At 34.8% G+C, this 138169-nt stretch overlaps 3 protein-coding genes across 7 annotated transcripts; 2 read left to right on the top strand and 1 right to left on the bottom strand.

Moving 5' to 3' along the window:
* Positions 1–23514: 23514 nt before the first annotated feature.
* LOC112693884 lies at positions 23515–78969 on the top strand. The gene is made up of 7 exons (XM_025569139.1): positions 23515–23887; positions 46400–46603; positions 60135–60245; positions 60330–60470; positions 76263–76413; positions 77324–77530; positions 78566–78969. The coding sequence occupies exons 2-7, from the start codon at positions 46472–46474 to the stop codon at positions 78655–78657; spliced, it is 834 nt and encodes a 277-aa protein (XP_025424924.1). The 5' UTR covers positions 23515–23887; positions 46400–46471; the 3' UTR covers positions 78658–78969.
* A 295-nt stretch (positions 78970–79264) lies between these two features.
* LOC112693883 (A-kinase anchor protein 17A) lies at positions 79265–83136 on the bottom strand. Its single transcript, XM_025569138.1, has 7 exons — positions 83122–83136; positions 81834–82057; positions 81135–81770; positions 80809–81016; positions 80679–80741; positions 80532–80616; positions 79265–79842 (listed from the first exon to the last, which is right to left on the bottom strand). The coding sequence occupies exons 1-7, from the start codon at positions 83134–83136 to the stop codon at positions 79283–79285; spliced, it is 1791 nt and encodes a 596-aa protein (XP_025424923.1). The 3' UTR covers positions 79265–79282.
* An 8914-nt stretch (positions 83137–92050) lies between these two features.
* On the top strand, positions 92051–135291 carry LOC112693908. 5 transcript variants are annotated; one of them, XM_025569167.1, is made up of 5 exons: positions 92051–92241; positions 102579–102694; positions 103803–103956; positions 109061–109316; positions 135170–135291. In XM_025569167.1, the coding sequence occupies exons 3-5, from the start codon at positions 103895–103897 to the stop codon at positions 135209–135211; spliced, it is 360 nt and encodes a 119-aa protein (XP_025424952.1). In that variant the 5' UTR covers positions 92051–92241; positions 102579–102694; positions 103803–103894; the 3' UTR covers positions 135212–135291. The 5 variants fall into 5 exon arrangements, with proteins under 5 accessions (XP_025424952.1, XP_025424955.1, XP_025424953.1 ...); XM_025569168.1 differs by lacking the exon at positions 92051–92241 and adding an exon at positions 102262–102464; XM_025569170.1 differs by lacking the exon at positions 102579–102694.
* Positions 135292–138169: the final 2878 nt, after the last annotated feature.

Here is a 138169-nt window from a genome sequence, read left to right as displayed (position 1 = left end):
AATTTGCATTCGCGTTCAAAGTATTTTTTTTTAATAAATGTCCTTTTCACTTTGTTCATAAATCATAATGTAATGTATAAAATAACATTAAACAACATTCAATTAAAAATCAATCACGCAAATGTTTACGATCAAGTACGCATTTAGATTTTCCAAATGCGCAAAATAATCCCTGTCTTAGATAAAACGTGGGATCCCGGATTGGACAGTATGTACCGTGTTTTCGTACAGCTCCGAACCGACTTCGGCACCATCGCATTTACGTACGTTTCGTACCCGTCCGCTCGTGGTACGCTCGAACAGAGTGTCCCATGCTAACGATTCCTGACCGCATATTAGCATTATGGGGTCGGTCTCGGCACCGGTTATCATTTTAGATTTCTGATTGGTCGTTTGGTTTTGCCGTGCTTTTTAAAAAGTATTATCTATAGCCTTGTTATCTAGTATTATGTGTTATTTAATATTATCGAATTGCAATGCTTATTTATTTATGATACTATCATAAAGTATGAATATAAATAATCTTTAATAGGGTTTTTACTTTTGAATTTTTGTAGGTAGTTTTTTAAATAAAATATTATAAGTCAAAAAGTATCTTAAAATGCTTAAATTAATGGAATTTGATAGTAATTAATTTCGTTCTAATATGTTTTTCGAACAAGATATTTGTACCTGGATTAGTATTCATTGTAAAAATACTAATACAAGCTGGTGTGTGAAAACATATTAGAACGAAATGAATTATCATCAAATTCCACTAATTTAAACATTTTAAGAAACTTTTGGATTTATGATATTTTACTTAAAAAGCTATCTACAAAAAGTAAAAAGTAAAAACCTTTTTAAAGATTATTTATATTCACACTTTATAAAAAAAAAAAAAAATAGTAAATATGCACTGCAATATGATAATATTAAATAACACATAATACCAGATAACAGTTTTTAAAAAACATGGCAAAATCAAACGACCAATCAGAAAGCTAAAATGATAACCGGTGCCGAGACCGACCTCAGAATGCTAATATGCTTTCCGACCCGACAAACGGACTCTGTCGAAAATATCATAGACGTTCCGAAAAATCATTAACACGTACATGTCACCACTTCCATCCATTTTAATTTTTCAACTTCTTCCGACGCCAACATTTAGTGCTCCATTCCTGTGGATTCCTACCACCGTTTCCGGAATTTCTGCACAACTTCGATAAAAAAAAAAAAAAATAAAAAACTATGAGTATGGACGGTGGGGACATGTACGTGTCATTACTGTTGTTTTTTCAACATCGGTCGAGTTACACTCGTGCGCACTACGAACCGAGAGCTACAGTGTTCGGCGTCAACGCTCTTGGTAGCGTCCGAACCGCTCTCGTCGGACGGGAACGTCGCGGTCGACGCCGGTAGAAAGTGCGCGCGTAACCCGCGTAGGGACGTGAGCGGACAGTAACGGCAAACGTTTCAGCGCGCGCAAAGGCGAATCTATGGGGTTCAGGACCCACGGTTAATATTTGCTGACAAAATCGGCCCGTTAAACGCTTCATATATTTTTTAAGCGTGCACGCCGACTATGGGTCGAGATTCACACTTAGGTTTAATGACGTCATTCATCGGTTTAATCGTGTAGTACAGTAAAACATCTCCGAGCCACGTAAGACTCCATGAAATAAAATAAACGTGTACGTTTTCACCGATAATTATGAACTAACTTAAATGCACGTATTATACGATCTTGCAGTACACATTAATAATACGGTTTCAGCCCTAATAAACGGCCTCTTGAAAATCGCTCGACCCACAGTTCTCCAACTGTGGTTCCGTCCCTGGGCGTGCGCGGAAGCGATGTAAACGATCGATAACGGCGGCCACGAGGAACGTACACGACGCGTTTGCGGAACTCGTGCGCCTGTTCGCGTGTCGACCGGAACGTCGACGAATCGAGTCTCTCTGAGTAGAGCTCTGCCCCCGCTAACAAACACGATCAATTTTATCGTATCGAAATATCGATGAACATATCGACGTCCACCGACCTATCAATATTGTTGAACAATACAACACATGATCCGCTTGATTATCAGATAACCCGGTCCGTAATCAAATGATGAATCGGTAACTTTTCTACGGTTTCAATTCGTTCCTTTATGATTCGTACATTTTAAGTGCAGTTTTTCGAATAATTTCCGATAACAATTTGGACAATGCTTTAATATAAAGCTCTTGCCTTAGCTGTTTCTCTTACCGATAAAAGAAAGTAGAAACACGAGCAAAGATTTTGGAAGCAAAAAGAGTCGTTAAAAAATGAGAAACTAATACAAATGTAAAAATATTTTACGGTTAAAACGACCAGAAAACTGTAAAATTATCGGTAGTTCGTAGGTACGCGAAGGGTGTTGAAAATATAACAGCGGCATTTGAGCATAATGAATTTTATAACTAAACGAACGTTCATAAACAAATAAACGGCGTTCCCGAACATACACTCGTCGCCACTCATTGCGAGTAGTAAACGTGACTTAAACGCTACGCGTTTGCAGAACGTGAAAATATTTAACAGCGTATCCTATCGGCCGTTGCACGAGTACACGTTTTGGTGACACGTCCTCTTAAAGAAGCAAGTAATTTACATACATTATTTTTAAATTACTTTTATCGGTTTTCTTTTCATATAAATTTTTTATTATTCTAAAAGAAAAAAAATTAAAGATTTTATTTTGGACACTTGATAATTTATTCATATCATAAGTTATAAGTATATACTTTGATACGTAAAATATATGCTGATAACTGTAAATCAATGCGGAAAAAACATAAATTAATATTTGATTTCGCTTATCGTTTTTTTTTTTCTTAGCAGATATCAAATATCTAAGCATATGAATGCTATAAAATTTTTATATTTACTACTTTTTATTCATTGTAAAATATTTAAATTATTCTTAAAAATTAAAATTTGATTAAATATTCGTTTATATTCGAAAAACGATTTAGACGAATTTACGATACAATTATCGAATATGATCTACGTATTTCTATTCACGTATAAAGTTAAACAATTTTATAATGAGTGGGTGTTAATTGCATATGAGTGTGCATAATAGTTAAAAAATGCAGACATTTTTCAACCTACTTTTCCGGCTTGATTTTGAATATTTTGAACTGTGTTTTTTTTTTTACATATGATCAGTCGACTGTAAACCAAAATGTGCATTTTTTTTTTTTTTTTTTTAATATATCAGTAAATTGTTAAAGTAAACATATAATACGTTTTAAATACCAGCCGAATCGTTAAGCGGTATGTGATTCAGATAATTCGTTTTGATTTAAAATTTCGTTGTGTTCCTCGATTAGTTACTTGCAGTCAGTCTAAAAGTATTGGAATGCCGTGAATTTTGTTACATAGAATATGGTGGCTTTTTATTCGTATTTCATTGATTTCGGAATGCGATTAGGACGTTGTCGATTTTTCGAATATTTCGGCGGAATAACTAGTAAAAAAGCAAAGTCAATCTTGAATGAGTTTTCGCATCTAATTTCAAACCTTCTTTCGAGATCATTTAAATCGATAGGTGATGGAAGACAAGTTTAAATCGATGTTTTTCACGTGTAATCCTGTTAGACCGTTACTCTCACGCGGTGGTATACGATTGCGTACGATTGTCCCTTTCTGTATCACGATTGCGTACGAAAATGAATGCAACATTGCCAAACATGTATTATAGTAAAAATATTGTTACTTTACTGTATTTGTTGACAGATTTATTTGTCGCTTATTACATAAAGAGTAATACGTTAAACATAAAGTTCAAAAAAATAAAAAGAATATTATAGTCAAAAAAAAAAAAAATTGTCTTATTAAACGATATTTATGTAAAACAACTAATTCATTCTCACGATCTGGTTTAAATTTTAATGAATTGATCACGGTCGATTAAGATATTGATAAATACCGCTCTAACACAGGTGGACATTTGGTTGAATTTGGGGGGGGGGCTATAGTAATTCAATGTAAAATAACCCGCAGGGGCTTCACCACCACACCCCCTTCCCATACACAAGTAAAACTTATTACCATTAGAAATATAGATATGTTTAAATTGTATTAAAAAAACACAAAATAACGTATATTTAAAAATAATTAATATTTTAATGACAAATAACTATTTGTATTAGCAAAGATACTCAAAATATCATCGCTTTTTATATTTTTCGATATATCTTTTTCGATATATATTATTGAAAGATTGCTGAACCTATCTTGAACCAACAATGTCCTTAACCAAGTTTTTATTTTTTTCATTGCACTGAAACTTGTTTCGCAAGTAGCCAAACTATGTAATTGGTATTATTAATGCTATTGTAAATAGTTTTTTATTATTTCTTATTTTGCGATTTTCAAAAAAAAAATGAACAGATAATTATAAATAAATTATAAAAATAACGAATAAAATTTCTAACAAAGTTTCGATTTAGGGGGGAAGCCATTAAAATATTTGGGGGGTTAATCCCCCCCAAGCCCCCCTGATATCTGTGTATGCGCTCTAATATCGCATTATTACTCACTAACACTAATACCAATAACTTATCGAATGGCAGTTGGTCGTACACTAATATAACGACGCTAAAGAGCCATACGCCAAGAAATTCTAATTAGAATTTAATAATATTTTACAGTGTTTTATAAACTATCGAAAAGTATAATTAAAATAAAGGTAAAGGAAAATAAAATCCAGGCGTTATTGAATGAAACATATCTATAAAATAGAAACCAATATGACCATTGATCATGAACACAGCGCACAACGAAAATGTTTGATTATAAATTATAAATGAATAATTGTTTCTCAAAATATTTTCGACGTAATAAGATTTTCCTAGGCATATTTTACCCCCGGTACAATTATCATAGGATAATCTTACCTCCCGGTAATAATTTACTAGGAATGTTGTACCTCGAGGAAGGTATAATTTTTCTAGAATATTTTTACCCCTCCCCTCTGTACAATATTTTTAGGCAGTGGCGTGCCGAGATAAAAATGTTTTTGATGCCAATTGCAAAGTCTAGTTTACCACCCACCCACCCATATTTAAATTCATATTATTATTATACATATATTATATACATATTATTATCCAACAACCACCCACCTCTTTTTAACTTGATGCCTGGACATCATTTAGACCTATATTCGGCACGCCACTGTTCTTAGGACTAAACTACGTTCTAAAAACACTGCACAAATAAAATTATTTTTTTAAGCGATCTGTTTATTAATGTAAAGACAATGGTGTAGGTATAAACGTTATGTTATTAATAATCTAACCTAGGATAATCTTACCGGGGGTAAAATATGCCTTAGATAATCTTACCCTCCACCCCCTCCGGTAATATTTTCCGGGGGTATGATATAACTGGAACACCGGGCATGGAAATGTTTTACCGTACCACACAGTTCAACCGGTGGCATCATCTGGATACTGAGGTATTTGCCCCGGTCCGGTGTTAAATTTAACCCGAAGACTTAAAAATACGAGTTGTGTTCGGTAGGCCGATTTCGTTGATTGATATTAACCATAGTTGGTCAGCTGACATATTCTGAACCCCGTAGGTCCCTGTGTCCTGCGTACCATGTACCCATGGGCGCAACTAGGGCCCGTTACATTCGAACACAGGGGTGCTAAGAAACCTATCGTGCCCTCCTAGTTTCGCCTACGCAGGTACCACCGGTACCGCGGTCGCGGTTGAACGGCGCGCGGCGATGACACGCGCGCGCCCATCGCCCGGTAATCCGGTCAACTGGGCGCATCGCGGCGGTCGGCACCGAAAATGATATTTTACAACAGAGGAAAAAAAACTTAATATTTTAATACATTACGTTTCACGATTCCAACAGCCGGAACGGATACGCGTCATAATTTCGGAAGAATTCGCGTGCGGGCGGTGATGGGTCGTCGCGTCGGGCACGGGAGGTGGTCCTGGAATGGCCCGGAAAATCGATCGGACTGGACGTGAAAGAAAACCGAAAAAAAAAAAAAAATAAAACCGAAAAAACTCCTAACGAGATTTGCGATCGATTTCCGTTTCGGTGTGCATTAAACGTGCGAAATTATTATTACTATTATCATAACTATTATTATTGCTACTACTGTTATTGTTGCTGCCGCCGGAGAGAAAGTACGAGCAAGACCAACGTGGACCGTGTGCCGTGTAACGAGTACATTATAACGCGCAGACGTGGGCGGCGTGGTCTCGAAGAACGTGCCGACGCGTTCTTCGTGCGTCTTTTTTTTCCCCTTTATTTTTTTCCCTTCGCCCTCCACCACCCTTTCGCCCGTAATTTATTCCTGTTTTTCTCCTCGGACTTCTCGGTCCACGTCCTCTAGCCGGCGACCGGAGACGACTTTTTTTTTTCTTTTTTCGCTCTCCGCGCATCGTCACTGCAATACAATACACGACGTGTTCGCAGTTGCCCAGAACAGCACGCGGCAACTGTTTAACGCGATATGTCGACCATTATTAATATTAACGTTGTTGTGTCGGGTGTACGGGAGGCTCCGCGTAACGGGACTCGGTAAACGACCATCCCGATAACGTTTACGAACTACAGATCGACGACCGATCCCAATATTACGATTTTATTTTGATTGCAAATCTGTTTACGACGGTTGTACGTATTGTACATTCATTCGGAGCTATGGATCAGCTCCCGAAATCAGATGATCGATATCTTTACGTATTCAAAGATGGACGCGCTGAGTTGGCTCTCTCGACGTTCGTTCGGAAAAAGGATTATCGAATTCGTGAATAACGGACATAGCTAATAAAGTATTCTTCTTATTTAAAGTTAAATAAAAAAATTAATCCCTAATGATGTGTAACAATTTACCTGCTGCTGTTAAATACTTCGATAGTAAAAAATAAATTGTTCGTTTTTTAGTGAAAGCCAGTCTTATAATTTTTAAAATTAAACGTACTGTACTTGTAGTTATTATAATAATGTTTAGAAAAGCAATTTTTTTTTTCTTTTAAGAGAGGGAAGTGTTCCATTTTTTTTCTGAAAATGGTTACCCCACCGTAATACCATTATACCGCCATTATCATTATTGTAAATTTTTTCTCCTACGGCCATCTCGACCGACATAAAAATACCGCGTGCATTACAGGCCAATCGCGATTTGCGTTTATTGATGTTCCGCGGTTTTCCAAGAGACAAAACACGTGCACTGCTCCCGTGTTGGCGATTGAAATGTCGTTGGCTTTCGAACAGTTCTCCAGCGGCTAAAGAGCGCGATGAAGTCGTTTTCACGAAAACGCGTTTCGTTAAAACGTAAAATGCGAGTGCACGGTTTATGTATTACCAAGCACACTGCTTTACCGTCAAAGATAAGCACCGCAGTACGGTATCCCGCCGTAATAACGAAAAAATTACTGCGAATATCAATATCACGAATTAATAATGGCAAAAATATACGATTTAGTGATAATAGTTTTGAAAAAATAATTAGGCATTTAATGACTAATTATATGCTATACCATTCACAAAGTTTTTATTATCATCAGTATTATTATTTTTAATTAACGAATGAAGTCTTTTAGCACAGTCTTTGTACTTTTTTTTTTATCTCAGGTTGTTCTCCAGCATTATACTGCTTTCGTTTTAATTCTTCTACGTATCGAATTTTCTTTATTACATCAATAAATGTCCATATATTATAGGACATGTAGGATATAGGGTGGCTTCCTCCAGAGAATATTTATTATATTATTAAAAATACTAATTAATAATAAAATAAGTTATAGTTTTACAGTTATATAAGTTTTGAAACCTATCCAAGTACTATATTAAGATGTATAACATTCTATATAGAAATTATAAAAAACTGCAGTTCAGCTATTTTTATTTTCGCTATTTTGGTCTAGAACCCCGGTAATGCACACGGAGGTACGAATGGCTGCGGACGCGCCATAAGTCGTGCGTCCACACCCTAGTTATTATGAGTGGAGCGAAACTCACGTTCACGAATTATCACATCATTTTAATACCGGCATGTACACGTAAACGGAGTTTAGCACGCGGGCATGTTGCTGCTGCGGAGCAGGATGAGATCGAACGTGCCGATACGAAGGATCACGTACGAACACCATTCCAATTACGGTCGATAACTCTGTCGAACGGTTAAAAAAAAAGGACAAACTTTAACACACATGACTAAACCGTTGGCCAGCCCGGCCGAGAGATTTTTGACGCCGATTACGGGCGAGGACAAAATCATCGGACGTACGCGGCGTGATAATAAGGTTGACGTTTCGCAGTTAACGCCTGCGATAAATCGACGACAAGAATCGACAATAATGACACAAATTGACGGAAAACCCGATCGCTAATCGCAATGTCAACGTTGTTGTGTTTCGATACCCAGAACGCACTGATTCGTGCGGATCAAAAGTCTTAAGTTAAAGACAAGGAAACGGAGTACTGTTAGACATGCGTTTTGAGCAAGACATAGAAGTTAAGCGAGCAACGAGAGCGGAGGTCTTTAAGTTTAATAAACGTTCGTATCGGTATAATTTTTTTTATACTGTGTGCAAAATATGCACTTAATTATATAAATTCGAATTGCTCAGAAAAAAATGCAAACATGTTTTCTCGAAAACATGTTTTTATGGAAATACATACAATATGCAGGCGGAAATTTTTTAGAAAATTAGTACGTAACAATTGCTTGCAATTTTTTTATTTCATCTAAATAAGTATACAAAAGATCCATAAAAAATATTTTTAAACTAAATGACTTTCATAGCAAATAATGTTCACACTTCAAAGGTTTATCGTTTGTCAACTTTGTGTTGTACAATACACATTTTGTTTAAATTAAAAACGCAAACACTTGAGGTTCGTTCAAATGTCAGCCATTTCATTAAATCTACATGATTATTTGGACACCGAGGTCAAATAATTATACGGTGTTTTTTTCAAAACAAAAATATATAGCTGTAAATATTCATAGTGTTATACGAGATACAAATAATACCAACTCAACTTCTTTTCTCATTGGTAGTAACTGAAGTTTTTTAACGGTAATATCGTACGTGTTGAATGTATTTTTTAAATAAGATATTAAAAATACTAAATAGGCAGTAAATGAGGTACCCAAAATATATTCATTTTTTTTTAAAAGATGTTAATTACTTAATGTTATTACCGAACAGAATTTAATCACAACTTTTTTTGTAAAAATTTGATGTTTGTTCCCTAGGTGTACCACAAATCAACGTCAACTTCAATACATCTTTTAAACATAAAACTATTTCATTAAAATAAGCAGTTTTTATGAATTCATTTTGATTTTATAAAAAAAATCGTTTTTACTAATGTTACCTTTTCTGTTAACATTTTCGAGCAATCTGTTTTTTTTTTTTTTATTTATTTTACTCTACTCTTTTTATTTCCAAAAAATGTATTTAATTTAACTGTTTATTATTATATAGTCACATAAATATTATTAATTAAGTCGAACGTAATCTACTAAACGTTAATTGTTATCATCTTGTTATTACAAAAACATTCGAAAAATTACCATATTCAATCTAAACAATATCCCTTTAATTTACTGATGGCATTAGTCATACATGCTTATGCGGTTGCTGCAACAGTTCAATAAGTATTACACGCATAGACGTACGCGTGGTGGGTGCCGAGTGAGCTTAACATGTGCCTTATAATTTAAGTCAAAGAACAAAAGTATTTTTTTTTTTAACTGATGTTGCTCAGATTAAATGTTATTTATTCTAAAATATTTGGTAAAAATTGATTTCGAAATTTTCACGCAATAACTTATTACGAACATCTAACTGTAAAATTACAAATCATAAATAATTAAAGAAAATATACGAGATCCGATGAAAACGAATTCATTGGGACTAATGTACCCAATTTTATACATAAAAAATTTAAGTTATATTTATTTATTTATACATTATAATCCATCAAATATGCCTGTATGTTTTTTTTTTTTTTTTTTTAATATAGGGCCCAAAAGTATTTTTGGCGCTCCCTGAAACACAAGTCGGCGCATGCCTATGACCACACGTCGTTATTGCATTACAATTCACGTGGTAATGAAATAAAACGTTAACGGAAAAAAAAAAAAACGTTTGCAAGCGTTGTTTTGGTGTAATCGAAAGATTCGAAACCAGAAGTAACATGTATAATTATAACGTAGAAACAACGTAGATAATATCAGTATGTTAAAACTGCGCGAGTTGTGCGCCGGTACAAGGTGATAACTTTACCATTTTAATTGTTCCCGGACGGGTTAACTTTTTTTTTTTCAGGTCCGAGTACGTTATTCAATATACGACGGTTACTTCGACTATAACAGTGCATACGGCATAATATTGGTTTTTGAGATAACGCACGAGAAACGCTGTACCTGCCAGACGCATGGACAGGTATTGTAATGAGTATAGTGACGTTGACATCGACAGGGAACGAATCGATAACGTAAACGTATGCACACGGGCACGATTGTACGCGCAGGAATGATTCTTACGATGACATAATTTAAGCATGTTCGCAACCCAAATCGCCCCCTCTTCGAGAGTCATCGTTCCATTATAACGCGCAAAACGGTCTCTTGTTTGATCGATGACATCATTGAATCGAGAACTTAATGACCATGTTATTCAAACGTCGATCGGTCGGCCAGGACTGTTGTCCACTGCCACCGTGTCAGATTTGTTTTTTCGTCGATTTTACTATCATCGTATACTTTTTTTTTTTTTTTTATCCAAAGAGGACGATTTTTAATTATGTTGAGTGGGACAATCGAACACGGTCTTCTGAAACAAACGTCGTCCTAGTTTTATATTTCCAACGCGCCGCGGCCATGTCCATTCACAACGGTTATAAAAATTATTGTCCTTTTTTACTTACCGAATATGAAGTCATTATTATTTTTATATGGACACGTTATACTTAACGCCTCAGTAATTTTATTGTTATTATTATTATTATTACATATATATAATGTTTTTTCCGATATTATTATTTTTTTTTTTATCTCTTCAAATCCGATATGTTATTATTATATTATTTTTTTAAATACAGTATTATGATAGTTCAAAATATCCGATCCGTTAATTGCAACGAGAATAATAACATTTCGGAAAAAGAACGTTTGGAAACATTTTTTTTTTTATTACGGCGGCCTAGGCGCGTAGGCGGGCGACCACATGTACGTGTCCATAAAAATAGCGTTGAACAATAATAATAGTAATAATAATTTTACGCTAATGAAGTTCCGTTTTCCATCCCTTTGTTTAGTTTTTTCGGCCACGTGCAAACAGCGTATTAGTGTGTTTCATACGTCCGTGAAGTTGGCCCCCCCCACTTTATCTTATCGAATTCAAACCTTCACCAATATTTTGGAACTAATTTGGAACTATTTGGAACCAATTTTTTATAATTTGGAACTTCACCCTTTTCTCGAAATAAGAAATTTTCGGTTGGGGGGGCCAACTTCACGCAGCCCCCCCACTTTGTTCTATCGACTTCAAACCTTTACCAATATTTTGGAACTAATTTGAAACTATTTGGAACCAAGTTTTCATAATTTGGAACTTCACCCTTTTCCCGTAAAAAAAGTTTTTAGGTTGGAGGGGAATAACTTCTCGCAGCTCCCCCTACTTTGTCCTATCGACTTCAAACCTTCACCAATATTTTGGTACTAATTTGGAACTATTTGGAACCAAGTTTTCATAATTTAGAACTTCACCATTTTCTCGAAATAAGAGATTTTCGGTTGGGGGTCAACTTCACGCAGCCCCCCCCAATTTGTCCTATCGACTTCAAACCTTTACCAATATTTTGGAACTAATTTGGAACTATTTGGAACCAAGTTTTCATAATTTGGAACTTCACCCTTTTCCCGTAAAAAAAGATTTTAGGTTGAAGGGGAATAACTTCACGCAGCCCCCTCCCCACTTTATCCTATCGACTTCAAACCTTTACCAATATTTTGGAACTAATTTGGAACTATTTGGAACCAAATTTTCAGAATTTGGAACTTCACCCTTTTCCCGTAAAAAAGATTTTAGGTTTAAATTTTTAGTCTAATACGGTCTAAAAAAAAAAAATTAGCAATCAGTTCGGTTCGAGTTCGCCCTTTGTTAACATTTTCAAAACGGGACCGGACATAGATGTATAGACTGTACAAATTACAATTTAACACAAAAATTCTATTTTGTAAAAGGAAACAAAATATAAATAGATTATCTTCTATGTATCCCGCTTTGATATTATACCGCTGAGTTTAGGGACACTCTATATAATGACACAAGTAAATAACAATTTTCCAAAAAAAAAAATAGACTAAAAAAATTGAAAAACATTAAAATTGATATAATTAAAAAAAAAAAAAAAGTTTTCTTAGCAAAAACCGCCTCTTAATTATTTTAATATTTAGAACAACTTAGTGTTTACAATTTCATTACTTTGACTACAATAAATACTAACCTTTATTTTACTCATTTTAAAAAATTAGGTGTTATACCCAGGTCTTAAGTGTAGTTAAAATAAAATAAATAACGTCTATCTTACTACACCAGCGTTCTGCAAATGAATGGACTATCTTGCAAATTGTAATAGTTATAAAAATAACTTGGTATTGAAAATATATTATCCGTAAAAGACTATATGTATATTGAACCATTTAAATATAAATTCATAAAAGTAACACTTCACGGACTTGTCCAATAATAATAGCCTGAATGTATTGTGTTCAAAATAGCATCAAATTATATGACAAGATAAGGAAAACCAATAATAATATGATTTATATTAATTTTAAATTAAACAATGTAGTTTGTGTTCGAAAATATTAAAGTATATTTACTGTTATATTTTTATACGTTCGTAGATATTTAGTTAATTTTAATACACTTTTCGTAAATTTCTAATTATATTGGCAATTTAAAATAGTAATGTTAAAGTTTAATGCCATATAAAGCTACGAAGAACCATAAAATTGTTCTCATTGAATTGATAATGCCTGGGTGAAGGATATAACTTTTTTAAGTTGCTAATAGTTATTTATATGTTGTAAATATTTACATGGATAGCAAAATTTGACAACTACAAAAATTATGCTTCCTAGTTTCAAAATGTTAATTTTAGATACTCCGAAATCTCCCTCCTATGAGCATAGCAATATACTTAGAGCACATATGGTCCGGAGTTTAAATATTATATTTCAATGGTAAAATAAAATTGTCTGCTAATCATAAAGATATATTTTAAAATGTTCTATGGTATTATATAACATTTATAGATACTAGTAATGCAAATTAATTTTTTTACCAAATTGAAAAACAGATTTCTAAAAAACAATATTTTAGGTATGTACTAAGAAATATAATTTTGAAATTTCAACTTTGCAATTTTTAGATTTGTTTTCTTTTAGATAACTAATTTTCCTTTTTTAAGCATTAACTAATTTCAAATCTCACAATTTTAATTTATTATTACTATTTTTTTTTTAAATCTGTAGCCTATATTAACTATAGATGTTTCGGAAAACTAGATTCTAATTAATTTCAAATAAGATTCAAAATATTGGTGAAGGTTTGAAGTCGATAGGACAAAGTGAGGGGAGCAGCGAGAAGTTGACCCCCCCAACCGAAAATCTCTTATTTCGAGAAAATGGTGAAGTTCTAAATTATGAAAACTTGGTTCCAAATAGTTCCAAATTAGTACCAAAATATTGGTGAAGGTTTGAAGTCGATAGGACAAAGTGAGGGGAGCTGCGAGAAGTTATTCCCCTCCAACCTAAAAACTTTTTTTACGGGAAAAGGGTGAAGTTCCAAATTCTAAAAACTTGGTTCCAAATAGTTCCAAATTAGTTCCAAAATATTGGTAAAGGTTTGAAGTCGATAGGACAAAGTGGGGGGGCTGCGTGAAGTTGGCCCCCCCAACCGAAAATCTCTTATTTCGAGAAAAGGGTGAAGTTCCAAATTATAAAAAGTTGGTTCCAAATAGTTCCAAATTAGTTCCAAAATATTGGTGAAGGTTTGAATTTGATAGGACAAAGTGGGGGGGCCAACTTCACGGACGTGTGTTTCATACATGTTTTGTATTTAAACGAAACGTTTTATACGCGTACAAGTATAACATTACACACACACGTGTAATGTGGCGTAGCAAATAGGGGAGGGGGTAAAGAGGCTAAAGTCCCCCCCGTCATGGGTAGTGTTTACGCGCTTGCACTGCACTGGTATACAACGGTTTGGTATCTAAGTATTTTAAAATTTGTCACTAACTGATCATTGACGAGTTACATTTAGATTAATCTTTTGGTACTCAAGCGTATTACTTACACCGTGATTATCAGTATCTTTTCGGTGGTTATCGCGAAGGTTGTGGTGAATCTCGTCTAACACTATCATTGCATAATCACTGTAGTGATTGTACCATATCACGTCGCAGTGGTGCTACCGCAGCTGACCATCGTTAAATGTTGCATTAAACTGTATAAATAAATAATAATTATAAATCAAACTAATGCAGGAGATACATTTATTAACTTGGTATTGCTGCAGGATTGGGATGAAGGATGAAGTCTCGAATCCTCTCTAGCTTAACCTGATAAAAAAAAATTGTTTAGTCGCTCTCGTTTAAAAATCCTGGTACGCCGCGAACGTGCCCGGAGTCCCCAACCGAACTGAGTCGAAGGGCATTTCTCTATTCTAAAGTTCTCTACATTATTATAAAAATCATTGCACGGTATCATTGATGTTTTTTATGGTTTTAATTACTGACAGCCTTTGGTTAACTAAAAAAAAAAAATGATTTTTCATTACAATTCGTAAATCGTTAAAAAAATATCAAGTTATATACATAGACGAGGTATATTATTTGTATAACATAATAATATTGTACAATAAATAATCACGATAGCTATATAAATTATCTTCGTCGCTTGTGCATCTTAAATAAGGCACCATTCAAGATTATAATGTTTCGCACCAGTGGTGTAAGAAGACTCGCTAGCGCCCCATGGCAAACTTAGAAAAAAACGGTTTTAAGTATACAATTTATATTTATAAGTTATTATTACCGTGTCAATTATAAACTCTAAAAATTTGCTTTTCTCGCTATATGACTGGCAAATTCATGGATTATTTCTTTGTAGGAAATATTTTATTTAATTAAATGCCCTCGTGTTATTTTCATGGTTTCATCATTAAATCCACACGTAGTGTGTGCAAATACACAACGTCTACGCATTTCAAAAAGTATAATGGAAAAATTTCGATTTAACCGTAGGATAAAAATACGAATTTTGCACGATTTCGCGGCTCTTTATAATTCGCGCCCCCGGCGTAGGCACAGTTCGCTTGCTACGCCACTGTTTCACACTGTTCGTAAATACTAATCATTTTTTTTCCATTGGGGAGAGGGTGCATTTTCGAAGATATTCGTTTAGGGCCCTTTAACTGTTAACTAATTAATACGTGTTAACGGGACCGTTAAATAAAAACTGCGACGGGCACACGACACGGGATTCTGGTACGGCTGTGTGTGGCTCGAGGATTTTTGTGAACGGACGAATGTGGTAAAAAAAAACGCCCCCAGTCTTTTCGCGCGCACGGAAAGTTAATGGGGTTGAATGATGGCAGTAAAAAAAAGAAAAGACACCGAACAAGTTCGTTAAACTCATCGTCCGTTTACGGTGCCACGCGTGTGCTGAAATGACGGATGAAGAGAACGCAAACGTAAACGATTATCCGTCATCGCGCACGCGTGTAACGAACGGCGTTGGTGGTAGAGCTCTTGGGCTTAATGGCCCTTGTAGAATTTGCAAATGTACGGATAACTTGTTTCGAATTGCCCAAAGGTGGGCGTTAAATAATTAAAAAGTTAATTTTTTTTTAACTTTTTAACTTAACTAATTTATTTGACAGGTGAAATAACTTAGCTTTTCACAGTTGACTTAAAAATGATCTATCAAGTTAAAAAATGTTGAAATCTCTCTTTATTTGTAAATATAAATATAAAAATGAAAAACGTAAAGTAAAATGGTCGCATACACTGTACATCAGAGGTCATATGAAATTTTGTAGATTGGTTATTGGATTATTGGGTTCTAGCCGTGAATACAGAATGTATAAAGAATTTGAACTTTAAACTAGTATACCCATTGCGTAAATTCGCAATAGATAATTTACTTATATAATAAAAAGTATAGATGCAATCGAATCAATACATAAACACATTTTAACAAAGCAATAAATGAGTATAATATTGAAAATTGAAAGACATATAGAAATGACAGAGAGTGTTTATTAAAATATATGTTCCGCAGCATTAGGATGGACTATGTATGAGAGGGTGTAATTATTACATAAAATCATTTTACAGTGTTTCCTTACAGACAGTATTAGCTAATATAAGTAATAATATTAGTATTTTTCGTTCGTTGTTTGTTGTTATATCACTGGGTAAGAACCAATGAGAATGCAGTATTTGGAAAAAATTGAAAGTAAAGTTGATTGCGCACACATAACTTTCCTCAAACTCAACGAATTTAAACAATTAATAGTTCAAAATAAAGAACATGATTAACTAAGTTTTCTTAAACTTATTTCAATAGCCTACGTTAATTAAAACTCTAGTTATAGAGTTATTGGGGGAAAATCTTGAAAAAATTGAATGTAATGTTGATTGTTCACGCATAACTTTCCTCAAACTCAACGAATTTAAGCAATTAATAGCTCAAAAAAAAAATCTTGATCCACTGAGTGTTTTGAGAGTGAAATGATCAAAATCCATTCATTAGAAGAGGAGCTATGAGAATTCGAATGTTGCTTGAGTGAATGTGTCCCATAAGAAATGTACAGGGAAGAATCGGGTTGGTGGGAGTTGAGTAAATTTCAATAATTGATGACATATCTGTGTTTAAATACCTTTCATTAAAAAAAAAAAAATGAAGGAAATAGGCCGAATAAAACGGCCAAACTGACTTTAGTTTTCATACATTTTTTTAATATATAAGATATAAATAAATACGGTAGTGAGTAGCCCTTGATGTACTATGTCGTTGTATACACTGCTGTATATTATGATAAAAAATTCAAAAAAAAATTGTTTATTATAATTAAGGAAATCAGATCTTTTTAAAGAATGCAGTCACTTTTATCGTGATATACATACTAATCAATAAAAGTAGATTAATTTTTTTTAAACTGAGTTAAGTTAATATTTTTTTCTTGTTAAATTTTAACTTATCGAGTTAAATTTATAAATTGTTAACTGCTGCTAATTTTTAACTTATCAATCTTGTGTTTTTGGAATTGGAAACGATATTTTTACACGTACCCCTTTGTTTCGAAAACGTGACAACGGTATTGTAGTCACCGGTCGCTGCGCGTCGATAAATTGTTTTTATCAAATATATCACTAACCAAGTGTAATCGTCGTATTCATAGCATTTCGAGTTGAATATCATTTAATATTGTTTTCAAGTTTTAACCTATTGTTTACGGTTATCGGTCAAATTTTTAGTCGAGACCGTTTGCGCTAGTACATTACAGACGTAAAAATTATATTTTTTGGCGTCTCTGTCGGTCGGAGACCCTGGGTTCATGCCCCACGTACCCTTAGGGTAAAGATGGCACCGAACGTGTAGACCTTTCTCCGAGTAATAACATTGGAAACTGGAGATTCGATTTTGGTCCGCTGCGAACACCCTAATGATTTCAACGGATGTTTATCCTCCACAACAGGATCCCAGAGCTGCGCCATCCTGTGCCGTGCCCAGAGAAGTATTAAATTTCGACCCGAAATGAAATACCGCTTTGAACGCAAAAGCGAGACCCAGGAAAACAGCACGAACCAGTTTCGAAAACTATTAAAAAACCGCAATAGCTACGCGAGTATAGTAAATAACTATCGTAATAATATCATCCGTATTGGTGACAAAATCCCCAGAGCTAGTGCTTTGCCGTGCGGAGAGGCCAAAGCGCACGCAAAATTATCAGTTGGACTGGGGGTAATAATTTGTATTTTTATTTATACAAGAAAATAGTTGTCTTAGATTTGAATTAATATATTATATTACTTAGTATTATCTTCATTCATTATCGATCACCGACTGCAATTTTATAAAAAATATCCCAGGAAAAAACTTTTTTCAAATCCCCCCCCCCCCCAAAAAAAAAAAGAAAATCCTGAATCCACCACTGATTGCTGGAAAACGATTATTGTTTAGCATTGAAATGCTGGTCTATTAGCAGTTGCATTCGAGACGCAACGCCGCCCGTATCACACGTACCTATTATAATATAATAACATTATTTCATATGCATAATGTAACGGTACGGATGACGAACACGCATACACATTAACTTGTGAACCGTACAAAAACCGAATGATCGGAAACAGTGTTCGTCGTACACTCGTGAATAGATTTTTTTTTTTTTTTTTTTTAATACGAAATTATAACACACGTGCAGCAGTACGAGAAACGCATTTAAACAATCGTCTCAGGCACTTAAATATTGTATCTATTACCTGGCAGCAATGCCGAAATATTGACAGCCATGACCTATAGGAATGATCCCGTGTCCGTACAATAATGAGCAACGATCGTAACAACGGTTTTCGTGACACGTTCTGCTCGAAAACACCTATAATCTCGTATACATATATGGCTTAACGTCCCGACGAAAGAGAACGAGAAAACGTAAATACGATTATCGGCGTATTGTACTACAATGATCGATCGAAACTTTTCCACGGTGAAATGTTTATCGTCGTGACGGGTATCGTAACGCGAGAAATAACACAGTGGCTAAAAAGCACTAGGACAAACTTCGCGTGACGATTATGTGCGTCGAATTAACTATTGTTCCGAACACGGTTTACAGTTTCACGTCGAACTTTGTTTCATTATTCAAACGTCTGATGATCTTCAACCCGTTATGGGGTTGTATGAACTGAATAGGAAGCTGCATTCATCGTGTTCAATGAACGGTTGCATCCGAATTGCATGCCAAAAAAAAAAAAAAAAAATTCCGAAAAGTGATGTTCCTTGTATACCAGAGATGGGCGACCCACGTCGCCTTTGATAATTTTACGACTCGCATGATTTATAACGATTTTATAAAATATGTTTATTTTTGTGCAGAAAATATCCCATATTTTAAATTTTTGATCAAATTATTTTACCAATAATGTTGTCTAATGATAATAATGTTTATGATTTTCCATTTTTAAAAGAATCGAAACATTCCAAGTATGACAATAACAATTAGGTATGCAAAATAAATCAGCTATTTTTGACAAACACAACAAAATATTTGAAGTATATTCATCTACTTTTCATGTTGATGTAGGTCGGCATCCGATTATCTCCGAACGAAACTGATTTACAATAGAATAATGAATCAAAATATATTTTTGAAACAAAAAATGAATACTTATAAAATGTATATCACAAAAGTAAATTTTCTAATTTTTCTTATTTTTCTGATGCAGAAAATGATAAGACCTTTTGGATAAATTTACACCAGCTAATATTTTTTTTCAAAACAAAATTGATCAAATGCAAATCATACTCGAATTTAACTGGCGAAAACTTTTAAAATCAATTATGATGTGAAAATATACGAATTGATGTACAACTGAAAAATTTAAGCGAATGAGTAGAGAAACTGATATCACTTAGTTATTAAAAAAAATTAAATATTCACGAATAATCATTTTATTATGATAATTGTTATATTATCTAGGAATCTATTTGTTTATACATAATTAATAGTTTTAAGAAAATAAATATTATTTATAAGGTTTTAAATTCAATTTTCCAAAATGGTCCGTGAAATAATTTTAGTTGTCCACCCATGTTGTGTGCATTTAATAACAAATTTAATGTTGAATCGAACTACATATATAATAATGTCCCAAACTTATAAAATACAACCACACAAAACCTATACATCATCTATATTCTATACGAACGTGTCGTTTATGGAACACAAGCCAGCGGAAGGACAGGAAAAATGTTATGTGTTATTGAAAAATACAACTAAGCCGTTACTTTGGAACGAGAAGAATAATAGATTTGATGTCGAATCATCCGAGTCCGAAACCTGCATCCGTATCAAAAAATTTGCGCACAGTGATGATTACGAGTTTATAGTTCGAACCTCCATACCTATGATACAATATGGTAGAATGTAAGTTCCAACACGAGATCCAGCGGGTAAAAAAATATATACGAGTATGTAAGTTCCTACACGACGGAAAAAAAAAATAATAAAAAATATCACGTAGTACTTTCCATAAATACATAAATATATGATGATTGTAAAATATAATGAGTATCGCGTAATGCGATATTTTATACGTATCATAAAGTTTATGTCTATAACTTAAAAATTTAACATAATCGTATTAATTGATTTTGTTTGTTGTATAATCGAAAGGTCGGATTACACGCAACGAATTATTGCACGTTTTATCGAACACGAATATTAAGTAAAACGTAGCGTGTTTATAGTAAATCGTAAGTCTTATTGAACAGAAATTAAATCTACAATAGGATTGAAAGACTGATAGGTAAGGATTAATTTTACGCGAAGTTGAACGATAAGTCGTTACATGTAAATACGGGCTTGATGCATTGTATACAACTTTTCGTCCTATTTAGGTATATTTTCTCTCCTAGTTTCAACGACTTGATTTCATTTTTTTTTTTTTTTTTAATAATTGTTATATACTATAGTATATTTACCTAAATTATTCAATAAATAATATAAAATTTGATTCGAATTGTATTTTTTTGTTTTTTTTTGAAAACATATCTGATCTACAGAAATTCCGTTGCACACGTACTGGGGACATAATGGTAAAAAACCACAACAATGATTCTTTAAATAATGTAAAACATCATTAAAATAACTGAATACCATTGAAGAGTGAAGAGAAATACAGTTTAAACTGGTATGGAAAACTGAGTAAAAATTGGAAAGTGAAGGCACTCTATAAAATGTACGTCTTACTGTCCGTTTTATATGTTCAGTAAAACATAAAATAAGTCGTGGCGTGTAAACCGGCCTTAAAATGTTTTCATTTATAAAATCTTTTTTTTCGACATATTTTTTGCCGATTTTTGCTTTTGTGTTAATATTTGTAGTTCTTATTTTTGTATACGTATTTACTTGAGAAAGTTTGAGAATTTCAATAATTTTAAAAATATGTGGATGTTGATGACAATAATCTGAATTAGAATGTGAATGAAAACTTTCACCTGCATTCGTCGTATGTACCATATCAGAAGATTGCTGCACCTACATTTTTGGAGAAAAAATACTATCATTTCAATCGTCTATTAAATAATAACAAAATCCAAAAATTAATTTATGAGAAGAAATTAAAATAACCAATATGAAACAAGATCTATATTATCGCAAATCGGAAGAATTGGATAATCGCGGAGTAATCACATTTGTAGAGACTAACGTGCGTTATAATTGTTCACCTACTACCCTCGTGTAGTGACTGACCGGGCGCATGTAAACGACGCCACAAGTACCTTTTTTTACTGTAAACTAAGCCAGAAAAAAAAACAAATAAAATTGGGTTCATGTAAACTCCGCCACTGAAAAATATCAGGTAAAATTGAGTTCACGTAAAATCCGCCAGTGAAGAAAATCAAGTAATAGTATAAAATTAATATGATAGATTATTTAAAAAAAAAATATAGTATAATATCATATCATATCGTTCAAATTAAACATTTTAATCACAGTAAAAAAAAAAATCATGATAAATAATCGTTATACCTAATAATCTGTCCGTGTATATATTTGATACCCGAATAGTTAATGCGCGGGTCAGGGGCATTTGTCACGTCAGTGATGCTATGCTAGCGGCACTTATCGCTACGCTCCTCGGCGCCGTCGCTTCGCTCCGCTGATCGAAAACATCCCTCGACTTGCTATGCAACACCATCCCAAGTAGGTCACAGGGTAATCACTATGTTACTAACTGTTGTATCAGTTATCAATCATCATGAAAATAATTAAAAAAGTGCAAAATAAAATTTCAGCAGTTGAACTCGATACCTGTATGCTGTGTATGACTTTCAATACCTTTGGACTACGAGTTCACATACAATAAAACCATAATATTGTTCATACATTAATTTAGCTAGAAATAAGGAAAAGGTATTCAAATGGTGCTAATAGTAGCTACGGTTTTTCTTTTGGAGCGACTACGATAATTGCATGATTCAGTTGGCCATCGAGGACACAAAGAATTTTTTAAAGTTTTTTAGCTTTGTGTATCAAATGAAAAGATGGTGATTGAACATTGTCATAAAGAAACTTATGCTGTAATGTATGATATTCGTGGAATTTTTGGGCCTCTATCTAGGATCGCCCGGGCCGATTTCCTACCCCAGTCCGCCCCTGCTTACAACGCACTGCTCTACATTCGGTTTCGAGCAACTGGGTGCCCGCACAGGCGCGCCCGCAAGATAGAATCCCACCCGGGGCGAAATCGAAATCCTAAAGGCCGAAACAAAGTGTATTCAAAAAAAACAGACGAGAACAAAACCAAATACCATAGAAATCGGAAGAATTTATACTCGTAGTGTTTTAAGCGATACGCAGTCACGCGTAAACGTTGTAAACTAATGAATACGTTCAAGACTCATACGTTTTAGATTATCTAAAAATAGGATAAATTTTACTGAACTTCGTACATGGATCTCGATAAAATTATGTTATGATCAACGTGCGTGGTACTGAATCGACAATGGTTTTGAAACAAAAATTCCCAGTAGGTACAACGGCAATGAGTGCCCGTACCGACTTCCAGAGCCGTGACGCAAAATCTATAAACAAAACGCAAAGTATAATATGTGCACTCGTAAGAATTTCAACGCACGCGTGCACACAAATATCGATAATGACGACGACGACGATGTGTGAGAAACATTCCGCAATACGACGGTTTGAAATCGTGTGACACGATTATTTTTTTTTTCACCGCGCACACGGATTCGATATTCGATTAATTCCCCCCCCCTCCCCCGCGATACAATGCGTATACATACGTGTGTGGTGCGCGTGTACGTAAAAATTATAATATTTGACCTGAATAACGTTTACGCATTATAATAATAATAATAATGATGATGATGATGATGATCGTAATGGTATATCGGCACAATAACATATTGTCATCGGAGACATCGCGTCGGCGGACGCGCCGTACCGGCGCACGAGTGTGGGTGGGGGGAAGACATTAAAAAGTGCGTACGCTCGCAGGTCGGTAGATTAATATTTATTTTTTTTTTATCGAGGGGGGGGGGGGGGGGAAAAAAAAAAGGGGGGTAAGAAAAAAAAACGGTAAGAACGGAAATCTCGCGGCGGCGCACGGAAAACCGCCGGCGGCGCGTCGCGCGGGTGGAGGGGTCCGAGCGACGGTAGTCGTAGTGGTCGCCCGCGCGACTCTCGGTCGGCACAGTCGGCAACGATACCGCGCGGAGAACAATAATCGCGCGGGAGTTCACTCGTACCGAGACGATACATCGCGATCGCGATCCACGCCCGACCGCCGTTCACACCGATTTCCGTCAAGTCGGACGTGCGCTTCGCCGACCGGCAGTCATTCCAACGGCTTTACAATCTCTACCCGTTTTACGTTTACGTTACGGTACCTTTCTCGGGTTTTTCTCCGGTCGCTATTTTCTCTATCTCTCTCTCCCCCGACACCGATCCTTACGATCCGTACGACCCGTCGTCCTCCGCCGATCGCGTCGAAAACGTTTGGACCACCGCTGCGCACAACATCACATCGAACCATACAGCACTCCGCGCACGGTATGTATACAAAAAACCATTTTGTTTGTTTTGCGTTCCGGTCGTACCGTCGACCGGCGTTCAAGTCTAACTCGCACGTGCCTCGACACGTCGTCTCGTGCAGGGTCGGAAACTCAACGCCCGACTAGGCGATACGCATGTCTCAATCGATTATATACGTTGGTCCGACAATCTTCTTCGGTACTTTGACACGACGTGAAATTCGTGTGCATATCCGTTTGTTTGATTCGTGTTCGCGCGAAGGTACGCCTTCGTTTCGCGTACTCCGCGTCTAATATTTCAATTATAATCACTTGCTGTCGAATCTAGCGGAGAATCAAAAAACTTTTAACGCAAGACAAACAATCGGTACGTTTTACATGCATTCGCAGACATGGATTATAATATTTTACACATAATATTACGTTGGTTTATTAAAAAAAAAAAAAACACTGTCTCGAAAAACATTCTTCTTCGCGTATTGAACACCCACGATATTGTTTATTATACACTCGTGCCGAGGAGTGTAGAACGTCCGTCGTTACAGAGTCTAACACTCGCACGGATCCGTAAACTTTTAACTACAGTGTTTTATTTGAATCATAATGCGACTAGTGAAAGGTCCGTACGATTTTAATGAGCCGTTAAGATTAAAACAGTGTTTGAACCTATGTGAGAATTAAATACACGTACATAAATCATTTTCTTTCGTATCACATACGCGTATAATATAATACGGTTGAAGAATAGACGAAAAATTGTATAGTGCATAATTTTTTATTATGTCCTTTAGAAAGTGCGTATTATTTAATATTTTTCCCATTCAAAACCAAAAAAAAAAAAATATATATATATATATATATAATACACTTCAGTAGAATCTAATCTGTTTTTCGAGTATTTAATCTTATCGAGTTCGTGTTTGAAAAAAATGCTTGATTACATTTTTAGCTCATAAACGTGTAACGTAACAGTTTATATACATACACATGTATAAAGATGTGTATATACACACATGTATGTGATGTTTGCGTGTAGCGTACGAGTATGATAGTTTTACTTTTATGTTCTATACACGATCATATGTACACGGATTGTTGAAACTCCCTTCTCGCAAATTCAGTGTGTACAGCATTAAACTACTTACCATAAGAGTTCAAGAAAACATGAAAAAAAAAATAAACGTAATTCAAAAATTATTGGGTTAGTAAAATACGTTCTTATTTCTTTATTTTTTATACGCGGATATTTTTTTAACAACATTTCCTTTTTTTTAACAATCGAGAATAATAATAAATTTAAACTTAACCTAACTAACTGACAAGGTATATTATTTCGAGTAATTTTATTCGATATGACGATATCGTACGGTATGTATACGTATGTTATACGGTTACACTTCATATCTTTATATAGTACGAATATTTCTGTTAATAAGAATTTTTATGATTTTTCTAAACGACAATATGTTTAAACGGTTATTATGCGTTTTATGCTTAATGTTAGTTTAAGACTTTCTGTTGTTAAATTGAGCATAAAATCTGTGAAAGTCTTTGCTGGAATATTTCCCCCGTGAGGATATACTAATAAAATATAAATACATATGTATATATATATATATATATATATATATATATTTCGATCTTTATGCGGCATTACAAATACGTATCATATAATAGAAATTAAATTAAATTAAATTAAAATAACTTATACAATCAAGTGGTTATTGGATTCTAAGAGGCTACGATGTAGCAGTAAACACGATTGTAGGTAAATTGTTTAATCATGTAAACCAACGGTCACCAAAAAATGGCCTACGAACAAATTTTATTCGCAGACGAGGGTAAAAAAACGCTAGTAAAATTCATTGGTTTTTACCGGCGGAAGCAGATGTTACACTCTTTGCCAAACGTATCTCATTACTCATATATTAAAGTTTGAAGAGATGACCGTTTGCGGAATGTAGCGATTACTCGTCGACCGGTGCTGGCTTAATTTCCGTTGTATCACGTTATTACTTACTCCGCGTTGATTCATATTCGTGTTTGTTTCGCTTTTATTTGATTATGGATTAGAAAAGAAAAATAATTGAATTCGAAAACGAAAAGTTTTTTCCTGAACGTGTACGGTATTGTTTATTGTTTTGTTTAGCCGGAATTCTCCTCGAGGGCCTTGGCCCGTCTGTTTCATTTGCCCACCAGACAGTTGCTATTTTTAACGTTTTCAATATTGAACGTCACTATGTTACTTCACATGAATCATTTTTTCAAACAATTTTCTGAACGTATTATAATACGTTTAAAACAATTGCTTTGAATTTTCGATGGCTCAGGACATTTTAAGAACTCCCGATGTGGCCCTCTGAAAATATTAATTGGTGACCCTTAGTGTAAAATGGTACAACGTTTTAACCGTCACGCATCGGTCGTAAAATCAGAAATAAGACAAAAAAACACTGAAGAGGATGGTCCCTGAGCTCACTAACGATTTTTAAATGGGTATTTGAATTGTACACCGTATTAATCAAACGTTCGGTTGAGTCCAGTATAGTTTATAATACCGTTGAAAGCAATGAAATCGGTTGTAAAATACGTTCGTAAATGTTCTGTATTATAAATATATAGACGATTTGCATTCGTGTTAAGAGTGTTGAGTTTGTTTTCACAACGAGTCGGGCATCCAAATATTCCACAGACTGTGATGGATAGCTACAAATTATACGTATTTTATATTATATAGCGTATAAAAATATATGCACACGCGCGTACGGTAAATATAAATTGTTACAACAACTGCTTTGTAATAAATCGGTAGAACTGCAGAAAAACGAACGCATTATTAGCGTGAAAAAAATAAATATAAATAAAACGTTATTTCATTATGCCCATCATCCGCACGTAATAGGTACAAAAATCATACAAATTAAATTGGACGTATTTAAAACGTACATGCCACTGACGTCGAATTCCTGTTGCAAGCACAACGAGCCTACTCGGGGAATAAGTAGGTTGAACGAAAAACACAATGTTTTTACCCGGCAATTCTTTACGAAGTAGGTTGTCGGTCGCAGAAACAAAAATGCACACAATAATAGTAATTTAATTAAATCACTTGATCGATTTATTATTATTCTTTTTTCACATTTTTTTTTTTTATTTTTAGAATGATTTTTTCATTCCGAACAACGATCCTTTATTTCGTCAGTCGAATAGTACAGCCGGTACTCGGGTGGGTGACCTATTCGGCATTTTAGCGATATGTCGAGTGCTGTATTTATGCGAGTTAAAAACTTTAATAGCTTGAAAAAGTATTGATTCGAACGAAAACGAAATAAAAAAAAAAAACTCAATTTTAATCGAATGTGCTATAAAACATTTTATTTTTTGAAATGAACAGTCAATATTTGAAATCATTTATCAATAATACTATTTCAACGCTTTAAAATGGTAATCATTATGTCTTCTTGGTTTTTCTTTTCGACGTTTTAAATATCGAACGGGGTGTAAAATACAAAGTTCAAATAAAATAATTAAATAAATAAATAAAATTAAAAAAAATTACATTTGATATATTCAATTTAAATAGATAAAGCAAAACGTAATATCTGACCATCAATTACGAATTACAAAATATGTAGGTTTCGATTACAATATTGAAAGTCATCGCGCAAATTATTATTATATTACTTTTTTTTATATACTGAAAAAAATGACTACACTCATATCTAGATTGAAATAACTCATCGTGTTGTTTCACTTTGTTATTTTTTTCCAATTGAAATACTTCACAGCGAAATTAGCTGTCGAATAACATTTTCGAGACCCTTCAGCGGCGCGTTATCATTTGTACACATCTTATGAATCGCAACGTAACCGAGTTTTTCCGGAGTACGTAATGTAAAACACGTACACAATTGAAAATCAAAATAAAAAAAGAAGCAAAACGTGAAACCAAGTACAACCCAAGTCACCAAAGGTTAATGTTTTGTTAGATATGGATTTTTAACAATTTTTCCGTAAAAATATTATGTTTAATATTAAACCGTCGTGTAACGTTTTTGAAGAAATGTTTATATTTCGTTTGGCTCATGGGGTACGAGAAACGGGTAAGCAGGTTAGAAAGAAACCCTACGTAATTCACGTGTAACCTTTCGATCCCAACGAGCGTGGACAATTTTTATTTTTTTAATCGTCTAAGTTTAGCGTGGAAGCGAATTTACTTTTTTTGATTTTTACCCGAAGAGAAGTTTTTTCTTTTTTGCGGGGGAGGTTGAGCGTTAAACCCGGATCCACGGGGCCAATTATAGACATCTAACTGACTTCGGTTCAAGTTTCGACCGGTGGACTGATTTCCGCGAACCGGTCTAACGAACCGCCGGCGACCCCAAAACCAGTGGCGTAGTTATGGGGGGAGGTAAGGGGCTTACACCCCAATGGATTTTTTTTTAATGATATTTTTAATTATTATTAATATTTACATATTATAATAAAATTATATTTTCATTTTACTATAGTTAGGTATATATTACAAATTGAGAAACAAAATAATTTTCATTAAATACGAGACATAATAATAATATCATTTTAAATGTAATATTATTATTAAGGATCTCGTATTTACTAAAGAATCACAGCCGGATTAAACATTTATGGGCACCTAGGCAATTACAATTTTGGACCCTACAAAATTATTTTTTACATACATCTTTAACATTACTATCCGATAATTGAAATAAATAGCTTTAATAATAACCAATTATTATTAATAAATAAAATCATGTTTATTATATTTTTTATTCGCAAGAAAAATTAATTAATTATTATATTATTTCTATTTTTTTCTAAATAATTTTATTATTATTACTGCATATAACAACTACAACTTAATATATATTATATTTCATAATGACTATTGTCCCGTAAATTCGTAAATAAAATACAGGTATTATTAAATAAAAAAAAATAAATATAGTTTTCCGTTTTCACAGGGCGCCTCTTAAATGATTGAGGCCCTAAGGCGGACGCCCACTCCGCCAAACGGGTAATCCAGCACTGCTAAGAATATTATGAATTGACTCTTAAACACTCCCCCCCCCCCAGAAAACAATTGTATCTACGCCACTGCCAAAACGGTCGATGATGTCACCACGTCTTGTACACATGTACGATTATGTGTACACACACGGCGGAAGAGACGGTCACGGCGAATCGCGCGCTCGGTGATCGTAATCGTGAACGCAAAACGACGACTGCAACGTTACAACGACGATAGTAATGATTGCGTTTTCCGACGGAGGTAAAATAAAAACGCGAGCTCATATCAATCGGGTTTTATTTCATTTTTTCATTTCTTCATCTCTCCCTCTCAATATTATTTAACCGTCTCCCAACCCCGCCGGCAAGGGTCGTAAACAAATAAAAATACGAAAACCCGAACCGCTACCGTTCCGTACTTTCCGTCTGCCGTTTTCCACGCGTGATACGTCGAGTGCACCGCAGTGCCGGATTTATCGAGGGTGTAGGGAGTGCGATGCATCGGGGCCTCAAGCCCTATAGGGTCTCTAAAATCAAAATCGAAAATTGAAAATTGTGTCATTATCTTTTTAATTTACATATTAATTATGTATTTAAATTTGGTTGTTTTTAGTTTTTTAGTCATTTAATACATCAACACGATTAGAGCCATGGGTTGAGCAAATTTTTTTTTTTTTCAAGAGGACTCCGACGCGAACGTGTTCACGCAACGTATTGTATCGTTGGCCGCGGCGGAAAACGTATAGAAATAATTGCCACCGGGTCAACCGGGTCGCCGTTCACACACGATTGTCGTACTCGTTTTACTATTATATTTCAACAACAACCGTATTGTTACGGTCGTCCGTCTGTAATTTTCACGTGCGCGTTTTTCTCTCTCTCTCTGTCTTCCTAACCCGGTACACGCACGTCGATAAACAGGAGAAACGGTCTTTTTCGCGTTTCGATTATTTCCCACAGAACAAAATAATACCAGAAGACATCGATAACACGGTCGGGCGCATCATACACATACGTATCGGCCGGCACACGTAATACATTACGACGTTATCCCGTACGGCTGTAATTATTGTTGCCGGTGCGTGTACACGTGTACCGTACAGGTGCGTGTAGTGTTTTGTACGCGTTCCGCTTTAAATCCTCTTGCGGACGACCGACGGATGTGATAATGGCGAAGACCGACGGATGCGATAATGGCGAAGTACCGTTCAACGGGTTTTGCATGTGACGTGATACTTGATTCCTATTATTTTCCAACTCTTCTCTCGCCGTGTGTTCACGGGGCCACGGCGGTCGGGTACTTTCCGTTGCATTAGTACGCGCGACATTTTCACGAGTAAATTCGTTTTGCCAACCGTCGGGTTCGATCGCATCGTCGTCCGGTCATTCGGATGGTACGCGATTGTAATGGTATACATTATTTCACCACGCGATGGCATACTATTCAAGTGGAGGAGGTGGAGAAAACGGTCACGTTTTATATGGAAACGATATCGTAGCGTAAGGTTTAATTGATCGACACTCGTACGCAGGTTTCAGGGCGATAAAAATATAGAAAATCCATTGACTGACGTCATACATTTTACACTGGCGAATACCACTCTAATCGCCTCGTGACACTTTCCGTTTTCCATCAATGCGTCGTATAGATTTTTTTTCGGATCGTGTGATCATAGTTATTGATTATGATGTTAATATATCAATCGGTGACGATGTGCAACGCTATCTAATCGAAAACGTGAAAAAAGTTTATTCGTCGCAGTGTTTGTTTTACGTTCTTCTTTTCTTGACAAATGAGTTTAATTAAAAAATATGTGTATACATTGATTTTCCTGTAGTCGTTCGATGTAGAAAAAATCCAATCTAATCATCGATTTGGGCAGCGGACGAGATTGTGAACACAACGGAGTATTAAACAATTAACCGTCGATTAACTCGCCGCCCCAGAAAAAGTAGCCGGGCGGTATTTACTCTTTTCGGACGCCTCGGTTTACACGTTTCTCTCGGTGTTAGACACGAAATTGAAATCGAAAGCAAACCATGAGAAAATAGAGAAGAACGCTCGCAAATACGTACGCGATGCGTCGATGAAATCGGAAACGTGAGATCAATACGAACTTATCGCGGTCAAATCCTGTTCGAACCCTACGAGCGCATCTTAACCGTAGTAGAAAAAAATTAATTCAAAAACACGACGAGAGGACGGGCGAGAAGGGTCGTCCGCAAAAAGAATAACACGTCAACTTCGACGGTTCGTTCATCCGCGGCTTCAGCTGACGTTCTAGTGCCGTGTAATGGGCAATCGCACGCGCATAAACACTAATTAACGGTGTGCGGTGCGCGATCGGTGAGGACAAACGGAACCGAAGGAAAAAATGAAAAAACAAAACCGTCAAACCGATCAAACGCGATCGGTTGGAAAGAGATCGGCCACGATGGGAGATCGAATCCGCAGCCGATCGTGTCGTCTGGTGAATAATTACCTAGCGATAATGACGGTGTTGATGGTACACTGCGTGTCACGCGAGACGACGTCGCATCGCACAAGAACCACATGCGCAACAAATAATGAATTGAAACGAAGGGCGAAAAAAAAATCTGCTAACGGATTGATCGACGTGTGCTGACGGTATCACTCGGGCGACGCGATGTTATCGTTACGGCCCATCGATTCCTGCCGGTGGTTTTTACTGCGCGCATATTGCACGTGTACGGTTTGTTTGTTTTTTTAATTTCGGTCCCCTCCCCTCTCCCCCCCCCCCCCCCAATCATCACGGCGTATTATTCCGTGTACGTTTATCTATGTGTATACAGTTTTTTCGGTTTTTTTTTTTATGTTTACATAACGTATACACGTTCTTTCCGACGCGTAACTGGTTCGAACGAGTTAGAGAAGTTCGAGCAGGTCATCGGAGGAAAAACAGTACGGTAAACAAAACAAAAGAGGAGAGAAAAAAAATAAATAAGGAAAACACCGGAATATACTGTCGTTACGGGCACGCGTTTCCTTAATTAGAACATTGCTAGTATTACGTTCGGTATGGTCTGTATCGGTGCGCTCGCGGTAACCATGTAAAATTATTATTATTTTTTATTATTATTGTTATTATTCAGACGTATATAAATGACGGCCACATCGATTGCGCCCGCGGACCGTTACAGTCGCACGCGAGATTGCGTACCCAAGAACGTCATGTGAAACGTTTAGCTGGTGTGCACCTCGTACCGGGTTGTTACCCGTGTTTGGTATTTAAGTGTTCACTATCGCCGATCAGTTACGTTACGTCCGGAGACAAGATTTCGAAACACGTCTCCGGACGTGGGTGCTGTTTTATCTCGCCGATGATGATATCATTATTACTACCGCAAACAAAAATCGTGTGCAGGCGGAAAACAAAAATCTTAGGGACGACCGCTCACGGAAAGAGCAAGACCGCGTTAGTCATCCTTAGTCGTTTTCGCAAGAAACGAATCGAAAACAATTGGTTTTCGTGAGGCGCCATACTGCCTGAACAAAACAAAAATCAGTTTTGAGACGTTATTCGACGTAGAAGAAAATTAAAATAAAATATTTTAAAATGTAATAAGAATAAATTATTAATTCATCCGTTGAATAAAAATACAATTCTATTAATGTAATTTTATCTTAATCGTGCGAACTGCTTTCCGACGAAAGTAAATTTCAAAACCATACGCTAGCGGTTTTAGTATTTAAATTCCATCGTAATGCATTTCTTTGCTGATTCCTTCCCACAACTTGTCTTGAACAATTTTATTCCTCGACATTAAAACCATAAAACCATATGTGTGGTCTCATTTCTACTGAACTATGATTTCTCCGTCACAAGACATTATGTTTTAGAATAAAGAAATATTGTTAAAAATTAAATACTTAATAAGGAAAATAGACTCAAACCTTGTTTCCAATTCAGTTGTGACAGACGAAAAACGTGGACACTAGTGACAGTCATGACTGATTGTGTTTAAAGCAAAAATACGTTTTATTTTTCCTTTGCCTTATCAGTGTACGTATGCAATGTAATTTCCTACGTTCTTTTATCAATAAGACAGTGTTAGACTAACATTGCCTAACACAGATTTGCTTCTTTGATATGCGGCCGACCTAAGGCTGTGCTGGTTAACCGCCACGAATGCGTCGACGTCGTGTTCTTCGTTTACATACAATGAAGTTACGACAACGCCCATTAAACCGTTCGGATATGCGACTGAAAACGGGATCATACATTAACGTATAAAGTAAATAATTTGATGCAAATTAAAAATTATTAAACGGTTAACACTCGTAAATTAGTATAATGTAGTAAAATCGGAGTGTACTTGTAAAGTTGAATTGAAATTTCATCGTCAGTTATGTACGGAAATTCGATAAAATCGCGACTGGACATGGAAGAATAAAGGGAGGAACGAATATTTTTTTCGTGTACAGTCGGGATTTTAACGATTACGCGCGTGCCGACGATGAATTCTGAATTCGAAACCAGTCGTACATAACAAATAAAATCAAACCCCGGGATAAGCATTTGTTTATTTACGTAGACTATTGGTTTATTAAATTATTTATGTAAAATGGATCGGAACGAAAGGATCGCTTCGAATCAACCAGCGCGCGTCGTCCGCGATATAAACCGCGTTAATACTCGTTGTACGATAATAATAATTCAACGCGTTTTACACACGTTTGGGCGCGATCGAGTGTGTCCGCGAACGTAAACCGTCACACGGCAATGCTTTCCGCGTGCGCGTAAAGAGTTGTGTACCGTTCAGAACGGATCGTAACGCACAAATACGTGTTCACACTCTGTATACGTTTGTCTTAATATTGATCATCAACATCGTGATTGTTCCCCCGTCTTGCTCCACTTGCGACTCAGCAGTACCGCTGTCGGAAGAGTTCTAGCCAGCTAACCTAGCTTTGTCGGCGAACCGGTAAACGCGGCCGAGCTTCTCGCAGAGGTAAGCTTCCGAACGCATCGTCTAGGCCAGGGATGGCCACGACGAGGCTCTTAGATCGATTTTATGCAGTTCAGGAAACCAAGTTTAAATTAAAACGAATAAACGTAATTCCATTACAAGAACCGTTAGACGTCGTTTTCACCGGAAACCTAACAGAAAAAAAACGAACACTCGAAAAAGCACTTCTTACAAATAATTCTTCTAACAACGTTAATAATAATGTCAATAACAGTTATAAACATATATATATATATATATATATATATCCGTAGTAAAACATCTTCATTTTATAAACACCTCTTAACATTATGACTTGTTTCGAATTAGCGTTATAGATTTGCGGCTCCCGGATTCACGGTTAGTGTCCGCCCCTGGTCCAGGCCATCGGCACACCGCAAATCACGGCCGAAACCACCCTTATCCGCAGTTGCGGATGCGTAAAACGATAACCCGACCGGTCTTGCACACGTGCAACGGTACTCGGTTTCAACGTCGTCCGATATTCACCGTTTCCATTTTCCACCCCGGGTTTAGCCTGTGCAACGTAGAATTAAATCGAACGTAATACAGACGTGCTGCCCGCGTACCTCCAGTCGGCGCGCGCGGCATCCGGATCCTCCGATTTTCGCACAGTCGTCGGACATACGAATTGTTTTCGCCGCGTACAGGAACGTGTTCCCCGTAACGGGTCGAGTGCGTGCGTTTGATTATGCATTCGTTTTCCGTGCGCACGCGAACGCGTACACGGCACGACAACCGTTGTAACTCATGGCGACGCACGTCATACTGCTGCATACATGTACATACGTACAGGGGCGGACTGGTCGGGGAGGCTAACCTAACCTAGTTAGGGGCGATCGGTTACCGAGCCCTAAATAGCGTCATGACAAGGGAAAACATGCAAGTGTTGGACGGAGGGTTCTTTTCTTTTTCTTTTTTTTTTTTTTTTTTTTGTTGAAATCTGGCGATAACCGTCCTCGGTTTAGATTAAGATTAAAAAAAATTTCATGAGATTAATTGATTTGATTGCATCGATTTCGTTTTGCATATTTCGCGTGTTTCGTGCGTGATTGTAGTTTTATGCGCGTGCATTTGTTTTGCCCCTCGCATTTTCACATTCGCAGCCACACGATGTCGATAAAATTAAGAGCGGTCGTTAAAACCAAAAATAAAATTGCACACTCGTTAACACTCGTTATATATATATATATATATATAGATAAATCCAAACGATGGAAATGAACACTTGACGGAATTACGGGAACCGATCAATGTTCGTTCGTATTATTTTTACGTGTAAAACCGTCCCAGTACTTGTGTCAAGTGATTTTTTTTTTTTTAATTATTATTCGTAACTTTAAAACGTCTAAGATTAAAACACGGATTAGGACTCGTTTACAGATATACGTAAACAAGCGTAAAGATATTTTTAAAACCAATGGTTCACTTTTGTACCGCGACATTCGAGAAATTTTTACATGATTTAAAATGAAATATTTTCGATTTAATCACAAGTGCATATTTAAAATTAAACGCATGTTTATATTTTTTATAGCGTATCACAGAATTTTTAAGATCATGTTTTGAGGATTTTTCGCGCGTATAAATCCGTTCCCTGGTCATTACAATTTGAAAAAAAAAAAAAATTAAAAACCATGTATGCTCTTATGCAAAATGTTATGTTGAAATACCATAGTTCGAACACCGTTCATTTATCACGAAGACATCTGAATTAAGATGAACTGAGCGCTGTTAACCAAAAATATTTACTAGCCAAACCTATATATTTACTAATTACTTATTATTTACTAACAACTTATATTAATAAGATAGGTCCAGTTGATTAATTCCCCCCCCCACCGGGCTCCTCGATATCCAGTCCGCCCGTGTGTGTATGTTACAGTTAAAGTATAGAATTCCGTTATTTTATGAAATAAATAGGTAGTGAATTACCTAAGAATGTTAGTTAAAGTATGAAATCATACATGACAATTATACTTCAATCGAATGAGATGGAAAGATGTAGTGAAAATGATGTGGAAGAGCTAGGAAAAGGAAATAATTGGAAGGTGCGAGCAGCTGACCGAAATGGGTGGAAGGCTGAATGTATGCTGGAATGGTCCTAGAGGCCTCTAACACACACACAAAAAAAAAATTATACTTTAATTAGTTATTGCATATAATATCTAGTTATTCTATACAATTTTAGTTTGATACACGTTAAAGTATAAGATACATAAAAAATATAAATTTTACTATAAAATTTGATTTATTTTAAATTTCATTCATTATTTATTCGTACGTGCAATACAAATTGTAAAGACGGACGAACCAACACTGAACGCGTGTGACTAAGACTATTACTAAACTTTAAACCATACCAATTTTATTAACAACCTTAATGATAATGCATGTACACGATAAACGTACACCGATAAGCAGTCACCGACAACAAGAACGTCAGTCACACACATTTTTTTTATTGATATTTTTTGATACATTTATTCAAATGCTTCAAAATCAGTGCCACAAGTTAACCACATTAGTATGAAATATTATGCAAAATAGTACACAAGTCAATAAAATATAATACATACAAGGTAACGACTAACGAGAATTTACAATTAAACGATGTCTCGTACACTGATATAATATTATATCATAAACCTTAACGATAAAAGAGTATATTAAATTGAATTCGCCTGTTTTTTTCTTTTTTCAATTTCTGGGGGGGGGGGGCATGTCCCCCTAAAGCCGTCACTGCGTTATAGGTTGGCGCGTCAACGATATCGCGATTCTAACCGAGTTCGTTTTCCGGAGTTGCTCCGCTGCGCGTGTTACGGTGTTCGAAATAATTCGAACAACAAGTCGTGAACTGTGCCGCGAATACTGTAAACCGTGAACACACGGTGATCGGGCTGCGTTCAATCGTGACCTGTTTCGGTCGTCGAATATCCCGTAAACACGCGGCGGCTCACGTGTAAAATCGATGACAACAATTAAAAAAAAAAAAATTTCTCATTTTTCCATCCCGAAATGACATCATTCGCGAACGATATGTGCACCGATGTTCGCCGGTGCTATTTTTATAGCAATCGATTTTACTAGAAAAACCCACGTACCCGTGGTATGAATTCGTTTATGGTGTTTTTCGGTGCACACGAAACGTAAACGAATCGTTGTAATGGGAATGAACGTGTGGACATTACAAACTAAATACGTAGGTAATTGAACACGCCAGGGCTCTAAAATCTCGCCGAGTGATTTACATTGAAAAACCTGATCACGCGGGGAAACATATTAAGCACAAAATGCATAATAACGATCTACAGATAAATAAACATCCGCGGTCACTGTTCCGGGATTTTAATTTTCGGAGAAAGTATTCGTAATGTGGTCCAGCAGGTGTAATTCGTCGGACTAAAAATGTAAACAAAGAAAACGGAGCAGTGTTACAATCGCCGCGGCGGAGTACACTGTACTGTAACGCTTTGATAATTATGGTTTTAGAAGCGAACAAGGGTTCAGCATTGGCCATCTGCAGTACATCCGTATAAATATATTAATTTATTTGGAATAAAAATAAATTTTAACACTACGAACGCTATCGTTCGATACCATGAGTGGTATTATTATAAAGCCTCGGTCGGTTGAGGCTACCGATTCAATCATTTTTAACTTAATTGCATAGTCTTATACTGTAATTGCTAGCCGTAGCTAATATTTCTATACGTTTTGATTACGTTTATTTCGTTTAAACCGTTTAATTTATTTTTAAAAAAAAATGTAGATCTTATTTAATTACGGCTGTAATTATTTTTCTAACACTAATAAATTTTACATAAAAAAAAAAAAAAATGCATAACAATAGCGGTTATTTAATCTATCTATTTTTTTTATCTTTTTTTAATCCCACGATTATTTCAATTATTAAATCTTCTGCGTTTTTACTTTTTAACATTGAATCCGCACAAATCGGGTATCGTATAGTGCAACAAAATAACAGTATAGGTTATAATTCGTTTTTTGAAGATTTTTTTTTTTTTCTTCCAACATGGGAAAGTGATGACCGCTAGTGCCAGTCATGATTTAATTAGAACATGAATTAAGAATCGATAAACACAAAAGTAATTCGAATTATGATTTCGCGGACTACTTTTTGATTGAAACGTACGAACTGGTCGTGTCAACGGAACGCGCAATGCGTTGAAACGTTTATTTTCAGTTTATATTTTATTCAGGCTTCATTAACCGTGTCCAGACTGTTTGGAATCCGGTGTCCATCGTGATGTTGTAGCGCATTGTGAATAATTAAAGGACCCATAATGTGTACAATATATGTCCAGCCGTCAACGCCGACGAATACTCGGCTTAGCGCTTTTGTTCGGAGATCGTAACGGTACGCGGTATTCACGTGCAACCCGTATAGTGCTCCAAATACGCAAGAAATTACATTATTCAAATGTGCAATCATTTAAACAGCAGAATAATATTAATAAATTATTGTAAAACGTGAATCGAAAACACATGCGGCGAACACAGTTCGGTAGAGAGTAAAAACGTCCACCTTGGAATCGGCCCAATAACGATTGTTACAACCGCGCATTGTGTTATAGTACACTCGGACGAATCGCAATCGACCGATTTTAATCCGTCGAAAATCGGTAGTTGTAGTGGCATTTATAATCGTCGTACTATAACCGAATGCGAAACATTTAAAAAACGTGTTGATCTGCATCGTCATTGTTGCCGCTGTTCGGTGCCCCACGTGCTGCAGTGTTGGACAATTAAAAACTGAGCTCAACGGTAAATGTTTTTCCATTGGAAATTGAATAATTGTCCGCGCAGTCGTTCGACCGAAAACAGTAAACACTCGGTAAACGTACTCGGGAGCGACGGCGAGAATAATAGAGTGTCTACCGGAGAACATCTCATTGTAACGGTTCAAATACTCTCTCTCCTCGGACTGTGTAAGCGCGTCGTTTTTAAATAATCATTTCGGACCGTTGAAATTTGTTTCTTCTAACTTTTCGTTTATCTACAAAAATCTAGGGGAGCGGGGCGAGGAGAATTCTATGGGCGGTTCGGATCGACACTCGACGGTCAGTTTTCGGACATAACGTCGAGTGTACACCAATACGCTCGTATTATTGTAATTATTATGCGAGCGCGGCGACCGATTTTTTGTAGGCGCGTACAGGAATACTGTACTCACCATAGGTGCAATTAAGGGGCGCAATAGGGTTTTTAGCACCCCTGAATTCAAATGTAGCACTCCTATTTTTTTCCATGTATATATAATCCATATTAATTACAGTTAAATACCGTTTTATTTTATTTTCATCAATTTCAGCAACCCCAATATTTGGGCTCTAGTTATGGGTTATAGACCCCAATATTTGGGGTCTAGTTATGGCATTACGGTTATTGGGCATCTATTTATGATGCTTACACGTGCCACACACACACGCGATTACCATTTCGGTATTTTGTTTTTCGCGCGCGTATGTAGAGCATCGGCAACTTAAGTTCGCGCCATTGGACACGTCGTTGTTTTCCGTGTCAACGCTGTTTCGAACCGATAAAAAAAATCAAAGAAGAATACACGTCGCTGTTTTATACGTGATTTTTTTTTTCGTTTTATTTCCATTTCCGATAGCCCGCGTAACGCTTATTCACGGCGGATCGCACCTGCACCGCACGCGCGCGCTGAGTTATGCGTGACGCAAAGGATCTCGTCTGTTTTATTGTTGTTACGTTTTCGCGGCTCGAAGTTTGTGAATCGTCTCATTGAAGGGTCGTACGGGTTTCACACATTTCGAAGGTCACGGGGTGTCAGGGAGGCGCGAAACGTTGATAAGAATTGTATTTTCCTCCATTTCCGAACATTCCGTCACATCCCGTTGGATCGGTTTAAAATCTTCTATCCGAACCGCGGACAAATTATTAATCTTTTAACAAACAATAACATTTCAACTCTCTCGTTCGACGTTTAAGTTGAACGCGAGGACGGTTCCTTTGAAAACCGTGAAATCGAACATTTCGAAGTGCATTAACCAATCGACGGTTAATATAATCTGCAGTGGCAGTAGCGCGACCAAAGAGTTAGTCCAATCCTTTCGGCACGTCCTGTCGCCGCGTCCTGCAGACCGAATCGTACACGATTCCCGCGAGAACGAACGTTGACAGCTGGTGCGCGCGTCGGCCGAAACGTATCGGAGCAGAAACCTTTCGCGTGGATCAGGTCGCACGCGAAAACGCGAATGTTACGAAATCCCGTTGCAAAAGGCCATCACGTAGCCATTCCGATTGATGCGGATGCGGTGGACGTGAATAAATCCGTTTCATACCTTTAAGGCGAACGCTTACCGTGAAAAGTCGGCGGTAAAAGCCCTCCGTAAACAGTGCCGTAACCGGACCAATCGAGACCCGTTATCATTGTAAATTTTTCAATAGCGATTGAAAAAGTTTAACCCTTAGAAGGGGAAAGTGTTTTTTTACATTCCAAAATTTGAACGGAACACGGCACTGATCACCTGAACGAGCACGATAGTTCATTATCGAAATTTACTCTAAAATATTATTTATACCAAAGAGTGTTAAACGATTCAACGCAGTTGAACAATTTCAACGTAGTTCTCCTCTACCCGTACTGTTGTATGTAACACTCGAGTTATGTTTTCGGCCCCGGAAACTATTGGTTTACAGAACTCACAACCGTTAAAAACGTTTCGTATGAAATCAGTTGAACGATAAAAACAATATATTCGCGGGCACACATTGTTTTCATGACGATTTCTTATTTGCGCTGCGATATTTACAATGGTTTTAACGTAACCCAGTGGTTGGACCTCTTGCGGTCCGGGGCCTGCGTGCAACTCACACTGCCCACCCGGTTTTCACGGCACTGCGCGTGGAACACGCTCGACGTACGGAAGCGGTGCCGGATTATCTATTAGGCGGAGTAGACGCCCGCCTTAGGGCCTCACTCATATAAGGGGCCCTCCGGAAAAGGAAACTATATTTTTTTTTTTTTTTAATAATACCTGTATTTTATTTAGGAGTTTACGAGACAATAGTCATTACGAAATATAATATTTATCAAATTGTAGGTATTATACACAGTAATAATAATAAAATTATTTTGAAAAAAATAAAAATAATACAGTGATTACTTAATTTTTCTCGCAAATAAAAATATTTAATAAACACGATTTTATTTATTAATAATAGTTGGTTATTATTAAAGCTGTTTATTGGATAGTCATGTTATAGATGCATGTAAAAAATGATTTTGTAGAGCCCAAAATTTGAATTGTCTTGTGGCACACAAATGTTTAATCCGGCACTGTACGGGGCACATTAATCGTCCAACCCGGTGTCGCGAACACGATGCGCGTGCGGAAAAATCCGTTCGGTATAGTATTAGGAAATTCTAATCCCGGTCATATTTATACCGCAATAGGAAATAAACTAACATAAAAATGTTTAATCATAAAACAACATATTTTCTTTAATTATTATTATTATTATTATAGCTAAATGTATAGAAGAGAAATAACGGACCAATAAAGGGGTTCTTCCGTGGTGGTCGTGCGACTCAACTACTACGGATACATATGCGTTATTTGAATCGTTACTTTTATAAAAAATTATATTTTTGTGTCTATACGTACGATTCGATCGGCGTATATCACACACAGGACGGGAGCGAATCGCTGCGCGTACGATCGTGACGGCGACGATGCGCACGTAGCCAACGGTCCTGTTTGCATGTGTTTCAATGTTGCCGCCGAAGTGCCCCAAGGCATTCGACCGGTGTCTAAAGGTACGGTTTCCTAGGCGCGGATAGTTTGAACTATGACTAGTTTCGTTGACATAAAAATCGCATCGGCTCCAAACACATTTTCCGTGTTTTGTAGTAGTACTTAAAATTTTGCAGAGTAACGACGTCTGTTGAACCATACGATTTCGGTACGTCCGAAATCGCGTGCATTGTGAACAATAACAAAACCATTTGCTCGAAGAGAAGGAGGAAGAAGATAAAAAAAAAAATTTTTTTCTAATTTTTATTCAAAAAAACTTTCGACGTAATAGTATGCTTTTGATATTATACAGTATTACGATTAATATAGTAACCATAGGTGTGCGCACGGGGGTGGCCGGGTGGGCCGCGGCCCCCCCTGCGGACTGGCTTTTTCTTTAATAAATGTATATCTATACTATACAAGATAGCGAACATTATTAAATTTTACATGAATAAAGTGAAGCCCGTTTTAATCTTATAGTATAGAACTGATATCTGTGAATAAATGTGATAAAATTATTAGTTATTAATCAGACTAATCAGAACTCGCATATAATATAAAAATTGAAGATGTAATTGATACATTCAAAAACTTTCCTCCCGTGGACAAAAGGATGGAGTTGTAAATAGTATAATAATATGTAAATAAGGATTTCTTAGATATAAATTGTGTAAGTTTAAATAGTATTTATTTTTATATTTGCATATTGAATTAAATAAATAATTTATAAAATTTAAAATATTTAATTATACTAGTAGCCTTTAGTACAAGAATCATTGGTTCACTTTTTTAAGGGGCCCCTCCTGCGGACAAAGTCTGCGCACGCCTATGATAGTAACGATTGCATATAAATTTTGCGACAAAAACCGTACTTTTGACAACTGTCACGATACCACTGGTTTCGTCGCGGTTCAAATTCAGTCGCGAGCCACAGCCGCGCTTCGGAAACCAATCTATGTATAGGCATAACGTGTAAACATCGTTGCTGTTACAGCCTCGTCTAGGTTAGGTTAGGACTGACACTTTGGTTAGGTTAAGTTTGGTTTTTTTAGCTTTGATTTGGACTGACCAGCCGCGCCTATGAAATCGTAGCTTAACGGTCGTGCAAATGAACGCGTGTTCCGGTCATCGTCATCGGCAACTTTTCGTTCGCCGTTATCGCTACGCCCCCGCACCTCTTGAAACATCGCTGTTTCGTTCTCGGGCCGCCGGTACGAACCGAATAAGAATAAAGAAACACCGTAATATTATTTTTCCACCGTCGAACAAAATACGTTTATAGTGAAAGGGGGTCGGCTGACCCGTGGTTAATGTTTGTTGACCTAACCTAACCTTACGGACTAGTCGCGGTTACTATTAAGACCGGAGCAAACGTCCCCGTTGTCACTCTTCCATCGACGCCACCAGTAAAACGTCTCTGTACCGGACTCCGGTGCGAGACGAAATCCTCCACGACTTAAAATAAATGTTTTCAACTATAGTTACGAATTAACTTAAACACACTCATTATGTGATCGTATTGTAATTTTTTTAAATTTTTTTTTTTTTTTTTGTTACACGGTACAAGTTTACAATCCAATGTCAAGTCTCCGACCCACAGTTATCTCACCACGAATCTGCCCCCGGTTATAGCAATGAATGAATGTTCGTAAGATTCAGCCGTGCTGAAACACAACATCATACGTTTATGTGCGATCCCTGTCTCGAACGCGGAAATCCAATCGATGCCATTCGATCGTCTTATTTGCAATGGTTCTTTTTCTTCTACTTTTTTTTTTTTTTTTTCAATAAATTCTTCGAACCTAACAGAATTCGTGGACACGACAATATGTAGGCGGTACCTACGCGAACGATTCCGATGACTATAATCCGACGATTACAGAGATTTCGCTACGGTCGGTGACTTCTGCCAACGTACAATGATATATTGTACGTACAGTGACAAACGCCTGGCCTAAATTTTTTGACACATAGAATTGAAAAAAATAAACCGTCTTAAGCCGTCATAAAAAAAAATCTTTGACAAAACAGATGTAAATATCGACTAATATTACGTTATTGTGGAAGTAAATGCTTGGTTTTTTTTATTTTTATTTTTTTAATTGAGTTCCGATTTTTTTTCTTAACGATTTCCACTGAAAACACGCGTGTGGGAAGTAGGACGGAGGCGAAAAATCGTTCTTAAAAATTTACCAACGACAATAAACAATTGAAGTATGTAACAACGTGTAAACGCGGCATTTTTTCGATTCGAAGCACTTCGCTCTCGATGGTGTTCACGTGTTTTGTTCGGCGATCGCTTCGTTATTACTGTGTCTGCGAGTGTTGTGCACGCGCGCATATTTAAAAAATACTGGAGTGGTAACCACCACCTGTTCGTCGGCGAAAAAAAACATTTTTCCGATTATTTGTTAATAACCAGACTATGGTTTACTCGAGCCGATAAATTGCGAAACGATACAGACATAATGATGCGAGGAAAAATGCGCAGTGGTAATCTCGAGAAAAGGATCGGCGAGAGAAAAAAAAAAGACACGAGTACCGTATATACAGTTACGGAGTGAAGATCTTTAGTCTCGAGATGTAACACGAACTGTGATACCATTATTATGGACTATGTGCGTTACAGTAAACGACTCTAAGCTCCGATCGAGTTATTATTATTCTTGTTAGCCGTAGTTCTATGCAGATCCACGATTAAGATGAGCAGCGAACCTTAAACGAAAAATAAATAAAAGGCTCATGACACGAATACGCATCGTGGGCTCTGCGCGTCTGGTCAGGAGTCGAAAACAAAAAATAATATCACGGGTACATAAATCATTACGAACTGTACACGCCATGACAACACACCGGTACCGCCCACACGCAGGTGCGCTTAAGCAAATTCACGACTATTTTTCGGAATTGAAATTCTACGCGCTACAGATGATAAATCCGAGTCTGTTGAATATCTGTAATATTACGAGTACTTATATATACGTATATTATTCTTATAAGCATCGTTTAATAAGTTCGCCGTAGCTTTAGTTTTAGATTTATAATTAAAAGTGTCTCGTCACTGGAACATAATATCCGTAAGATATAAATATAGCATTTACCAGGACAGCACTTGCTCCAAACGAGTGGTTGATAACAATACTTTTGCGATAGCAGTTATTGTTCGTTCGAATCGACGAGTTTGTTTCGAAATCATCAAACACAATCAAAACGCTCGGAGGAGGAACACGCAAAGACCTTCGCTAAAATAATGAGATGTATTGTAGGCGCGTGAAGAATTGATTAATTAGGCGTCCAAAGGCGTTAAACGAAACAAGTAGAACAATTATTGACCACTGGTGCGATCAATAAATGTAATTATTAATTTTTTTTTTTTTTTTTTTATCTATAATGTATGAAAAGATATGAAAAGCAACATCGAATTGTTGGACTCAATTATTCTACGATCAGTGTACGTCCTATTGTTACACGACGTATGAATGAATTGCGCACGCTTAAGCGAGAACCGCTGCGAGACGATTTTACTTACCAATGTTATTGGATAATTATTACTGTGTTACTAATTCATTGAGCTCTTCATATTATTTAAACCTATATAACTGTATGCCTATGCATGCGATCGTATTGACCGTATTGGCTTTCTAAGTTCTAGATTGCAAAACACATTATGGCAGTGGCGGTTCGACCTTTTTGTTCTCGACTCGCGTGTAATATTTTTACACAACACGAATCAAATGTATTTATCATTCGAATTTAATTATATGAAATTAGACTTTAAACTCGATGTCTGATATCATAGGTAGGTTTGAGTATAGTTGGCTTTTAAAAATCGTGCGCTTTGTTAATAGTTCTGAAATAAATATTTAAAATATATTTTTGTTTTCTCCTGAGTGATCAGTCCAAATACAGTATACTCCAAGACTTTTTAATGTGTATACATTGGTCATATTTTTATAACTTTTTACATAGGTATTAATTTTACGAACAAATGTTTGAATAGTTTAGAGTCGTATGACGCGTACTATTATTTTTGCACACTAAAAAATCTAGTGCTTACCAACACACCAAAGAATAGTTGTTCTGTCAAATATAAACCTACTCGCAAACCACTGTTTTTCGAACATCGCATTATCGCGAAAATGTAAACGTTCTCTCTTAATTATTTAACATTTGTCATCAAAGTAACTGAAAATGTGAAAGTTTAAACATTTGGAAATGAAAAAAAAAACTACTATTATTTGTAGAAATACTTACATGGACGTAATATTTTGTTTAAATACAACGTTTGAGTTTCACTAAAAAAAAAAAAAAAAAAAAAAAATACAAAAAGTAGTTTAAAAAGTTTATAGCGACAGCCATCAAACGCTAATGGATAATATACTCATCGCAACGGACTTGTGTCATTAAGCTCTCGCCGATTTTCTCGCGCATATCGACTAAGATTTATTTCGTAGATCATAATTACATAGCGCGTCATAAAATCAGTAAACGGTAAATGCTGGAACCAGAAATGTTTTGAAGGAAATACATTATCGTATTCAGTAGGTGTGTTATAAACATTATTAGCTGTCGCAATTCAGACGTTTCTGACTGTACACCGATATAAATAAAAATTGTTCGAAACGGGAACGCCATCAGCAACGTCGTCATATGCCAAAAATGAACGAAACGAACGTAATACGAACAGTAACGTTAATAAATGATTTCTTTTTTTCCAGTGACCGGAAACCGAAAACGACCGTCGGATGTCTGTGCAACGGTCGTGAAGCTACACCGGGGGTTTTGTCGTGATGACCGTACGGGCGCTGTCGCGCGCGATCCTTCTGGCCGCCTTGGTCGCCGCGACTTGTCGGGGTGACGAAACGACGAGCGACTATTCCATAGCTGCCACCACCGACCGGCCGGAGATAACCGAAGACGAGGTAAGAACCGAGGATCGCGTATGCAAATCACCTAGATCACATTATTAAAACCCAGTGTGTCGGTGCATATCTTAATAAATGTTTACCCGATAGCATTGCGACCAAAAGCTAAATACCAAGAAACAAAATCTATGCCTTCTATCTGCCGAATATATCTCTTTTTTTGTAGTTTTCAGCTTCGATAAAAATGAACTCATTAATTCTGTACAATGGCTGCACTCAAAATAACAAACCATTCACTAAATTATAAGTCTTAAAATCTAGAACAATTAAAAAAAATTATGTTGATGTCTGTTCATTTACAAATTATGCAAAAACAATTTTCAATTAGAGTTCAGACTTTATTTCCACTTGACGATGGTCGCACGATCGGAAAATTGAACATACATTTCAAATAGATCTTTATTAAAGTCTGGAACCATTGCAAATCGTTTCGATTCTTAAAAATGTAAAATATCGATCCCGGTTTTAGTCAAACACGATTTTAACCGGTTCCGGCTCATTATATGTTATAACTTCGAATAAACTATATAATATTCATTATAATGTGAATATTACTATTTCCTATTAAAAATATCTTAATTCTATTACAAAAGCATACAGCTATTTTAAATTCCAAATAAAAGTATAGACAAAAGAAAATTTAGGAATTGAATTACGTATCAAATCCAAACGTTCACAAACTGATTACCTTCTGATACACATTAAATTCAAATATAATCAGAATATACAAGTGCTTCTTTTATTTTTTATATTAAAACATGCTCCGTAAGTTATGTACAACGCGTTAACGCTTTCAACTAGACGTGATTTCCGCACTTAAGTAATTTTTATAATCATTAACTTGGTCTGAAAATGATAATTTGAAGAGGATTACACGCGTGCAAACAATTGACATTTTAAAAATTATAATGAAAAATAATAAATAGAAAATATGTATGTCAAATATACGGACGTTTATTGTCGAACTAATAAATTGTAAAGCCACATTCTATTGTATAATAATACTGACAAAACGTATCGTTACGCTTATAATTATTTACAATGACGTAACCGTGGAACAGAAAAACCAAGCGTATAAAAATGTAAAAAATATTTTTGCGTTTCGAGTATTCCAAAACGGTGTAATATTACAATCGTCTAATTATATACTTTAAACGAAGTGTAAAATGTTTGGCTAAAGTTATGGATAATTTTATACTTAGAAGCGAGTGTGTGTGTGTGTGTGTGTGTGGTTGAGCGTAGAGAATTTTATCAATTACACGATATTGATCAGCGGGCAGCGGCCACTTAATATTATAATTAGTTGTACGATTCAATGAGAATTGTACGAATACCAAAAGAAATCGCACGTGAAATGATATAGTTCAAATATTTAGCGAATTTCACATTTTTTTAACATTCCCGGCAAATCAATGAATTCAAAGCTAATTGCCAGTCGGCCCTGATTAGATCACGCATAGTATTCAACTGTCAGTAGTCATTGGATTTTTGTCGAGAAAAACGTTCTGAAACACGGGCACAATTGAATACTGATATCATGCGATTGCAACGATGATTAGCATCACTTAAGCATTACGTACAATCGAAACTTTAAGGAAAAATATTGTTGTCTAAACGACATAGTGTTGAAGATCGTGTGCCTTCTTCTGTGGTTTAAAGATGAAACAACTAATTGCTTCTATGCGATCTTGGAAAATTCAATGTGCGCGGCAGAGTTGGGGCAAAAACAAATCAAAATAATGAATAAAAAATAAAAGCCTGAATAACTAATTTATTTATGAATAAAGAATAATTTTTTATTTTGAATAATTGTGGTGTACTGAATAAAGAATAAAATTATTCTGAATAGTTTTATTCGTTAATAAAACAATTATTCAGAATAAATTTATTCGTTAAAATCATGAATGATATTAAATATAAAAGTATAATTAATTTATTTTTGTCAATTATTATATATATTAATATGTATTACCTTTATATATATTATTTAAGTCTAAATAATAAGTATATTATCACTATACATCGTTATTTTGGATTTAAATTTATTATTTATATGGTCATAGGGAATAACGAATAACAAATAACTAAATAATGAATAAAATATAGTAAATAAAAATCTCCGAATAATGAATAACGAATAATAATACAAATTAAAATAATGAATAAAAATAAAAATCAATAATAAAATTAAGAATTAATCAATGAAGAACAATTTTTTATTCAAATAATCAATCGATTAATATTTTATTCGAATAATGCCCAAATCTGGTACGCGGATCGCGTTAATGTCGAGTCAATTGTTAGTCGAGACTGATACTGGAAAACGTATACTTATGTCGTAGTACTTGGTAGTGCATTTTATTTGAACAAAAAAATACACGAAAACAATGGTTTTCTAGTTGCATCGAAATAACAAGTACTGTTCAACTATTTTATAATATTATTATCATGATAAACAGCTAACAATAGTGTAATGATAATATCATGTCCACATTTACAATAACATAATAATAATAAAAATAAATTTTATAACAACATCTGGACGATAGCGACGGCCGTACGCTGCGGGTGATTGGCGTGCTATTACACTGGAAAATTATTTTGATTTCACTTAAAATGTTTTCATTTTTTTTTTTTTTTTTTTAGTATTAATAATAGAACAAGTAATCAAATTGCGAGCACAACGTGTTCATATATCATGGTCGAAATTGAATAATAACAATATGTAGTATACAGCGAAAAATAGTAAAACTGTGGGTGGTCGTCCGGCGTTCGCAGAGCTTTACACGCACAGTTTAGTATCAGTAATAGGTAGTATAGTTGTCTACGACAAAAACACGTATTTTCGTAGATAAAAAAAAAAAAAAAATTAGTGCACTAGTTAGTTGAAAAACTGTGCGTAAGAACGTGTCACCGTCAGAAATCGGACGGCAATTGGGTCAAAAATGTAAAAACGGACAATGCAAAGCATACACTGCATTCGCTCGGGCAACAGGTAAATAGTATCAATAACAGCCAATTGAAATCCTATACATAGAATTTTTTTTTCCCCATCCGTTCTGCATGTATAATGGTTATACCGTCGTTGAGCGAAGAATTCGTACTGATTTAACATGATATCGTTAAATATATATATATATATATATATATATATATATATATTTTTTTTTGTTATATTTTTGGTTTGAATCCCTATCGGTTTTTCTGGTTGATATTTATTTATTTATTTATGTACGGTGCAACAATGCAATACACAATGAGCACAATAGAATACAGTATAATTACAAATGTACGTATGGGAAATGCTAAAAGTTAATTACAATAGGTTGTGTAGATCTGAAAACAAGAGGACTACAATTGTAAACTCAGGGGTGCTAAAAACCGTACTGCGCCTATTCTGATACCCGATCAGATTTTCTAATGACCGAAATCCGTCTAATAGTACGGAAATCGCATGGAATTCGTGTGAAATGTAAAAAAAAAAAATCCCTTAAAACTGTGAACGGGTAATGATTACACTCTCGGGACGGCGGTGGACGGATCTCGTTACCATTATCATATTTTTATTTTCCCGTACACTGAACTCACTCTTAGAGCCGGTACACGCGACCGATATTTCATCGTACGATTTATTTATCGTATTAAAATATTATCGTACGATAAGGTGTTGGTTAGGTGCACACGACCGACATTTTATCGTACGATCCATATCATATATTATACATTATAATACAGTATCATCAACAATTACGTGTTCAGTATGAACTATGCAGTGTTTTTTGTATGTTGTGCATTTAAGTTCTCATTTAATTAATACTCGCCTATTAATTTTTGATGTTGACTTGATACTTTTTTATAATCTGGGTACAATAAAATAAAAATTTCTTTCCAAGCAGCTTTTTTTAAATACCTCTCAGAATAATTATTTTAAGTCTTGTCCCAAAGTAAAGGTCTTGCTTGGACTTCGCTGATAAGAATGTCGATATCAATATTTAAATCGTCTTCCACAAATTCAATTGATTTTGGCGAGTCGGCTCCACTAGAAAAATCACGTTCGTCCTCCGAAGACATGATGGATACTAAACACTTTCTATGTTTCGAGACGATAAATATTATCGTTCGTGTGTTCTAATCAGTTTGTTTATGTACATTTTGATTGAAATATTTTGGTCATACGAAATTTTTATCGGACAGAAGTTTAAAACGTCTCCGACAGTTTTCGAGGCGTCGTACGGTTATCTTATCGTACGACATTTTATCGTAATCGTGCGAACAGCTTAATTTACAACCATGTTATTTATAATATCGTACGATAACATTTTGATACGGTAAATAAATCGTACGACGAGGTGTCGGTCGTGTGTACCGGCTCTTACGGATGTATTTCATTCGCGAACTCGTTCAGCACGATAAAAAAAAAAAAAAAAAAAAAAAAGGCGCGATGGAATCGACTTCGAAAACGCACCCGGAACCCAACACAAAAACCGTTGGACGTCGTTCGCGGGAGGCGGGGAACGAATAGAAATAGCGTAGACAGCTTTTTTAGTTCGTTAGTCCCGCGACGCACGTTCACTACCCCTCCCCCTGGTAACGAACGCGGCGCGGTCGCGGTCAGGAAAACGCGCGCTTCTGGCCGCGAAACCCATTACCGGGGAATGCGTCCGCCGCGACAACAATGCATCGATAAAAATTGTCAATTCGAAGCGTACGCGCGCAACGGAAGTAGGAGCAAAAAAAAAAAAAAATCAAATAATGTTCTATTACGCCCAATCTATTTAACCGATCGACGTTCGAACACCGCACGCCTCCGATCGCCACTCGTTTAATTTACTTTCAACGTGCAACAAATGGGTCATCGGGCGTCGGTCGGCTGCGCGCGCGCGCGCACGCGGTACCGGACACGAAACGTTGCCCGTTTTTTCTTTTTTTTTTTTATTCTAATTAAAAACCAACACATTTGAAACAAGTAAATAAACAGCGGTTTATTAAAATTATAAATTATCCTCTTGAGCAACGATCGCGTCGGGATGATCGAGTTATTTTCCGATTCTCATTTTATGAATTGTATTCGCGTTTGTTGCGTTTTTTTTTTTTTTCTTTTCAAAACTTCGTATTCGATTCGCTTAAGATAAAAACAAAATACAAAACAGCTTAGAAAACGCAAAGTTCACTTAACAACCGAGTAACGGTTAATTTTTTATTTATTTGATACCCAGATTTTTTGTTTACGTTAAAAAAGATATTTATTTTTTTTTTGGGTATAAAGGCGTTGAATTAAAATTAATTGGACCTAGATACATCCAAAATGTTTGCTATACTCTCTCGGGAGAGCGAACGTCGACTTGAATACATTTATAGTAATGCACTGGGATGTCGTCATTTCAAACGCTACGTATTTCCCTCTACATCGGTTCTTTCGATGTCTTATCATTATACATCCAATGACTGTCCTACAATGCAGGTGTTGTAATGATACAAGAATTTCCGTATTTAAGTCATCCGTTGCGCACTTTTAAATTGTAATCAAAATAATTAAATAAAATATTTTGTTTTTCGTTACTTTAAGGTAACGGTAAAAATTATTAAAACACTGTTGATTAATAAACTGTTATTTGATGAGTTTGATTTCAACTTCAAATATTGTGCGTTTTTATTTTTATCGTAAATATTTGTATTACGACTTTTACCAAATTTATCCGATTCGAATATTATCGAATAACACCGCGGACCCAACTCGTATTTAAGTGATCAAATGTCTCGAGACCCAACTAGCGTTTTCCCCGGTGTGCAATGTCCCGCGACGCGCGTACTGCGCGCTCGCAGCGTCACGGATCGACGTGTACGTGTATTTATATATAAATATTTACGTGTGTATGGAAATCGCTGATGCAAAAGTGTAGGCATTCCTCGAGTGCAACGGACGCCGAGACGGTGAACCGATGAAAAACAAAAAAATAATAAGAATATTAATATATCCAACGAGTGGAAGGCAAATATAGAAAATTATAAATAAAACCAAAACCTAAATACCAATACAATTATTAACAGGAACAATGTTCAACCTGATTGAATATAATCAATTGCAAGTGATTAGGATAATGGTAAAATAAATCGAAATATTTAATTTTATTGCAGTTCTTAAACGATACTATAGTTAGTTACTATAGTTACTATAGTTACCGAGAATAACTATAGTTTTGGCGGTGACAAGTAATAAAGAAAGGACCATTATTTCAATAATTGAAGGATGTGGTATCTTGAAGTGTATACCTCTTAATGATTTGGTGCAATCGATATTATTATCAATAAGGTATTATGTAAAACGAATATCGGAATATTTTATTTAAAGGATCAACAACTGATTTTCAATTCAATAAATAATTAGTGGTGATAGTGAGGGACGTGCTATGGGCGGAAGAGGATTTCAAACCACTCACTCCCCGAGATTTAAATAAAAAGTATCGCTTAATGTTTCTATACGATATAAGTTTAATATCATAAACGTTTTCCAGGGTTATTTATATAATCTATAGTCGATCTACGCAGCACTACGAAATTGATTATCATCAAAATGATTATTTTGTGAAATAAATACATTTTAAATACGTGATAGTAAAGACATTGAATCCTACCGGAAAAAATTTCCAGGCACGCCTAGTTCACCGACCCTCAGCACGATTCGGCTCCAGAAGTGTATCGCCCTCGTTCAGAACCGCTGGGTTAAACGGGAGTGTTACATGTCGAGTGGTTTTATTTTTCTCGGGATTTTCGAATGCGGTACGTGCATAATACGAACTATCGTGATTTAAAATTAGAACACAGCATACGATTCGGATTTTAATCAAAAGCGAAAACCAATTCGTGATAGTATCTACATAATAATGTAAAAAAAATAAAAATTTCGCTATCGAGTATCTATTTTATTTGTGTCGCCAATATCGACTGCCGGTTTCCAGTATCGTATTTCATTCGAATAGCTGGGAAGGAATAAGTAAAAAGTCATGTTAACACGTATCTACATAATCATATATTGGTATTGGTATTGGTTCCGCAAATACGATATTATGAATTTTAAACAATGATATTGACTTACACACATATAATACTTTTTCGAGTCTTTTATTCATCAAATAATATATGGGTAACAGATTCAGTACAGTAATCGTAGAGCAATATTGTGCTTCAAAACTAAAATACTTGTATGTATGTATGCTGTATTGTTTAAAAACGAATTACTGTTGTGACAACTAAACAATAACCATATACGTACAAACGAGTTGTAACCAATAATAATATCAAATAAAATGTGTACATAATAATATACGATCGAACACAATTGTTGTACTATATCTCTCGTTTATATTTTAACCAACCCTATCGAGGTCTACATGGTGTACAGCATTATACGCCCACTTTTACTTTGTATTAGGCGCATAATGATAAGTTCTATAATGGACATTGATGTGCACTATTGTACTTTGACGCGTTCGATTTTCGTAACAACGCGCGTGTACGTAGGTAGGTTACCCGTTTATCTACGTCTAGAAGAAAATTACTGCCCATTATATTGACACGTTCGATTGTGTTCTAATTTACGGTTATCGGAGAACTTTAAAACGCTAAATTAAACCATACCGGTGTTCGTATCGATTCGTCCTATGTTATTAGACGTTTAGACATAATTATTGTTGCGTTGATGGGATATTTTTTTTTTTTTTATCCTAACGAATCTGCGAAATCGTTCGTCTGCGAAACCAACGTAGTAGAAATATCGTACGGTAAGAACGCGATGCCAAGACCGTCGTGTTAAAAAATTGTCACGTACGCGTCGCCTCATTCGAAAAACCACCCTGAACATTTCTTAAACATTTGACGCGTTCCGTCAGCCGTCCCACGTGGTTCAACGACGAGTGGTCGGGACCGAATCGAAATGGCAAACGAGAAACGCGACGTTTGATGTACGCGCGCGAAGGAGATTCGTTTTGGTCCTTCTCCGCGAGAAGTCCCCCCCCCGCGTGCGTGTGCGTTTCAAGGAATTCGAAATCTCGTCCGCGGCCACAACAGTACAATATGATAATGATACAATACGATATGCGAGCGTATGTGACACTCGTCGCGCCGTTTCCGGCAAAACGACGTTAATTCTTCGCGCGGGAACGCGTATGCGAAATTACGTATAAATGTTCCGTTACGTACCGTTCCGCGATATTAACGACCGTAAAATGGAAAAGAAAAACATCTCGGTCCGTATGTATTTACGGTTTTTATTTTCATCTCGTTCGGTTCGGTATTTCTTTATTAGTTTTTATACGCTCGCATTATGTTCATACGTTCGGTGGTCGCACGTAAACATTATTACCCACGTATTTGCACAGATAGGGTAACCGACGCAACACCACGCCGACGTGCATGCCAAAAGCACGTCCGCGTGTACGATATAATTTATTTCTCCTCCCCCGCCCCTCGTCGTGACGCAGTCGTGTTCGCGCCTACGGACCGATCGACCAGATTTCTCCGTTCGGCCGAAAACAATGCCCCCGAGGGACGCGTTTGTTGCGCGAGTGAGAATCGAAAACGATGGAAAAGTAACGAACGAGAGAAGGAAAAAAAAAAAAACACGGGAACGCTGAAAAAATAAAACAACGAAATTAGCGATCGCTGTTTCTTCGATTAGGTTTGCAACGCGTGCGAAAGCGAAAACCATCCGATTTAATTACTTACACCCGACCCAGTTACGCGGTCCAGTGGTCACGAGGATTCTGGAAAGTTTGCGTACGTGCGAACATGATATTTCACCCGTACGGGTAAACAGGGGATTTGTTTATAAGGGCGTGTACCAGTTGTCCCAAAAGTACATTTTTTTATATTTACAATACGATACCAGATTGGATTTTGTGAAAACCGTTTGTCATTATTACAAAAACATAATAGGTAACTACAATAATATTACAATTACAAATGTTAAATTTTTTTGACAAATTACATCGCATGTTACCTACTGATAATTATAAACAGTATAATCATTATTGATTATAAACGCGCGCTGGACGGCCAAACCGAGAGTAGAACTCCTACCGGATGATCGCGGGACTTATCGCTTCGGGTGCAGCACGTCGGTGGCGGCTTGACGTCTTTCATTTTCGACTCAACGTTCAATATTTTTATACAAAAAAAGGAAGAAAAAAATTCGCTGCTCTCCAAAAGGTAAACTCGTAGGTTTTTAGTGGACAAGTAACGGGTGTTTGGTGTACAGTAAACGAACGAACCCGTAAACCGATTGCACTCGTTTCATGTGACAAGTCGACCCGCCCGTTAACATTTCTGCGAATCACGTGATTCGATTATAAATCCTTCGAGCCGTCATCGGTGTTCTGATCGAGAAGACTGCGTGTCGTTTGTAAACTTCATTGGACTTAAACCGCATTGACTGTGCGATGCAGCAAATGAGCAACAAACCACGATCACGGAATGCGGTATGGTCACACATCACGTACACGTTATGCAATGATCGAAAACAAAACTGACGAAATATTAAACTTGGCGAACTTTTTTCCCTCGTCGCCGGCCACCATGCTCGAACTGTGTAATTGATGAAACGTTTTGAAACGTTTTAATCGCATTCTTTGTTTTCCGTCAGAATTCGACGGGACAAATATTTGGGAGACGATTAGTTTTTTACACGATAAAAACTCCGACGTATCGTACTATCATAATTAACACGTGCGGTTCTTCCGATTCTCCGAAAAATGATCGAAACGAGAACACGTTACATTATAAGAAAAACAATGTACCTATATACTTCTCCCGATTTTAGTCGCTGTTAATTCGTTACGTTGAGTGCCGTAATTTGTTTTCCTCTGAAATAGTTTGATAAAAAAGTATTCAGGTTTATTTCGTTCAGAACGAATCACGAATTATTTCACATTACGTTATTATTTGTATGCGAAGAAAATGTTTTCCATCTCGGTCCATACAATACAGGATTTCGATATAAAACTTAATTGAATTTGAATTCGTTCGTTTTTGTTCTTTTTTTGGTCGAAAACGTCAATAACAAGTATTGCGCTCGAACACGATAATAAAAATAATGATGTGATCGATCACCATCCTGAATCATCTAACGCATAATACAATTTTGATCGTAACTATTTAGAAAAGATAACAACAATTTACATCGGTTAATTTAATAATCATACAAAAAAAAAAAAATAATAATAACACAGCTCTATTAGTAAATCTGGCGCCAAACGCGTAGTGTGCACGTGCACGCATTAAACACACTTGTTGCTTTAACAGTTTAACACGCATGGATTAGCGAACGATTTACGGTTCACCATTAATTCGTGTGTAAGGAAAATGTCAAAATACTTCACGAGAAAAAAACAAGTCTATTAAATTGTCTAAACTGTAAATAAAAACCGTTCACAAAAAAAAAAAAAAAAAAACACTGTTTTTTTTCTGATACACAATAAAAGAGACAATTACGTTAAATATATTCAATCATAATGTGTATACATACATCTAACATACTGCGATCACTTACGTAATTCAAATTAATCTAAATCACACGAAAGGAATTCCCTAAATAGTCACAGTAAAAAAACCTAACGGTTTTGAGTCATCGTCCAAAGATTATTTTTGATAACAATTGCAAAGACATAATAACTCGTTAAAAATATATTATAGGTTCATAAACTATTATATTTAATTTCATTTGAATAATATTTCCGTACTATTTGAGATGAATGACTAAATCATTATAATACCGTTATTATATTATTATTATATTATATTATCTTTGATGATTATTATTATCATTTTTTTTTTTTTTTTGTACCAGATGAATATTAATTAAATTTTTGGAAAACTTGAATATTATTTTAATTCCTCTGAAAACCGACATTAAATTGAACGCTATTCAAATTATTATGCGTTTTATATTACTTTTATTCATCACACATAGACAATAACGCATTTGCTAATATTTCATAAATTACGGATGTTCATCGGAACGTGTACGAAACGACTATAAGTATACGTATTTCGTTCGAGGCTAAAAAATTGGAGCAAAACCTAGTAGGTACGTGTTCTTATATTTTTCGCTGCCGCAATTAATCACTCGAAATCCAACACAATGTTTCTACTTGTTGGTAAGAAAGAAAAATACAAAACAGCTTTTCACCGGTGCACCGATGACTAAACGTAAATATGCAGTCGAAAAAATAATCGCCGATCATTCGTCTTCAAAACAAACTCTTTTGAATGGATTAAAACGCGAATACTCAATACCCCGTCAACTCGTCCGGTCAACGGAATGTGAATTGCGAACAGTCGCTACGATCACGGCTTTAAATTACCGTACATGCATAGTGGGATTTTTTTTTTTTACCGTCTCCGTCGTCGTCGCACAACGATTCACAAACCTTCGCACGCCCACCGGATTTCGACTGGAAATTTCACACGATAGACGTATTAAACCGTGATGATTTCACGTGCGTTTGGATTTGCCACGATAGGACTAACCGGTGGTAGTATCGGGAGAATCCGTTCGACACGGTCGATTCCGCGAGTTGACGACGGCCAAACGCACATGTCCGATGCGCACAGCCGACACATCAGACCGGACATCGACAATAATTTATATATTTTATTGTTGTTATTGATTATTGCTGCTGGTAAACGTTTTTTTTTTTTTTTATACCAACGCGTGTGTAAATTGTCGGTACGTGTCGTGTCGTTTCGGTCGGAATCCGTTAGATCACGAACGCGCAGAAAACTACAGCGCAACGCGATTCGAAAACGTCGATCGCGTGACCATGATCATCGTAACACCGATACCAGGTCTGACTTTAACGGGCAATACGACCCGATTCGGTTAGTGGGAAAAATCAAAAGGGCAGTTGACTTTGTGAATACGGGCGGCACCTCACAAAATTCCTTATGGAATAATTGCATTTCTACTGAGTATTTGAAGTTTGTGTCATTTATAAACCTAATAAGTAATGATTGTGTAAGTTTACAAATCTTTGCTACTTCGATGATTGATTTATCCGTCAAGTTCAAATTTAAATAGTGGTAACGGAAAAGATCCGTATTTTTTTTTAATATTTTACAGTTCAAAAATTCTAAAAGGAAAGGTCAAAATTCTAAAATATCAAACTAAAATTGATTTGGGAAGTGGGTGTAAGTATTATAATCCAAATAAATTTCACAAAACAAACCGTTCGATGTATTTGGGCAGTGGGTAAAAATTCTTAGGATGAGCCCTGATTCATGCACACGCGGTGCAGTAAACTGAAAATAATGCACGGGCGTTTCGTTTCGGGCGTAGCGCAACGAGAAAATCACTCGATGGCCATCGAGCCATTAAAATATACGACGCCGAATATCAAAGTGGCTCGTCGTCAATCATCGGTCGATCCGTCGATAGGAAACTAATTCCGACCGAAACTAATTGCGTAATGAACAAGTTCAAGTGTGCCACGCCATGTTTTTTTTTTTCTTTCTTTCTTATACATCGCGTACGTATTCGAACCGTTCGCGTACGGGAAAACGAACGGAATCGCGACGCGTTGATTTTGGGAAAACAGAGTACAGCGCGCGAAAAACAGCCGCGGTGTAAACCATGAGTTCTCAACCTTTTGTGGTCCGCGCCACCATTAAAACTGTTTTATGAGTTCACGCCCCGCCCTCTCACTACTATAAGATTGATGTACGCGTAATATTTATATTTAAACTACACTTTAATGTTGGTTATTGGATTAATAACAATACAACTTCAATGAAGTTTTTTTTTTAATATTAAATTTATTTATTTGCATAAAAAAAAAAAAAAATCGAAAACTGCGGTGAACAACACAGCGGCAAGGCACGGCGTAGAAAACGGCAACGTTTACATTTTTCGTGTTTTTTTCAACATTTTCACGCCCCCCCTGACATTTTGTCATGCCTTCCTAGGGGAAAGCCTTCCTTTTCTAACCTTCCTAGGGGGGCGCGCACCCCAAGTTAAAAACCACTAGCGTAAATGGTCCGTCCGGTGTTATACGTTGTACATGGGTTATACCGATCTCCTGCGTACGGATTTGTCACGGCGGCTACCTGTGCAGAAAAATAAAACAAAAGAACGGTGTACCTAACGGAAAGGATTGTCGCGTAAAAGGTAGGGGCGTCAGGGCCGCATACGTCTAGTCGGACTTCGCCGCGGTCTGTTGCGCAAATACTGTGCCCATTTAAAATTTGTTTTACCCCCTCCCAATGATTCCAAATAGTTTGCGCCCCAGTACAGTAATGATAAAATTTCTTTATTCGTAAATGAGCAGATAGGTGTGGGTATATGTTACTTTGGTACTTATAGCCTCCCCCCCCCAAATGTAAGCTCTAGTCGCACCTGTGTTCTTAGTTTGGGCGAGATCAATAATAATTATTATCGTTTATATGCAAGCGCAACGTAATAGCGTTGCAAACTCTTCAATCCATTATTTACTCGTTTTATGATTTGTTAATTTTTTTTTTTTTTTTTTATATTCAGTTGGAAACGAACAAATCAGCAGCACCTAGCCAAGGTTTGAAACCAACCAAATACCACTATTATCCGCACAACCAACACATATATCTGTTACCCGAGTGCGCCGTCCAACAGGTAAAATAATATTATTATCAATTGTGATTTTATAACTCCGGTACGTGCACCGAATGTTAAATGCTGATTATCGTTCGATCACAGGTTTGCAATGCCGTGTACGTGAGACTTAACTACACGCAACCCCTGTGCGCCTGTCCGTCCAGGTACAAGGAACCATGCTCCGCGTCCTTAAACGCTGACGACTTGCACACCACGGAACTGTCTACGGACACGACTGGCAAAGTAAGTGTTCAAAAATAAGTTTACATTTTTCCGATGGTCAAATTGTTTAGCCGCCACTCTTCAGAACGGTTGACCGGGTACACGCACTCGCATACACACACCGCAATTAGAATTTCGTCGAAAAAATCACACGTAAAACGCGACAATTCCGTTCACAATTGACCTATCGCGATCGACGATAAAGTCTCGTTTTGCTCTGAATATGGCGAATTCTCGGTCCGGGAGCACAAAACGTGCCACTGACACGAAGTGTGCCAACGGGAAAAAACAACGTCCCGACATGGAACGCGCATTATCACCGGCAATAAACCTGAATGTCCTTGCACGATTTCGTCCCAGTAGTCCACTGCCACTCCGCGTATTGTGCACCGCTTACGCGTAAATGTACGAACATAACAACGCGTGTTATGCGCAGCAAGCATGAGCTCGTTATACACGAATACACGGGGAAGAAACGCAGCTAAGTACAAGTTTATCGCTCCACCGATCTTGGAAACAAACAATAATACAACGATTTGGATTTCGCGTTCGTAATACGCGTGTACGTTTTGTAGATCGTTCGAAGTTAATGTTATTGTGACGGACTACGTCCGAGCGCGATCAATACGGTCACACGTGTAGAAGGAAACGAAAGAAATACACGAATATGTATAATGTTCTCGTGCAAAGAACATCGTTTTTAGATCGTTTCCAATCTAAAAACTACGATTTGTCTTACATTTTCGTGACATGCGTTAAATTCTCTTGCGTTCGTATTCTCCGTGGATTCTTTTTTACGTGCGCGCGAACATTTTATTTTATAACAGAAATTCAGTACCGTTTAATTTTTGCGCAACGTATACAGTCCACCAGCCGTAAATGTATATTAAACATCACACACACTTATACATATTATATTAACAATAAGTTCAAAGACCCGATGAGTAAAATATTATATTGATGTTTTTTTTTTGCTTTTACATGTTATTATTTCAATTCGTTTTCTTTGATGTGACGTGGAAACATGCCAGTGCACTAAATCCCGAAATATCCGTCTGAGTATATTATAAGTTTTTATCGATCTTATCTTAGGGCGAGACTATACGAGTAATAGACAACAATAATCGTGTAGAAAATTAAAACAACAGGCAGTACTACTATTCTTGTAAAACTGAAAACAACGAGTCGAATAATACACATGTGTGTAACGTACAAAAGTACGTGATCGATTGTCGTATAATAGTTTACTCAAATGACACAATCGTTTGTACACAACAGTTTTTCCAAACAAATGTATGGATATGTTTGAATACGAGGTTGTAACGTGAAGATAAACACTGGACGATGAATTGTACCGAGAAGATGGTTTATCGCAAGAAGATTTTTCAAATATTTTGTTTACACCGTACACATGTTTCGCATAATAGTCACGCACTCACGTCCAATTTATGAAAACGTGCGACTCTAATAGTATCGACAAGCTAATACGGTAATAACGAGCACCTGCGCAACAGTTATTATCTAAACATTCGAAAATTGGTGTCGTTAAACGCTGACTTCCAATCCGTTTTGTGTGAATAAGTTTCAGTATTCTATTCGTGAAAAGAAAAATGGATTATACATCGGACGAACGAACCTGTAGAACGCTGTACGGGTTTCATTCGTGTTCATGCTGACATAGAAATATATTCTGACGAGTTCGGTACAGATTACTCTGATAACGTTCCCCGCGGTGATAATTAAAACACGAGTTTTCCGCGAATCGTGCGTTATCGATCGAAAATGATTTTTGCACAACTTTCAATTTTTATATATTTATACAAACGTGTACGGATCAGCTAGCGGAAACATTCACGTCAACGTTTTATTTTATTATTTTTTACAAAACGAATGGTTATAATATTTAAACGCATACAACCCTCCATAGGTGTCCGCAAATATATTCGCGGGATACGTGTGCATACAGGATTAACACTGTCGCGACGAAAATACAAGGCCCGAAAGAACGTATCATGACGATACGGATGCGGCGAGAACGAAAACAAATCGAATGAAACGACGGTTTTAAAAAACGGAATAAAACGCGCACGGCGATACAGCGATTGTCGTACAATTTATAAGACGACGTCGAGGTGAAAAAAAAAATTGCTACGACTTTGTTTTCGTTCGATTGCGATGTGCTCGCGTGCATTAGCGTTACTTATGCGCTTGCTCTCGAACAACTCGTCACCGTGCCTAACCTAACGTGCTTTCCGAGTCGGGTCCCAGACAATGTTTATGATAAAGATAAACAACTAATTGGGTCCGATTGTAAGAACCAGTGGCGTATTTATGGGGGGGGGCCGAGGGGGCCTGGGCCCCCTCCGAAATGAAAAACACCATTGTTAAATATTGTTATTTTTAACATGGATATGTCTTAATGCTGGGGGTTTTCGAAAATTTGTCGCGACACTGAGAATGTTGCTTATGCGATAATTTAAAATTTTATATTTATAAAACATGCTTATTCTTTTAAGAAAATATGTGGTGAATTTTGAGTGACTCTAATAAAAAATTTGTTTATTACAATGTAGTTTTTATACTTTTAAAAAATAATAAATCATTAAAAATATTGAGTTTCTTATTTTTCTGATGGTGTAAAGACTGTCGAGAAGTCTTATAGTGCTAAAGTATTTTTTTTCGTAACAGTGTGCTTCCTCCTTCCTTTCCACCCAAAAATCAAATACATAATCGGCCCCCTCAGAAATGAAAACGCCACTGGTAAGAACCATAATGTTCGGTCCGACCGCTGCGCCAATAAAACACATAACTTACAATTATTGATACACTCGACAATGTTAAAGAATTAATAGATTCGAGTCTGTAAAATTACCTACCAATTGTATACGTTTTTCGATCATTTTATTTATTTATTCTCCGTATACCTGTATTCTAATTTTAAATTGATAATCATCAAGGCTCGGAAGTTGTAGCACTAAAAATGTTACTCTTTAGCTCTTAAATATGCACTTGAAAACTCTAAAATATATACTATAAATAGCACGAAAAATCAAAAAATATGCATTTAACTTGAAAGAAATGTAATTTTACAAATTGTTGGGCTCATTAGACTCAGTGTGGACTGATATAATTATAAACTGTTAACAAAAATGTTAAATTACTTAAATATAATAGTAAAAATGTACTTATTATTAAATTATTTTATATATTTACCTAGGAAATTATCCTAGATTATTAAAATGTTTGATAATCTAATGCAATCATATAATAAGGGAATAACAATGAAGTCACTAACTATTAATACATCAAATTGTCGATGAAAACATGAAATAATAATATTTGATGAAGTCCATTTATTTCCAATAAATAATAAAATATTATAAAATTATAAAAAAAATTATAAAATATAAAATCATTCCCTACATTATGTGAAAATATACCCGAAAATAGCACTGTAATCCCTAAATCAGCAAAATAGCAATAAAACCCGTAAATATGCGAGAAGTAGCAAAACTAATTGTTGTGTATGATATCCGAGTAGTGAGAAACATATTTGTACCTTACATTGGATGTTCTAAGATGAACCAAGAAAAATATGCATTTGCTAGAACTTTCAAGCTCTGATAATCCATATACCATGCATTAGAAACTTTAAAAACGTACCCGTGTTCTAATTTGTAGATAACTGACAGTCCTAAGTCTGTGAAAATAAGAAAGGAAATATTTTTATTTATTTTTTTTTTTTTTTTTTTTTTATGGACCGAACTAGTGTACTACCCGAAAGACACTAGGAATCAACTAGACTAAACATGGGTGTTCGGGACCCAACTAGCCCCGCGTTCGTACACGTGCTTTCCGGGTGTAACGTTTCGCCTCGGTTCGAAGACGGATTTCTAGACAGATGCATTCGGACGACGAGAACGCGATTGTGCAGTCGCAGAACTATACGGAAACGTTAAAACATTGAACTACATGTTGGTGAACGCATGAAATTCGAGCGAGTTCAACGGCAATACAATACACGTACTAATGTACTATTACTGTGCGTGCGCGCGCGGGTGTAACACATGTATACGTATACATATATTATATTAGTGAACAACGCACACTCGTATGTGGTCAAGATGAACAAACGGTGAAAGAAATGGTTTTTTTTTTTTTTTCGACCGTTCGTACGGAGAAAATACCGTAGAGTTTTTAGAAACATACGTACACGCGTACGTTTTGTACTCGCATACATAATTCAATTTTCACATAAAATATTGTTGTGCACGTGTGTACATTATGATTTATAAAATACGGTGTGTTAGTTTGAAATACGTAATGTTAATAAGGTACTTTTTATGTACCGCGCAATTCGTATGTGCCAGCGTCATAATTTCAAAACGAGTTTCGCATTATTCACAATTATTCCGGTGACCGAAATTTAGAGCGCATCATTGGCCAAAAAAAAAAACCAATAATATCATATTGTACGCTGCGAGTGGAATGAACTTTGGGACCGACCTATAGTGTTGGAAAAAAAACAAAAAAAAAAAAAAATACCTTAAATTTGCAACACAACCGCGGACTGATTATAGTGATAAATGTATGCAACGTACACCACAGCGGACTGATATATTTCAATTATAAATGATCAAGTACACATTAGATTTAGTTTTGTGAGAATCATTCGTAGATTTCTTTTTATTCGAACCGAAAGACTATGGAATTTCACGAATACTATGTGCCACTTAATTCTGTACATTTCATTAATTTTATTTCGGACGTTTTTCACGGTAAAAAAAAAAAAAAAAAATCGAAAAACATTGCTGCTGCATTACGACTGACGGTGTCGGTAGTTTCCCATTGTTGTCCATAACATGTAATTACTTCGTTTGATGAATATCATTAGTTATCGTTTTTTTCACGTGTTACTCGACAACGAATAAATAACCGTTGATGCATCAAAGAATTTGAAATTATTCAGCTCGAATGTGTAAACAATCATAATGCACCCGTCACTCGGAAAGAGAAAACGTAAAATATAAACTGTCAAGTTTCGGAAACAAAACGTGTTCAACGTCGACAAGAACCAAATTTAATTATTAATTCAATGAAATGTAATCCAGGACCGGTAAAAATATGATTAAAACATGAAATGTTAGTAATCCATCGTAAAAACGGTATTCTCGTGACCAGTATTGAGAGTGATCGATGAGCGCGATGTTGAAATGCATTCGGTCAACAGCACGTGTCTGGAAATTCGTCGTTCGTCCCGACGGTGACCGTTGCGCGCGTTCGACGACGGTCGATCCGTCGTCAAGACCGGCAGAGGTGCGCACACACGGGTGGCGGTTAAAAAATCGTTTCGTTTTTTCTCGACCATTTAATGATCGCTACGAACTGGTAAAGTTACGGTTTCCGAGCTGCGACTAGCCGCAACGACCGATCGTTCCGTGCGTAGTCCTGTACATAGGCGCAACTACAGTTTTATTTTTTTTGGGGGGGCTAATTAATAATTTTTTATTATCACACCTGCAGCCCGCGGTGGTCTATTATGTGGAGGCTAGATAAACATTTGGGGGGGGGGGGCTAGAAAAATATTTAGGGGAGCTAAGCTTCCCCAACCATGGTCCTATTCTAACCCCGCCTATGGTCCTGCATACGACTGAACGCTGCGTTAATTTTCAGTTCGGTATAGCTTAGCTCGATATTTCGTTGTGTGCACACGTATTTTTTTAAATTTTTTTTTTTTTAATATCGTTACAAACCGTTACCGTTGTTAAAAATGCTGTTAAACATCGCCACTAAACGTCATCCGAACTTGGAAGCCGATTGATTTTACGAGATTGAAAATTCGAAATAATTTTCAAACACTTTTTGCGCTGCGGCACGAATTGTTCCGGTTGTTCACGGACTCTTCACTGATCGGAGCAAATAATATTGGCACTAGCAGACCTGTGCTGGATGTAATGATAACCTGTAATAGTTATATCGCCGCAGTAGTTATTCGATAACGAATTGTTACGGTATACTATGGTTTTGGACAAGAATAAAATGTCTGTGGTATAATTGAAAATACGTGCGACTATAGTGACTTTAACAAGTTAAAAGTTTTGTAATAATTTTTCAAACTGGACGCGGCTAAGTTATATCTTTTTAACACGAATAAAAATTTAGGCGGTGGTTGCATTTCACCTTTTTAGCTCAGATAACAATTCGTTCACATTATACCTTTTCGATAAAAAGTCGGGCAAAAAAATATAGGCCATTTGGGCGTAGTTTACCTACGCCCCCGTAACTCGCCCACACCCCAATCTGGATCCGGTGCGAAATCACGCACATGTTCGTCATGTTCACCGCAGGACGTACGTCTCCGTTGTTATTGATACCAGGATAATAATAGTAATTGTTGCACGTCTAATAGACAGTTAACATTTCGCTACATCATACACTGCATCGCAATTTATGCAATTCAACAATTTAAACAATAAAACCGGATCGAACTAGATCTTGGTCCAGCATGTACTACTACTACTGCTAGTAAAATAATCGCGTTTACCGCACTCGTTGTACACTTAGTATCAGGGTGACGTATTTATGAAGAGGGTGCTGAGCCTGAGTCTCAGCTACCCCCCGAAATTTCAGAAAAAAAAACGTAATTCTGCTTTTACCCAATAAAATGTAAACTGTAAAAGTATTCTTTATTTTGGAATAGAGAAAAAATAAGTTATACCCTTGCAGCCAGAAACGGAAAAGGATTCAGTGCCTTATGAGCGAAATTAATGTGAACTTTAACTGATTTCTTTTTTGAAAAGACATTTCCGAGCACGGAATCCCACGAACCCACGGAAACTTGAATTCTTCGTTATGAGATCATTTCCATTTTTCAACGTCTCGATTGCTTCGGATGATCTCAAAAAGAAGTAATCTCTCGCAATACGGAACTATAACGATAGGAATCGGTCGATCACTTCTGATGTAGGCTGCGGCGTGCGCAAGGGTGGATGATGGGAAATATATCCTCCCATGGGCTTTTTTTTAGTCTTAAACGTTTAAAAACGTATTTAATAAATACGGCAGAGCAGTCACGATTAAATGGATTGCGTTAATGGATGTACATGGAGATATTCCATTATCTACAGAAGAAATTACTAGTTAATTTCGTGTAAAAGGTCAAAAGGATGAATTTCCGCCTTGATTGAATTGAATTTTTTTTGTAGAATTATAATGAATAAAGATTGAAAATAATACGTTCTAATGTATGACATCCCCCCCCACACCAAATTCCTGCGCACGCCACTGGATGTAGGTGCAACGCAAAGCTGAAACTCGCACCCGTAACCGTGCGTACATGCTCTTATCATTCATATACGACGCGAAATGTAACTGAACCCCGTCACGAACAGTCGTGTTCGATCTGTTATTATTTACATATTTCATTTATTTATTATTATTATTATTATTATTATTATTATTATCATGTCCACGTGCACGCACGCGTGTTGCAAGTGAAGTTCACTAGTGTCTTGCCGTACGCGTATCGCATCGCACCGGACGCAGAGACCGTAAACATTCCTCGTCGAAACGATGAAAACGGCACATAATCTCCGGCGCCGACCCATTCCTACCCGCACCGTCGTATTACTATTGTTGTTGTTGTTGTTATTAACATTGACTTGACCATTGGACTAGAAACCAGACCCTAACCTGACCCGACCGCGATATACCGGTCGGACGGAGCGAAGCGTTTCGCCGTCACGTCGCGTTTGTCCCGGCGTCAGCGACGTTTTTGCGAAAACAGTTATTACGCAGTCCGTCGGCGCTAAGCCGATCCGGACGGATCGTACGGTTACCGGTTCTAAAACCATGGTCATAGATCGTTTCCGAAACCGACTAGAGGAACTTTCATGCTTCACGTTTCTCTCTTCCGCAGCTTTTTTTGATAAAAAAAATTATTGAAATATTTTTAATCTGCCGGCAAAGAGCACTGCGAATGATTGTATTTTAATGCTACGATAGTGTTGGTGCACGCTATCAGTACAACGATGCAACAGTAAAAAAAAAAAAAAAATTAAAAAAAATAAACAATGGACGGAGAAATAGGATGGAACTCCGTGGTTTACGTAGATGAGAGAACGGTATTGCTGTATTGGGGTTTTAAACTTGAAACCAATTTACTAATACTCTCGCAAAAAAACAAACGATTTCCAGTGAAAGTGATCGGGTGGATTAGATTTCTAAAGAAGGTTGATACTTTGATTTTTTTACTACGAAGAACCAAATTTTTTAATAAGGTAGGTTGAATTCGTTGTGTTCTGATTATCACGAAATATACAAAATCAAAAATGTCAAAAGCTCAGAAATAGCCCTAATTCCTTTATAGTAATTCGAAATCATAAAATGTCTAACCCGTATTGTTCAGTGAATTCCCAATATATTCCCCGTTTCACTTAGAATCTAAAAAAAAAAAAATCCAATTTCGTAACGTTAAAGTTGATTTTAATAATATGATTAAAATAATTCAACATTTTCAATTGCATTACAGCTCACTAATATTCTGTTTAAAACCTTAAAGGGAAGACGTTTCATTGGTGGTGTATTGAAAACAAAGAAAAATCATTACTAGAATTAAAATGTTTACCTCCGAATAATGCAGATCAATCTGTTTAAAAAAATATGATTCATCGCTCGTGATTTGTACGTCACACTGCGAAGGTAAGACCGGATTTCATTACAATAGATGCCGTAATACGTAGTCAGAGATCAGGAGAGATCCTGACGGCGGATGCATTCAATGCTATTTTTTTTATCTGACTTTCAAAACGGCCGATCAAGCCTTTCGAATTTTCCGATCTCGGTCATTCGTTGAATCCGAATTAATACTTCCACGCTGAAATAAAATTACCGCTGATTTTTTCCGCACGTGCAGCAGAGGCCTACACGTGTTTGATTTTTTTCTCAACTCCACTTTTCGCTAATGAATTTAAATTCTCCATATCTCAATCCGTTACGCCCAAAAGACGTAAGAAAATGTTTTCTTTCCTCACGGTGGTTGACTCTATCGAATCCTTTAATCGCACTGTTGTTCGACGGATAATTTGCTCGAAACACATTGATAAGACAAAACAAATCAAAATAATTCATTGTAAAACACAACATGTATGTGTGTGTCTGTGCGTGTTAGTGAATATATAGCAGCAATGAATTACGTTACAAGTGTACAATAAAAATAGTCATTATTAAATGTCTGTTTTAAGCGGATTTACACTTAATTGAACCAGTATAGCGTGATCAGCAACCAACCTAGATTGTAGATTTGTAACTGTATGTAAGACGCGTGGTACATAAATATTATAATTTAATAAATAAATCACGTAAATACACGTCGTTACAACGATTTTGAGTAATTCCGGGTCATCACTTGTACAGCAAAAAAAAGAAAAAAAAAAAATGAACATTAACTACAGTTATAATCATCACCATTACGATATGACGACAATAATAATATTGTAATAATGATTATATGTACAGATGTATAGGAAGAAATATTTTTCTATTAATATATTTTTAATGAAATTACGTGTATCAACCTGAAAATCTAAAAATCCATCCGTTACTGTCATGTAATCTTAACTATCATAATGTAAAAACTTCCAAGTGAGGTGGAAAGATAAAAATAATTACTGTGCATGATATTTTTTCTCCTTTTTTTTTAGTTATCCATGTACCTAATAATATATTTATGCACATCCAGTTCCTCTTTCAAATTATTCGATCAAACCATCTGTAACTTATTACACCAGATGAAATATAATTATTATGTCTTCGAATACTATTCGAATTTGACTCGTTATACGAAACTTCATTTAAATCACTAAGGCCGATAAATTAGGAGTAACGCCATCTTAAAACGATTATTCTACTTATAAAATGTAACGCGATGTGCTTATTATTAACTCATTATGTAACGTTATGCAATATACATGGGTACATAAATGTACCATATTTTTACACGCTTTAATAATATTTTAATAGAACGCACATTACGTGTATTAGGTTAAACGAGAAAAATATAACCGACGGTTTCGGAATGGCGATCGGTCTGCGTAAAAACATTATTATTATTTTGTTTTGATTTTCCGATACTCGTATGCGATGAAAAGTTCAAACTTATCGCGTTAATATTGTCACGCTAACCTTAACGAGTTTAATTTATTTAAATTATAACGAGTTCGATAACCATCATGGGCGGAATCGCCAACGACTAACCCACATGGCCGTTTCGTAAACGTCAACATAAATTTATTTCATTTAGGCTTCCACCTAAATAAGCACGTAGAATCCCAATAAATAAGACTTAAATGAATACAAATCCTGTTCGAGTTCTAAAAGTAAAGAGAAAATGGACAATGGCCTATTGCCAGTACGTATTAAGGATTTGAAATAAGTGATCGTTGAATAATAGTAGTACGAAGTTTCTGAACGTAAACAATGATAAATAAGCATTAGAAAATTTCTATTATTCACCGCCCACGCGTTTACTGTACACAGGTTTTCATATATTTAGATTTTAAATTACTCGATTCTCTATTTCCATTGTTTTAATTTATATTCAATGAAATTAAAAACAATAAGAATATAGAAATTAATTAATCTGGACACTTACAAGGTTGTTTATCGATCTTAAAAGTCATAAGTGGATTTTCGAAGTTTTAAAATCTTTATTCGCAGTATAAATAGTCTGTTCACGTTTCACTAACTTATTCATCATAAATAATGGCCGTCTAGAACTGTTATCTTAATGGGAATTATTTATTAAACATTTGAAATGTACCTACTTAACGTCAAAACTGATATATAAGTTATTTGGTCGATTATTTTAATAGATTATAAAATCATGTTTAAGAAATCATTTTGAATTTCGGAACTATTGGGCTCAAACTATAACTATACTATCGCAACGTCGAATGCGAATAATATGTCATAAAAACACTTTGACATTACTATTCTATTTTTTTTTTTTTTAGGCAATTGTTTCAACATAACTGTTTTTAGAATTACTTTTGAAGACGATGAAATACTATTTTTCACTTGCATTTTTAATGACACTTTTATTTTCAGACACACTACATCAGTGAAAATCAAAATTCGTTTATTCAAATTTAGAGCAATTTTCTAAAAAAAATTAATTGATTTTAACAAAAAAAAAAAAATAATAATAATAATAATAATAATAAATAAAATTAAATAAAATAATGCTTAACTTTTCCGACTCGCATTGAATAATCAAATGTTTTCTTACATTTTTTAATGTGAAAGTCCTGTTGTTTATCAATATTATTTTATAAGCAGATAAAGAATGCGCAATATCTACGGACGTATTAGGTGTGTATTTAAAATAAACAGTTTCGCCGCTGGAGTAGTCATAGGGAAATTCGTTGAAATCGGTTAGCTCACTGCGATCTTTATCGTCAGGTATTTTTGACATTTTCTCTGGTACTTCAAGTCCATTATTTTCTTTAAAAACAGTTTTTAAGAATTGGGAATCATTAATAGGAGAAAAATTATTTTTGTTCTAGCTTTACCGCGAACGAAAACAATAAAAAAAAAGAACAGAGATTAACTAAAATGTCCAGGTTTTTTTTTTTAGTATCATAATGAGGTACGAAAAAAGCAGAAACGACCAGAAAAATTAGAAAAAGCAATTTGTTTAAAATCAATCGAAATTAGTTTAAAAAAAAAAAAAAAAACTTTTAAATTTCATATTTGAGATGCAGTTTGCTAAACATCATGTTAAACAAAAAAAATATAAGTAAAATATAAGAAGTCCCTATAACTTTTTATAACGAATCAAACTATTATTGTGATATGGGTCATAATAATGGGTGGTGAATATTTTAACTGGGCTTATTATTATTGTTATATACGTGTGTATTATATCCATATCATATCACTTGGACGTTACACACGAATGCTGTCCGGCGCGCGCAAAAATTTTTTTTCCTCACAATTATCGTCTGCGTACAAAAAACATTGATTCACCTAACGCATTATCCGTATTCGAGATTATTTATGCCGTTTATCGGTTGAACAATTTCGACAGTAATAATGTTACCCAGATAATGTGTACACAGCTCGTTTCCTAGCGGTCGAGTTCAGTCATACGTGTCGGTTCGCATCGATGTTTTTCTTTCCCTTTCTCCCGTTGTCTCGTCGTAAAGTATCATCAGTACGGACGATATACAACAATGTATAAAAAAAACGAAAATATTTATATCACCATTATTATTGTACTACAGTTGTACCGCGTCGAACGTCCCAGTGTTTAGAGTTAATATCGCACAAGATAAATGTAACACGGAATATCGGTCAAACAATTGTTGTTCCCTTTCTGCGATACAGATGCACGGTGGAGAAAACAAGCCGGGGAGTTGATCGCCAGAGTCACGACACGTTTTGTATTATTATAATTGTTGTTGCGTCGGACGGGCGGTGCAGTAATAAATTAACGAAGTACCTTACCTTACTACCCGTGAGCTGTTGAACGCGCGTGTACGACGATGCACCCGGTGCTGTTTCGTCGACCAGGAAAATAATCGTTTCGTGAAAAGAAATATTTTTTTTTTCACTGTATCACCAACATACGACGCCGTTGTGCGCGAAAATTACCGGCGCAACGCGGCTTATAAAATCGTGACGAGAAGTTTCGTTGCGCGCCCGTCCCGGCGAAAAACGTATATTTTTTTAGAAGCCGTACGCGTATGTTTTAATTGATTTCGTTCGCTAGAGTGTTATCAATCATCGCCGCGTGACCGACGCACAGCGACTCGAAGCCGAACATCACAAATTATGGACCGGAGCGCTCGTCACACGGCAATCAGTTGCTCTGTAAAATTATATGATTTATAACTTACACCGACGACAATCGTTGTCGGTAAGTACCCGTTTCATCGATTCCGATTTGGTTTGTTTTGTGCGTCCACGCGTTGCGCACGAGAAATATTACGTCGTCCGCGGCCCCCACGACCAGGGCCGGCTCAAGGTATAGGCGAGCTAGGCACCTGTCTAGAGCGGCACTTTAGTACGGGTGGCATTTTCTAAATTGAATTTTACGTTTTTTTACGTTTTTTTTTTTGGTTCTATCGAAAAATGACCCGTATCAGCTCGGGAAACAGTAAATTTAAATATATTGCAATTTCTTTAGGCATATTTCCAATTCGGTTTTTTCCAATAATCTGCTTGATGCATTAACCGTTTTTATAACTAAAAAAAAATCTATCCGACGTTACATTTGTGAGTCATAAATCCATGTATTTCTTAAAAGTATCATATAACTCCACTTTATTAGTAAATGATCGTGAAGAATTTGTTTTTGAGTAGAGAAGTTTAATGTGTATATATATTTCACTAATGAATATTACATATATCGTAATAAATGAACGGAGAATGAATAGCCAATATATACAAAACAATTTTATCTCACTCACCTTTTTATTGAATATTGAATATCAGGAGCTTCGTCAATGAATTTTTTATATCGTTTAAAGTCAAGACTTTGAAATTTTTACTTTTAATCCACTCGATTTTCTCTTTAAAAAAACGTTAGTATTATGTTTCATATTTTTCATGCTTTTAAGCATTAAATAAATAGACCATAGAGTTGACGGTTTAATTTCTGTAGATTTTTTTTTAAAATTTGTAAGAAACACATTTTCCGACAACGATTTGGTTTTATTTAGTTTTCTCATTTTTAAAATTTTCAAGCCATTGTATATCTTTCTTTTGATTTTTCAGGCAATAAATTTAGTGAAACAGCATTTACAGTTTTAACCATGTATGGTAAAGTTAATATTTCACTACAATTACTGTATTGATTGTAATTTTTCGTATTTATGCTTATTTGTGCGCTTCACAGTCAAACCATCACTGGTTTGATTGTTTGATGCAACATTTAGCACAAAGGATTTTAATTGATTTTTATTTGATACGTAATATAATATACTGTATAAAATGGTTAAAAGAGAATTAACATGGTTTATTTGATAAGAAAAAATAAATAACCAGAGTTGTGCATTATCTTGATAAAAACATTAATCTTTTTATCTTATTAAGATAATAATAATTTGAAGTATCTTTTTATCCATCATTTTAAATAAAATGGTTATCTAAGATAAATTATCTAGATAATTTTGAAAAAGAAATTTTTTTTTTATGGGAAGTGAAACGAGGAATAATCAACACTTAGTATTACCGTATGTACGTTTTAAATTTTAAACATACATATTCTGTAAACGAAAAAAAAATATTGTATAATTATTTACACAGAAAACATATAATAATGAGCGTATTTCAAATAATACCATTCAATTTTATACCGTTTAACTTTTTTTTCTGTATTATCGACAACTGGGCGATACCCGCTACCCAATGCTTACGCCCGGAATTTAATATACGTATACCTTATAGCTAATACTATACTCATATAATAATAATTATTGACAATAATTGTGTGAACAATTGGACATAAAACGTCAATATTTGGCTGGAACGTTCCATAAATAACGATATATAAACTTAGGTTAAAGTAATAAATAATAATAAAGCCAACCAATAACCACCGAATAGTGGCCACGGCTATAAAGTATCAGTATATATAAATCTTAAATCGTGTTAGTAAATACTGAGAATAGTAACAAGGTAACAGTAACCACTTATTAGTTGTTGGTAAATACATACGGTTAAATAAAATAAATATACCGATTTATATGGAATAGTTTTAGAAATGTTAAGAATGCTGAGAGTTTTTAAACATTTTACTGAACAATTATATATATATTATTTTACTTGTATCGAACTATTTTTAAGAACATACTATTCATATTATATAATAAATACGACGTTTTATTTTTTTTTATTTTTTTTTTACATTTGATATACAATTTATTCAGGATCACTTAAACAAAAATAATTATTTTAATATTGTTGTGTACATATTTATTTTTATAAAACTTAAATCGAAATGTAGATTTGGTTTATTATTTGGGTTAATGATTGTTTTATAGTTTTGTATTAGAAATGGGTTAACAACCTGGCTATTGTTATAGATAGGTATACATGAGACTCATTTCCATTGGTATTTATATTAAGCGGGTCCTAATTACATCCAGTTTCCGGGTAGGAAAACAGCACGCGCCTGACGGTAGGTAACAAATAATACGTGTATGGCGCGCTACGTATTCCCCGTATACATGCCGTATCATGGGCGTGATTCGGGAAAACTTTATTATGGTCCCTGTGCAGCGATCGAATCGCACACGCCTGCCCGTAGAAATTTTACTGGCGGCTTTTGTTTTTCCATCGCAACCGGTAAACACGTTGGAACCAAGAAAATTACCGTTGACGGTTACACGTATCTAAATCAATGATCCGACCACGTTATAGCAACTTCTCCGTAGAAATTGTGATTGGCGTCCGAAGCATAGGATGAGGTGACCAGGTTTTTTTTTTTTTTTTCGAAATAACAAGACCCTTTTCACTCGTTTATCATTGTACACTTTATTTAATTTTATTCGAACACGTGTTACGAAAATGTACGAAAAATACGTGACACAAAGAGCTGTCCCGTGTTTGGAGACAGCCGACGACCTCGTACGTCATGTTTTGTGTGTACGCGGGTGTGCGTTACCTTATCGCTACACAGGTCCCGTTCAATATTTATCACTCGTCCCAACTGCTATCGGTCATTACGATTGTTTTGCAATACGTTTTAAATGTGATCTGATATGCGATGGCTTGTTAATCGCACACGGTGTTCAATGTGTTTGGCAGATTCTCACGCTGGTCAAGACGTGCGAGCCGGTGGCCGAAATGCGGACGTGCCGATCGCCGAGGGACTGGTCGCTGTTGGCACTGCAGAACGTGCGCACCGGGAAATCACATTACCTGGTCATCTGCCGGTGTCCGCACACGAGTCTGTTGGGTAACTATCAGAAAACGACGCGTGCGCAAGCGCGGTTTCGTGGGGGCGGGGGGAGGCGCACGACCGTCTCGGGGACGAAAAGGAAACCGTCCGCCAGCCCGTACCGATAAAGGATCCGGTTCCGCTCCCTCCCCGGCGCGCGTTCTCGTCCCGTCGTCGTTTCGATTCGTCTCGCACGCGTGCACCCGCCGAATAAACGCGTCGCGATTTTTACAATCTCCTCCTCGCTCGCGCGCACCGTCTCCCGGAAACGAACGCGTTTCGAAATCCATCGGCCGACCGCCGCCTCGAGGGGCCTACACACGTTCAGCCTTCGGTTCAAACTTAACTCAGGCCAAGTGCGTTCGGGTAAGTTCGTGATTCGCTACACGGTACTCGTAGGTTTTCAACGTATTGTTCGTTCACGTACACACGTGATGATCGTTCGGGCGAGTTCAAACAAATCAAGAAGTTCATACCGCGCCCAGGACCGAACGAGCCTTCAGTTGTTGTACGCATGCGTTAGGACCCGGTCGAACGGCCAGACCCGTTCGGTCGAGTCTTAAACGAAAACTGAACGTGTGTAGGGCGGCGCTTTACAGCACGCGCGCGTGCGAGCCGTTCGCGCCGATCCGTCGAGAGTCGGTTTTCCCGACGAGCCACTCGCGAACCCATCACGAGTCGGTATTGTGTCGCGGTACGTTCGGCTCGCGCGTGCACACGCGGTTTCCATTAGCGGGGGCGCGAATTTCGACGCGTTCGTCCGACCGGGCGCCCTTTGAAAAAACTCAAAAAAACGACGACGTATCGTCTTCCACCGGTTCGCGCACGAACGCCGTGTCCGACGCCGCGATCCGCGTACCGTTCATGTCCGCGAATCGTTTTTGCCCCTTTTCCCTCTCGTTTTTAACCGATCGTCTTTCCCCCGCAGAGGGACCGATGAGCCACGACCAACCGACGTACGCGAGCGTGCCCGGCATCCGGGTGTACGGCATGATGTGCGTGACGAGAAACGGACAGCAGTCGACGGCCGCGCCGCCGCCGGCGCACTCCAGCTCAGCGCCGATGACCAAACGACGGGCCAGACCGTTGAGGACCCCCCGATCGTCGGGCGCCCACTTCGGCCGGTCGTTCGCAAGTAAGTGATCAACGTGGCAATGTGGGTAATCGAGAGGCAGCCGCTTCGTGGCGGGGAGATGTACAGGGGCGTATTAAGACTTGCTTTTAGGGGTAGTAGGGGGCGAGTCAAATTCTCACTCAAAATGTAAAACTTGAACTGTTGGTAATATTTAAATCGGCCAAATCCTTAATAACCTGCGTTGTGAATGTTACGCTTGGGTTTTATTGATTTTTCACTAAACATGGGACCCGACAAAAATTCCAGTTCAGCGTTCGCAGCAACGTGTAATTTGATTTCGTTATCAAATAGATCCACATGAAAAACATTTGAAATGTGTACCTCGCATACAGAGGTGGATTTATCTTTTTAACGACTGTAGGCACCAACAATTTGCCGCCCCTGTATAGGCGAAGAAGTTATAGTACCCCTTCCGAAACACCTAATCTAAATATTAAATATACAAACGTACGAACATTCGTTTGAATTTTTAGACTATTTTTTTCTCTTTAATTAATTAGTCTACTTTGAAAAAATGCCATTGGCTGTTCCCCAAATTTTAATAAAAACAGATTTTCATAATAACAGCGTAGGATTATTAGCATACATTCGAATTAGTAGTATAGCGTGGCAGTGGGGATATTTATTTTTCCCCGAAATTCTGACAATAACATATTAACGAAATGCACCCATTATTATACAATTATTTTTCGTAAATATAAAGTAAATAATTTTCCAATTTTTTTTGGCATACGTTAAATGTTTTCTAATAAAACATTACAGAATTAGCCGCCCCTAAACTTTGCCGCCCTAGGCAGATGCCTACAGTGCCTAATGGGAAATCCGCCTCTGCTCACATACGATCAATTCCTTAAATACGGATTCGGGGGGAGCGATCGCCCCTTCCCCCCCCCTCTCATAAAACGCGTCACTGGAGTGGATGCATATCGACGAGATATACTCGCCTCCGAAAATGTTCGGGTTCGCCACGCCGCCGGCGTAATTATTGCTCGCCATGATCGTGTTTCTCATCGCAGTCGACACATATTTTTGCAGGCCAATCGTTGCCGCCGTTCCCGTGGGGCAGAGCCATGCAGTTCATCAAATCCGTGCAAGCGGAAGAGTCACTGAAAAGCAAACGTTCTTGAACGACTCGTCGTCGAACATCAAATACGGATTAAGAAATTAAAATTAAATTAGCAACTGTAGGTAGACGCATAGGTGATATTCAAATGTAACAAAGCCGCTCAACCGTTTTCTTTTACCCAAAAAAATTTGTATTCTTTTGTTTTTTTTTTCTTTTATTACTTACGATAATTATACAAGCACAGACAACGATATATTTTTATGAATAAGTTATATATACATATATATGTATATATATATATATATATATTTTTATATAACAAGGTGCTTTGTGCGTTTCAAATGTTCTATTGTACATATCACAGGCTATATTTTAATTTATTTATTATTTATTTAAATTATTTTTTAATCTAGTTATTTATTTAATTTTATTCATTAGAACATTTTATTATTTAGAATTATTTATTATCATTATCAGAAAACTTTTTTTTAATAAATACAAAGTTAAGTATAATTTTGAGTTGTGACTTTGAATTTTATATTATAAGTATTATTGAAAAATAATTATATCAAGACATTGAATGTAAATGTATGTTTATTCTAGTTCAAGAAGTATAAAAAATTAGTTAAATGGTTGTTATTATTTATATTATATACATGTTTGCAAAGATGACAATAACTAAAATGTTATTTCTTAGACTTTTTAGACTTTTTATTTTTCTTCTTTTTACTCTTTTTCTTATGTTTATGTCCAGAATTATTTGCAACTGTTTTATCTGGACTTTTATGCCTACTTTTACTTCGGCTCTTACTCTCTGAAATACTTCTACTTTTCGAACGACTTCTACTTCTTGAATGACTTTGACTCTTTGAATTTCTAATTTTTGAACGACTTCTACTCTTAGACCTACTATAGGTTTTGTCACAACTTTGGCTACGACTATGACTTCTAGGGCTTCTACTCGAATAAGATCGCCTTCGTTTTCTGCTTCTACTGCGGCTTCGACTTCTGTCGTTTTCAACTTTTTTACTAAGCTTCTGAAAGTATTTATGATACTTATGTCCATAACTAATTAACTGCATTGGATCAAACATAGGTGGCATAAAGTATCCACCTCGACCTATGTACTGATGTGTGCCTTTAGCACGATTTCCACGCCAATTTCCTCGACCTCTACCACGATAGTTAGCATTCTGGTCATTACTAAGATTACGATTTTCAGAATCATCAATTGGATTAACAGAATCTGAAAAAATTAAATTAAATAAGTAATGCTTCATTATTAATTAGTAATATGCTAAATATTATGTGAAGATGTACTGATAATATAATAAATTATTGCAATACATAATTTTAGAACAGTCATTTTAGTGTAAGATAGTTGAATATGATCGAGAAATAAATATTTATAAAATTTTGAGTACAGAGTAACTAACAAATAATTTTACTAGTCATCATTTATGTCTCAAATCGATATAATAAAATGAAAAGCACTATATTAAATTCCTTTATTTGATAACATATCCTTTAATATTTGCAAAATTTTTTGTGTTTAAATGAAAAAAATCAAAAAATCTTTATTGGTTAGTGTTAACTATGTGATTTATTTTTAATTAATTCTCAATTTAAAAATATACAGCATATTATTTTATTGAAAATAATTAATAGATATTATTTTAAAGAAGAAAATTTGAATTATGAAATATATATAATTGCATAATATATTTTATTCATCATTCATATCAGGTCAAGTTTCCTCTTCTTAAGCAATTTAACATGATTAAATAAATTTTGTTAGCAATTTTAATTTTATTTCCTAAGCATATTACATTAGTATTTATACTTCATTTTACAGAATTTTATTGTAATTTCATAATTCCTATAACTATTATTATATTTATTTTTAAATTTATTTCAATTAATAATATAATTTACTTTTAAACATTTTGGGCTGATAAGGTTTCCATTTTTCTATCATTCTTTGTCTAAAAGTTGACTCAATATCTCCAAATTGAATTTTCTAAAATGAATAAGAATTATATTAATCATTATTTACTAATAATAAATATTTAATAACCTTACATTTGTATTACTGTTGTTTATCTCAGATTTATCTTTCATATTATTTTTGGAAATAATGTTCAACTAAAATACATAAAAATTAGAACATATTTGAAAAAAAAATATTTTATTGATTTTTAATGTTAAATACTTTGATTCTTGTAAACAATTCTCCTAGTAAATGTATAGCTTCAAGTTTTCTTTGAGTTTTTAATAAAAGTATTTCTTCAGTTGCAATTCTTTGGTTCATTTCATCTGCTTCTCGATCAGCTAAACGTTTCAGACGTTTAGCTTTGCGTTTATCCTCTCGTAATTTACGTCTTTCAAGTTTCTTCTCTAATTCAAATAGCCTCTTTTTACTAAAAAAAAAAAAATTAAATTAATAAAAATAATAATAACAATATATATGTATAAAAATTTATTAATACATTTTAGTATTCATACTAAGTACACTAACTATACTTAGTACTATCTTACTTTTCTTCTTCGCGCATTTTTGTTTCTTTTTCTTTATTTATCCTCTCTGCTTCTTCTAATATTTTTTTCCTTATCATAAACCGATCACGACGCTCATGCCTTTTTGTAATTGAACTTAATGTCATATGTTTGGTTTTATCAAAATCTACTTTTATATTTGCAGTCAAAGCTTTTGTATCTGTGATGTAAGCTAATTTATTGCCCTTCAATGCATTCATTGCTTTTACGAATGCAGAATAGTCTCTAAACTGTATGTATGCATCACATATTCCAATACCATGATTAACTCTTGATGGATCAGCAGCGGGTAAATCCACACGAGCTACTTCACCAAATTCGTTGAATATTCTTTTTAAAATATTTTCACTAGGATATTTTTCACCTGGTTCTGTTAACCACTCTAGAGGAATATTTTCAATGTGTAAAGTATCAGGACGTTCACCTGGTTTCAACTCGTTCATATCTTTACTGTCACGAAAATATGAATCCCAATCATGACGAGTAGGAAAATCGGGTTTAGTTTCTATTGCGCGCACTGTCAAGAGGTGAGAAACCCCTGGAAATTTTATTCTTCTATCACACAAACGTGACAATACAGTAGACAATCTGGAACGGTCAGCTAACTCTGCATCGAACCTTAAATTGAGGTATAATAATAGGTAAAAAATATATTTTTTAATTTATTTTAAAAATACTAACTTGATAAAATCTGAAGAAGTTTTGGCAATGCAGAGATGAGAAAATTTGTCTGGATCTATCCATTCTTTTATGCGTTCCATAATCTGCCAATTGGAAACTGACATTTTGTTTTTGCCACTCAGTTGAATAGTGATCGAAATCCGTGCAGACGGTTTCAGAAATAAATGTAAACGTGGACATAATGGTATTGCGTCTGACCGATCAGTTATCGTTTCAAATATAGCCTACAATACTTTTATTTATCCTTGTGCAACACAATGTACTCAATCAAGTAATTTAGGTGGTCATACCAAAAATACATTTCAACAAAAATAAATCTGTAATTTCAACTCAACAGAACGGTTCACCAAAAAGTAATGTCTTTACCTAGTCAATGAACAAAAATCTATTTTTCAACTGACATAAAGATTTAAAAATTAAACAATTATATCAATGATCCATTACAAAATTTGAATAAAAAAACTAACATTTGATGGAATATTAAAATATCATTAAAAAATTACTGTAATATAAGAATAATACAATCATGTTTATGAAACATTTTAAAATTAAAATCATTAACAAAACAATAACAAGTATTTTTTTTTATTTTTTTTAATTTGATAGTGGATTTACTATTGTATTATAACATAAATCTTTCTATTGAAGAAAATATAGAACAAGATTGGTTTATGCTATTTAATACATAGATGCAAAGACTGTAAATATTAATTCTTCTTAAAAAAATATAAAATGTATTTCTGGATGGCCACCAAAATACTTGATACCTGATACTTTTTGAATTACAATATAAAAAATAATTTGATAAATGTAATTAATAATTAGGTTCAGAGTTAATTAAATCATATAATAGCCATGAATATGTTTTTCATAATACTTGTAACAATTAATATTTATGATCAATAGTTATTTAATTAAATGTAGTGTATTATTCAGGCATTATTTTTTATAAATATGTGGCATTTTAAAAAAAACACATTTAATATAAAATTGAGAATAAAAGTTTTACATATTAGAATACAATATTATATTAAGTATATCAGTTAAAAAATAAATGAATGAAACTCATTAATTTCTATGCATAAATCATAAACAAAAATACAATGTCAGAAAAACAACTTCAGTAAAATCTCTATTTACATTTATTAATAATAGAAAATGGTTTATTTTTCCTATTCGCATCAATGCCATCCACTAAAAAGAGATTTTACCATAAATCATTATACGCATTAACATAACAAATCGTTTTGTCACAATTAACAAATTAATGTTTAAAAATATAATTAACCTGTTTTAAGCTCATTTAAACGATTACTATTCACTGCCGAATGAAAACTAAGCAGACAATTGAAATTCAGGTTCTAATTAAATCGAATCTTTACAACACACATATAAATACACACATTTCCTAGCATAGCATTCTTACTCATGATTAATGACGCTTAAAAATCGAAATGTACTTAAACGCGAGGGTTTCCCGAACTGTACAAGACGGAACGTATTAAAAACGAACAAAACTAATTCAGTATTCGGAATATTTTAAAATACAAATCACTGTTGAACGTCGAACGTGCAACACCGATAGAATTTTAAAAAAAATCTTGATTATCGTGATACGTTATCATTGGATTCGACGTTACCAACTTGCTCACCGACCGAGCGGTAACGATATTGTTACCGCACGGTTGCTCGAGGACGTGAGTCCGGTAACCGGTCAGGTCGGGCGATTGCAGTCGGAGTTCGCAGCCGAAAACCGAATTTCCATTATCTGCATGCCGACCGAACTCGGTCGGCTCGACGAGTGTTCGGTCGCGATTTGGATGGTCGTCGTCGTGTTGTAAGCGTCAACCGGTCGAGTTGAAAATGTCGAAGAGTAAAAACGAACCCGGACACTGTCCGTTTCGAATGTCGTCGGGAAAACCAATGTTAACGTGGACATAACCGGAGACATCGTGCTGCATTAAACAATCGATCCGGTCGTAATTTAACCATCACATTCGAACAGTAGGTTTGCAGTTGGAAAACGTTAAAAGTGTTTTTCGAAAAGCTTCTGGATCGCGTTTATTCGATAATAATATTTTGACCCTCGTCGTTGAAATCACGTGCACGTTGCCGTATTGTACACGTGTTGTACGAGTCTCTCCCGTTCCGAACATCACGGTTATAATGTGCATGAAATATCGTATTGATTTTCGACTTCCGACTTGTGTACTACTAAACAATAATGTGTTTTTCGGAGGTTACCGTGTTGAAAACACTACCTGGTGGCGACGTGGGTCCAATTGACGCCCCTGTTGAAGCGGTGGTAAGTACCCTATACCGCGTTCAACGAATCGGCCATGGATTTTCATTTACCGAACGATTAGTAGTAAATTTCATATGTATTCTTAACCAATGCTCGAATTGGTGGTGCGCAGGGGGACGGAGTTCCTCTACTATTTTTTTTTTCTACGTACCCCAACTATATTTTTTCTCCGGAACGGGAGGACGCCACGTTCATCCTGATTAATGTCCAAAATAATTTTTATGTCAATTTCAATTTATGTCAATTTGAATGCGAATTTTAGGATTTATAATATCAAAACTATTTTCATAATTAAAGATTATATAGTGGTTATGATAAGGGATAACGTCGTCATCTCTGGAAAAATATAAATAGCTATGTCTGTGAATTTGGTGTATTATACTTTATACCAGTGTTTCCCAACTGGTGTTCCGGGGAACCTAAGGGTTCCGTGAGAAATTTGGGAAAATATAAATTAATTACCAATATTTTGATTTGAACATAGAACTCAATATAGAACTGAAATTGACACATTTCCCGATGTGTGGTGCGTAGTTTGTAGCTTTTCGGCGTATACAAAGACTAAAGATAAGTTTCAAAATCAACTGAACGCGGCTCCGGACTTACGAATCCAACTTTCAGGAATAACTCCAAATTTAAAAACAGTTATGAAAAGATTCCAATTTTCTCATTGAATCTATCTTAGAGATAATGAGAGATAAATATTAAATTTTTAGCTTTGATATGTACGAGTGCATTTATAATATTGTAATAGTAATAAACAAAATAAAATGTTAAAGCCGTCTTGTTTTTTTTATATTAATGACACTTTTGTGCCGGAAGTTTCCGGTAACCCACTCATTTAAGTATACAAATCATATGTCTGTATTAATATAATAGAAAAAATATTGGGGTTCCACAAAACGTTCAATCTCCTGCTAAGGTTCCGCGCGTAAAAGAAGTTGGGAAACACTGCTTTTATACATTGTACGGTTTGTTATTAATATTGGCGATCGACGATACCGGCATTTCGGAAAAAAATAAATGCCCGCACCACGACTAATTTTCAGCCGTGGTCCGCACTAAAGTGTAAAAATAGATAAAACAAAAACCAACTATATGATTATATCATTCGATTCGTGAAACTGCCTGATCGCCTACAATTATGTTAATTATTATTTTATTTTTTTATTTTCTATCGTAATATGTAGGGTGTTGGTATTGTAAAATATATTATATTTGGAATTAAAATATTTGTTTAGCTCAAATGTAGTATTCAAAATATATGTAAGGTTGGCGGAGGGTAGGAGTGAGAGACGAAGCCCCCCAAGGGTCTGTGTTTAATAATTGCGCACGTGGAACGCAGTTTTCGAATCGTTGGACTGAGCTCCTCTACTTATTTTTTCCCAATTCGAGCACTGTTCTTAACCAATATCCAATAAGAACATAAACGGTGGCAATCGCCCCTAGTAAAACATTTCACTGGTAAACGGCAAGTTGGTTATTAATAACGTTTACTTGTGATAAGAATTATTGTTAGATATAGTAAACTGTGTCGGGTATCAGTTGTCCGGTCATTACGTACACGCAGATACGAAATAGTTCTAAAAAATATAAACAAACAGACATGATAAATTTTTAAAGGGTGGGTGGATACCGAAAATGCTTGTTTTATACTCTTGCAAATAATCCTGTCGCCAAGCCAGCGAGACTATCTTCGAACAACCGTCTTCGCATGATTAAACCTTCAATACGAGTAGTAATAAGTAGTAGTAATTACATTTCCGCTAATGTCAAACTCCTCGTGTATACAACTTCGCTGTAACCAATCTTGGACGTACGGACTCCAGTTATGGGGAAATGCAAAGGAAAATCCAACTTAAACAAATTCCAATACTTTCAAAACGCCGCTCTAAGGTAATTATTAAATATTCCCCCTTACATATCAAACCGTTCGTTAAATTCAGATTTGTAATTAAAAAATAGTCCACGAAGAATCTGAATACTTTTATAGAAAATCCGTCTTTCCTAACATTAAAATCCTCTGATAAAAAATCTATTATCCTTCTTAAATGCTGGTAGTCCTCCTAGGCATTTAAGACTCAAATCGTGCTGGAATCGTTCTACAATGGTTAATAAATATATATAAATATAACAAATAAAAAAAAACATCCTAATCTAAACTACGTTCAAAATTAAAGTGCCATCACTAGGTGGCATCTATCCTCGCTATTTGTATTTATTATGTTATGTTTATATATATATATATATAATAATTATGTCAAATGATATAGATTGTATATTTCATCTTAAAATAAAAATTAAATGTGTAAACTAGGAGAAGCAAATTCATTACAGTTAACAATACGATCGTTGAAGCTGTAGCCGAATTATGAAGATAATCGAAGTGAATGTACACTCGGTTGAGGAAAAAAATTATATGAAAACGAATTCATTTTTAGCTAGTATTATAATTGTATCATTAAATTCCCCTCGCCCCTCTCTCCGCAGTTGTGGTTATATATTATGTTCAAGGGAGTAGGGAGGGGTGAAAATAAGGCTAACCCTCCCCACCCAATAGCATTTATATACATATAATATAAGATATACATACGTATTATAGAGGTATATGTATAATAATATTAACACACTTTAATATTAATGTATTAAAAAAAGATACAAATGTAATATGACTTATAAAATGTATTTTAAAATAATTATATAAAATTTGCTGTTAGGTGTTGTTGAGCCTAAATGGTACTAAATTTAAAAAACCGAATCCCAGGGGGATCCTCTATCACCCCCTTATAACGCCATTGTCTCTGTCAGATTATTGCTAATCGTCCCGTCGACGTATACCTACGTGGCGATCAACATTCCTCCCAATTGTAAACAAGTTAGACGTGTATTATTACGAAAACAGTACTGCAGATGTACCTACACACATTATAATATGTACATATAACTATTCTTACACAGTTTTATTTTTCATGAGAAATTATAAATAATTACAAAGATAACTTTGATACATTTTCTACATGCAAATAATTTTGTATAAATATCATATAAATATAAAAAAGATAATAAAGCTTAAAAGATTAATTTTCAGTTTTTCATCAGAATGTTTAATAAATCCGAATAACTTAAGCTGTACACGATTCAAATGTAATATTTTTCCATAAATTTTCACGTATACAGCGTAATTATTGATGATAATTGGCTATGGTATACTTTTTAGGTTAATTCTTTGGTATTTCTTATGACGGGTGCTAACTTATGATAATGTTTATCATAATATTAAAACAATATCGGTAGAAAGATTATAAACGCATAAAACTGTGTTTAAATATCATGAAAACATTCAAAAACCTTTTGAAAAACATATAGTAACGTGATTTAAGACAATTATTTGATTTTGTACCGAAAGTATTTTGATTAATATAATTTAATTTTTCTGACCAATCAAAAAGAAATTGGTGTTGATGACGGAAAGTGGAGGTTAATGAACGAGGATTATTTTTTCTTGTTACCCCTCCCCACCATTTACTAGTTTTTTTCTCAATTACCTCGCTTCACATGAGTATTATATACCTACATATGTAAGGCTCCCAATTGTCCGTCTATTGTAATAATAATAATAATAATAATAAGTTAATTGACACCCTTGTCAGCACAAAATAATGTACAAATCTTATATTTTTGACAAGAAACATATAACTGATACAATTAATAATTGATTAAAACAAGAAACGTATTAAATGAAAGTTAAACATAGATTCCGAAGTTTGGGTTCATTGTCAAAATCAAATTCGAAATCATCCAGGCTATTACAGGCCCGAAGCATTCGACTCTTATGTTCGTTGAAACTATACTCTTATTGTTGTGTGCGGAATGACTCATAAAATGTTTTCTTAGATCTAATGCAGAATGTGGGAACCTGCCGTCCTATTCGTTTAAAAATGTTGGGGAAAATAACAGTTGTATTGATAGTTCTAAAATTATAAGTTATATCATTGAATTTGCGTCTAGAAGGCAGATTGTGTTTACCTTACAGCAAGATCTTTAGTAGAGCAATTCATTTTGAGTTTACAATACAGATATCTTAGGAAGTAAGATCGGGTGCTATTACAAAACGGTTAACATGACTGAAGTTGAGAAAGATTCCGTAACGTGGGACCATATTCTAGGTTAGGGCGCACCAAGAAAATATATTATGCATATATGTACATATACGAGTAGGTAGTTATACTATGCATGTACTAATTGGTGACATACTGTAATTATACAGCTCACACGATGCGATCAATCGCGTCGTGTAAAGTTTTCGTTATGAGTAATTGTACCGATATAGTGTTGTTTAATCACCAAACCGCATTATGTACCGTGTGCAGTATAATATGTGTGTATTATGCTCTAGTTATCGTTGAATTGTCGTATGTAGACTGCTTTAAACCTGTCACTGTTGGACTTACGAAATATACACTGTACGAGAAAAATCGTTTGGCGGTCGTGATGAAGAGGAAACGCTCTTCCTTATGAGTGTGTGTAAAGTTCAGACCGATTGTAGAAGGGGTTTTAATGAAATCCAGAAGTGATAACATATACGGGGGTGCGTCAGAATAAACTCAAAGGATCGGAATAACCTATGTACTTATGTATATGTGTGCGCGAGAGAAAGATTTAGCAATTATTAGTGTTAATAACACAATGCCTTTACAATATTTATATAAAAATGTTATTATAAGTAATTATTTTAATTTCGCTTAGTTCTGACGTCACTGCCAACTACCACAACTACTATCGGCTGTACTGCATATATAATCTGTGTGACTATAGCTAGTTGACATGACATAATTAAATGAATGTGCAAATAATGTTAAAAAAAAAAAAATAATAATTGATATTACATGTAAATATACAAAATCCCTTTTAAATTAAAATTTATTATGAAACATTTCAATAGTTTCAAATATACGCAATATGAAAATCAATAATTAAGATTAGGTTTTTAAATGGTTTACTTACCATTTATAATACCTCTGTAAAAAAATAAATCACGAAAATCAAGATTATCATGTGTACCTATATATTAATTCCATCAAAAATATATTTTTTTAAGTAAATATTTTTATCACGAAAGTAAGTTTTTAGCTGTGTAGTACATATTACAAAACATTTTATTAAATATTCTGATACAATGAATGGGTTTTAAACATCTTTAGTCTTTCTCCATTAATTTTAGCACATATAAATAAATATAGCTTTTATTATTTAATTATGACTAATAAAATTGTTTCAATTTAAATCTAAAATTAATAAAAATAAAAAAAAAACGCGTTACAATATTAAAAGTTTACGTCTATAATTCTACAAATATTTTAAAAATAACAGACGTACGAAAACTTTAAACATAAGTACTTATAAAATTTAGTATTTTCTTTTGCTAACCAATCTGATGATATACTAGATATTTTATAAATATTTATGTTTTAATATTTTATCAATAAAATTGCAATTAATTAACAAATAGGTGATAGTACTGATAACTGATAAATTATAATAAATTCTGTATAGTTGTGAATATTTTTATTATATGATTAACTATAATTTATACAGTGCGCACATTTAAGTCGAGTCTTAACAATTAACCAAGTGTTTGCTTATAAATTCAAACTTCACACTTCAACTCGTGTATTTATAATTTTTCATCTCGCCGGTTAATACTGAATGTACATAAAACTATTTTTCAGCCCTTTTTCCGCTCGGAACAATATGTATATATATTGCATCATAAAAATATGTTTTTATGGCACCGTAACAATGGTGACTACTTTTTTTGACTATAACTATGCCCCAGGGTAATTATCACTCTCCTATACGACTCTATGCTTGAAAACATAACGTCTGAATTCACCTTTTTTCAAATTTTTAGTGTCAATTATAAAAATGTTAACTCGTTATTATCATTTTCATTTTTTTTTCTTGTTTTTTTTTTTTTTTTTTTGTCGCGTTGTAATGTAAACTCCAAACATTTACTTGACTTTATATCGTTATTCTATCAACTTTGGTCAGTTAAACGAAATAATGAATAAGCTCGGTTTTTTATGTAAATATCTAGTAATTAAATGCATTAATATTGAACGTCATATTGTTTGCTACGCACTTACGGGCCTATTGTACATGTACTTAATACAAGCGCGCACTGACCCCTCGGGAACTTTTAATTTTTTATCTATTTTAAATATCAAGTACCGTGTATTTTTACAATATTCTCACAAAAAGTTCGATATTTCTGTGTAAATACTTTAACTTATCGAATGATACACATATGTACTGTTCAAGCACATAACACACATATGTATCCACATGCAGACGAAATGCGTTTGAGAAGTACATAAAGTTTGCATCGTGTGTGTGTGTGTGTGTGTTGTGCGAGTGTCCAAAGTCAAGTTGAGAATTAGATTTTAAGGTTGTTTTTATATTTGATTGTCTTACTTAATATTTCATTGTAAAGTAGGCCTATATAAGTGCGTACAATTGTGTACAATATAATTATTATAGCAGGTACTTTGTACCGTTATAACGCAAATGAATCGTGCAACATAATATATAGAGTTTTATTTTTTACTTTCCGACAAAGCACACGCGAAATTTTGCGGGCGACACCCTGTGAAAGCTCTTGAATATTAACCATGACCCATCGACATTATTAGTGGTGCGAGCCCCCTAGGTCGCGTGACTTTTATTTTAATAGGAATCCGTAATTTAAATACAAAACAAACCCGGCGCAGAAAACGCCGCTTTTGCCCACCATGTCTGTTCATAATACTGTAAGGGTACATGTTTAATATATATTTATGTAATATGTAATTATATGTATATATATATATATATATATATATATATCATACAAATGGCAAACGTTTACGTCATCAAAGCAATTTATATATGTTATCCATCGTTGTCAAAAACCAATCAACATTTATATTTAATTATTATGATACTATTAATTTTTAATTTGCTATTAATTTATTTCTTTCGTACAAAATTGACTCGCGTATAAAAATTGAATGTACCTGTCACACAATACACTAACCGAATTGCCAGATCCATATGATAGAAACTCGTCGGTCGAACATCGACTACACATTATTCTGTTGTTACGAGTAAACGTATTGATTAAATCATCGAAGTGCCAAGACTTCAGATACCAATAAGTTATGCTATATAGGCGGCTGTGTGTAATGCATTTAAATAATAGGGTTCACTTGATGTTATATAAGCGGTGTGTTGTGAAATCAACTGTGCAGTAATGCTTCAGAAAGTGTCAAAAAAGATATTCTTGATTTTGTGTGAAGTCAGTTAGAAAACAAACACTCGATAGACAATTACCATGCATCATTTTTAGAATCAATACCATTTAGTAATTATAATTTAATTACATTGCGTTGTAATTAATTAGTATTGTTTTAATCAACCCAGAGAGTGTAAAAATCGAAATCAAATTAAAATTTGCCCAAAATCATAGAGGTAAGGTAAATTAATAATAATCATATCGATCTGGTTATGCGGGGATAGCCCGAACGATTTATATTGTAGAAAAATATTCATGTTTAAACGTCATCAGTGTATTTGCACACCTTAAAAGAATATGGTTCGTGAGGAACCTATATTTGTATTGTTTAGTTTTATGTTAATTAGTTTATTACATATTTATAATTTATATTATTATGCAACATCAACCAAAGCTCTTAATCGATATTTGTTTTTATTTTATATTTTTAACAATAATATGTAAAGTTATTGTTCACTTGTTAATAAATGTAATGCATATTTTGTGTCACTAATGTTTTAATCATACCACGTACTGACTATATGAATCTATATAAGGTAAATTTAAATTTCACCGTTTTTCTTCTCTTAACTCATTATGTTTGGTTAACGCGGTTAGACGTAAGAATAATTATTGTCATTACAATTTAGCACGATGTATAGCGTAAGAATGTTCTATTATTTTATATAATTAATTGTTACGCGAACAAATGTAATTTAACAACTCCGTCGTATTAATGAAACTTTGGGAAAAATCAACGTAGACATCCCTGCGAAAAATTAATTTATCAGGTAAACGTTTAATCGTATTATATTAATGTGCAATAACTTTTACACAAAAATATTATTCGTTTGTAGATTGTTATTACTTTCTTTTTTTTTTTTTTATCAACGTATAATGACTATTAAATATATTTTTAATACTTAGCTATTATCACTTTAATAGATTTCAACGTATAGCTAAGTGTTTGCGTCAGTTAGTTGTAATATTTCATATCGATTCTCCAATTGAATTTAACCTAATCGAGTTACATATAATGGAACAAAATTATTAATAAAAAGTCAAATTGATTCGTTCGAGATAAACACTAGTCGGAACAATACACGATATGTAACGGCAAAACCTCTATGTCAAGCGCGAACGCAGGGGGAGAGGTTAGGGTACAACCCCTCCCGAAATATCAGAAAAATGTTATAAAAAAAATGACTTGACCTACAAATGTAATAGTTATTTCAAAGTTTCCCATGGGACTTGGAAATAATATATATATATATATATATATATATGTGTGTGTATAATAAGTTATAAACCCTGCTAATTATCAACATTTTTTCAAAACCTCCGAAAATTTATCCTTTATTCCCTCCTACTCTACGAACATACACTTCCGAATATTGGATGTCAGTCACCGCCAATTTTCAAATAGCAATTTTTGTACAAAATATTCGCGTAACAATGTCATTATAAACGTATATTGGACTATCAGTGTAAGAGGGCCGTATATCAAAAATATTAAATTGTTCGGGAGAGCATTTCTAATGTTTGATAATTTATAGTAATTTGCAATTTTCTTCTTCTAAATATCAATATGACTAACTAAACCAGAAATGTTCTTATAATATTGCTATCAACAATTATAATTAAAAGGCCACATTTCGTATTACAGCTTTATTTTTTACAGTTACCTCTCGATCTGTCTTAATGCAATAAGTTTATTTTTATAACTGACGATTTAAAAATATAATTACATAGATCGCGCCACTCTAAAAAAGAAAAAATATGAATTCAAAGATACCAAAAACATAAATTTTAAATTTTTTGACATACGGTCCTCTTGCACTGATAGTGCGATATGTAACTTACATAAGTAAGACGCTATAGCCAAGCAATAACTGGTGTCTGGTGTTTTTCACTGAAAATGTAGACATAGGGAATTGGTTGCCAATCTGTATTTTACATTAATAATATTATATTGTAGCTGTTGCACTGAAAAACTCGAATGATCTTTATATGCATATATTTGTTACATCAAAAAAGCAAAACACCAATTAAACATATTACCTATAGCTGCGCAACTTTTAACGGAATGTAAAACGGATAAACATACAAAAGTGTGCTTAAATAGAACAGTGGACATATTTATATTGTACGAGTATTTTAAAGTTTATAATGAATCAACCAAAATAATATCTTGCTAATTCATTGCGAAAAAAAATGCTTTAAGAGAAATTTTTATCTAATGCTATAAATAATCTTTATATGTATTTATTATAATATTAAATTAATATGTTGCATATTAATTTAATTATTCGTTAAAATCTATATCAATATTTATACATATGTAAATTTAATGTCATAAATAATTAATTTGTTTTCTATTTTTGTTCTATTTTGTCGTTTTCGATTTCATTTTTCTCTTGATGGTGGATCTTTGAAAACCATGAATATACACCGTTGAATCTTAACTGTACCATTTAGTACTTTTGACACGAATGAATTTCTCGAAAAATGTAATTCTCTAATTAAAATTTGGTAAAACTCAAATTACAATTATTATCGTTTGCGTTTATTTGTGTCGATTTAATTTTTTTTTTTTTTTTTTTTTTTTTTTTTTAATAATTTTTAGAACTAGAAACTTAAGAATTTTATAATAATTAAACTAAAATTTTATAAATACCATTAGATCATAATTTATTATTTCATATTTCACGTAAAACTATTCGATTACTGTCTAAAAAATGCATAAAAATAAATTCAATACACATCTATGCAAAAAGTTTGCCCGTTTACACACTAATAAAATTAATTTATAGTTGTAAAAAAATTATGAATTTTATAATGTTCACAACTATAATGATTGAAAATGAGACAAGATACAGGAATCAAATAAAATAAGTGGATAAATTATTGATATAGATGAATATACCATTGGTTTTAATAAACGATTCTGGGTGAAGACTGAAGGATGAATCTGCAATTAATCCCTATTTATGAATTAATATACCTCAAACTGCATTGTTAGTAAAACTGTATAAGTAACATATAATTTCAAATTCTATTTAAAAAACCAACTCTTACACTAAAAAAATATAATATATAAAACTATTTTAGATTTTTGGGTGAGGTTAAGAAAAAATTTCAATTTTATCGAAAACCGGTTCTTCGTAAATTTGTTTGGTTGCTGTTGATTTATGTTGTTAGTTGTTCTCAATTATTTGAAATATATTAAAAATTTAAAAAATAATCCCCCCCAAGTACCAACCAGATAAAATTTGCAATCAAAATATTACATACAGTTCTCAAATAGTTACTAGCCATTGACCCTCTGGTCGAAATCATATAAACTGATAGGTGCTAAAAAAATTAAAATACACACATCATGGTCAAACAAATGTATTTCAATATATTTATCTAGAATAATAAAAAATAATTTTATATGTTGATTAATTTATAAAAAAAAAAAAAAAAAAAAAAACCGGTACCAAATTATTACAAAATATGTCTTTGTCTTTGTTATACTGTTTAGATTCTGAGAAAATTCATTCGGGTTTTTAGTTCTAAAAATTTTATTTGTTTTGGTTGAAATAATTCAAAACACATTTTATACGGTATCTCTACAGAAAATAAATTAAACAAAAATATTAATATTAAGTACTCAAAGAAAACACAGAAAACGACAAAAAAAAAATGTAAGACACTATCCAGGTTTAACAAAATTTTAATAATTTTTTACTAACCCTACTGTGCTCAGAATTATTTTTAATATAATAACCATAAATTTACATACGAACAAGTAATAAAATGCACGATACTCGTAGTATTCTAATTGAATGTAACCAATACATAAATCGAATAAATGTAACTGGAATTTCTAATATTTTTTCTCATAACCTTGTTTTATTTATTATATTATTTACTATTGAAAAAACTAAACATATTTTACCACATAAACGTATGTACATCGTTTATTACATTAATCGCGTGTCGTAAACGTCTGATTTTGTATTTACTAAAATAGCATATACTCGTATATATATATACCTGTATCGGAAAGTCAATAATCCAGTGTCCAAAAGTGTATTATTATTTATTGACTCTGAACGATTTACTTTATACTACTACTATGTGTAACGTATAGTATATATTGTACACCTTCAGTATATCTATAACGTGCCCTTACCTACGACCTATTGGCACCGATATGTTATTATTGGTGATATTTCAAATCGTAATAAATGTATAAATATTTTTAATATGTTGCGTGTAACAGTAATGTAAACTAAAAATGTTAACTTTTGTTTTTTAAAACTCTTTTAACTATGGTTAATCTTCCTCGCTTATTCGAATTACATTCGTGTACAGTGTGTATTGTATACATTTTAAGATGAGTATAAAAAATCAGTCGATTCTGATGATCGGATGATTATTATAATCAAATTATTCTCAGTAACATTAAGGACTCATTCGACATTATTCCTATTTTAATTTTTTAGAACAAAAATTGACCTTATTTTTACATAAGAGTCTAATACAACTCTAGTTCAGCTATAATATTATAAAATTTAATAAAATCATTTTAATAATCAAATATACTCCAAATCGTACAAAATCCAAAGTGAATTTGTTACTTAGTGTCATCGTTTTACATAATATTGTGTTATTAAATATTATTCTACTATTGTAAACATTATCTCAAGATGATGAAACATGATTAGAATAATTTTGTTCACAAATTTGGTTGCATCGTCATTGAATATCTAAATTTTGAATTTCAGCATATGTCCACTCGTTTAACTTATTCTACGTTATGTCTATACTTAGACGTCCTGATCTAACGCGCAAGATATTAAAATGCTAATTATATTAATGATTGTTTATTTTCAAAAAAGAATTTATTTAGAAAAAATAAGACAAAGAAAATCATATACTTTATGAAAACGTATAGAGAAAAAATGGATACTGTCTTAGTTACTGCGCAAATAATGGGTATCAAATGTTATATTGCAATTCTTATAATAGCGCTTTAGCCATTAATTCTGTATAGGGATTATGCGAATAGTTTCAAGTCATAAAAATAATAGAATAAAATAATAAATTATAATCAAGTGTTTTGCGTCCAGATTTTAAGAAAAAATAATATCGTTATCAATATACATCAGTGGCGTAATTGAGAATGTTTTATAGTGGGGGGGGGGGGATTTCAAAATAACATTTCATAGCTCTAGGTGGGAGGCTATTATAAACATTTTAAAAATCTTCACATATCAACACAGTTCTTTTCTATTACATATTTAATTTACTAAAAATATTTAAAACAATTTGTTTTCATCTTTAAAGAAAAAATATCTTGATTTCTACGCTTCTTAGCAAGTTGCTCTATAACCTCTTCATTTGAAAATGTAACTTCGTTATGAATTGCTAACATTGCTAAACCATTAAGTAGTTTCTATAAACAAAATTAAAAAATATTCATTTTTAGGTTTCATGAAAATTAATTTTATTAGAATATATTATTATAGTTACCTCTAACTAACTGACAAATTGTTTCGAAGATAAATTTTTATTCTTTTAATACTAGAAAACATCCTGTTCGTACATTCAAAATATGTAAAACAGGATGTATTCATAGTATTTTTTAAATAAAATATAAGCACAGATACTTTATTATATTCCTCAACACTTAAATTGGGATCTGAATTTTCTCGATTTACTTGTCATTTATTTGTATTAATATTAAAATAACGTATAATACTCTAACTTACTATTTTAAATATTATATTTAATGGGTTTTATAAAAAATATTACAGGTACATATAAAGAAAACATAATTAATTGTTTAATTATTTTTTTAACTTAGTTCTTTTAATACACTTACATTGGCAAGCAAAAACAATTTGTGAAATTCAGTATTACAATTTATTCTGATTTTTTTCAAGACCTTTATAATATATTCAGCAAGAGTTACTGCTTCTTTTAAATCAAATTGATCTTTCTGAAGTAATTTACAAAATTTTAAACCAAAAGAAAAAACCAACTGGACAAACATTTTTATATTAAATTCGGTAAAATTAAATCAAGGCTTATTAATTACTTGTACGACTTGTAATGGTATAAAAAATTCTGAATCAATAGCTTTTACCAGTATATTAACTTCAATTGAAGTGGAATCATTCAAATTAGCAATATTTTATATTCGACTATAAATACAAATAATTTAATGAATTCTGTTACTGCATCATAACGCTGTATAACGCTGTACCCATCGCGTGGCACATAATTTTTTTAACGTTTTGACTTTCGAATTCTCATTACTATTTTCAATACACGCCAAAAGAATATTTTTGCGTTTTGAGGTATTAAAAAAAATGTTGTTCTTTTCAATAATTCCTAAGCAGTTTCTTATTGGTTTAATTCCACTTGCAGTCGAAACTATTAATAGATATATAATAGAATAAAATACAATTAATCGTTTAAAACTTTTTTTTCGAAGTAGTTGACAATTTTTTATTTTGTATACAACAATATATAAATACGGCTTACTGAGCGAGGGCAACATTTTGTCACCCCCTTAATTATTTCAGGGGGGGATATTGCCTCCCCGAAAATACGACTCTGGTAACACCGATGTATGATATCGTACAATACCGCGAATTAGTCTTATCTCTACTCATACAATGTTATACGTGTTACGGTTTATTGTGATAAAATATTGGAATAATATACTAAACAAATCGTCGGAGAAAGCAGATATTTGTTTTTGAATATGGAATTTTATTTTGAACAAACATTTCAAAAAAAATTAATATACATTTCTATATATATATATATACTGAGTATATTATACTCGTATGTGCGAATTCCCGATGTCAATGCCAATGGGTACATATGTAACGGCGAACACACGTTCCGTCATTTGAATTCACAGCAAAATAATATTATATTACAAATGTATTCTTACGCAGAGTGTTTTCGTTATTTAATCATAATTTATTTTTTCTCGCACGGTATAAAACTAAACTTAAAAATCCGTACACGTACCCACTTCACTGTGCATAAAGGTAAGGTTCATGTTTTGTTTTTAATGGAACACATTCTACATGGAGACTTGATACATTCACGTTTGTAATTTTGCTCTTATGTTTTTTTTTTTTTTTTTACTATGCGTGTATTAAACTTTTCATACGGTTTTTTATTTTTTATAGCAAGATTTCTATTACTCATTCATGTAAAATGGAAGCGGCTATGTTGTGTTGCTTGCCAATTACTAGCGTTATTTATTTACACGTGGCTTATCGTTCTAATCAGAATAGGTCATAGAAATAATCAGAACTGAAATTTAAAAATGAATTTCGAATTTAATTACTGAAAATGTGACTATATAACTATAAAATAGTGATGTTGAATACAACTATTACACTACTATGATTAACTTTTGCGAATTAATTATAGCTTTAAAACGAAATAAATGTCTGAAAACGCTTACAAGTTGTGACATTTATAGATGAACTAAACGTCTCTAAGTACAATTAAATATGCAAATAATAGTTAAAAAACTATGCTATGCGACTGAACTATAATACGATAAAATTGCATGCGATAGGTACCATATTACAACAATTATAAGTGAATCTATGAGATTATCGATTTACACATTAAAATCAGAAAATATAAGATACTATAATTAGAAACCTTTTTTTACCCCGTATCGAAACACCAAGTACAAGTAGGTCGTTAAATAGGTAGAACCGAACTTATAAATATAGTACATACCTAGTTTCATGTACAATAACTATGTATTACTATTTTTATACACATAAATACACACACATATATATGTAATACGTTTATTAATAGTTAATCAATAGATGTGAATTTTAATTTAATTTCAAAAAAGTTAATAGTATAGTTTTAACCACATGGATGTTGTACATTAGGGTTGTCCTTGGCTATAGATGAAGAAATCTTTGTTTAATATTTTTGATTTCTTACCCCCTCATTTTGTTCATTACTATACGAAAGTAATTCGGGTTAAATTTGGTCATGATTACTCACCCCTTTCACGTGCCTCAAGAGGGTTGAATATTAGTGAAAAAAGGTTGTTTTGTCATTTTTTGACTATATTCAAAAAAATATTGCATTTATCTGAAAAATGTATAAAACATATATTATAGGTATTTATATTTTTAATAAAAAATATATTTATACAATTTCTCATAAATCTATTATTTCCCGAGAAAAACGATTTTTTACAGTTATTTAAATAAATTAAAATAATGGTTGATGATACGATAAAATATCTTATGTACATTATATAAACTTTATTATATAATGTTATTAAAATATGTATTATTACTGAAACTCTTGAATTAACATGATATCATTTTAGATACATTAAATTTTTTTACGTTAACCTGACTATTACAATAAAACAGTCAATCCAATGAAATGTATATTGCTTGCTAATTAACTTTTTTTAGGAAATCAAATTCTTTATCAATTGTACATAAGATATTTTGTCGTATCATGGACCATTATTTTAATTTATTTAAATAACTGTAAAAAATTGTTCTTTTTTTAAATAAATAAAATATTCGATATTTTATCATTTTTCTTGGGAAATAATAGATTTATGAGAAATTGTATAAATATATTTTTTATTAAAAATATAAATATCTATAATATATGTTTTATACATTTTTAAGATAAATGCAATATCTTTTTGAATATAGTCAAAAAATGACAAAACAACCCTTTTTCACTTATATTCAACCCTCTTGGGGCACATAAAAGGAGTGAGTAATTATGACCAAATTTAACCCGAACTACTTTCTTATAGTAATGAACAAAATAAGGAGGTAAGAAATCAAAAATTTGTAAGTCCAAAAATAAGGACCAACCTTTTGTACACACATTATTATATTAGTTGCGTGTATTGTGAATGAATTAAATCATAAAAATTCTTTAAAGATAAATTACATGTTCACTTTTGCGACTAATGTGATCTATTGCAACGAGATATTACTTTTGTTTATTTTAATCATTTATTTACTCCCAAAAGCCATTAATTTAGCCAAAATAATTCCATATTGGTCCATATAAATTTAAATACATTTAAAATATTTATATGATATATAAGTTCGAAATAATAGAAATATTTTGAATAATTTTAAAATTATATACCACATTTCTCCCACAAAAATAATATGTGAACTTATAAATATATCTAATACGCATTATTTTCACAATTTGCATAAATCGTGTTCGTCAAATATGTTTAATAATTAATTCTACTAAACCTCATGATTAATCGATCATAATAAAAGTATAAATGTAACAGTAAAAAACACATTGTATACATTATGCTTCGTTCACCCTAATATAAATTGATTTTGTTGTAATATTGCTTTTGTTTTACACTTTTAAAAAATTTAAATTTTAAATGTAACATTCAAAATCATTTTTAATTCTCACCAAACAACGATGATTTTTTTCGTTATTTGAATGAATTTAATGAAATATTTTAAAATGATAAGAAAATAAATTATCTTAAATAGAATCTACCTGCATGTTTGATTTGGTAAAACTACGTGAACTTTTTACAACCAAAATGACTTCGTATCGATTGACCGATACAACAATTGAATTTTATTTTTATAACTATTATAAAAATACTGGTAAGAATTATTATTTCAAAACTAAAATATAAAACAGCTTCTTCAATTCACACAGAATTTGAAATTGCAAAACCAATGATTTCCATAACATACCAACAAAATATCAACAGGGATTTGATAATGTTAATTTATATATTAAACATATATATATATATATATATATATCTGTGTAATTATTTAAAATTTACCTCCATGTGCAACCACATATAATTATTCGAAATACATGTATTTTTCTAGCTTAAAAATTATATAGAATCAATGATAGTATTAAAGATCAAACCGAATTATTTGTTAACGGTATTTATTTATCATTTCACATCGGTTACACAATTAAACCAAAATCGTCTAGTGGAATCAGTTATTCTCTAAGCTTTCTCTTACTGTATCAATTCTTATGAATGATTCGAATATAATTCTCTATTTTTTATTTTTTATTTTTATCAATTATTGTATAAAAACATATTTATTATTTTGCAAATTTTTTTTAGTTAAATCTTTATGGACGTTATGTTATGTATTTAAAAATATTTATATATATCACATTAAATTTTATATAAGCTTAGAGTGTAAGCTACAATTTTAATCAATAACAATTTCAAAAATGCATTAAATAAAGATACACGCGATCGCGCACGTACGTTAACTAAGAGTATTTAACTTTTAATTATTTTAACGCCTACAAATATTGTGCCGAACGTCACAATTATCTTGCAGCATTTGTAGATACGTATATTCAGTGTGCGGATACTTCTGTTTCTGTAATAATATGTAAAACAGAACAAGAGGGCATACTATTATGTCGAATTGAAATGTTAAGTCACATTCGACTTGTTTTTTTCCGGTAAACGATTGTATTCCGTTTTCTCAGTATATTATAATATCTATGTGTGATTTAAAGACATACCACCTGATTGGTAAAATGAAATGAAATTAATTTAGAAAGAAAAAAAAATGTATTATTTATTATGACGGCTTGAGACGAAACGAAAGGAGGACACGTCACGTAAGGGTAAAAAGTAATCATTTTTTGTTTTCTCTCTCACTCCTCACTGTCGCGCCAGTATTTTTTTACGATTATTTATTGTTGTTAAAGGTAGCGCTCTATCGTTTTAAGGTCTCAGTGTTCGCGGTTCGCCCTTTGTTGGGTCAGTCAAAAGTTCGACACGACATCGTCGACAACGCCGTCACCAGTGCATGTATAATAATAGTTACATGCATTTACAACTCAGTTTTCTTCTTTTTTTTTCGTTTAATATAATAGCTGTATTTTTTTTCCGTTGATTTACTTGTTGTTTTACAATGAACGAGTCATAAATAAAACAGCAATGCACAATTAAATCGTGAACGTTAATTATTCATCTATTTTAACTGTATTCTCATTTTTTTTTATACTTATTTTTTTTTTTTTTTTTGTTATTTTTCCTCTGCCTCGATGTTTGGTCATCGTTCTGAAGATAACGTCCGAATAGCCAACAATGGAAGATGATAAAGAAAGTCATAGACAGTTGTTCTTCCATCGGGACCATCGATAGCGAAGTGTTTACGAACGGGAGGACATTTTAAGAGACACGTAATTATAAACGCACATTAAAGCACATCTAAAAATATTATTTCTCTTTCTCTTGGCACCGAATGTCATTCAAGCCGCGACTCGGGGTTCACGTGGCAGCCGTTCAAATCAAATTTCTCGAAGCGACATCTTAAAAACTTATTTTAAATTAACGTTAATGCTTCAAGAGAACGACGAGTTTATCTCATTTTTCGAATGTAATTCACGAGGAACTTATTTATCGCATTTTTTAATTAAAATATTTCGAGTCGACACCGTCGTATCCGCCGTAACAGATCGTACGTTTTGAATGTTATCGAAACGCGAATGTCGAGTTTTATTTCGATCGTGGATCACGGCTTAAAAATAACCGATCGCCAAAAATAGTAAACGTCGTGCCCCATGCTCGGACAAAAAAACGATGTGCCCCGTGCAATTCGCGAGTCGCAGAACGTCTGATTTATTTGAGCATATCAGTATCGATCCTATGGGTTCGTAACGATCGCAACATGGATTACAAACGCGCTTGTTCGCATCGGAATGTTTATAAACAATATTCGCTGTAGATTTCAAACGTCGTGAAACCATGTTTCCGACACTTCGTAGGCTCATAGACGTAAATAAAACTTTCAAGTTCAAACGCGAAGTGGTTAAATGTGTTACGAAAAGTTTTGAAAAAGTTTTTCGAAGCTCACCGCACCGCACTTATGAAGTTTAACGGCCCAAGGTTATCGGATACGAAACCACGGCGGCCTTAGAGAAGTTTCTAAGCTGTGTGTAGGTTTTCTAATTATCGCATCATGAAATTTTAACGAACATACACACGACACTGATATGAACGATTCCACGAACAGTCAACGTTCTTGTAGCGTTTGCGCGCGCGACACGCACACACACACAAACACACACGCTTGCATAATGTATAGGTAAAACCCGAGGGGCAGTTGTCGTTAATGTTTTACGGAGAGACCCGGTACCCAGGTTACGAAACCGATCTTTGGTTACCGCGTTACCGGCAAACGTTTGTACGAAAAAAAAAAAAAAAAAAAAGCGTTAAAATGTCGTCGTCGTCATCGTCGATCGAATCATATGATATTAATACCGGCGATATTGTATTGTGTTGTTGCAGTCGAGATGGACTATGACGGAAGCGAATATTCTGTACTGTTCGGTATCCGTCAGGTACCGTGTGATGAATAACTCGAGCAAAAGTTTCTTCAGATGGATTATTTCAGAAATATTCTGCTGCTGGAAACAACAGAACGAACTTCCCGAAAACTTGGGTAAGACCTGCCGACAACGCATTCCGAGAGGATCGCGTGAATAAAAATATACGCACAACAATGACCGTGAAACGATATGTGTACCGCTTTTGAAACATAATTTCGAACACGTAGCTTTTTGACCCACATTCCTAAATGCCATGCAATCGCAGTACACTTATTTAATACACATATATATATATATATATATATATATCTCGTGTGTTCGGCGAGTTGAACGATCGATTGGTGGTGGCGACGGCGGCGGTGGTGTCCATTCCCAAGGTCACCCGCTGTCTCCCCCTCCCACCATTTTTGAAGGTCACTCCGTGTATTTCGTTCTACGTAACCTAACCGCGAACATATGATCGACCATACGTTTTGAATAATTTAATACGAACGCATCGTTATATAACCTAGCAACAACGATCCAAAAAAATAAAAAAAAAATAAAATATTAAAAATAATAAAACCAATCACTCGCCGGACTCGCACTTTCGGGCGGGACGAATTATCCGCACACGGGTATATATTACGATTCGTTATCATTACAACGTAATTGTGTTTGGATTTTAAAGCGTATGTTTTTTTATTCCGATATGATATAGAAATCTAATTTTTACACGTGAATTCGTTTCGTGTCATTCCGATTCCAAATGAACCAATTTTTTTTTTTTTTTATATACTTCTTTCGGCTTGTACAAATGTTATTTTTGATTGCTTTTTCGCTAATACTCCAGCTGTGGAATTTTAATACGTTTTTTGTGCTACAATAACGAAGAAAAAAATATAATTTAATTGATAAGAAATTTCAAAATATGCTTCTTAGTTATGTATGACAGTGGATACAGTTCTCGATCTATGTCAAACACGGAATAGTGACTACGGTTATTAGGTTATTTTCGTTTATCGGTTAGATTATCAAATGTTTAAACGTTCGGTTAATCGTAATGTTATCAGTACATCTATCCACATTTCAACTGTTAAACATTTCGGGTAAATTAAACGGTGTTCTTTCGACAAAAAACAAGGGCCGTAAATAATTATAAGACATTGACAACATACTGCGTGGTGATTCATCAAATATTGATTATCATGGGTTTTATTTAAACGAAACAGCTTGTATGGAGCATGCACCAATCACTTCAATGGATGTAGAGCATTTGTTCTCGATGTATAAAAACATTTTGTCTGATAATAGTCAATTTCACAACTGAAAATCTAACCACACATATGGTGGCGTTAGTTCATTTTACAATCTAAAATAATTATTACATTTTTTTTATTTAATTGTTTTCATGATTCGAGTTAGCTTTTATTCGTACTTATTCTTTTTGCCTTTATTAAAACAATTTTATGCATTTTTTTTATTTAATTTGCTTTAAAATCCGAGCACTAGTAATCAAGTTCCTCCGACCTGTCGCGAATACTATTTTCGAATACGCATGTGATTATAATAATGAATATAGACATTATATTATTCTCCATACTTCATTGCGTGTTGGTAGAGTAAAAACCGGAAAATTTGTCTGTTGCACTGAAAGGGGAGAAAAACAAGGAGAGACCATACAACTGCCACGAAACAAATTACGAAGGCGACAAAACCGTTTGTGCTTGTGTGTGTGTGTGTGTGTGTGTGTGTGTGTGCTTGTGTATATACTTTCGTTCGTGTGTATTCGTGTGTGTGGGCTTGTGTATGTGTATGTGTACATGTACGTGTCTGTGTGTGTACGTGTACGTGTACGCGTGTGTGTATGTGTGTGTGAGTGAACGCGCACGTGTGTGAATGTACATCGTCTTAATCAATATACGAGTATTTTTTAGGGTTATGCACACATTACCATTTTTCTTCTTGTCCAACAAGGGTAAATGTCATTGACCTTGTTTACCTCCAGTATCGTAACGTGTATATAAAATGGTTGTAAACTTATAAATAATGATAAACAAATAATCGAGGACATACCCCGTACAACAACAACGCACATCCTACAGTCTGAGCGATTACGCTTCAAATGGCCGTTATCCGCTTAAAAAGAAAGAAAAATCAATGCGCACGCACAATTTTCCCATGGGAAACCGGGATCGCACATTTGCAATTTATATTTGGTAAACGTCTGCGGGTGGGGCTTATTTTTCCGGGTAACTTGGTTGCGTTAACATAATCAAATACAATCATATTTAATGGATATGATAAAAGAAGAAAAAAGAAGTAGTTATTCATATTTCCTAGTTAAATACGAAATTCATATCTTAATAAGAGCTATTAGAATTAACGTAAAACACTTACCGATGTAATTGCATTATGAGTGTCCTATGTAAAATAAATTATTCCGTAAACTACTGGACCATTATCTTTGCATTTTCTGAAGAAAAAAAATTATAGAATACTTTATTCTCCACAGAAGCCAAGCTCTTGTTTAGAGATTGCATAGAGGGTGGCTGCAGCCTCAGAATCCCCATGAACTTTAGACTTATGCGTTATATTTTTGTTAATCAGTTATTTTAGAAAATGGCAACGCTGATCCTCCATCAGTTAGAAGTTTTTTTTTGTCTGTTATCTTATCAGGAGATTGGGTCTGTAAATTAATATTACAAATTGAAATACGTGGTCAAATTTTATTTTTATATAATTAAAATTTCAAAGAATTTTTCACTTAGTTTAAATTGTAATCTAAATTCGTTTAAATCTAACAATATTTGATTCGTTTTCATATTAAAAAAATAAAAACAAATCAATAATCAATAGAATAATATACACTTTATAATATTGAAACTATAATTTACACAACGATTAATATTTGTAAAATATGAAATTTGAATTACGCTGTAATTTATATTTATTAGGAAAGCAAAAAAAAGAAAACATAATATCATATCCGAGGGTCAATAATAACATATAATAAAAACTAAATTCAATTAAGAAATACACTCAATGATTTATTTTATTTTAATTAACTCTAAAGAGTATTGCAAAGTCTAAAGTAAAATCATACTTGTTTTCCGAGGGTAATAATAATTCATTTAAACTTTGAAATAATAGTAAAACACCAAACCGTGCTTATGAGAATATTTAATATTCATAGCATATATATATTTTAATATACTTATAATAATTCTATTCTACGATAAAGTGCGCACGACATTTTTATTTATCCGAAAACATTTTGCACGCTTTCGAGTTTATTTTCATTTCGCCTTTACACTGACTTGGTCAAACGAAAATAGTTATTAATATAAAAATTGAATCGGTGGTATTATGCTTGTCCAGATGTTGTAACATCAGTGTTGATTGTCAACAAATTTTTGAGGGAGTATATTTTTCACCAACTTCCTCTTTAGATTTTGTGTGCACCTTCCGGTATACACATCAATTACTCGGGAAAATAGATCCGACAATCCACTCATCCGGTCCTCTTCTTTCACCGCGTAAAATCACCAGCTCTTCAGCGTTTAACGTTGAAAATTGTTCAATTTACATTCACAGCGTCGTGCATATCCATTTGAACAAGCAGTCAGAAAATATATATTTAATCCTTTTACTCGGAGAATGATGAAGACGCCTGTACAATATGTCCTTTACATAAAGTTGTATTATGCACTCGTAATCCGTACGTAAACCCGTTACGCTGTAGCACACGTTTTAATTCGTCTTAATGCGCCCTGACTGAAACAATGGCAAATTGTAACTTTGTACTACACAAATATTCTCATTGTTCGGGGTTATTATCATCATCATCATCATCATCATCATCATCAAGAGAAACTGCAATATTATTTCCGTCCACTGAATCTACAACCATTGCAGGTGGTGAGTTTCTCGTGCGCATTTGCATTCAGCACCGTAAACCAGTGGCGATTCGTTCCCCCCCCTCTCTTTTGGAATTCCGCGTATAAATTTTAATTCATTTGTATGCGTACAAAACGTTCGGATAAAGATAACCTCGAGTTTTTGATACGACTCGTGCAGCAGAGGGTTTCAAACGTTTCGTAAAACTTACGACCAGGGTAGCAATAAAGGACAAGGAGGACTCCAATATTGAATCATTCTCAGCGTTCCATATATTCCTACACAATTACTAGGCTTTAATTATAAATAGGTATACGAATACATATGATATGAGGTGTTGTTAGTGAACAATTTCCTACACAAACTATATGCCGATTTATATGCCGAAAAATGTACAAACTTGTAACTTATTTACTTACTATTTTAAATAATTTATTGTAAATATCATTTAATAAAATAAAATAATTAAAAAAAATATTCATAATTTATAATTTATATTTGATATTAGTTAGTTTTGTTTGTAAAATACTGTTTAACACCTAGTGACATCAATTTAATCGCAAAATCAATTTTTAACTGTTTTATTGTCTGTAAATATTTCCATAAAACAGTTTAGCGTTTTAGTTAAGTTTTCGGAGAAACATTAATGGGGACGCTTTATAAGTTCCGTAACAGATAGAGGGACTGAGTCCCTTTTCGTTCCTACTCACTTTAAGCTCTGCCTACAACACAATACATAGCAATGTAAAAAATAAAAAAGATATTTGAAATCTGACGCATCTGAAACACAATTGTACACAAGAGCAGACTTTTTATCGACCGTAATATTCCGAACTCTGGTTCATGGTTTGTTTTCAAAGAAAGTACCATTGTTCTCCATAAGTTAATAGGGGGGGAGGGGGACCAAACTGAACGTGGTAACCCACCAAGAACCGTACACACCCATTACACAACTCGCAGAACTTAATCTAACCTAACCTTACCAAACCTAACCCTGTTACGGGGCGGGATCGAAACGTGTGTAAGACATGTACCGCAAGACCGCGAGGACAAAGTACATTTTTGCGGTAGCTAATGCGTAGCACAACTCGATATCAACCCCTGCAGCGAGACCTCGCTTGTCGGCAACCGAGTCCGTCGTTCACGGAACGATTCCGACAGGGACGTTACGCATAAGCTACATCGGATCGCGGTCGTAGTTAATCCGACCCAACAGCATCGGCTGCACGTGATCTCGATGCGGTTACAATTATTTTATTTTTTTTCGTGTCGTTTTCTCATCACAATCTCGTTTGTTTATTCGTTTTTTTTTTTCCATTCAATTCTGGCTCGGTGCAGCGGCCGTGAGCAACGCGGACGTAACGCACTCCAACGCCGCGGACGCGCTGCAACTGCAGCCGTACGCGCTGCGAGACTACGTGAACACACTGGAACCGTACAACCCGGAGGTTCACGGCTGGAGGGACAACACGCCGCCAATCATGCGGTCCGTCAAGCACAGCGAACGGGCCACGCAGCTGGTGACGGCCATCCGCATGTCCGGGCTGCGGGACATCGAGATACTCGGCGTGCCCGACGGCGACAGCTAACGACGGTCAGTATACGCGCTACGGCTTACAGGTTAACGGTGGGGGGTGGGGCGCGCGAACCTCGACCGTTATCAGTTTCCGCCCTCCTACCACTCCCCCCGATGGTCCGCCTCCGCGCCGGGGCCACGATCCTACGCGCGTATCGACCACCCTCGGGCACTCTCAGGGTCAGCACTAGCCGTTTCTGCGAACTCGGAGAATGCGCGGGAAAGCGCCAACGAACGACCCGGACGATTCGAACGCGTTCGAAACATGTTTTTGTTTCGTTTTTCGTTTCGACACCGGCAATGGGTCTGAAACGGTAGGCACCTCCCCCGCCCCTCGGCACCAGGTCCGGAACTGGTGCGCGAGGAAACGACCCGGATGACGGCAGTGGTGGGCGGTGTGTGGGCCCACCAGGTCCTGTCGTGGTGAACACAATGATTATGTCGTGGTGACGGGAACGGGCGAGGGGACGGCGAATCGCGAGTTTTGAATACGGATGCGGGGGAAAAGTCAAAGGAAAAGGAAGACTTAAAAAGATACGAACGAAAAGAGTTGATTGGTAAGGATACGAAAATGTGGTAACGAAACGTTCTAAAAAAAGCCACGTTTCAAGGTCGAGCAAGGAAATTCAATTTTTTTCCCCCTATTAAATATCCTGTCGAATTGTATCGAAAAGCATTTCGCCGCTAAAATAAATATTACTGAACAATTATGTAAAAAAAAAGTTCACTAATATGAAGTCATATATGTTATTCGAACAACATTAGTTTCGGTTTATCCTCCGTTGCAAATAGTTTTCTGCACGCTACGATTTTGAATTATTTATGATATCTTGAAAAAATAAAATCTCAACCGTACAATCTTATTGTAAACGATTCGTACACTTCTATGATTATACCGAACTAATTACATTTTTCAAAAAAAAAATCAATTTAATTTATAGTTCAAATGGCCACGGTCAACTAAATTCTAAGAACTCTTTTTACAAAAATAAAATGTTTTGTTACCATTCGTACACACAACAGTGTGTTAAATAATATTATACAAAAGACCTTAAACGAAATTAAAAATATGGTTGGTGACTGGTATTAATTATTATTTAAACTATATATTATTATAATCGATAATATATTGTCAATGGTTTATCCGACATCCAAACCAAATTAATTAATTCAGAAAATCAGCTGTAAAAGTAAAAAGAACTCGTTTAGTACTTTTTTCCGAATAATTCGTATTAGTACAATTGGAAGCCAACATAAGAATATAAGCTTTTTTTTCCAGTTGTTTCTAAAAAAATTAAGTTTATTTAAACCCAACGAAGACATTATAAACTTTAACTATATGTATAACATTTATTTATTTTATTACTTAAGATATGATTACATTTAAGATTCTCATTATATATTGTTCAATATTTTTAACATATATTGTATTTAGTTTGATATTTTACTCGAGTACTTTTTCACTCAAACCACATTCCTGTAGACATTTTATTAAATGTATCCACCAATTAATCGTATATTTCAACATGATATTAAATAAAAGTTTAGAAAACAACTTTGGGAGTGTTAGTGTGTGTGTGTGTGTGTGTGTATGTATATGATAACGATTATGTGTACATTTGAACAATATTATATTATTATCTGTACGTAATACATAGTCTACAGCGATTTATTTTAATGTCATACGAAACGCATAAATTCGACATACAATATATGTATGTACCTAAACGAAACATGTCAAACCTCTGAACAATAATAACAAATATATACAGTTAAATATCGGGACGGATAATAAAAGTTTGCTATTATATAAAAAAATAAAAATAAAATAAAAAATATTTCATTCACCCCTTCCGCGTTTCACCTTTTCGTCCATTTCACTGCTCCGCTTTCTCGTTTCCCTCCCGTGGGTTATGATAATTTTGCGAGTCGCACACCGAAAGGTAGGCACATTTTATGCACATTAGACATGCAATGAAAAGACACAGTAAAGTATCAAACACACACTCGTATACATGCACGTACGCGCACGCTCGCACATACATACACACGCAAGCCAAGAGTGGTAAATCCGTTTTGGGTTAAACCATGTAAACACGAGAGTATTTGAAAATGGATCTAAAGCGGCAAAAACAAAAACGTTTGAATTCGATCGCATTCTTCGCCGTCCTTATATACTGTACGTTTTATAATCGTAAAACATTCAGTGAGCTAATATAAATGTATACGTATACATGGAACTGTATAAGTGCACGGGATAGACTGGCTTCTGTTACCTAATAGTCCGTTTGGTCGTTTCGTGTTTCTAGGAAAAGTGAAAAATCAATAGGTATTACGATTTATTTCTTAAAAAACTTTGAAGTTCGTTTCCTTGAAAGCGTTTTACAGCCATTGTGCATAATTACCAGAACAATTTTGACTTGTTCTTGCACACCATAAATACAATATAATTCGTATGCCAACAACAACAACAACAACCATAATAACAACCATAATCAATCAGATGTACAAACTCGTGTTCAGAAACGTGCAAGTCACACAGAGCCCATTTTCTTTTTGAACTCTATAAAATGTGACAAACATGAGAACAATTTTGTTATTATTATTATTATTGACAATTTTTTAGGAGCAAAAGCCGAATTAGTTCTTACGATTGAAAAATATATAATAACAACAACTATCTCCTAATGTTTTAATGTCACAATATTTATACAACCGTATGCAAAATTATTCGTGCAACGCACACCAAATTTTTTTCATCGGTTTTCACCTTTTTGAGTTTCTATAGTCTGATCACAACCCGTATACAACAACTACAGAACTATAACTAAAACATATTATCAACTTTTTTTCAAAACCCTCAAACCCATATTTTCCTTGTCATTTCCACGGTCTAAAATTGAATTATCTTAAATCTTATAGATGATGTAAAAAAAAATAATAATTAAACGATTTTCATTATAAAAACCAGGAACATGTCCTATTTGAAGTTTTCCCAGTCAGTTTTAAAATGTTTCTCAACAATCATGAACGAAAAAACTCTTATTTCGATTTTCGATTATGATAACCGTATTATAAATGATTTTTTTTGATTCTTTAATTATATAGGCATTGTGTTTAATGAACATAAATAAAAACTAATAAATAAAATACCTGACCTAAATTAAAACGGCATAAAAATGTCAGACATCTGGTAATTTATCGTTTTGAAAATGATAAATGTAATTAATATGACGTTTTCAGGCAATCAGCACGTTATTTTTGGTATACATAATTAATTATGGAATTAGCCATAAAAGTATTGATAGTTAAAATTATTTTGTAGTTTTAATCATCTAATGAACTTAATAATGAAATTAATGAAGTACACCCTTGAAATACTTCTTTAACACAGCGTAGTTCGTCACTTGCAAATTCTATGAGTTATAATTTTATTCGAATCGTAAACGTAAAATGTCTGTGGTGAAAAAATAAAACTTTTTTCTTTATCAATCATTAATGAATGGAAAAATTTATGTTACCGAAAGTGATTTGCTATAATGTTATCTTTAAGTTGTTTTTGAAGATGAAATGGTTAATTAAAATTCTGTGATTATTTTAATCGGTATTTGCATAATTATTTTATAAATACATGTTCCATACATATAAATATGATATAAATATGGTTTGCGTAAACCACCGATGGAAAATATTGTAGGTTGTCATAAATTTAAAGGTTATTATTTCAGTCATAAGACATGTTCTAATAAAATCACTACTAATTTTTCAGTTGCTTAACGATATCAAAAATTAAACCGATAGTATGTAGAATATACTATATATAATAGGCAATAATCAAATAATACTGGAATATATGATTTTTTTTTCTTCGTGTCTTTTTTCTTCATACTGATGACTATGAGTAAGACTAGACTAGTGTTTATGACTTATTTACAATTTAGAGTATACATAGATACAGTGCCGGATTAAACATTTGTGGACCCTTGGGCAATTAAAATTTTGGGTCCTACAAAATTATTTTTTACGTACATCTTTAACATTACTATCCAATAATTAAAATTAAAAGCTTTAAAAATAACTCACTATTATTAATAAATAAAATCATGTTTATTAAATTTTTACATTTGCGAGAAAAATTAATTAATTATTATATTATTTCTATTTTTTTTCGAAATAATTTAATTATTATTACTGCACATAACACTTACATATTAATATATATTATGTTTCATAATGACTTTTGTCCCGTAAATTCGTAAATAGAATATGAGTATTATTAAATAGAAAAAAATATAGTTTTCCGTTTTCATAGGGCACCTTAAATGAGTGAGGCGCCTCCTCCGTCTAACGGGTATTCCGGCATTGCATATATATATATATATAAAACAATAAAGTAAAAAATATATGGTTAATACTTATAAAATGTTCATTCACATCAGTTGATAAAAAACTAGTTATCAACATTAAAAAACGTTTTATTTGAACAATTTTTATATTATTTTTAATACACGTTTGTGTGTCTACCTTAAAAAATGATTGCGATGCATAATTAATGATTCCTTTAAGTATCAAAACTCGAAAGATTTCTGATTTAAGGAAACAAAATTTGTGCATTGTCTTATAAAATAATATTTCCGATAAAACCATAAATTATTATTTATTACTATAATTTTATTCTGACATATATTAATCTCTTTCATATGCATAAAAATAATAAAAGCATATGAATAATATTTAAAAGTATCTAAAATTGTATTATGAATAAAGAAAATCGAAAAAATGCCAAATATTGCATAAATTTGCATTAAAAATATTTAGATTTTAATTCGTACTTACATGGAACAAATTTATAATCTACTTAGTAATAAATCTGAACAATAAAAAAAAAGTTCCAAATGCAACCACTTCCGAAGCCTACTCATTACAATAACTAACTATTGTGACTATCATAGAAAAATATTTAAATTTCAGCCCCGATTCTGAGGTTATAAACTGCAGAAAAATATTCCGTGGCTCGTATAAATTTTATTGAAGATACCTACAGTAGAAAGTACAAACCGAATTTTTTCAAGTGACAGCTGGCAACATTTCCTTATTATTTCAACTAACTGGAATTGTTTTATATGTAATACAATGTATTAAAATTTAATAAAGCTGTCAATATGAAATTGTAATACTATTATTGTGTGTTAATGTTTTTTTAACGGAGTACGGTTAAGTAATTGAAGTAAGTACGTAAATTATAATAGAAATATTGACTTACGCAGACGACATAGTTTTACTAACAGAAATTAAGATAAATCTCATTGAACAAGCATGAAAATTGTTAGATACAGCCAAGAAAGTAGGTTTAGAAAAAAATGCAAAAAACATAATAGAAGAGAGTATATAATCGTACGAAGAGGAGATATCGAAGACCATGCACATGCACATCAAAAATTTGAGCAATAAAAGTTTAAAAGAGTGCAAGATTTAAATTATTTAAGATCGTTATTGATACAAAAAAATTATGAACCGATCGAAATAAAAACAAGACTCCAATCCGGCAATAAATGTAATACGGATTAAATAAAATGTTAAAAATGAGAATGATGTCGAAGAACCTCAAAATACAGATGTATTACACGCTCTTATGCGTCCAGTGATAATTTAATAATGTGAAATTAAGTGGACATTGCGAAAATCAGAATAAAACAAACTATTGATTTTCAAAAGAAAAATATTAAGAAGACTCTTCGGACCGTTTTTAGATAAAACCACAAGAAAATGGAAAACTCGAAAAAACAAAGAGCTTTAACAGCTTTACCAAAGGCCTAATATAATAAGAAAAATAAAAAGAAGAAGATTCCATTGGGCAGGACATGTACTGAGAAAATAGGGAACATTAATGTGGATACGTTGAACTTCAATATAACGCTCCGCAAGGATAGAGGGCTACAGCTGCTTACATAAATGAGAATACGAAGTCAGGAAAAGTGGACAAATGGTGGTTTTAAATGTTAATTAGTATGTTTTGGCAATTAATAGAGTAAAGTGGCATGAAATATGTTTGAATGTATGATCTCGTTGGTCGATTACAAAGAAGAAGAAAATTAATGTTTTAAAACAGTGAAAAATATTAAATGAACAATAGTTTAACTTAGTTTTACTATGGTTTCTCTAGTTTGGATCGTATAAAGAGTATAAAAACATTTTAAACATTATGCTCATCAAATATCCAATATTATTAAAACATAAACTTCAAAATGTTCGTACGGTTGCGGTGAATTTTAAGACGTTTTATAATTTAATGCTCATCCCAGCAAAGTTGATCGCTTTCAAAATTTTTAGTAGCATTTTTTTACGTGTTGAAAAAAATTAATCTATTATTCCATTAATGTACTACACTAAAATAAAAAAATGTATAATAGCCCAAAATAAATGTTTTTAATTTTACATAAAATGTTTCGGGTAATCAATGACAATATATCAACCATACATATACACTCCAGTAAATACATAGTATACACATTTGCCCCTATAATTTAAAAAAAATAGAAATTATAACATACTCGTATAATTGTTTAATACTTTCGTATATTCTAAATCTTTTTTTTCTGACCATATAAACCATGAATAAGTAAATATAATTCGAATTTTAAATTAACATCGGAATGTCTCGAACTATTGCAGTATTTAAGTACTAGTTTTTTTTCGCTTATTTGCTATAACAAAAACATAATATGAAACACATAATTTTAAACAAAACAAATTTGAAAATTTTATTTACACTGAGATGATGATAAAATCATATTTAATGTTTTTATTGCATTAAAAACTTATTTTATTAGAAGTAGAGTATTATATTCATGCTTTTAATTCTCACCTATAGGTATACAAAAATTGTATTATTATAAAATTAGGAGTTAGTAGAAGTTTTTACCTTATAACACCATTGATGCAAACAGTCATAACAATTATTTCATCAATAAAATCATGAGTCGAAATAATACACTTTTTCGAACAAATAAAAAATATATTATTTTCATACATTTGTAGCAATAACGTTTATCGGAATACTAACTGATATACGACAGTATTGAAATAAAACACGTGGATAACCAATAATAACGCAATAACGTCACAACTGCCATTTAGCAGCTAATTTTTATAAGTTCAGTTAGGTCGTTCTTGCAGTATAAAAAAAAACACCAAAATGATTATTATTTGCAAACAACTCAAAAATTACAATTTTTGTGTTATGCCGTTGTTATAGCAAACAAGCGATATGTATGTATTGCATATTATTAAATTTTCCAACTGTCGGTTTTCATCCAATTTCAGTTCCCATATTTAACAAATAAAAATATTTTTTGAAAAAAAAAAAATTAATTAGTGATTTCTCTATACGATATTTGTATAAATTGTACATTTAGTAATAATCTCTGTATAACATCAAGCAACCAACGATCAGAAACAGATTGTAGGTGGACAAATTAATTTCCATTGATTTGTATAATGGTGTTCTGATGGTAATTATTTAGAAAAAAATAAAAATTTAAATTCAAATTAAAAATAAAATGTTATCCCGTTTAGGGGTTTTGCCTGATTGTTAAACTTATCCGTCAACCTTATTTTCGGCTTTGTGAGCTGCTTAGGTAAATAAATTCTGGTCGTGTAGGTACTATTTTTATAGCATGCAGTTACTATGTATTTATATCGACGCCGATGGCTAAAAAAAAAAAAAACGACCACAATATTACCCATTTGTGTACGACGTACCTTGTGAGTGCGGCTTGTTTAAACTGCGCGCGGAACGGTGTGTGTATTATTGTAATATAATATTGATATTATCGTAACGTATCCGCCGCCGAACGGTGTCATTCACCATTTCAAATGAAAATATTACAATTTTTGGCGGCCGATGTCTCGTGCATTACAATTCACGCGGGGAACATACATCACGTTGTGTTATGTGGTACATGAATACGTTTAGACGAAAAAATACGATTACCGCAGTCCCCAGTTAGGTAGGGTGAGAGGGAAAGGGGAATGAAAGGGATGGTCATAAAGAATAGTGGAACGAAAAGAGAAGTAGAGAGAAAAATGCCGTAAACTGTATAGGTCAGGGGTGAGCAACTGGCAGCCAGTGGGCCGCATCCGGCCTGCAAGCCTTTTTTATCTGGCCCGTGCTATAGTTTCAAATTACATCACACAATTTTAAAGTTTATCGTCTATACATCATCTATCACATCGATATAATAGTTATTATCTGGTATTAAACATTGTTAAATGTCTAAATGGCATATGCGTATATACGTATAGCTTTCAAACATAGCTGTTTGAACCGAACTATTTAACTATATCGGTTTCTTCGTATCATTCATGTTGTGCTGTCGTGTGTTATTATTTCGGTGTATATAAATGTTAATTAAAATTCATATTTTGAACGAATTTTTTTTCCTATGCTTTGGCCCGCTGAATTTTAATATTCTAAAAATTGGCTCTGTAGTAACTTTGAGTTGCCCATCCCTGGTATAGGTGTAGCGATAGAAGAGTTTTAGTCGTGAAACGACGCGGGTTAGAAGAAGCGGCGAAATCATTCGTGAAAACCGCATTATAGCATAAACTATTCGTTCGAACGGGTGGACCTGCGGGAAAAGGCGATCATCGGTGGCGGCGGCCCGGTCATTGGCCGTCACGTCGGGGCGGCAAGGACGGCAACAACAACAATAATAATTATTATTATCGATATAATCCCAAGGGATGGGCGACGCGCGTACATTATATGCTTCGATGGTTGTCGACGTCGTATAAAACAGATATATACAGGGTGTTTGCTGAAGCGTAATTTTTTTATTTTTTTTAGACGTTCCGTGCGACGCGCGCGCACGCCGTACAATATTATTATACATTTACAATGTGTCGGAGGCGAAAAAAAAATAAAACCGAATTTATCTATACACACACACACGCAGATATATATAAATATAAAACAATCAATAAGCGTCATTTCGTGTAATGGACACGAAAACGACCACACCCTTTAGGTATGTTGGCCGCGCGTTACTTACAGTTTGAAGCAATCGAAAAAAAAAAAAAAAAAAAACAAAAACAATTATGTATACGTGAGTGTATAACAAGCATGTATAGGTTTTGTACACCGAAAATATTACTGAACTTGCGGAAGCACTCCTCGAACCGGCCGTCGATATTGGAAAGTTTCGTGACGACACTTTTACGCGATCCGTCGTCATGCGATGTATGCAACGCGGGTGAAAAGTTTGGGGCTCACGCTCGGACCGGGCTGCTGATCCTTTTATTTTTTTGCCCCCGAAACACACTTTTCAACCGCGGATAAAAAATAAACCGTCGAAACGCGCACGCACTAAAACGTGACCAACCTTCGTGGCCCTCCTGGATCTTTTCCGCAACGCGATAGTCCCTATCCCGTTCTAAACACTTCCGGTGGCAGTCACATGGCCGCGTTTAACTATGCACGCCGATATGCCGACGTTCTTGATCCTTAAGCGGTTCTAAACCAAGTGGACGGCGTTTTCCCTAGAACAGGAAAGACATCCTTATCAGATCACCGACTCGGCGGCTCGTTTTACCAAATTGCGGGGAGGATGACGTCAAACAAAATTACGATTCGTACTTGGTGCACGTTTTGTTTATTTGATTTACAACTCCAGACGACCGTGGCAATTGCACGAGTTACCCCTCCTCCCAAAAAAAAATTGCGCCACTGTTTTCAAACCGAGTGGCTTACCCCGACGGTGTTCGTCACGCGCGATCCTTACGCAAATAACGCATCGCAACGGCCGCGTGTGTACTCAATGATATTCCCGTAGAGCATGCGCCACACGTGATCTTGACATTGTTATGAAAATTCGTGGGTGCACCGCATGTGCTCTACGTAAGTCTCAAACACTTCGCGGAGAAGTAATCGGTCTTACGGGTCTTGATGTCGGCCTTGTTTCGTAACAGACTTTTAGCTACCTCCCCCCCCCCTCCAGACGGTTAGCGTACCGCTGCGAAACCGTTATTGACGGTGTACTACGCATTTACGACGGTGTTAAAATGATTTCGGTTTCTGTGAAAAATCAAAACGCATTTCTATCTACCGTTAACACGTATAACCATCGTAACCGCCGTCCAAATCGTAAAAATGTTCGGACACTCGACGGCGTAGTAGTAGTACCCTCGACAACGTCGTTGGGAACATCACTGCTTATACCCCATTAGCGTCGAGTCCCCGGGACTTTTTTTACGCAATCGTAACAAGACTCTCGTCATTTCGCGTAACGCGATCGAAATTTTCTTGGCACGACGTACCAGGTGTACGATTTATGTGTTCACCATGCAGATTATAGGAAATCTGTCGAAGTGCGACCCGAGAGGAAAAAACACCCCAATTCTGGACACGATCCTAACGCAGACCGTTATTTTCACTGCGCGGAGTATAGTATTTCCACGTTATTATTATTATTATTATTACTATCATCATCATCGCTGTTATACCGTAATAGCGTCTGCACTCGTTATTCGTATACCGCGGTGTACCCTTGTGTCTTTCGGGTGCACACGGAACAATATCATTGTAGCATGATGATTGAGTGGTGGGTTTAAAGGCAAGTGGCGCAGATTGGCCTAGAACCTCGGTTGGTTTCGCAATAGAGTTACAGCGTAAAAGCTATAAATAACACAATTTAATAAAATTATTTTGGGAACGAATTCGTTAAGTTTCTAGACCATCTATCGCTCGCCAATACGATACAAGCAATAATTCGACTGATCGATGTGACGACATCAAACGTGTTCAATGATATTATTATTAAGATATCTTACGTTTAACGTACGATCATGACTTGAGTGTTCTATCCTGTTATGTGTTGTTGTTTTTTTTTTTTTTTTTTAACAGTTAACAGTGTGTTTTATAATTTTTTTTCGAAAAACTTTGAGCCTCTCCTAGAGCGAAATCTTCGAATTCTTTTTGCGTTCCGTACGCGTGTACTACCGTTACGTGAAACATTTTGGCCCGGCTTCGAGGTGACGACCGCGTTCGCCGGACGTTCTTACGCGCCTGCCAAGAAAACGAAATCGAAGTGCTGCGCGGTTAGCACGCGCACGGGTGTGCGGTTAAAGGTACGCGTCCATAGGTACGTATCGGAAGGATCGTATGAAACGGATTTTAGAATTATTAATGTAAGAAGTTGATACATGTGTGTCCACTGACCGACAGCGGACGGATCGCACGCATCGGTCCGTCGGTAATGCCGACGAAATTAATCGGAGGGAGGCAACTTTTCTGGCCGGTGACGTCATACGGATTTCGCTACGATAATGCGAATGTTACTAAAAAAAACCGACCATCGCATGGGCAATATGATTGTTACCGGTACAGTGGACGCACTACCACAATTTGATCCGTTTCATACGATCCGACCGATACGTACAATGCGTACCTTAAGAAGTACGGTCGTAACGTCCGCGCGGAAACGCGTTGTACACGTTCGCATCTCGTTCAAAACGCTCGCCGACCGCTCCGACGATGCGATTCAAGTCCGAACGGACGGTTTTGCGCGGCGGTTTTTCTTTTTTTTTTTACTTTTCCGTTGACGAGACATCGCTTTAACGTAAGAACCCTCCCGCCGCGGAGCCGAAAATCTGAAACGCGCGAAAGCACTGCTGCAGTGGTCCTCTTGCAGCGCAACCGAAAAAGAGAAACCGTCGCTCGCTCCAATCTCACGAAAACCTTCTTCGGTGCTCTGCGCACGAACAACGGAAATATCCGTAATAGTAATAACGACCGGTCGGATCGAACAACATCGTCTTATGCAATCGGAAAATAAAAAATGCCGTTTATCTTGTAAACACGCACACCCTCATTTTCGGTGTCCGCGGCCCGGTGGTGCCGATCACGTACGCCCAAGGTGATGCAATCGAATCACCTTGAATTCAGATTAGGCACCGGGTATTTCATGGGTGGTCGAATTAAACTAACGCATAATATATCAAATAAATCGTCTCGAGCAATTCAATTAATCTATACGACTGAAACGGTACAGAACTGAAATTAATGTTCATCGAATGTTCCGAGGGGGTGTAAGCGATGGTAACGAAATAACAATATGACTTGCATTGCATCATGAAAACGAGCTCGACGCCAAAAAAAAAAATAAAAAAATATTGTTCACTTTGAGAAACAACGGATGATGAGACTATATATACATGTGTGTTCCGTAGCCAAACGACGAGACAGGTTCTTGTAAATACACGTTAAAACATTAATGGTAACGATGTGTCACGCACCGTCGCAATACCGTAATAATTATAATGATATTAACAATAAACGAGTCGTCCCGTTCGGCGAAGTGACCCAGAGTGAAGGTTTACTAATAATAAACGTAATATCGTACTCGTACAACAAGCGAGACCTAGAAATAGAGAAGTCAGCCCCGACCAGGACCGCGCGGGCTGCGTACATTACGCCGTGCGTGCAGCAGAACAAAAAAAATCGTATGCCACCAACTTATCTACTCCGAACAATCAAAATAAAAAATAATTATAACAATAAACCCGTCGTCGTCGTCGGACGGTAAAAGAAACGAAACCGTCTTCTCGAAAAGTATGTACGCACAGCATAGGCGGTAATTGTGGAGAACTTGGGGAGGTTTAAGCCCCCTCTGAACGTAATCAAACCGCACCGGACGTCAAAATAAATAATATATTTTAATATTTGATATTTATAATTTTTATTTTGTTGGTATGCGAGAATGATCTGGAACATTTGCGGACCATCGTTATTGGAGAAAACCATATTTTGTAGATAATAAAGGAAATAAAGGAATAGATTTATAGGATTAAAAAAAAAAAAAAATGAGTAGCTATTCAATATTTTATATTTTTATGTTCCTGTATTACCTGTATATACTTGATGCCTCAACTAGAGTATAGTATCCTATACCTAGGAGTAGCCACTGGTTAGTAGATCGAAACGTCTAAAAATGACTGTTCACGCAAAGAGATAAGAGAAAAATGTTAAGCTCCCCCCACGAATGCGACCAAATATCCACTTATGGCGCGTAGTGTCGGGTGGCTATTAGTTGCGTCCCGCGGTAAAAATTTCTTCCAAATTGCGGCCCAAAATTTAAAATTAAATTAATTTAAATAGGTATGTAAATTTAAATTTAAAAAGCTTAATTTTCCTTCACATTTATTAGATACTGCAAGTAGGTTAAAAATGATATTTTGTTTTTATTAAAAAATTTCAGCACTGGTAAAAACTTATATGATATTTATTAAAATTAAAAATGTTAGTATAATTTAGTAAAATTCTTAGGTATTGGCTGGTAAAAACTTATATGATGTATAAACTGTCCTCGACTTGAGGGGAGACGCAGGGGGGTGAAGTAACCTTTCTAATTTTTAGAAACTTTAGCGCCCCCTACTATTATTACGATATAATTATAACGCTTAACAAGTTTTGGGGACGCAATTTTTTTTTAAGTAAACAGAGTCTTTCTTTTTTAATTTTGCCAAGTCGAGCACTGTGCATAAATTCAAATTTTTCAATTTGGTTTTCTTCTAACCAATTCATAGAATTTCTAATAAATGTTTCTTTTTCAATTATATCTGTTCTGCGAGTATTTAAGTGAGTGCTTCTTAATTTTATGTAGGTATCCTTCTGTACATTTTTCAGAACGTCAATGATTACAAAAATATCAGGATGAGCACTGTAGAACAAAGTGTTAAATATTCCAATGAAAAGCCTCACAAAATATTTTATCTGTCAACATAAATTATCTAGAGTTAGAAAACCCGGACCGCAACTCGTCTGTACCCAAAATAAATTCGGGCCGCAATTCGGATTAGACCTTTTTTCGTTGATATCTTTGGGACGCAGCTAGTATGCAGCTGTACTGTCGAGCGGCACTTTACGGTTAGGCCGGTAAACGGCACCCCGTCGACGCCCCCGTTATCCACAGAACAGGGGGATTTAATCGCGTCCAATGGCCGTCCGACACACACTCGACGCACAAATCGATTTCCCGTTGAACGTCACACGTGTCGTACGATTATCGTACGGTTCGGCGTGCAACCAGAAGTCCGCTAAATTCGCACAGTTGCTTTTCTAAATGTCTTTAGACATATTTTAGCCTTAATCGACAGCGACCATGTACCGGCTGAGTAAAATATTCGGCCCCGTGTGTGCAGCACCCGATCGTCCGTCAGACGCGTCACCGTCACCCTCGCACTTCGGTGCACTGTTACCGTACAACCGTTTTACTATTGTCTGATGCGCACAGTGATCCCGAACATCAATTTAGCTTGCCAAAACTCGATTTTAAATTTTTGTTAAATTATTTAATTCAACACGAATTCATCGCATGATATATTTCAACGATTAAACAAACGTACCGTTATTTAATTTATTATCAGAGTATGAAATCGATAAAAGCTGTTTGACAAAATATAAAGTGTAACTTTTATTGGGAGCGCGTATAATAGCCGATAATATATCAGCCGATCCGTATTCTAGCCGAAAAATAAATGATCTACTCGTAATTTGTCCGAACCGTATTTTAGCCGACACGTATTTTAGTCGAACCATATTTGAGCCGACAAATATTTTGTCCGAACCGTATTTGAGCCTACAGTATTTTAGCTGACACTCCTAAAATATGTTATCTCCTACTATCTTATACCGTATTACTGATTAGGTTGTAGATAAGGATATAACATGATCTAAGATGTTTTGGCGTCCTTAATCCCCTCCTTACCTAGTTTGAGTAGTAATAAAATTAAGTTTTTTAGTAAATTTAAATAAAATTTAAGTAAGTATTTTGTATTATAACTTTAAACTTTATTAACTGATTATATAATATTGTAATAAAGTTATTAAATTATAAAATTGTAGATTGTTAATGCATATTAAAATATAAATTAAATAAAAATAATTTTCAGTTTGGCACCCCGGTCGCCCATAGCTGTCGCCGGTTCTGATTAGTACCTATCTGACTATCATAACATAATATCTATAACCGTGGTATAAATTATTACCACAGTACGATATTACCATGCTCAAATGACAAATACTGTCGGCTAAAATACGGTTCGGACGAAATATGTGTCGGCTAAAATATTTTCGGTTGAAATAATGTTGGCTACAATATTTTCAGCTATTTTAAAGCTCCTCGCTTTTATTGAACATACATCGAACGTACCTATATTGTATTTGTTCGTTTTTCGGCCGACTCTCGTTTAGAGTGAATTTTCGGTATTTTTTTGTAGATCAACGTGTAAGCATCGTTCCTAAGACTTTTGTTTATCAAGACAAGTAACATTGGGTTGGTTTATTTTAATGCGATCTCATCGGGTAGCCATATTTTGTTAATTTTACAACAGATGCTTGTTGCAAAGCTGTTAGTTTCTCGGTTGAACATATTATGATTTTTCTAGTGAATTTCAAAAAAACTTCAGCGCAAGCGTACATATAAGTAGCACAATGCTTGGCTAGCTAATGGGTTTAGATCATAAGACTTCCGTGAGCATTCGTCCAAGTTAGACATCGATATGCCGATTTTGTTTTTTATCCCTGTGCTTGTAATAAAAATGTTTGTACTACATGCTCGTACGATTTCATACTTTTATGTACGCTTATAGTTCTTAATATCTTCGTGATAATCATCGAAGTACAATATCATCTTAAACGTCGGGAAACTACTTTTGAGCGTTGCAGTAGTGCACGAATACCGGTCCCTTGGCAATGCATCCGCACGCATACGGGATTCGAGGATACGATTTTTATTTGATTTTTTTGATTCTTATTACGATTTCGTGGCAGCCGAACGTTTAAAGTTTGTCGTTAACAAGACGCGTATTATTCTAACAACAAACGTTCAACAATATCGCGTTATATCCCGATTACATTGAACAATGTGAATTTTAAACAAAATTGTAAATTTATTATTTGTTTCATATTTGTATTGCAATTATTTTTATTGTTATTATTATTCTCACGTGCAGTATTAAGTGAGGGTGATGCGCGACGCGAAACTATAATATTATATTACAATGTATTATACGTACGTACGTACGCGTCGAGACGATCGTCTAATTTTAAAATGCAAATTATCGCACGAATTGACACGACCCTGGCGGCACCGACGACCTTAGTGTTTTCTCGTGTACTTACGCGTTGCACACGATGATCGAAACGCCATGGCGTATATCGGCTACATACAAGTATGGTTAAGAAATATCAAGTATTAAAAAAATGTAATTTTGATTTCACGACGAATGACCTACGATCAATCGACGGATATGAGTCAACACCATACTTAATTAATAAAATTATTTTTCCCGGTGGAAATCAGTAATCGCATGGATAATATTGTTGAGCAACAAACAGAACGATTCATTTATACGCACCTAAGAAAAATCACCGAATTCGATTTCTTCAGAAAACGTAGAAATAAAAATAATGTTAAAAGATTTCGTTTTTGACTATTTCTGTTGTATGTACAATTAATTGTCGTACACGCCGATCGAATCGTTCGTATAAACACAATAATATAATAATTTTAATAAACTTAACAATTAAAATAACACATATGTTTCTGTAGAAGTAGAGTCACAATGGTAACACGATATTACATTGTTCCCATCGCCCTCCCCTCCTTAAATACGTGCCTGACCGTGCACGATAGCAATGTGTAAAATATATAATCAAATGTGATTTTGCGTGTACGCATATACGTGTGTGTGTGTGTGTGTGTGTGTGCGTATGTATGGATGGGTGCGTGTACACGTCATTACGCGAAAACTGGCGCGAAACCCCTTGAAAACGATTTTTAACGAAATCACGAGTACTCCTAGTGTACACGATGATTTTTTTTTGACAAGCGATAAGGCACTCATTTTCTCGGTCGATTTATGAGTTTTTGAAAAGAAAAAAAAATTGTTTTGCATTTTACAACTCTCAAGTCAATGTTATTACACGACTCGTCGAAACAGTTATACGTTCTAACACGTCGGTTTTTTTTTCCACCGGTAACATGGGTTTTTAATTACACGCTCGTATTCCAAAGCAGAATATTTTGCTGAAAACATCTGTGTACGAGAATCGAACACCGGAGTTTACTACGACAGCAGTGGCGTATGTATATTAGGGGGGTGCCTAATGGGCTATAGTTCCCCCTCCCCGAAATGTTTTAAAAAACTTTAAAATGATTTTAAACGTATGTTATACTCGTATTTTAATGGTGCTTTATGCTTGTTTAGAATTTGCGTCCAACGTCAAATCGTTTTGAGACATTCTGTAAATGAAATGTAAATAAGTACGTACTGTGTCTTGTTAGTAATTCTTAGATAGCAGTGGTAATTTAACTCTGCCCATAGTAGCCCTTCCAGAAAATATTTTCTATATACACAAATGTACGACATTATTAGTATTTTTAACGTAACGGATTGAAACGGTATAGCAGTGCACGCCAACATTTCAATGAGTAACCTCTACCCAACGTCCATTACCGATTTTAGTCTTGAAATTGTCAAAACCCGTCCAGTATCGGATTCGATTTTCGTATATTAACACATTTGGTACACGGAATGAAAATATTGCATTACATTATTTACAATAAAAGTAGTAAAACATATAATCTATTTTTTTTAATTTTTTTTTTTTTGTAAAACTGATATGACGATTACTTCAAATTAAGTTAAAATTTAATTGTTAAAAAACCAATCAAATGATTGATATAACAAAGTATCGAGTGTCGACAAATAACATAATCTTTTAAAATATCTAATATAGTATTTAATATAAAACATACGTACGATATTGACGATGGGTAAAGATACATTTTCCTTTACGCGATCACGAATGTGAATCACGATCTAATTTTTCATCTGACATTGGGTCTCTTACGAAAAACATAGAATTCAAGGTTAAATCGTCTCTTATTACATATAAAATAAAATTTAACTGATCACGGTTTATTCTAAAACATTCCCTGAACTTAATTTCATTATTATTTATATGACCGTTAATGAGTATTTCACGATAAACTTCGGTACTTCTATTTGTAAATAATGGATTATGCTCTTTTCTTTTTTTACCTGACAAATACCAGAGCAAAATCTCATCATCTTCTTCTTCCAGTAAAATAATTTTCAAGGCATCTATATCGAATATATCCATTGTAGTATTTTTTTTTATTTTTTTTTTTTTTTTTTTGAAAACGCATAGTACGTAAACTTAGCACTTTAAAACCATCAAGAACGACTAAATGATGCAATGTAAAAATTATAAATCTCTCTATCGCTACGTACGATCGTCTAGAATAAACCAAGACGACACGAGAGAGTGGTTGATGATCGCTTAAAGGAAAAAGTACATTCAGAGAGGGAATATTATACATCCGAAATCAAAAATATTTAGGTATTGAATTTAGGTTAGGTGTCAGTGGCGCACACCTCATGAGTCAAGAGGGTCAGTCGACCCCCCGAAAAAAATTGGGTGGTTAAAAATATTTGTAATTTTTAAATGTTATTTCAATATCAAACTTGATTGGACCTAGGTTCTTGGCTTAAGTGCTAAGTTCCACTAACTCAAGTTTCAAAATTACCTTTATTGGAGTTGCTTTGCTAATGTTTTTGGGTAATGGGTGGGTAGTCGGTATTAGTTTAATATGTTCGATCCATGTCGGTAAGAATGAATGTGCGCCACTGCTCGATGTGTTTAAAGAGCATTGAAGACGTGTCTGACGGACAAGTGAGCCATGCTATTCCCATTGGACGTAATTTCGAAATCCTAGACAATTGATATTAACGTGTTTGGGAGATTAGGAGGGTAAATGAAAAAAATTTATTTACTTTTAAATTGATTTTTATTATTTTTGTTCGTAAAAAAAAAAAAAAAAAACCCGGTAATTGCAGGGTTAGTCAACAACGGTTATCAAACGACATATATGTTTTGTGATCCTCTCGTGCTTTTTCCTAAACATCATGCTACAGTATTTTACCATGGAACCACTTCAAAACTACTCATATATATTTATATGATCCAACAGACACACTTAAGTCGGTCTACACGTAAAATGGCTACCCCGTCGCCCGTCTACAACATCTCATGCGGATGGGTTTTGATTTTTAAACTTTGCGTTCATAATACATTACCGGTCGTATGTAATATGTGTATTATGTATTGAAAATTTCACCTTACTTCTCTCACCTATTACTTACCCTTAAGGTCCTGATCCTTCCACCGGAGAAAATTACCGAGAAGAAAGAAAAAAAGTTAAATTAATAATATATAAATTCCGCGTCCCGGATGGTACGTACACCCAACCAGCCGTATACTCATACGTACCTACACGATATTCCGTCTCTTCGTCGTCTCCGTTCTTATTATAGTATAACCAGATGCACTACTATAATGGGCACAAATATTGTTCTCGTGTCTATACACGTATAAATATATAATGTCCGCAAATATACACGCGCTCGTGCCTCATTATATAGACCACCGTGCATCCCCATTTATTATGTTGCTCAGTTTTCTGGAAAAAATTTCAAATACGCGGCTGGCATAGTCACTGAAAATTACAAAAAAATATAAAAAAAATAATAATAATAACAAATAAAAATAAATTAACTCAGTCGAAAGCGAATAACTTTAAAATCTTCGACTTGCTTAGTGGATTTGTATTCGTATCTTAAATGTTACAATTTTATCAATCTCAAGAAAGTTGCTTGTAATTTTTTTAACATCATGTTGCTTAAATATTATAGTAGTTAAGTTTAAAACTGTTAAACATATAAACATGAATATTTAAAGCGCTTTAACGTATAAAATTGGTTATGTATGTACATTAAAAATAACATAAAATATAACGCAACAGAGAGAAAAGCAACATTTAAAAATAATCTTTCATCCAAGCTACTTATTTCGTATAATAACTCGTTACGTATCAAAATTACTAAATCAAGGTAGCTAACTTACTCGGTTACTAAACTTAAATAACTTCCGCAACATTATCCCGGAACGGGTTCTAAAAATAATTGCACCTCCTCCGCTTTATACTGTCGGAATAGATTTAATTACCATTAAACAACCTTCAAACTTTAAATCCTTTCAATGTATACTCGAAATGGGTAGGAAACAAATTTGAACAATCAAGGTGAATTAATATTGAAGTATTAATACGTCTCAATAACTCAAATTTGCTTCTTACCTTTTGGATTCGAATATTCGCGACTCGGCTGTAGTTCAAAGTGTAAGCACTTACACACACTACACGCTATATATAGGTGCTGTTTACATGTAAGCATTGTTCTGCAACTTTGAGTGAGAGTAAATTACACTCAACGAAACAACTATCAACAGCCCACTAAAATACACATGGGTTAATTGTGTGAAACACAAACACACACACACACACACACACACACACACACACACACACACATGTACAGACACCTGCAACGTCATTACAATGTAATCGTTAACCAATTTATTTATATCGCGTTAGGCTCCAGTACACTGGAATACAATGGATTAACATAAAATAGAACTTACAGTAAAAATTTAAAAATAGGTAAAATAAAACAAATGAAAATACAATATTATAGGTATGCACGGATCATAGTGTAATAAATGACCGTTTATTGGTAACTTCTTTGGTAAAGCTTCGGCTATCTAAATTTGTCTTATAGGTATCATTTGACCAATACTTGGCCATGTCTATTGCCTTCTGGTTTGCCACCGTGAGGTCCTTTTCACTGCAGGTAATATCGTTAATCGATAAGATCAGCTCTTATGATCTGTTCACCATTTCTGTAAGTACCATCTCTACATACGTACGTTTTCTACCGTAATTTTGTACTGCGTCATAACGTGTAACACCTATGCGATTGTTTTGAAAAAATATGTCGTACGTATCAAAATGGCCAGCGTGAGATTGTAAAAATAGAATCATAACGCTACATAGATACATTAATAAATCATTGGGGCGAATGTAATCACGTGGAAGCAGTGTCGCAACCTCGGTGTTGACCCTTCAGCGTGAGGATGACGCACACGCACGTAATACGTTATTATAATAATACCTCGACCTTGTGTACACGTGCAATAGGCTCGAGAGTTGCGATGGCTGGCCGTCCGTCGGACGAGATTCGGATGAAAAAGAAAAAAGGAATAAAAGAAACGGAAAGAGGAAATATGACCGACAACGTTATATATATTTATGCGCGCAGACCTCAAAGAACTCGTAATGGGCTTAGAGGACGGGGGTGGTCGATGGGTAGACGGTGTACAGGGATGGGGCGAAAAAAAAAAAATACGAAAAACTGAGAGAAAAAAGCGTCGGTCGCAACGGGTGTATACAAATTCTAACCGTTGTCCGCACAACACACGCGCACGAGTACTTGTTTACTCTGGAAGCAGCGTATGCGTGTGTGAAAACACTAAATGTATCGGTGGTAATTGACCGTGTACCAGTATAATAATAATAATAATAATAATAATAATGCGGTGTGTACAGTAAATGATAATAATGATACCGAAACCTCTAACGTTGATACGATGATGGGCTTCATGAATATTTAGTCGACTAAGCACACTCGACCCACATTTTTACGGTTCCGGTTAAAACTTATGGTTTTTTTCCTCGTACAGCGTTTTTCATTCGTAATTTCGTTTTTCGTACACACGTTCATCTATTAGAAACGGCGTCGTTGTAGGAAATCGAAAAAGAAAACGACGGAATCGTGAACGCACAAGGCGTTGAACAACGCGAAATGAATAATTATCGCTTTACAGTTCGAATGTGCACGTGACGGTGCAGCCGCGAAGGATCACCCACGTCCAGAAGCGTGTTTAACGAGGAGCAAAGAGGGCATTTGCCCCCGGCGGAAAAATTTGAAAATATTTCGTATGCGGCATTCGTGTATTGATTTTTCAAACGTTTTTTTTTTTTTGTGATAAATCAATTTTTCCATCAGTTATTAAGTATATTATAAAATTTAAGTATTATATGAAAAATATTTTTAACTGTGATAAATCTTATTTACTTATAGCTATACGGCTATAAGTATATATCTTATTCGAATGATTACAATATTAACACGCATTAATGTGTAAACACAGTCGATACTCGATGGCCTGGAGGATATTGCTGTACGCCTGTAGACATACAGTCGTTATAAATTCTAAATATAAATAATAATATGTATCAACCCTATCAACTATAAACAGTTTATAGTTCTTCTCGATATCATAGATTCAGTAGCGTAGCAAGGATATGGCGAACTGTGCCTACGCCAGGGGCGCAAAATTATGCAAAAGTCGTATTTTTATCCTACAATCAAATCGAAATTTTTCTATTATAATTTTTGGAATTTTTGTCTATTTGTACACACTACGAGTGAATTTAATGATGAAATTATGAAAATAGCAGAATAGGCAAAATGGGTATTCAAATAATACATTTCATATGAAGAAATTATCGATGAATTTGGTAGTCATAAAGTGCGAAAAGCAAATTTTCAAAGTTTAAAATTAACACTGTAATAATAACTTATAAATATAAATTGTATCCTTAAAAAAAAAAAATATCGTAACATCAAATTTTAATTGGTTAAAAAACGTTTTTTTCCATGTTTGCCAGAGGTGCTAGCGAGTCTTCCTGCGCCACTCCATAGATTCATATCTATGATGAAGCGACAAAATATGTGTGCTCCCGGCGGCATTACAACTTAAATTAACACTGCCTACGTCACGGACGGCAACGGGGGTAGTGCACGTAAAACGTTTCTCCGTTCGTCGCCACCGGCCGCCGCCTCACGCAAAACAATTATTATTGTTTTTCCTTTGCCGCGCGCGTGTCTACCCGCGAAAACCATTTACCTCCGAGTAGAGGTTGAACTAGGAATTTTTACGCCCGGGGAAAATGTTAAAATTACGCCCTATCATAGACCAATAATCAAATACTCTTCTCGAGAATTTTTTTTTTCAAATAATTAATATGTATTCATACTTATTGAGTCTTGACCTAATAACGGTATTTAACAAAGTTAAAAAAAATCAAATTAGTCATTAATAATTACAAAAATTACACCCTTTAAAATTCTACGCCCGGACGAATCCCCGTCTTCAATCCCCTAATTCCGCCCCTGCCTCCGAGCATGATAGCGGCGCCGGACGAAACGTTGAACGGTTTTTCGTCAATGGTCACTCGATTCGCAGCTTACAAAACCCACCCCACCCGAGGACCGACTTAAAGGGGTTCGGAAGTTCGCCCCCGTTCCAAAGACGTTTAACCTATTTTAACGTTTATGACAGCGTTTAGACACTCAAACGTCTTGAACAGTGACCATTGCATAGGCAGCATTGTAATTTATAATTATTCGGAACAATTCGCTCATTACTCCGCTACACTAATCCACCACGGCACCACCCGCCACCCTAAAAATATGGTACGCTCGTGACCGGACTTGAACCCCGAGTTCGGCGTATGGTGTTACAGTAACTATCATTCAGGCCGCAGTTTTACGGTTCGGTTCCCGTCGCAGTCCGTCTCCGGATTTTTGATAACGAGGACCTTATTACACGGTTCTCGAGTGCAAAAATCATTGGCACGTTTTCGTCGCGAAACGTGTAAAATCGTTATTTCGTTCACCAAAACTGTTGAAGTACCTACGTTTGTTCCGTGTATGTGTGCTCTATGCAATAACTGTCAAATTCCGAAACGTAATAATAGCATAATAAGACTAATGCGGTGTACGAAATTCGTTGAGACCTCCGTTTACACTTCTATCGAGTATTTTTCATTTTCCTGCGAGTACCTGTTACAACCATTAAACGATTTATTTCTAGAGTTTCTTTTTATTTTCAACTATATTTTGAGGGAGCAAGGGGCCGTTGCAATTACCGGTTATAGCCCACGGACCAATGGTTAATTTGGAGAGCTCGTACGTAGCGTTACGCGAAGACCGAACCACCATTGGCGGGGGGGGGGGAGATTGGTTTCATTAAAATTTGATAGAAAATAAATTGTTATATCAGTGGTAAAATGCGTGAGTTGGCGAGCACACAATACAGATATTTTAAAATAATCGTATCATTAACAAAGATGATTTATAATGCAAAGGCTGTAAATGAGTTTTCAGCATCTTCAAGAACGCGGTTTTCATTATGATAATGTTCATTAACTCCAATCGGTTCTTCTCGGTTTAATTATTATACTAAACGTTGTAGAGTTTAATTTTGTTATAATATGTACATACGATGAAAAACGCAGATGCCTTATTAGAATTTCATCATCGTTTTAAAAGCACGAAAATTACGAGATTTTATGACCCCTTTCTACAAATTAACCAGGTTTCCGTCCACGAGAGTGTACAAATCAAAAGCACATATTTCTTTGAAACCGATTTTTTCAAACACTGGACGGCTCGTTAAAATGGGCAAATTCGTAGTACACATCTCATGTGTAATTACTGCTTACGTTTTTAGTCACATTTTCGAAATCCGACGCGCATACACGATAAGGACCTTTGCAGGAGTACAGTGCGTGGTTGAGTTCACAAAGATCGTCAGACCCACTCGTAAGGGTTAAAATTCTACTTATGTTACGTTCATCGTTCCGCGTGTATACCATGTTGCAGCGGCTGGAGATGATGATGACTTTATGTTTTCTGAATAAAATTATCGAAAATGCTACAAATAGTTTAAGGAAAAAAACACCCGTAATTTCCTTGTTCACCTTTCACACTACAGGTGCGCGGCTCCAACCACGGAATTCATGTGTAAAATATATATATCACTATAGTGTTCTAACTATAGTGTCACTATAGTGACGAGAGGAAACAAAAGCAGTATGAGTGGTTATGAAAATGAACGTTGAAGTGAAAAGAGGAAGACCAAAAAAGAGATGGTTGGATACGATTGAGAACGATATGAGGGCCGTTAGAGTGCATAGGGGATGTAGAAAATCAAGACGAGGGAAGGTTTAGGACAAGGGTAGCCGACCCCGAACAGTCGGAAGAAGAGTGAAGGAGAAAAATAAATGTTTGTCTGTTTTTAACGCATAGTCGAACGCCGGTCTGAGCCTTGCCTGTCGAAGGCAAAACCATCGAGGTTTTGCTTTCCTAACTGTCTCAACAAAAGGAACCTTTATCATTCACTGATCCGTTAAGTTGGAAGTGACCAAATCATAATAAAGGTCGTTATTAAAAGATCATTTTTCAATATCTAATTATATATATATATATACATATATATATGAGTGTATGAGTGTACATAAAAAAAACTATTAACATTAGATGCACCTGCTTAATATAGAGTAGAAAGAATCGTTCCAAATAGATCATAATCTAAAACCTAACCCCTACCCTTCCATATCTTAACCTGCGGTTGGGTGTTCGGTCACCGATACGGCCCTCCGGGGTTTGAGCACTGCAGTTAAAACACCGCGATGGCTTGGTGAACATGACATTTTAACTGTACAAAGGCCCGAAGAATGTTTCAAACGGCCACCGTAACATTATTGTCGCTGTAAACGGGTTGAACGTCAATGAGGGTCAGGTCCAATTGCCGACGCGTCCGCGGATAAATTACCCGCGGCGAGTAATCCTTTGGTCGATTGCATTCGATTTTAGTCGAGTATTATTATTCTCCTGCGAAATAAAATCGAAAAATACAAACGTCCAATTCGGCGCTAACCCCGCCGAATGATTGACTGCGTGAGGGGACACACATTTTAAGTACTCGCGACCCTCGGGGAGGTTCAGATCGCTAACAGTACGACACTGCGTTTCGTGTGCCCGACAAAGATGTGCGACGTGGAAAATTAATTGTATTTTATTTTTTTTTCTCGTTCCAGGCGTTTGCCGACACCGTCCCGTACGTCCAGACGCCGTCGTGAATCTTGTACATACGACATCGCCGTACCGCCGAATGTAATGATATTGTTTATTGATAATAAAAAAATCGTTTTATCTGTTTTTCCGTGTGTACCTAACTCTGTACGTCACACGTGCCGCGCACCACGCGCTATGCCCCGACTCCACTGCGGCGTCCCGTTTCCACGACGATGCACGGTCGCAGAACAGAAACCGTGTGCGGTGCGGTCACATTAAAAGGTAATATTCGGTTGCTGTCAAAGACGAACGATATGAAACCGAGCTGCAATTGTGCGTGGACGTTTTTATGTCCATTACCCGGGGGCGTCCTCGAGGGGAAAGAGGCCGATGGGACAGTCGCCCTTCGCCACATTTTTCCTTAAATTGTTGTTGTTTATTATTTATATGGCAGTAGGAAAATAAACACGATCGTGTGTACATGTATGAAGTTCGTCCCCCCCCCCCGACCTATAAAAGGGTCTAAGGTCTAGGGATGCCACTGGCATCACCTCGAGGACGCAAAGTAGGGTGCACTGTGCAAAATCCGATGTGTACCCACCAAAACGCGTGTTGCGCACGTGATGGACCGAAGTCGAGAATCGTCCAATCATCTCGAGTTCGGAATGTTTGTGATTAGTGAAAATGACCAAGGTACTAGTGAGTCGCGGAGAAGTCTGTGCCTTTTTTTTTTTTTGTTTTTTTCACGTGGAAAAACGAGATCAAAGTCACCGGGATTCTCGTGGGACAGCCCGTTGCGTCGTCTTACATAGGACACCCGTCGAGGACCCTTAGAGGTTTACTGGCGGAATTCCTACTAAGCCATTAGAATTCCCAATGGACTACTATGACCCGGGCCAACTGGACAACGGCTTGCGCCAATTCCTATGTTAAAATCTACACAAAAATCGTACGACAGTTGAACAATTGAAATATAAATAATAATCAGATACGGAATAGGGTGAGTATATTGGGTCAGCGTTTCGCGTGGTGACAATCGATTTTCACGACCAAGCTGTGTCATACAGCTGTAAGCAGTTTGTGATTGCGTTTATAAAATTTGACTGGACAATATTAACTATACGGTTGTTAACTCTTTCCGCCCATCATTTTACGGTCTAAAATATGGGCGGGGATTGGTGATTGAAAACTTACTGCACCGACTCGCGGCCGATAGTCTGTTTTGCCGCCTAGTGCGTAGGTCTGCCGGACAAGATCTCACCAGGGCCTGAGGAACGGACTGTGATGTCTGATGGCGGTCGCACGGTCTTCTACGGGCAGGATTCTAAGGGACGCAAAGAAGACATGTTCCGTGGCCGATCGCGGAAAAGCTGGTTGTTTTTCGTGTCCCGGACCGCGAGTCAATCAATGAGATGTATACATTACTGAATAGGCTTTTAAATTTGAACGTCCCAAAAACCGTTCGAATTCGTTAAAAATATAAAAGTCGTTCATGTACATGTTCTATTTGAAAAAATAACGAGTGTCGATCACAAACGTGAATGCGTGAACGTACGACGTTCTTTCCAAACACTGAGCTCAGGTAAGACGTAGATCCAACCCCATCCCCCATAAGCAAAATAAAAATAGTTAAGTAAAAATGACCCCCAAAAAGTAAATAAATAGGTAATAATAAAAATAATTATTACCTAAGCATATAACTCCGCTCCCTCTCTCATAAATGATTTTAACCTACGCTTTTGAGTTATACTATCACAGCTTTCCAAAAAGATAAAATGTAATTTATGCAACTATTTTGCCATGTATTGATTTTGATCATGTCTGTTCCCATTATTTGGATGACGTCACTCATCTGTGACCGAATGAAAGAACTGTTACATTGACTAAGTAGCAAGAAACCTGCGAGCTGCACCAATGAATGAAAAATAAGTTAAAGGAAAATGGGAAAAAATTTTAAAAAGAAATTCTTAATTGTCACCAACAATAACGTTTTTTTTTTTTTTTTTTAAACTCTATTGTTAATGTTATTAAGTATACTTTAAGAAATATTGATATTACATTTCATTTTCTATTATTTAGAGCATCGCAGTTTTTAAATAAACAGTAATAAAATTAAATACTGTTGATAACCTAACCTACATGATATAAATAAAAACCAATCTTTTTTTTTTTCGAAATTATAGCCCAAAATATTTATTAATAGTCAACAAAGATTGATTCGTGCACATTGCATGTTGTCCCATCAAATTTCTTAAGATACAGGTCACAGTCAGTGCCACAAAAACCGAGTGTGCATTGCACACAGGCCCGGGCCAGTGGCGTAGCCAAGGGGGGGGGGCTAAGGGGGCTATAGCCTCCCCCATGGGCCGTGTTTATATGTATAATGTATCTTGACTATTTAATAGAACCAATGCTCGTTTTAATCAAAGGCTTATTGATATTATGCCACTTGAAGGACTTATTCCGGCCAATTTAAATATGTATGACGATAAAAATATTATAAAAGCTGCTAAAATATATGTCCAAGATCTCCATGATGATACCTCATCTACAATCATGGCTGACCTGTTCATATGGAGGCAACATTGGAGTCAAAATACTATTCCAAAACCGAATTCTGCTCTTGATTCACTCTCTCATCGCACCAATCTTCGACCTAACATTAAAATACTTTTACAATTATTCGCCACGTTACCAGTTACCTCTTTCGCTCTGGAAAGAACGTTTTCAGCACTTAATCGCTTAAAATTTTTTTTAAGAAGCACCATGTCGGAAAACAGACTGAATGGGTTAGCTATGGCTAATATAAATAAAAAAGAGCAATTCCATGAAAGTGAAATAATAACTGAATTTGCCAGAAATTCGCCTAAGAGAATGCAACTGTCAGAGTGGAGCAAGTGACTGAACACTGAAACCAAAATAATTATTATTATTATTATAAATTATATATTAATAAATATTTTTAAAACTATACTAAAATGCTTGAATTACGTTTAGAAACTTGGTGGTAGATGGTGGGGGGG

Source organism: Sipha flava, unplaced genomic scaffold (assembly GCF_003268045.1).
Source record: "Sipha flava isolate LNK unplaced genomic scaffold, YSA_version1 119_pilon_pilon, whole genome shotgun sequence".
In the NCBI taxonomy this organism is placed as follows: Eukaryota; Metazoa; Arthropoda; class Insecta; order Hemiptera; family Aphididae; genus Sipha; species Sipha flava.
Note: the sequence above shows the minus strand (reverse complement) of the source record. Positions and strands in the feature narration are given on the sequence as shown.

What these genes read in the sequence shown, in the direction of transcription:
- LOC112693908 (XM_025569170.1), top strand. Translation starts at nt 103,895, where the DNA reads ATGGATTATTTCAGAAATATTCTGCTGCTGGAAACAACAGAACGAACT. An exon ending in CGAACTTCCCGAAAACTTGG is followed by an intron (nt 103,957 to 109,060) that starts GTAAGACCTGCC and finishes GGCTCGGTGCAG; the next exon opens with CGGCCGTGAGCAACGCGGAC. An exon ending in GACGGCGACAGCTAACGACG is followed by an intron (nt 109,317 to 135,169) that starts GTCAGTATACGC and finishes TTCTCGTTCCAG; the next exon opens with GCGTTTGCCGACACCGTCCC.
- LOC112693883 (XM_025569138.1), bottom strand. An exon ending in ACTTCTTCAGATTTTATCAA is followed by an intron (nt 81,771 to 81,833) that starts GTTAGTATTTTT and finishes CCTCAATTTAAG; the next exon opens with GTTCGATGCAGAGTTAGCTG. An exon ending in TAAACAACAGTAATACAAAT is followed by an intron (nt 80,617 to 80,678) that starts GTAAGGTTATTA and finishes TATTCATTTTAG; the next exon opens with AAAATTCAATTTGGAGATAT.
- LOC112693884 (XM_025569139.1), top strand. Translation starts at nt 46,472, where the DNA reads ATGACCGTACGGGCGCTGTCGCGCGCGATCCTTCTGGCCGCCTTGGTC. An exon ending in CCGAGTGCGCCGTCCAACAG is followed by an intron (nt 60,246 to 60,329) that starts GTAAAATAATAT and finishes GTTCGATCACAG; the next exon opens with GTTTGCAATGCCGTGTACGT. An exon ending in TCCGCACACGAGTCTGTTGG is followed by an intron (nt 76,414 to 77,323) that starts GTAACTATCAGA and finishes TTTCCCCCGCAG; the next exon opens with AGGGACCGATGAGCCACGAC.